At 43.8% G+C, this 144,179-nt stretch overlaps 1 protein-coding gene across 2 annotated transcripts; it reads left to right on the top strand.

Moving 5' to 3' along the window:
* Window positions 1-30,231: 30,231 nt before the first annotated feature.
* Window positions 30,232-141,556, top strand: ZMAT3 (zinc finger matrin-type 3). Of its 2 annotated transcripts, XM_040349405.1 has the most exons (7): window positions 30,232-30,590; window positions 51,721-51,855; window positions 65,561-65,909; window positions 79,766-79,879; window positions 82,688-82,854; window positions 106,752-106,849; window positions 140,274-141,556. In XM_040349405.1, exons 3-7 carry the CDS (start codon window positions 65,640-65,642, stop codon window positions 140,480-140,482), a joined length of 858 nt encoding a protein of 285 aa, XP_040205339.1. In that variant the 5' UTR covers window positions 30,232-30,590; window positions 51,721-51,855; window positions 65,561-65,639; the 3' UTR covers window positions 140,483-141,556. The 2 variants fall into 2 exon arrangements, with proteins under 2 accessions (XP_040205339.1, XP_040205341.1); XM_040349407.1 differs by lacking the exon at window positions 51,721-51,855.
* Window positions 141,557-144,179: the final 2,623 nt, after the last annotated feature.

Here is a 144,179-nt window from a genome sequence, read left to right as displayed (position 1 = left end):
CCCCTGCCCATTCCTGTGCCTAGTCCATCTACAGATGTGATGTATAATGAAATGTAAGGGGGAGGAGTTAGTAAAATGACAACGCCCATGTGGGGGTGCCAGAAATATTTCTGCACCCAGGCGCCTGTGACCCTAGGATTGGCCCTGACTGTATCTTAGCTAAATGTTATTTCAGAAGACTGTGGAGCTTTATATACCTGTGTCTACTACAGCACCCCTGGAGTTCCTTCAGAGGTTGCTAGGGGTTCCTTGAGCAATGAAGTTAATAACTCCCAATGACCACTGATTTCAACTATCTTTTTAACTGTGTGTAAGGTGGAGGGGGGAGTTGTTTTCCCACAAGTCAGCAATATAAGAGTGTCCTTCTCCCAGTGACCATTAATATAAAAGGTCCTTCTCCCATTGGCTACCAATGTAATTGACCACTATACCAACTACCAATATTAGGAGGCACTTTTCCACTGGCCACCAATGTAAGGGGTGTTACATTTTTCACCATTAGCGTTTCTCTTGTGTCCTGTTTTATTTTGTTTCTTTTCATGATTGTTTCTATTGCACTGTTTATTTTTTTGGTTAGAACTTTATTGAAATCATGGATGGAGATGAGGACGTGACGCACGTGAACGTGAAGGTGGGAGGTGCCGGAGCACTCTATGGCGTGTGGTAGCGGGAGCGGAGAGCCGACGAAATCAGCTTCGGACCGGTGGATGCCAGTGTGAGAGGCTGACACCCCCGGTGACCGAGTCGGAGACTCAGCCCTGCCCTGGCCGGCCTAACGAAGGATCCTCCAAACAGACGGGACCCAGAGGGATACCATGTGACCTGGACGAAGCCACGTGATTGGCTAGCACCGCGCAGTGAGCAGCTGGGGAACGGAGGACGCGGCGCCACGAACGAGGATGATCCAGGAAAGACAACGGAGTATCAGCAGCATCGGCAGCGGCAGCAATAGGTCGACAAGGAGGTCCTGAGGTTGGGTGAGACGCTCTGTGGAGCCGAGCAGGGTCGGGTGCCATCCCGCATCCCCCCCCCCTCCTCCCCGAAGCCCCCCCCCACTCCCCCTGGTCTTGTGTTCTTGTGCTGGGACTATCTGTTGGTGCCGCAGTTTAGGAGATAATGGGGAATCTCTAACAAGTGCCGCAGCTCAGGAGATAATGGGGAATTTCTAACAAGTGTCCTATCAAGTGTGCAAAGAGCTAATTCTGAACATGTTAGAGTAAAAACTCTGCCATAGTCTTATAACACGGAGACAGCAGGACTTTTTTCATTATCATTAATGCGGTGGTCATGAGCGGTTACCAGTAATCACTAGCCCGGGACATGTATTGGATGGATGTCACGTATAGGGTTAAATTATTGGGTATTGCCGCGGAGAAAAGCATGCTGTAGAAATTTTATGTGTGACCTACTAATATGCGCTAAGTCGACAAGTTTACCTAAAGATATGGGACTTAAGTTACCTCGATTCCAGGGAAGAGACTTGTGGCAGAAATCTTATATGTAGTGGAGCGGGCTGGACTTTTTTTTTTTTTTCTATCTCACCAGTAAGGTGGTCATACTTAAATTACCTGTGACTTGAGTAGTAGTCCGACCAGGGAAGTTATACTGGTCAGAGTCCCATTTTATTTTTTCATACATACGTATAAGAAGATTGTATATATACAATAACTTATGAAGTAGCAGGACTCCCCTTATATGTAAAAGAGTCGCATTGATCAACTAATGCGGGACACACAGAGAGACTAGCGCGGCAACGTACCGTGGGCTAAGGTACCAGTGCGTCAAGAGACTCTGAATTGAGATATATCACCAGGTGCCTATAGGAGATACCACATCTTATCAGATTAAGCCCCTGGGTAACTTTTCTCCGCAAGGTGGCCGTATAAATTATAACACACAGAACTTTACGCAGCGTACAACCTAGTGAAGACAATTAAAGTCTCAATAGTTTAAAGAGTTGCTTTCACTCAAAGCACAGACACACATACAAAACCTCACTGGATGCTTGGGAAGTCCAACCCTGAGAAAGGCTACCCTGGGTAAGGAGGACATACCAGAGAAAATACTGCAGTTTAAACCCTAAAAATACACGGTGGACAGCCCTTACATAGGAAGATAAAGCTACAGCTGGCTTGACCACTGTAGTAATAGAGCTGGGTATCGGACGGGCATTAGACAAGATTCAATCGGGAGACGGAGCGGAGGTACCCCCACTCCGGGTCTTTTTGTTTGTTTCCTCTATTCTGCGCTTTTTTCCGGGGACCCCTCTCCTGTATTCTCTCTCCTTTTGGGTGCTCCCGGCCGTCTCCTCCGTCTCTCTTATCTCCTCTTTCCCCGCTGCGCCTCATCTTCTCCCTTGAAGGGAGAAGAGAGAATAGCGAGAGGGGAATAGATATTCCCACACAGAGGAGCTCAGGCAAGGCTGAGTAAAAATAAATCGTAGACTGTAAAAAATCCTCATTCAAACTGGGGAAGAGAATCAGACCCTCCAATAAAATGAATAGATCGACGAGAGGTGTCACCTTAAAACCCACTAAGAATAACTCGGGGAATAGCTCCATACAGCAATATATGACTCAAGAGGGGAGCCTTAAAAGCCCGGGTCTTGCAAAAAAGACTGAAAAGAAGAAGAATGAATTAAAAAAGGGAGCAAGTAGTGCGGAGAGCTCTAAAAGTGAAACAACAATAGAAAGCGAGCAAGATCACAATAACTCTGAAGAGCTTGCCCTAGACCTACAGGACACACAGCCCCCTACAAAGGCAGAAATGAACGCAATGCTATTAAGGATGGAAAATGTCATAAGGACAGAGATCAATAAGGTGAGAGTAGATCTTGGAGGACTCAGGGAAAGAGTAGTAGAGACGGAAAGGAGATTAGAGGAACAGGATCAAGAAATAAACTCCCTGAAAGGGCAAGTAAAGGCCCTGACCGAGAGCCAGAGAGTAGCGGCTTATAGGATAGAGGACCAGGAGAACCGCAACAGGCGACAGAACCTTAGAATTAGAGCGATAGTAGAGGAAAAGGATGAAGATCTTACGGATATCATGAATACAATTTTTTGCCCCTTACTTGAGAGACCAGCGGAATCGAAGCCCCTCAAAATCGAAAGAGTGCACCGAGTGGGGAATCCCCAGCAGATAGATAGATACGGACCGAGGGATGTGGTCGTCCGATTCAGGAATTACGCTGATAAAGCAGAAATCTGGGGAAGGCTTAGGGGGAAACCCCCCCTGAGATACAGAGAGACCGACTTACAAATATTCTCCGATCTATCTAAAGAAACACTGGCAAGGAGAAGACACCTGAAACCACTCTTAGAGCTGATGCGGGCACAAAATATAAAGTACCAATGGGGTTTCCCGGCATGCCTTATAGGCATTAAGGGAGGTAAAACGGCAAGACTAAGATTTCCGGAAGAATTGAACGAATTTTGCTCTAAAATGCATCTAACAACCCCCGATTTATCAGCCTGGGTAGATTAGTTGGGTTTTGAATTGCCTGGATCTCCAAGATGATGGATCGGGGGGGGGGGGGGGTGGTAGGGGAGCCAATGGAGTGCCCGAGCACCACCACGAAAGAGGAGCTGAGGGTGAAGGCGAGGAATCGCCCTTCCGAGGCTCGTAGGCCAAGAATAGGCCAGGGGGGGAGAGGGAGGGAGGGGGGATGGGATGGAGGGGGGGTGGGCGGAAATTGGGAGAGGAGCGGGAGGGGGGGGGGTGGGGGGAGGGAGGGGTACCATATGATCGACTCCACAAGAAATTTTCTCAAATGCTTTAAAAAAAAAAAAAGTTATATGACAGATATTAAGTTTCTCTCATACAATGTAAAAGGATTAAATTCTCATATTAAGAGACATAAAATTCTCTGTGAATTAACACAGTATAAAACAGATATTGCCTATCTACAAGAGACCCATATTACCTTGGAGTCCAATATAAAGTTGTATTCACCAGAATATCCGGTATGGTATTACGGGGATACAATTTCACCGCAATCCCGCGGGGTCGCCATTGGATTCGCTAGTAGAGTCCGATTTACATTGGTGGATAGACAGACAGACCCTGAGGGGAGATTCCTGCTCTTGAAAATAAAACTAGGAGGGGAGGTTTACACCCTGGCTAATGTGTATGCCCCCAATGTGAACTCGGTCAAATATATTAGTAAAATTATGAGAAAATTAAAAGAATTTGAAGAGGGCCATGTAGTATTGATGGGAGATTTCGATTTCTGCATGTCCCCAAGCCTCGACAGTACGTCCGGTGTGCAGGGGACAAATCGTGAGCATCTAAAGATACTGATAAAACAAATGACACAAAATCAAATGGTGGATGTATGGCGGATCCTCAATCCCAAGGCCCGCGATTACACGTTTTTCTCACCTGTACATGGGACGTACTCGAGGATTGACTATGTCCTCATCGACCATAGACTTCTGGAGAGTGTGATAGAAGCTAGGTGTGAGATCATGACGCTATCTGACCACGCTCCTATAACCATGAAAATAAAAACTTCTATACAAAAAGATACACCACCAGAATGGAGATTGGACGAGAGTCTGTTGGGGGATGAGGAGGTAGTCGAGAGGGTGCAGAAAGAACTGGAACGCTATTTTCAGGAGAACGATAAGGAGGGTGTCTCAAGAGTATCCCTCTGGGACGCTCATAAAGCCTATATAAGAGGAATTTTTATTGCAGAAGGGGCAAGGAAAAATAAAACAAGAACGAATAAATTAAAAACATTAAGGGAGGAGATATATAGGCTGGAACAGGAACATAAATTACAGGGGCAAAAGAGGGAAATACTTCATAAGCTAAGGATAAGAAGAGACGAATATAGAGCTCTGGCGGAACAAGAAACTAAGAGATATATAGACAGGACAGAGAGAGAAAGATATGTCTGGGGAAATAAACCTAGTAAAAACTTGGCCAGAATGATAAGAAAAAAGAAAACCAGGAATTTTATTGAAAAAATCAGGAATAGGAATGGTGACTTAGTTCACGCGACAAATAAAATAGCTGAAGTCTTTCGGAGCTACTATGAAGAACTATATGGTGTCCAACAAAAGATCAGGCGCCCACGTGAAAAAATGGATAAGATCAGGGAAATTTTACAGCTAGCCAATCTCCCGAAATTAGAAGAGGAGGAGGTAGTAGGAATGGAGGATTCTATAACGGAGCAGGAAATAAGCGAGGTCCTAAAAAACACTCCTAAGGGGAAAAGTCCCGGGCCTGATGGCTTTACGTCTGCTTATTTACAAAAATTCAGTACCATCTTAATCCCCAGACTTTGTCAATACTTTAATGGCCTAGGAATAGACTACGAGATGAGTAGAGAGGCATTAACAGCAACGATCACAGTGATTAAAAAAGAGGGAAAGGATAATATGATTTGCTCAGGTTATCGACCGATCTCACTCCTGAACGTAGATACTAAACTGTATGCAAAAATTTTGGCTGAACGAATGAAGGGAGTGATGACAGCCATTGTCCACCCAGACCAGGTAGGCTTTATTCCTGGGAGGGAGGGAAAAGACAATGGTGTGAGGGCGCTCCTCCTCCTCGAACAAATTAAAGAAAGAGGGACCCCCGGTCTATTCCTGTCGGTTGACGCTGAGAAAGCTTTCGACAGGGTAGACTGGGGGTTCTTGATACAAACTCTAGAATCTATAGGAATAGGCCCAAGGATGATAAGGAGGATTAAAACCCTATATTTCCATCCCTGCGCAAGGATCAAAATTAACGGTTCCCTTTCCGCACCCTTTGAGATGAAAAATGGGACTAGGCAGGGATGCCCCCTGTCCCCCCTCCTTTTTGTCCTATCATTGGAACCCCTTTTGGCAATGGTCCGACAAAACCCAGAAATTTATGGAGTAGAAGTAGGTGAAGATGAGCATAAACTGTCAGCCTTCGCAGATGACATATTATTTTTTATAAGTAGCCCAAGAGTTACTCTCCCGAAGATAATAGATACCTTAAAACAATATGGCGAGGTCTCAAACTTCAAAATGAATACAACAAAGACGGAGATCCTGAATATTAATATTCATAAAGAAGAAGAACTATATCTGCGGAAGAAATACAATTCGTGGCAAAAAGAGATAAAGTACCTGGGTATAAAAATGGCAAATACTCTTAAGAAAATATATAGAATAAACTTTATCCCCCTTCTTGACGAAATAAAAAGAGAAATTAAAACCATATATAATAGACCAATCTCGTGGTTTGGGAGGATAAATGTGGTAAAAATGGTTCTTATCCCCAAAATTTTATATAAATTTCAAATGGTCCCAATTTATTTACCACCGTCATATATCAAAATAATTAATTCCCTTTTAATGAAATACATTTGGAACAATAAAAAACATAGAGTCTCTGCACAAATTTTAAAACGGACCAAGAAAAAAGGCGGTTTGGCTGTACCCGATATCAGATTGTACTACAACGCTTCGGTCCTCACACGGGTTATAGAATGGGCTAAAGAGTCCCAGGATAAAAGGTGGATAAGTATAGAATGCACATTAGCGAGGGCACAGTTAGGGAGATTAATTTGGAACCCTCCACATTGTAGAACCCTACACACGTCAACACATGCAATTACACATAATGCTTTAAGGATTTGGGATAGATTACACAAACAATTAAAAACTAAATTTAATTCACCCCTTATAGACTTGAAAGAAAACGAATATTTTGCACCCGGGACAAAAGAGGTAGGTGGTAAGTGGATTAAAAATAGAACACAGTTAAAAGACATAATATTTAAGGGCAAAATTATGACCCTTCACGAAATCAAACTTAGGATGGAAATTGGGGCGCTCGACGAGTGGAGATACCTTCAGTTGGAGTCATTCGTCAAGCGCCTCCCACACCCTTTGAGGTCACGAGAGGAGTACACTACACTGGAACATATGTGCAGTACCGAAAGCTCAAAAGGAAATATTTCCAAAGTATATAAATACTTGCAGAAAATAGATGAGTCGGATACGCTAAACTACATACAAAAATGGGAGAGAGATCTAAGGGTCCCAAGGGGGAAGACGACCATAGGGACAATTCTTAATTTGACCCATACTTCGGCGGTTGATGTAAGAACAGCTGAGATGAACTTCAAATGTCTGACAGGATGGTACGCTACACCAGATAAAATTGTCAAATTTAGAGTAGGAGAGTCAGAGGAATGCTGGAGAGGGTGCGTGGCAATAGGAACGATGGCCCACCTGTGGTGGGACTGCATAAAAATCAAAATGTTTTGGGGAAAAGTATTGGCCCTAATAAAAGAGATAACTAAAAAAGAAGTGGAAGACAACCCATGGGTAGTCCTTTTTCATGGGGGAGATACACCAGTGAACGAATATAGGGGATCGCTGATTCCACATTTGCTGAATTCTGCGAAACGATTGATACCCCTAAAATGGAAAAATTCGGAATGCCCGCAAATATGGGAGTGGATCGACTCCGTAGAGGGTACATATAGGAGGGAGAAAGTTAAATACGGTGCGGAAAAGAACAAGGCAGGGAACAAGGATATCTGGGAAACATGGTCTGAATTCAAAAAGTCTTGGAGATACGCAGAAAATATGAGAGTGGAATAAGAATGCAGTAGTATAGGAAATAAAAACACTAGGTGGAGTCGTGAGATGGTCTGGGGGGGGGATGGGCAGTCGGGGGGAGGTGGAGGGGGGGTTAAGGGAGGGGTTTTGCGTTATTGTGCCACGTTGTGATAACTCGTTGGACTCTGTACTCATGATGATTGATCTAGCCCGTTTTAACTGTTAAAGGGCAGAAAGAAGTCATTTATGGAAAAAATAAATAAATAAATAAATTACTATACATAAAAGCAGAATAACAAATATATAAACAAGTAAAAACTACCACAAATGATGCTATACCTGAAGTAGAGACGGAATTATGAATAAAATCGAGAGCGGGTCTCTTGCTGTGGTTATGTCTGACGTGGCAATAAAAAAAAAAAAAAAAAAAAAAAGAACTTTATTGAAATGGCACAAGTTCCATTTCATTAACCACTTAAGACCCAGGCCAATATGCAGGTAAATGGCCTGGCCCCTTTTTGCGATTCGGCACTGCGCCGCTTTACTGACAATTGCGCGGTCGTGGTTGTTTTCCAAACAAAATTGGCGTCCTTTTTTTCCCACAAATAGAGCTTTCTTTTGGTGGTATTTGATCACCTCTGTGGTTTTTATTTTTTGCGCTATAAACAAAAATAGAGCGACAATTTTAAAAGAAATGCAATATTTTTTACTTGTTGCTATAATAAATATCCCCAAAAATATATAAAAAAACATTTTTTTCCTCAGTTTAGGCTGATATGTATTCTTCTACATATTTTTGGTAAAAAAATCACAATAAGTGTTTATTGATTGTTTGCACAAAATCTATAGCGTTTACAAAATAGGACATCGTTTTATGGCATTTTTATTAATAATTTTTTTTTTATTACTAATGGCGGCGATCAGCGATTTTTTTCATGACTGCGACATTATAGCGGACACATCGGACACTTTTAACACATTTTTGGGACCATTGTAATTTTCACAGCGAAAAGTGCTATAAAAATGCACTGTTACTGTGAAAATGACACTGGCAGCGAAGGGGTTGCTGTGCGTGTGACGTCACTGATCGTCATTCCCTAACACAGAGAACAGACGATCACTGACAGCCACACTAGGAAGAACGGGTCCCGCGGGCGCGGTCATGGAAGACAGGATCGGGTCACGAGCACGCCGCCGGCGGCGCTTTTGCGACCTACGGCTGGGCATCTTAAAGGGGATGTGCCCAGCTGTGCCATTCTGCTGACGTAAATAGTCGTGCGGCGGTCCTTAACCGGTTAAACTCTATTGGCCGGAGTGAGGTGTGATGTGGTGGATTGGGTGCTCGCAAAAAGTCTCCGCTCTAATTCATCCTAAAGGTGTTCTTTTGGGTTGAGTTCAGGACTCTGTGCAGGCCAGTCAAGTTCCTCCACCCCAAACTTGCCCATCCATGTCTTTATGGACCTTGTTTGTGCAATGTGCACAGTCATATTGGAACAGGAAGAGGCCCTCACTAAACTGTTCCCACAAAGTTGGGAACATGAAATTGTCCAAAATGTCTTGGTATGCTGACGCCTTAAAAGTTCTCTTCGCCGGAACTAAGGGGCCAAGCCCAACCCCTGAAAATATGGACTTCACATAAGTGACTAACACATTGAAGCTGAACTCCAGCTAACACTTTTTGAGCAGTTACAGCAAGTTTTTTCTTCCTTTTGGGATAAAAGTTTTATATAAATGCATAAAAGCTGACCATTGTAAGCATTCCTGTCAGTGTTAAATGGTTTATCTCCACCCTCTAACTGCCACATTTGCTGGACAACTTGTTAAAGGAAGTTGAAAAATAGCAGACTTACTGGTGGAATCACCAGGGGGGAAAACATAAGTTAAAGGGGGACCACTTTGTTGATGCTGTTGACATTTTTGTATTTGCCTTTGGTACCACTTTGGAAATACTGTCAGGGAATCCTAGGACACTGTAAAGTACAGTGTAGCAGAATGGTTGGACAGGCTGAATACAAAATATAATTGTGTTGCAAAAGAAAATCATTACTGGATGAAGTCGAAGAAGTTTAGTGCTAATGTACAATTTAGGAAGTTATTACACCGCACAAATAATGCTTAGAAAGCTGAATTAAATGTATGCCTAGAAGGTATATGCACTGCCCATAGTAAATACAGTCCACGTTATTGTTGGTACATAGAGATTTTACACTGCCAAACTATAAAATCTAGCAGGTGACATTTTTATATAGAACATTTCAGGATATAGGGGTAGATTCAGATAGAAGATACGACGGCGTATCTCCAGATACGCCGTCGTATCTCTGAGTCTGGCCGGTCGTATCTATGCACCCGGCCGGTCGTATCTATGCGCCCGATTCATAGAATCAGTTACGCATAGATTTCCCTAAGATCCGACAGGTGTAAGTGTTTTACACAGTCGTACCTTAGGCTGCATATTTACGCTGGCCGCTATTTGGCGCTTCCATAGATTTACGAGAGGAATATGCAAATGAGCTAAATACACCGATTCAGAAACGTACGCCCGGCCGGCGCATTTTTTTACGTCGTCTACGTTAGGCTTTTTTTCGGCATATAGTTACCCCTGCTATATGAGGCGTATCCTATGTTAAGTATTGAGTTTTGAAAATTTTACGTCGTTTGCGTAAGTCGTTCGCGAATAGGGCTGGACGTAATTTACGTTCACGTCGAAAGCAATGACGATTTGCGGCGGAATTTGGAGCATGCGCACTGGGATTTTTTCATGAACGGCGCATGCGCCGTTTGTAAAAAATGTCAAATATGCGGGGTCACAGTTAATATACATAAAACACGCCCACATCATCCACATTTAAATTAGGTGGGCTTACACCGACACAGATACGCTACGCCGCCGTAACTAAGGGCGCAAGTTCTTTCTGAATACAGAACTTGCGCCCTAAATTACGGCGGCGTAACGTATCTAAAAAACGTTACGCCGGGCGGACAGATAGACGATTCTATCTGAATCTACCCCGCATATTCTTCTACTCAAACATAATCAAACTTGAAATTGTTATTTCGTCAAATCCATTAACGTTTAATCATTATATACTGTTTTTATTCATTATGTTTTGTTACATCTATATTTTTATAATATACGTGTTATATTTTTCCATTGACCATCTTCTTTATACCTATTTCTTTTGATATATTGTAGTTAGTTCTAAGCTCTTGAAGAAGCTCAAATATGAGCGAAACATGTCGCGTGAACTACAACTACAACGAGTCGTTTTACATTGTTGAAGCTTGACACATTCAAAGATCATGGATGGTTCTTTATTTATGTTTATTTGTATCACTAAATTAAATTTTTCTATTTTCTTATAATTGGTGTCTTGTTACACTTTATTAGCACCGCTTCATAGTCCCAGGGTTCCTAGGTACCCATTCCCTCTTTTTCTTCTCTACCCCATAATGTTTAAAGTAGAATTCCAGCTCTCCTATGACTGGCTCAAACTACCTTTGATATGGCTTCCCCTACCCCACTGTGTAAAATTCGAAATGCTAACCACAACATACAAGGCCATTCACAACATCGACCCCATCACCAACCTCATCTGCAGACATCGCCCAAATTGTCCCCTCCACTCCTCCCAGGACCTCCTCTCTAGCTCCCTTGTTACCTCTTCCCATTCTCACCTTCAGGACTTCTCCAAAGCCTCTCCCATCCTCTTGAACTCTCTGCCCCGGTATTTCCGATCAGCCCCTACCCTGTCCGCCTTTAGGAGATCCTTGAAAACTAATTTATTTAGGGAAGCCTATCCCACATCCACCTAACAACTGTCTGCGAGCCACCCCCATCAAATCATTCACTGCAGCTATTACCTTTTGTACCCCCCCCCCTTCTTTAGAATGTAAGCTCTAGGAGCAGGGCCCTCCTGTACCTTCTGTATTGAACTGTATTTGTGCTGTCCCCTCTCTACATTATAAAGCGCTGCATAAACTGTTGTCTCTATATAAATCGTGAATAATAATAATATAGAAGGATGCAGCCGCTGTGTGGGCTGTAATATACTGTAATAACAATTGGCTACATACAGTAAGTGACACTGTGTTCCTTCAGCAGTATGAGTGACTTCATGACAGGTTGAGTGCTTCCTTTTATCAAAAAATGTGAAAGGGGGGCATAGTTAAGAATACTTGAAATTGGCCTTTCCCAACACTTTTTCATTTTCTTGTAAAAACTACTAGTCCCATCAATCCACCATAAGGCCCCTTTCACACAGGGCGGAATGCAGCTGCGGTCTGCTTGCTCAGCAGGTGATCTGTCCACTGATCTCCCCTGAGCAGGTGGATGACAGGTGCGTGTCCACTTCGCTTATGCAGAGCGGACACAGACACAGACCGCTCTACTCTATAGGTGGCTGGATGTAAATGGGCCACCTATCTGTTTACACCCGACTGCCATCCGATCTGCTGGATGGAAGGGGATATTTTCCGACGGAATGTTGGCTCAAACTTGTCTTGTATACACGCGGTCACACAAATTTTGTCGGAAATTGCGAACATCAAGAACACGGTGACGTACAACACGTATGACGAGTCGAGAAAAATTAAGTTCAATAGCCAGTGTGGCTCTTCTGCTTGATTCCGAGAATACGTGAAATTTTGGGTACACGCGCTCGTAATTTTCGACACACACACAGCTCTCAAATTTTTGTTGTCGGAAATTCCATCAGCAAATGTCTGATGGAGCCTACACACGGTCAGATCTTCCGACATCAAGCTCCCATCGAACATTTGTTGTCGGAAATTCAGAGCGTGTGCATTACACTCTCAAAGTGGAAATAAAATCAAGCTTGCCATATACAACTCTCCAACTGGTGAGACGGGTGACTCTACGGCCACACGGTTTACTAAAACTGGTGCACTAAGAATCTGGTGCAGCTGTGCATGGTAGCCAATCAGCTTCTAACATCAGCTTTTTCTATTAAGCTTTGACAATAAAACCTGGAAGCTGATTGGTTTCTATGCAGAGCTGCACCAGATTTTGCTCTCTCCAGTATTAGTAAATATCCTCTATTGCGACACTTCATTTACAGTGCATCTGGAAAGTATTCACAGCGCTTCACTTTTTTCACATTTTGTTATGTCACAATGGATTAAAATTCATTATTTTCCTCAAAATTCTACAAACAATACCCCATAATGGCAACGTGACAGAAGATTGTTTGAAATCTTTGCAAATTTATTAAAAATAAAAAAGGAAAAAATCCCATGTACATAAGTATTCACATCCTTGGTCCAATAATTTGTTGACGCACCTTTGGCAGCAATTACAGTCTCAAGTCTTTTTAAGTATGATGCTACAAGCTTGGTACACCTATTTTTGTCAGTTCCTCCCATTCTTTTTTGCAGGACCTCTCAAGCTCCATCAAGATGTTCAATCTGGTTAAATTCTGGGCTCTGGCTGGGTCACTCAAGGACATTCACAGAGTTGTCCCATAGCGACTCCTTTGTTATCTTGGCTGAGTGCTTAGGGTGGTTGTCCTGCTTGAAGATGAGCCTTCGCCCCGACTGGAGGTTCAGAGCGCTCTGGAGCAGATTTTAATCAAGGATATCTCTGTACATTGCTGCATTCATCTTTCCCTCGATCCTGACTAGTCTCCCAGTTCCTGCAACTTAAAGTGGAGGTTCACCGGTAAATTGCTATTTTTACCCTTAGATGGATGCTCATTTAGTCTAGGGGAATCGGCTAGTTGTTTTAAAATCGAAGCTGTACTTACCTTTTTAGAAAGCGATCTTCTCCGCAGCTTCCGGGTATGGGCTGCGGGACTGGGCGTTCCTTCTTGATCCCGTGACCACGTCTGTTTGTAGACGAAACGTTGGGAGGCGGCGCTTTGACGTCACCGCTTTGCACTCGTGAGGACCCCGGATATTCTGGGCACACGCTTCATACACAGACCGGCCGGCTGTGTTTCTTTCTGAATGCCTGTTTTTAATAGATTAAATGTAAGTGCATTACTTTCGTTTTATTAAACATATTTTAAGCAATATTACGCTATGAGTCTCTTCGATCTCTCCTCTCCTATGCTGGAATACTGAGTTGAGCTGTCAAATAGGAAAACTTCAGTGGATAGAAGAGCGAGTCTGTTGTCATAATACGATTGGATTTTGTTTTTGCTGTATTTTACTTACCCTGTGGTAAGAGTCAGGCCCCATACACACGATAAAATCTATCCGCAGATAAATCCGTGCAAACGGGTTTCAGCGGATAGATTCTATGGTGTGTACACTCCAGCGGATAATTATCCGCGGATATTTTTCCGTCGAATCGCTTTTCAGCAGATCAAATATTTGCTGACATGCTTAACAAATATATCCGCTGTGAAGCTATCCGACGGATATATCCGTTGGTTAGTACACATTATCCGCGTATAAAAATCCCGCGCATGCTCAGACGAAATAAGGGGATGGGAGCACTCGTTCAGGTAAAACTCTCGTTTGTTTGTGATATGGCACATTCGTCCTGTTAAAGCTCTATTGTGTTGTTTCTTGCCTCTTTTTTTTCTCTGCGTTCTCTTGCTAGAATAAACCCGTTTTCTTGCTAATGCTATCTATCCAGATGTTGTAACTTTATTTTAGTCCTCCACATGTCTATGTTTTTTGTTTAATTTTTAAATGGACATTTTTTTTTTTGGTGTTTTATTTTCTTAATATTTTTTGTGCAATTTCTGGCACCATTGTTTTTTCATGCACATTTTTTTTTTTTTTTTTTGGTGCAATTTCTGGCACCATTGTTTTTTCATGCACATTTTTTTTTTTTTGGTGTTTTATTTTCTTAATATTTTTTGTGCAATTTCTGGCACCATTGTTTTTTCATGCACATTTTTTTTTTTTTTTGGTGCAATTTCTGGCACCATTGTTTTTTCATGCACATTTTTTTTTTTTTTTTTTTTTTTGGTGCAATTTCTGGCACCATTGTTTTTTCATGCACAATTTTTATTTTTTTGGTGCAATTTCTGGCACCATTGTTTTTTCATGCACATATTTTTTTTTTTTTTTTTTTTGGTGCAATTTCTGGCACCATTGTTTTTTCATGCCCATTTTTTTTTTTTTTTTGGTGCAATTTCTGGCACCATTGTTTTTTCATGCCCATTTTTTTTTTTTTTTGTGCAATTTCTGGCACCATTGTTTTTTCATGCACATTTTGTTGTGTATTTTTTTGGGTGAGGTTATGTCACCATTTTTGTTAGGCGTGTGTTTTTCCTTTTTGGTTTCACCAAGTTGGTACACCAAATGTCCCCCCCCCCCCCACAAGGAGTTGGTGTCCTTTCTAAATGACACATATTACCAAAAATGTTTCATGCCTAATCAACACAGTGTAAAAAAACAATAGACAAGGTATTTCTGAAAATAAACTCACCATTTATTTCAAACATAATTCAACAAAAAAATAACTAGAAGGGCAGCACTTGCTGAGATAGCAACATACATGCAGACTTGTGTTCCAGACTGCACAGGCAACATAGTCAAGGACAAAATGGCAAACCTTGAGGACCGCATACCGACAACTAAAGAGAACAACTACAAAAAACAAAAACCAGGAGCAGCAGCAAGCGAGCCAATGGAGCCCAGGCTGTGGTAGTCCAAAAAACATAAAGTTTTTGGGGGATCAAATGGAAGGCCGGGAATCATCGTCTCCTATTCCTTCTAACCCTCCTTGCAGCAGATCTTCCACGGATCCGGAAATGGCCTCTTGCAGATGGGGAGGATGTGGCAGCAGGAGGAGGTAAGAGATGTTGGGCAGGATGGGCCGGGTCACTGAGCTCGGTGTCATCCGTCAGCCAGCCCCTCTGCATCCATAGAATGACCTGATTAAATAGGTTCCTGGCACGCCTCTGATCTTCCTCCCCCCCTGTTGCTAGTTCGTGTGCAACATAGGCACTGTAGGCCTCAGTGCGGGTCAGGGGGGCCCTCATTATGGCGCTTGCCTCCCTTATCATCTCAAGGCTCCTATCCTCCACTTCCCTCCTGCGCCTCATTAGGCCTGCTTGCCTGACCTGGGGGGGAGGGACATGTGGGCTTGTGCTAGCCCTGGGCCTGGGGCCCTCCTGACTAGTGCTTGGCCCGGCCTCCTCCTCCTGGCTGGCAATGACCCCTTCCTCCTGGCTGCCATGCATCTCGGGCTCAGTAGCCGTAAAATCCAGGCTGGTCTCTTCTTCCTGTGGCAAAAAAGGGACATTTTTTACAATTTGACACCAGCAAATCACACACATTTTCAGGCTCTAGACTGGTTTGTTTTATCTTACTTTAATCTTTTATCTACTCTCCTTCTGATCCCTGTACTTGTCATCCAGGACCCCTATTTTTCAGCGCCCGAATTTACTCAGCCATTTTTTAGTTTGTGCTTACAATATCAACTCAAGAATTAAACCATAATTAGCAGCCCAAAAATTGGGTGTAAAATACTCTACCTCATCTGAAGAAGTGCTCAGTCGAAGTTCTGGACGCATGCCAGCCAGCCCCTCACTGTTCTCCTCCTGTCTAGGGTGATCCGTGGAAGGTCTGCTGCCCTGCTGTCTGGGTGGAAGGCTTGACATTGATCGCCGGCCATCCATTTGATCCCCCAAAAACTCTAGCTCCTGGTAGTACCACAGATTTGGCTCCGTGGACTGTCTTGCTGCTGCTCCTGATCGTTGCGCCCGTAGTTGTTTTCTTTTTGTGCGGAATGCGGCCCTCAGGTTGTTCAATTTGTTCTTGACTATGTTGCCTGTGCAGTCGGGAACCCATGTCTGCATATATGTTGCAATGTCAGCAAGTGCTGTCCTTCTGCGCGCCCGACTTTTATAGAGGGGGTGTCTACTATCCCAAAGTAGGGGCGTCTCCCGATACTTCGCTATAAGCCGACTGATCGCCTCTTGGCCCACAATCTGGTCCATTTCCTTTGTGAAAGTTTTTTCACAAAAAACACAATTAACACACTGTAAAAATCAAAATTAAGAAGCATTAAAAAATGCACAGCATTCACATTGTAAGAATATGTGGCACCATATTTCAAAACTACTATGCAAACACAGTGTCTCCTGCAGCTAAAATGCTGCCCAGCTCTGCCCCATTGTTGTGACCACAAATTATTTCATATGCAGCCCATTTTAAAAAAAAGTTGCCTAAATACGTGTCATCTCTAACCATCCTTCATTTTTGATATTTTGACCATTCCTCAAGGCACTATTTCATGTGTACCTAGCATGCCCCTCATCATTCCTGACATAGAAATACACTTCACATACTAACCTCTGGCCAACCAACACAGAACAATACTTGCATGATCACAATACACCTGTCAAAAACTACAAATACGTAGAGCATTCTTCACATCTACATTAAAGTGATGTGTGAAAGCATTGTGAGAAGGAATTACCGTTTTGGGGACACAAGAAACATAAGTAGCGTTAAAAGGGTGCAAACAACAGACCAAACCCCAATTCCATGGCTCTATATTTTTTAGGCCTCTGCTGATCCCATGTTCCAATTTTCTTACCTTACTATCTCTAGCTCCTCGTGAAGCACCTTCAATTAATCTCCGCGTAAAGTACGTAACACGTAGGTTCCCTTTTATACACTCCGCGTGTACGTGACACCCCGCCTTTGCCATGCCCCCTAATCAATGCTAATTCTAAAAATATGGCGTTAAGTGGGTAACTTCTGTCAAATGTGAGAATCAGCTCCGCGTAACGTACGTAACCACGTAGCTTCCTTTCTAGACACTCCGCGTGTACGTGACACACCGCCTTTGCCATGCCCCCTAATCAATGTTAATTCTAAAAATATGGCGTTAAGTGGGTAACTTCTGTCAAATGTGAGAATCAGCTCCGCGTAACGTACGTAACCACGTGGCTTCCTTTCTAGACACTCCGCGTGTACGTGACACACCGCCTTTGCCATGCCCCCTAATCAATGTTAATTCTAAAAATATGGCGTTAAGTGGGTAACTTCTGTCAAATGTGAGAATCAGCTCCGCGTAACGTACGTAACCACGTGGCTTCCTTTCTAGACACTCCGCGTGTACGTGACACACCGCCTTTGCCATGCCCCCTAATCAATGTTAATTCTAAAAATATGGCGTTAAGTGGGTAACTTCTGTCAAATGTGAGAATCAGCTCCGCGTAACGTACGTAACCACGTGGCTTCCTTTCTAGACACTCCGCGTGTACGTGACACACCGCCTTTGCCATGCCCCCTAATCAATGTTAATTCTAAAAATATGGCGTTAAGTGGGTAACTTCTGTCAAATGTGAGAATCAGCTCCGCGTAACGTACGTAACCACGTGGCTTCCTTTCTAGACACTCCGCGTGTACGTGACACACCGCCTTTGCCATGCCCCCTAATCAATGTTAATTCTAAAAATATGGCGTTAAGTGGGTAACTTCTGTCAAATGTGAGAATCAGCTCCGCGTAACGTACGTAACCACGTGGCTTCCTTTCTAGACACTCCGCGTGTACGTGACACACCGCCTTTGCCATGCCCCCTAATCAATGTTAATTCTAAAAATATGGCGTTAAGTGGGTAACTTCTGTCAAATGTGAGAATCAGCTCCGCGTAACGTACGTAACCACGTGGCTTCCTTTCTAGACACTCCGCGTGTACGTGACACACCGCCTTTGCCATGCCCCCTAATCAATGTTAACTCTAAAAATATGGCGTGAACTGTGTAACTTCTGTGAAACGAGCGAAGAATCTCCGCGTAACCTACGTAATTACGCCTTATTCATTCTCTACACTCCGCGTATGCATGAACCGCCGCCCTCGTACACGCCCATGACGGGACATTTCCTGGTTTCCACGCCCCTAATCTCTGTGGGGATGAAAGATGGCGATGACAGGCGACCATGCACGGAGCTCTCAGGCCAGAAGTGAGGGGACAGAGGCAGGAACGTCCCGATCCCGTCCCAAACGGTATAAGGCCACTAATATGGCTTTTGAGGAAATGATAGAGCTGGTGGATATAATGCGGAGGAAGGACTATGATGGCAAATATGGGCCATACAAGACCCCCAACCGCAGAAAGGGGAAAATAATGGAGAAGGTGGCAAGAAGAATGAAGAGAATGTTTGGGATCACCCGGTCCAAGGAGCAGCTACGGAAGCGGTGGTCTGATTTGAAACTGAGGGAGCCACATCAGTACAAGAGGATCAAAAAAATCTTAAAGAAAAGTAAGTTAATTATATTAGTTGGGGGGGGAACCTTTTTTGAATTTTAGCTTGGTCAGGTACATTTCTACATCTGTCTCCTTGGCCTGGTTGTACTTCTGAGCTCATGTTGAAATAGAAGGTGTTGTTCTCAAACATTTTTCTTGGGCAACGACTGTTAATAGTAAACATCTTTGACATCAGCTTATTTCTACTAAATACGATCTTGGCCCAGGAACAAAACACCTGGACATGCCTCTCTGGTCAAAAACATGGTTTGTAAACATTGTGTACAAATAGAGTTGTGGAAAATGCAAATCCAAGACTGTGTAATGCCAACAGAGCTACAAAGCAGGTGTTTTCATATCTGAAATCCAGAGCACCTGTGTCTCCACCTAAATATTAAGATTGTAATTTGTATGGTGTCCGTGTGAAAATTTAAGGGGGGGACATCCATGTGTGTCACTTTGCCAAAAAGGGCCCGAATCAGAGCTTGCCATAGAAGTCATCCAAAATGTAGGAGTGGGGGGGAGAAGACCCAATTTAGCCCCAAAAAAAAGCCTCTTCCATAATAAAGCAATGTATGCGATTTCTGCTCTACAATATCTGTGTGTTGATGAGTATCCCTTTTTGTCATTGTTTATTTAGGGGAAAGAAGACGCCTGCAGTTTGAGGAGGCAGAGAGGGCCAGACAAGGCCAACATCAAACATCTCGCCATGTGGAGGAGGAGGAGGATGTGGAAGGAAGACAGGAGGATGTGGAGGAGGAGGAGGATGTGGAAGGAAGACAGGAGGATGTGGAGGAGGAGGAGGAGGATATGCAAGGAAGAGAGGAGGATGTGGAGGAGGAGGAGGATATGCAAGGAAGAGAGGAGGATGTGGAGGAGGAGGAGGATATGCAAGGAAGAGAGGAAGATGGAGTCATCTTGGACCTTGTACTTGTGGATGAGGAAGGGGAATTTGATGAGGATGATTTTAACAATTTCGAAGATGGTGGATTGATGGAAGGAGGAGTCGTGGAGGATGATGGGGAAGTGGTGCAAGAAGGAGGAGTGATTCAAGATGTCGAAGATGTGGAGGTTGGAAGGAGCACACCATCAGGTCAGTGTCACACCAGCTTGATATGGAAAAACAGATGTAGATAGGCTTGCCACCTCATCCCTTTATTCCCAAACACATATGGATTACACATGTTCTGTGGCTAGTGTAATGCTGATATGGCACCAGATGAGTTTAATTACCACCTTAATCAGCCACAGAACCTGTTAAATTAATATGTGTTGTGGTTTAAAGGGATGAGGTGGCAACCCTATATAGATCTAGACAGGCTTTTTCTCACCTAGTATTTTTTTGGCTTCATTTTGTAGGGGATGAAGATGTTGGTCATCATTTTTCGGCCGCCAGTGCTGGAATCATTATACAGCAAGTGATGGAGTGCAGCAGTGAGATGGACAACATGCGCCAAAGATTGCATCTCATGGAACAAAATGTTAAATCCTACTTTTTAGAGTGCTGCACCGAGCTGGAAACTATGCGCCAACAAATGAGTGCCATAGAACTGAAATATAAAAACATCATTGACATGATGGGCCGGGTCAAAGCCTGACCACCCCCCCCCACCCGCCCATCCCCCAACCAGTTTTATTTTGTTAGTCAGCAATACGCCAAAATTTGAAGATGCACACACAGTGTGGCAACATGTGCTATCTGCCATCACAGAATCTTGATTATCTGTGCTTTGTGGGTACAACCCCCTCCTCGATTCTCAAGTAGTTTTTGAGGAAGGGTTTGCTCCCACATAACACAGACATTGATCACTCATGATGGCAGATAGCACATGTCGCCCTTTGTCGGTGTTTAGATGTTGTAGAACTGACATTTGTCCATTGGTGTGTGCATCTTCAAATTTTGGCGTGTTCAGGTGTGAACTCACACCATGACTGGGATGTACAAGTGAAACATTTTTGTCTTTTAGATTTTTTACACATTTTATATGTTTTCTAAAAAATAAAGGCTTCAATCAAAAAGCAGAAAAAAAAAATCAAAAAAATTAAAAAATTAATATTAAAATAAAATAAAAAAAATATTAAAATTACAGTAAAAATTTTAACAAAAATGTTTTTTTAAGATTTGAAATATTTTCAAAAAAATAAAAAAAAATTAAATAAAGGAAACCAAAAAAAAAGGTTAAATCTAATATTTTTGAGAATAAACCTTTCCAAATCTTCACAAAGTTTCACTCAAAATGTTGGGTGTGAAATATGTTAAAAAACTTGGACCAAGATTTGAGCAATAATACCAAAAAAAAAAAAAAAAAAAATATTCTTAAAAAAAAAACCCAAAATAAATATTTTGATTAAAAAATTCACACACAAAAATTGTGTTAAGTTTACTATTGTGAAATATTCTAGTTGTGGGAAAAATGTTATTTTTTTATACATTGTTGGTGAACTCCAAAAATATAGGAGAATATAATGATTGTTAAAAATCCGAGAATTTGAGAACTCAAAAATATAATAAGTCAAAAAATCCGTGCAAAAAATCCAAGTTGACATGTTTGTTAAGAAAAATTTGAGTCAGCAAGGAAAATGAAAAAGCTGAAAATAAAAAAAGCTTGTCCAAAAAACAAACAATGAGTGGCTTTCTTCTTTTATATGCTGGATACCCAGTTTGTAGATGAGTGAATAATGTGCAATTGTGTTTATTTACTAAATCATGAACCCTACATTTGGCACTAGAAGTGCACTATTTTTGGTGCAAACCAGGAAGACAGAAAAAAAGAGAAAAAGCAGTAATGACAAACAACTGTATAAAGTCCAATGGTCTAATTATTTATTATTTCTGTGAATATTCCTTTCTTTTGGGGGCCAAATTAGAAAGTAATATCATCTGGCATAGCAATGGCCCCCCGACCCATGAAGTACTCAACATATTTGTTGCGTACCTCACGAGCAGATTGGGTGCCAATGCCAGTGCGACCAGTGACCAGCCCAGGGAGAGGATCTGAGAGTAGTCTTGCCTCAGAACCGATGTCGGGTAGGTACGTCTGGGAATGCCTGCGTAAAAAGTTGTGCAAAATGCAGCAGGCAAATACAATGGTGTTCAATTTATATTCCGCCAGATGTATAGCTGTCAGGAACAGGCGGAACCGGTTGGTGAGAATCCCAAAGGCATTCTCGACTACCCTCCGAGCTCTGGACAACCGATAATTGAACACCCTCCTCTCGTAGGTGAGAGTCCTCAGGGGAAAAGGCCGCATTAGGTGAGGTCCAAGCCCGAAAGCTTCGTCCGCTAGGAACACAAACGGAAGTCCTTCCACATTATCTTCATCTGGTGGCAATGCCAGACCACCAGTTTGGAGACGATCGTAGAATTCAGTCCGTGAGAACACTCCCCCATCTGACAGCCGGCCGTTCTTCCCCACGTCCACATAGAGAAACTCATACTGTGCCGACACCACCGCCATCAACACGATACTATGAAAACCCTTGTAGTTAAAATAGTCGGACCCCGAGTGGGGTGGGGGCACAATGCGGACGTGCTTCCCATCTATTGCTCCACCGCAGTTCGGAAAATCACAACGCTGGGCAAATTGGGAAGCCACAGACTGCCATTCCTGTGGTGTGGAGGGTAGCTGTGGGGACAAACAAAAAAAAATGTTTACTAATTTATCAGAGAAACATTGCAATCACAATACAAAAACCATCATTGTGCAACTTCAACAACAGGATTCTAATTTCATACCATCATTGTGAAGTGAGTATTTTGTTAAAACAATATAGGCACACTTAATTATCAGACTCCACATCCCTCTGATGATAGAGCAATAAACTAATTTCAGGGGGGAGGAGGGGGGGGCAGAGCTACAATTGATTAGCCAAAAAAGCAAAAATTGGCTAGGTGGGTTTGGGCCTAGCAAAGCATGCTGGACAGGTTTATGGTGGGTAAGGACAAAATATGCAGGTAGGCCCAAATAAAAAAATTTAAAGGTTAACAATATGCATGGGGAGAAAAGGGAACATCCCACACACAGCAGATTCAAATCTCATGGTTATTATGGAAGAAAAATAAATTAGACTATCACACATTTAAAAAAAAAACATTGTGATGTTAAAATTAGGGAACTTACCTTAATATACTCCTCCTGCAGAACATGTATGATGGCAGTACACGTCTCCGGTATGATGACCCCAAGCGCCTGGGGAGAGATGCCTGTCGAGAACTTGAGGTCCTGCAGGCTCCTCCCAGTCGCCAGGTACCGCAACGTGGCAATAAGCCTCTGCTCGGCCGTGATGGATTCCCGCATCACAGTGTCCTGCCTCGTGATATAGGGGGACAGAAGTTCCAGCAGACGGTTGAATACGGGGTCCGTCATGCGGAGAAAATTCCTAAAATCATCAGGATTATTCTCCTGGAGTTCCCTAAGCAGAGGCATATGAGAAAAATGGTCACGCTGGCGCAACCAATTCTTGGTCCAGAAACGCCTCCTCCCAGTGTTCCTGCCCAAACAACTGATTCGCTGAGCCTGTCCATAAGCAAACCCATAAACACCACCAATTCGCGAGAATCGACGATGCTGCTCCATCATGGATTCAAACCGACAGGCTGGTCAGTCAAGAACACACTCCAACAGAAAGCACCCCCAAATCCAGCACAACCTGCTAAGCCCGCACGACACACAGATACGAGCGCACAGTACGCGGAAACGTGCTGAAAGCCTGTGCCCGAATGCCAACTGCAAACCCGCAAGCACACGCACTGAACCCAAGAATACCACCTGTCAAACCACGGAGACTGAAAAGCACGAATCGGCTCTAACCAAACCTTCACTAGCACGCGGTCACACGGAACTAGCAAAAGCGGAACAGAGGGCGGCGCCGTTGACTTTGGTCTTCCCCTTTATAGTGACGTCTTACGTGGTTTACGTTGCATACGTTCTGGTTCGCGGGGATTTTTATACGCTAGTGTGTACGTGACAGCGGATCAACAGATAAATCCGCCGATCCGCTGAAACCGATCCGTGGATAAATTCAAGCGCATGGATTCTATCGTGTGTATGGGGCCTCAGTGTTAACTGTTGGCAGGGATGGACTGGCCATAGGGACTACAGGGAGTTTCCCGGTGGGCCGACGGCTCAGTGGGCCGTTTTTTAAAACAGAGATGCTGCTTGGAGATTTTTTTTTAACGCCCTGGCAGCGCCCCAGTGTGAAAGCACACAGGCTTTCACACTAGGACTGCAGCGGAAGCGTTTTTCAGTCGCTTTACAGGCGCCCAAAAGCGCCTTAAAAACGCCTCAGTGTAAAAAGGGGTCCTACACTCACCCCCTCTCTTTTACACTCACCCCCTTTCCCTCAACCCTCCCTCTCTCTCTCTCTCATTCCCCTCTCTCTCACCCTCTCATGATATACAATAATGGATGTGGGGCCTTTTGGTGGGCGTGATTTTTCGGGGGGGGGGGGTGGGGGCAGCATTTTAATGAATTAAAGTGGGCCGGTCTGGATGGAGTCCAGGGCCGAATTTTTGTCCCAGTCCAGCCCTGACTGTTGGTGGAGGTCTCCTGTGTGTCAGTCATCACAACGTTGTGGATCACTCCTAAACACTTTGGGACTCTTTCTTATCATTTATTTGGGACTATGTACAATTTTTTTTAAAGATATATAATTTTTTTGATTGGGTTTTTCCCTCCTCTTTCACTAGCATTTGTGGACCCCAGTGTTATGTGTGATTTTGTTCTGATCATTTGGGTCCACTCTTCCTTTATATTTGCACATATTTATTCACTTATTAATTTTCATATGCAATTTATTAATTACATAGCGCGACTCCTTTTGTAGTTCCTTCTTGATTGACAGTCTTCCGACAGGCTTCCGACGGTCGCATCCATCGCGTCACGATTTTCCGAAAGTAGCCGAACGTCGGTGCGCAGGCGCAGTATAGAGCCGCACAGACGTTCGGCTTCTTTCGGCTACTTGTGACGCAATGGATGCGACCGTCGGAAGCCTTTCGGAAGCCTGTCTATCAAGAAGGAACGCCCAGTCCCGAAGACTCATACCCGGAAGCGGCGGAGAAGATCGCCCTCTACAACGCTAAGTACTGCTCGGATTTTAAAACAACTAGCCGGTTCCCCTAGACTAAATGAGCATCCATCTAAGGGTAAAAAAACATTTATGGGTGAACTCCCGCTTTAAAAACATCTCCACAGCATGATGTGGCCACCACCATGCTTCACTGTAGGGATGGTATTGACCAGTTGATAATCGGTGCCTGGTTTCCTCCAGACATGATGCTTGCCATTCAGGCCAAAGAGTTCAATCCTTATTTCATCAGACCAGAGAAATTTGTTTCTCATGGTCTGAGAGTGCTTCAGGTGCCTTTTGGCAAACTCCATGTGGGTGTCATGTGCCTTTTTACTGAGGAGTAACTTCCGTATGGCCATTCTACCATACAGGCCTGATTGGTGGAGTGCTGCAGAGATACTTGTTCTTCTGGAAGGTTCTCCTCTCTCCACAGAGAAATGCTGGTTGCTCTGTCAGACTGATCATCAGGTTATTGGTCACCTCCCTAACTGAGGCCCTTCTCCCCCAGTCACTCAGTTTGGCTGGGTGGCCCGATCTAGATAGAGTCCTGGTGGTTCCAAACTTCTTCCATTTACAGATGATGGAGGCCACTGTGCTCATTGGAACCTTTAAAAATGTCTGTACCCTTCCCCAGATCTGTGCCTTGATACAATCCTGTCTCGGAGGTCTACAGACAATTCCTTGGGCTTCATGGCTTGGTTTGTGCTCTGACATGCACTGTTAATGGTGGGACCTTATATAGACAGGTGTGTGCCTTTCCAAATCATGTCCAATCAACTGAATTTACCACAGGTGGACTCCAATCATGTTGTAGAAACATCTCAAGGATGATCAGTGGATAAGGATGCACCTGAGCTCAATTTTAAGTGTCCTGGAAAAGGCTGGGAATACTTACGTACATATGATTTTTTTGTTTTTTATTTTTAATCGATTTACAAAGATTTTAAATTAACTTCTTTCATAATGTCATTATGGGGTACTGTTTGTAGAATTTTGAGGAAAATAATGGATTGAATCAATTTTGGAATAAGGCTGTAACATAACAAAATGTGGAAAAAGTGAAGCGCTGTGAATACTTTCCGGATGCACTGTACGTCACTGCACAGCAGTAAGGGCTAATTCACATAGCGTGCAATGACCGATGGACACTGCAAGGCCAAACAGGAAACAATTGTTTCCTGTGTGTCCCATTCACGCTACAACGCAGCCTAGGGCTTCACTGCTGAATGTTGTGATAAAGTGCACACAAGTTGCATTTTATCGCAGTGCATCATACAGAATTGCATGGCACTGTATGGCAGCGCGGCACATCTCGCTGGTGTACATTGTCATGAATAAAGTGTATGTTTGTTACACTTCAAATATAGTTTGTACAAAACAAAAAAAAAGTAGCGCTGGGAACACCAGAAATGGACAGTTGCCAGAGCAGTAAAACGCTTAGGCAGCTGTGCGTTCCAGTGTGGACTCAGTCTAACATGCAGTGGCATTGTGGTGTCTTGTCGATAAATGCCCCCTGTCAAATAATGCCTGCCCGGGACTGCGCATGCACAGCATTTGCACAGTAGTGAGCCGCTGAAAGCCTCCGGACACCTGAATTGAAGATCAGCTGTAGACTGCGCCTGCGCACTATAGCCGACATAGTGCCACACGCTCCCGGTGTTTCAGCTTTGTGACAAATTACGCACCCATGTTAACAGCACTGCCCATCATTACAAAATACGCCCCCCTCTGTTGCCATCTGCCCCGCACCTGCAAGTCCGGCCCTTGCAGACTTGCACAAGCATCGAGAGCTTATTCCAATGTTTGGCGGCTTTCAGCCGCTCCGTACTGCGCTAGCACAATACAGGGCGGGCATTATTCAACAGGGGGCCTTTCTCGTCAGAACACTGGCCGTAGAATGGAGACATGCCGTATTTTTCTGCACTGCACTGGGGCTCACATCACAGCACTGTTTCACGGTGAACGGGGCGGCAAAACAATTGCCCTGTTAGTGAGTTGTGCAGAAAAAAAGTACCACACTGCACATAGTGTGAACAGGGTCCTAGGGATATAATGGAGAGGGGGGAGTTTGGGACTTATAAATGGACCTCCATCCCGGGTTCAAGTACATAAGAAAGAAATGTGGGACTTTAACCACTTCCATACCAGGCACTTACACACCTTCCCGCCCAAGCCAATTTTCAGCTTTCAGCACTGTCGTGCGACTTGCCTCCCAAACAAAATTGACATCCTTTTTTTCCCCACAAATATAGCTTTCTTTTGGTGGTATTTGATCACCTCTGCGATTTTTTTTTTTTTTGCGCAACAACTAAAAAAAGACTGATTTTTTTTTTTAAATTACGTTTTTTTTTTTCTGTAATTTTTTTTGAAAATAAGTACGTTTTCTCTTTCAATTACGGGCACTGATATGGTGGCACTGATGAGATGGCACTGATGGACATCAATGAGGTAGTACTGATGGGCACCGATGAGGTGGCACTGATGGGCACTGATTGGCGGCGCTGGTATGCGGCACTGATGGTCACTCATAGGCGGCACTGATGGGCACTCATGGGCGGCACTGATGGGTGGCACTGATGGGCACTCATAGGCAGAACTGGGCACTCATAAGTGGCACAGATGGTCACTGATGGGCGGCACTTATGGGTGGGCACTGGGCATGAATGGGCACTGTGGGGTGGCACTGATGCACACTGTGGGGTGCCACTGATGGACACTGTGGGGTGGCACTGATGTATCCATGTTGCCAGTCAGTGCCCATTTGTGGGCACTGATTGGCATCTTTTGTTTTTTTTACTGCCCTTTTTATTTTTTTGCTGACTTTTTTTTTATTGCCCCCTTTTTTTTGCCCTTCCCTGGTGGTCCAGTGTGGGCTTCCCTGGTGGTCCAGTGTGGCGATCCGAGGGGGGGGCTGCGCTGCGCTGATAAACAATCAGCGCGAACCCCCCCTGTCAGGAGAGTCGCCGATCTGACAGACGCGAGTGAGGAAGAGCTATCAACGGCTTTTCCTGTTTACATTGTGATCAGCCGTGATTGGACACGGCTAATCACGTGGTAAAGAGCCTCCGCCGCATCACCGATCGCGGGCGCGCGCGGCATGAAATCCTGCAGGACGTCCATAGACGTCCAGTCAGGATTTCAGAACCACTTCCCGGACTTAAATCCTCTATTGACCGGGCGGGAAGTGGTTAAATGAGGCAATAGACTCGTTGAGGTAGAGTTGTTAGTAAACATTATTTATTTGTAACAATAATATACACATGACATAAACATAATGGATACATATATACTTTCATATTATTGTTACAAATAAATAATGTTTACTAACCACTCTACCTCCACAAGTCAATTGCCTCATTTAAAGTCCCACCTTCCTTTGTGAGGTCCTAGGGAGGGTCACACTGCCATCATGGTAAAATGAAGCCTTTTTGGGCTTGAATTACACCCAGGCAGATGCTACCACCTGCCCATTGTGACCCATTCATGTGAATGAGGCCGCTCTGCAAGTGTAGGGTTCAGGAGGTTAAAGCAGGCAATGCAACACCAGCTCACTGCCTGTTGAATGTACTCTGAAGAGCAATCTGAACGCGGATCGCTCATTAGAGAGCAAAGCTAGTGTGAATGGGTCCTTACTGTGTGGGTGCTGCCAGCTGCAAACTCTGACCTACTTTTTATTTTATTTTTTTACTTTATTTGAAGCGTCACATAGTGACATGCCATTCATGGCTCCACAGTGAGGCCAGATCTAAGGGGTGCTGGGGAGAGCTATGCCCCAGTAGATTTTAGTTAGGCTCCCCCCACCCAGGTCTCTGAGAGTGCTGCAGAGACTTGATGCAAGAAGGCACACTGATAGGGACACATGATGTAAGGGGGCGCTCTGATGGGGATACTGATGTAAGGGGGCACTCTGATGGGGACGTTCATGTAAGGGGATACTGAAGTAAGGGGACACTGTGATGGGGACACTGATGTAAGGGGGCACTCTGATGGAGACATTGATGTAAGGGGGCACTCTGATGGGGGCACTGATGTAAGGGGGGACACTGATGTTAGGGGGCACTCTGATGGAGACACTGATGTAAGGGGGCACTCTGATGGGGACACTGATGTAAGGGGGCACTCTGATGGGTACACTGATGTAAAGGGGCACTCTGATGGGGACACTGATGTAAGGGGGCACTCTGATCGGGACACTGATGTAAGGGGGCACTCTGATGGGGACACTGATGTAAAGGGGCACTCTGATGAGGACACGGATGTAAGGGGGCACTCTGATGGGGACACTGATGTAAGGGGGCACTCTGATGAGGAAACTGATGTAAGGGGGCACTCTGATGGGGACACTGATGTAAGGGGACACTCTGATGGGGACACTGATGTAAGGGGGCACTCTGATGGGGACACTGATGTAATGGGGCACTCTGATCGGGACACTGATGTAAGGGGGCACTCTGATGAGGACACTGATGTAAGGGGGCACTCTGATGTGGGCACTGATGTAAGGGGGGACACTGATGTTAGGGGGCACTCTGATGTAAGGGGGCACTCTGATGGGGACACTGATGTAAGGGGGCACTCTGATGGGTACACTGATGTAAAGGGGCACTCTGATGGGGACACTGATGTAAGGGGGCACTCTGATCGGGACACTGATGTAAGGGGGCACTCTGATGGGGACACTGATGTAAAGGGGCACTCTGATGGGGACACGGATGTAAGGGGGCACTCTGATGGGGACACTGATGTAAGGGGGCACTCTGATGGGGACACTGATGTAAGGGGGCACTCTGATGGGGACACTGATGTAAGGGGGCACTCTGATGAGGACACTGATGTAAGGGGGCACTCTGATGGGGACATTGATGTAAGGGGGCACTCTGATGGGGACACTGATGTAAGGGGGCACTCTGATGGGGACACTGATGTAAGGGGGCACTCTGATGGGGACACTGATGTAATGGGGCACTCTGATCGGGACACTGATGTAAGGGGGCACTCTGATGAGGACACTGATGTAAGGGGGCACTCTGATGGGGACACTGATGTAAGGGGGCACTCTGATGAGGACACTGATGTAAGGGGGCACTCTGATGGGGACACTGATGTAAGGAGGCACTCTGATGGGGACATTGATGTAAGGGGGCACTCTGATGGGGACACTGATGTAAGGGGGCACTCTGATGGGGGCACTGGTGTAAGGGGGCACTCTGATGGGGACACTGATGTAAAGGGGCACTCTAATGGGGACACTGGTGTAAGGGGGCACTCTGATGGGGACACTGGTGTAAGGGGGCACTCTGCATGGCTGTCATCTAGTGCGCAGTGTAAAGTGCATGTTTCTGACAATTGTCCTCTATGTGCCATAGCCATGACCAAGGTGGAGACACACAGGTCACCACACATAAGGAGCCCTCAGGGTTCCATCCTCATAGAGTCCCAGCATCTTCTTCCCAATGCTCTCCTTCAGGTCGGTGTATCCATCGCCCAGTGTATGAGGAGGAGGCAGCACAGCACCTGTCCGCTCCTCTCTGCACCACACCGCCGCACAGTCAGCCAGGGAAGACGGACTTGTGTGGCAGACAGCCAATGGGAGGGCGGGAGGCCCCGGAAACGTCCGCACAGCCGAGGAGAAGGAAGGGACTCTGCGGCGGCTGCTGCCTCCTAGATGTGTAGAGCAGCCCGCCGGTTCTGGGCCTGTCACTGTCCGCTCCGGAGGATGAGCCCACAGCCGGCAATGTGCTCCCTATCCTCGCTGAGACTCCATGCTTCAGGCTGAGCCTTGCAGAGTGTGTGAGTACAGCCCTCCATCATGTCCATCACTGGCCTGCCTGCCTGCCTGCCGGGGGACTCAGCAGTGAGAGGCAGGCAGCCATTCCTGTCACTAGCCCTGGACACCTTCCTACAGTAACACTGCATGCCAGAAACCCCATTCATTGCCCTCCATAATATGCATGTATTCTAGTGTTCTTAGTACATAGCGCTCATGTATAACTGGACACAGCAATACACACTACACAGACATCTCTGCTAGAATAGGGAGCTTCGGTGATATCAGGTCAGTGGTAGCAGCCAGCATCCTCCTGAATGTGGGCACCTACTTCATTATCCCAGACCCATCATGGTACATTATGGCATCACCCACATACAGTACATGGCATTCATGCTACAGCACATACAGTGTATTACTAATAGTGGCTTGTACGAGGAGTATACTACTAATAGTGGCTTGTACGAGGAGTGTACTACTAATAGTGGCTTGTACGAGGAGTGTACTACTAATAGTGGCTTGTACGAGGAGTATACTACTAATAGTGGCTTGTACGAGGAGTATACTACTAATAGTGGCTTGTACGAGGAGTATACTACTAATAGTGGATTGTACGAGGAGTATACTACTAATAGTGGATTGTACAAGAAGTGTACTACTAATAGTGGATTGTACGAGGAGTATACTACTAATAGTAGCTTGTACGAGGAGTATACTACTAATAGTGGATTGTACGAGGAGTATACTACTAATAGTGGATTGTACGAGGAGTGTACTACTAATAGTGGATTGTACGAGGAGTATACTACTAATAGTGGATTGTACGAGGAGTATACTACTAATAGTGGCTTGTACGAGGAGTATACTACTAATAGTGGCTTGTACGAGGAGTATACTACTAATAGTAGCTTGTACGAGGAGTATACTACTAATAGTGGAATGTACGAGGAGTATACTACTAATAGTGGAATGTACGAGGAGTGTACTACTAATAGTGGCTTGTACGAGGAGTATACTACTAATAGTAGCTTGTACGAGGAGTATACTACTAATAGTGGATTGTACGAGGAGTATACTACTAATAGTGGATTGTACGAGGAGTGTACTACTAATAGTGGAATGTACAAGGAGTATACTACTAATAGTGGCTTGTACGAGGAGTATACTACTAATAGTGGATTGTACAAGGAGTATACTACTAATAGTGGCTTGTACGAGGAGTATACTACTAATAGTGGAATGTACGAGGAGTATACTACTAATAGTGGCTTGTACGAGGAGTGTACTACTAATAGTGGATTGTACGAGGAGTGTACTACTAATAGTGGCTTGTACGAGGAGTATACTACTAATAGTGGATTGTACGAGGAGTATACTACTAATAGTGGATTGTACGAGGAGTGTACTACTAATAGTGGCTTGTACGAGGAGTATACTACTAATAGTGGAATGTACGAGGAGTATACTACTAATAGTGGCTTGTACGAGGAGTATACTACTAATAGTGGAATGTACGAGGAGTGTACTACTAATAGTGGATTGCACGAAGAATGTACTACTAATAGCAGATTGTACGAGGAGTATACTACTAATAGTGGCTTGTACAAGGAGTATACTACTAATAGTGGCTTGTACAAGGAGTATACTACTAATAGTGGATTGTACGAGGAGTATACTACTAATAGTGGCTTGTACAAGGAGTATACTACTAATAGTGGATTGTACGAGGAGTATACTACTAATAGTGGCTTGTACGAGGAGTATACTACTAATAGTGGATTGTACGAGGAGTGTACTACTAATAGTGGCTTGTACGAGGAGTATACTACTAATAGTGGATTGTACGAGGAGTATACTACTAATAGTGGCTTGTACGAGGAGTATACTACTAATAGTGGATTGCACGAGGAGTGTACTACTAATAGTGGATTGTACGAGGAGTGTACTACTAATAGTGGCTTGTACGAGGAGTATACTACTAATAGTGGCTTGTACGAGGAGTATACTACTAATAGTGGATTGTACGAGGAGTGTACTACTAATAGTGGATTGTACGAGGAGTATACTACTAATAGTGGCTTGTACGAGGAGTATACTACTAATAGTGGATTGTACGAGGAGTGTACTACTAATAGTGGATTGTACGAGGAGTATACTACTAATAGTGGATTGTACGAGGAGTGTACTACTAATAGTGGATTGTACGAGGAGTATACTACTAATAGTGGCTTGTACGAGGAGTATACTACTAATAGTGGCTTGTACGAGGAGTATACTACTAATAGTGGCTTGTACGAGGAGTATACTACTAATAGTGGCTTGTACGAGGAGTATACTACTAATAGTGGATTGTACGAGGAGTGTACTACTAATAGTGGATTGTACGAGGAGTATACTACTAATAGTGGATTGTACGAGGAGTGTACTACTAATAGTGGATTGTACGAGGAGTATACTACTAATAATGGCTTGTACGAGGAGTATACTACTAATAGTGGATTGTACGAGGAGTGTACTACTAATAGTGGATTGTACGAGGAGTGTACTACTATTAGTGGATTGTACGAGGAGTATACTACTAATAGTGGATTGTACGAGGAGTGTACTACTAATAGTGGATTGTACGAGGAGTATACTACTAATAGTGGCTTGTACGAGGAGTATACTACTAATAGTGGATTGTACGAGGAGTGTACTACTAATAGTGGATTGTACGAGGAGTATACTACTAATAGTGGATTGTACGAGGAGTATACTACTAATAGTGGCTTGTACGAGGAGTGTACTACTAATAGTGGCTTGTACGAGGAGTGTACTACTAATAGTGGCTTGTACGAGGAGTGTACTACTAATAGTGGAATGTACGAGGAGTGTACTACTAATAGTGGAATGTACGAGGAGTGTACTACTAATAGTGGCTTGTACGAGGAGTGTACTACTAATAGTGGCTTGTACGAGGAGTATACTACTAATAGTGGCTTGTTCTAGGAGTGTACTACTAATAGTGGAATGTACGAGGAGTGTACTACTATTAGTGGATTGTACAAGGCTTGTACTACTAATAGTGGCTTGTACGAGGAGTGTACTACTAATAGTGGATTGTACTACTAATAGTGGATTGTACTACTAATAGTGGATTGTACAAGGAATTTACTACTAATAGTGGATTGTACAAGGAGTGTACTGCTAATAGTGGATTGTACAAGGAACTTACTACCAATAGTGGATTGTACTACTAATAGTGGATTGTACAAGGAACTTACTACTAATAGTGGATTGTACAAGGAACTTACTATTAATAGTGAATTGTACTACTAATAGTGGATTGTATTACTAATAGTGGATTGTACAAGGAACTTACTACTAATAGTGGATTGTGCAAGGCATGCACTACTAATAGTGGATTGTACAAGGAGTGTACTACTAATAGTGGATTGTACAAGGAGTGTACTACTAATAGTGCATTGTACAAGGGGTGTACTATTAATAGTGGATTATTGTAACAGGCGCTCCAGCGACGTAATGCGTTCCACGCTGGAACGCATTACGGCGACCACGCAATGACGTCATTGCCCGGCCCCGTGGTGCGTTACAGCCTGGAAAGCGGAAGTGCGCTGCGAATCTGCGGTTTTCTTGAATTCAGCGCTGGATGCGATGCACCTGTGTCTTGCCTATAGAGGCATTCAATTGAACTACAAGCCCCGTTCTATTAATGTCGGCCGTAGCCGGCTTGGCTGCTATTCAAGCTACAGGTACCATTTGTCCCTAAACTGGAGGTCATTCCAAGCCTGAAAGCTACGCTGCCAACCTTGCATGAGTTGCTGCAGGACATCCCAATCTATTCCCCACCAGGAGACCCTACATAAGAGAATCCTACTGCTGCTGCAATACTCTACAAACACTCATCCCTGCAAAACGGATAAGTAACAACTACTCCTTTAGAATTACCTGTTCACTTATTGCCAGGGGCGTACCTAGTCAAAATGGCGCCTATGGCAAGCACTGAAACTGCGCCCTTGTCAAAACATTCAAAACCCATCTTTCAAATAACCGTTACCTTAACAAAAAAAATAAAAAAAAAAGCTAACGATGGCCCGCAGGCACACACTGATACAAAAATCACTGATGATGCCAACACACCTCACACTCATCAAAATACATTGGTGCACACAGTAACTCATACAAAATCAATGACACACTAACACAAAATCAACGGGTGTTTTTTTTTGTGTGTGAGGGGGGGGGGCAACTTTTTTGTCGCCCCCCCCATGGCACTTGCCATGGCTGCCATACCCTAGATACGCACCTGCTTATTGCCGTTATGAAGTACTGTATTTAACTCTGGCTTAGTGAATACTAGGATTCTGCTTGGGACTGACTGTTGTGCCTGTTGGCTATTTGCTGTGTCTTCAGCTGACCGCTGAGGAATATCTTGAAGGGACATACACTTTCAATTCCATTACGCTAAAGTTGTCTCTCCTAAGTAAATTGCTATTGCATACAGTATTCCTATTTTCTACGTGCTTGACATAAGTTCTTACTTGTTTATGGGCTCATGCCCTAAGTTATTGAATGTGTTCGCTCTAAACTTTTCTATGCTAAGGGTTGAAGCTATTTCATACTTAAACCCTTAGTGGCCTAATACACTGCTTTATGTAATAAGTGATATGATGTAGAGAACCCCCAAACTCCTGTTTGCGTGGAGTGACGCCTGGGGTTCCCGTACTGATAATCACTTGCATATAGAAGTGCATTGGAATCTCTTAGTAAATCGTATCTTTTAAAATGCTAAGGTCTGGTCGCATGTTGTAATGCGTCCAACCTTAGTAGTTTAACGCATTCCTTTTATGTGAGAGAGAGATGATGTAGAGAACCCCCCAAACGTTTGTGTGGAGTGACGCCTGGGGCTCAGTACTGAAATCTCACATAAATCCTTGCTATCCGCAGTTGTGGTTCACTCCCGTTCACCAGAGCCGTTACAATTATACAAGGAGTGTACTACAAATAGTGGATTGTACTAGTCATGTACTAGTAATAGTGTATTGTACAAGGAGTGTACTATTAATAGTGCATTTTACAAGGTGTGCGCCACTAATAGTGGATTGTACTACTAATAGTGGATTGTACAAGGCGTGTACTACTAATAGTGGATTCTACAAGGATTTTACTACTAATAGAGGATTGTACAAGGCTTGGATTGTACTAGTACTAATAGTGGATTGTAGGGATGAGCACGATGTTCGTGTCGAACTTACGTTGGACTCGAACATCGGGTGTTCGCCTGTTCGCCGAATAGCGAAAAATTTGGGGTGTTCGCTGCAAATTCGAAAGCCGCAGAACACCTTTTAAAAGTCTATGGTAGAAATCAAAAGTGCTAATTTAAAGGCTTATATGCAAGTTATTGTCATAAAAAGTGTTTGGGGACCGGGTCCTGCCCCAGGGGATATATATCAATGCAAAAAAAAAATACAGTTTTTTTTGGGAGCAGTGATTTTAATAATGCTTAAAGTGAAACAATAAAGGTGAAATATTTGTCTAAATTTCGTACCTGGGGGGTGTCTATAGTATGCCTGTAAAGTGGCGCATTTTCCCCGTATGGATTTTTTGGGGGACCCCACGCCATTTTTTTTTCATTTTGGCACAGGGTTCCCCTTAAAATCCATACCAGACCTGAAGGATCTGGTATGGATTTTGAGGGGGACCCCTACACCATATTTTTTCATTTGGTGCAGGGCTCCCCTTAATATTCATACCAGACCCAAAAGGCCTGTTAATGGACTGGGGTGGAACCCATGACGTTTTTTTCAATGACTTTTATCTGTATTGCTGGACCCGACAATTCATTATAGCCGTGAATAGTTTTAAATGACTTTTTTTTCTTTAGAAATGTCATTTTGCGCAGGGACTGTTATAAACACGGGAAACATTTACAGGCATACTGTAGACACCCCCAAGGTACAACATTTAAAGGAGTATTTTACTTTTATTGTTTCACTTTAAGCATGGATTGTACAAGGATTGTACTACTACTACTACTACTAGTGGATTGTACTACTAATAGTGGATTGTACAAGGCTTCTACTACTAATAGTGGATTGTACTACTAATAGTGGATAGTACAAGGAGCGTACTACTAATAGTGGATTGTACAAGGAGTGTACTACTAATAGTGGATTGTACAAGGAGCGTACTACTAATAGTGGATTGTACAAGGAGCTTACTACTAATAGTGAAATGTACAAGGAGTGTACTACTAATAGTGGATTGTCCAAAACTTGTACTACTAATAGTGGATTGTACAAGGCTTGTACCACTAATAGTGGATTGAACAAGGGTTGTACTATTAATAGTGGATTGAACAAGGCTTGTACTATTAATAGTGGATTGTAAAAAAGGTTTGTACTACTAATAGGGGATTGTACAAGGCTTGTACTACTAAAAGTGGATTGTGCTACCATTAGTGGATTGTAAAAGGTTTGCACTACTAATAGTGGATTGTACTACTGATAGTTGATTGCACTACTAAGGCTATTTTCACACTGATCCGACACGAAAGTCGTACGACTTCCGATCGGCCCTGCAACTTCATTTCCGACTTCCATGTGACTTAATAAATGGTATCCAACTGTGATCCGATCATACCAGGCCCTTTGAGGCTGGTATAAATCTTAAGGGGAGTCCCCCCCAAGACCATACCAGACTCTTCAGTCAGGTAAGGCATTTGAGGGGAAACCGCACGCCAAAAAAACCCCAAAAATGGATGGGACTCCCCCACATCTATACCAGACCCTTATCTGAGCATGCATGCAGCCTGGTGCCCCCCTCCTTGACCATACCAGGTCACATGTCCTCAAAATAGGTTGATGGGTGCTTTGGGGCAGAGGGCATTTGCACTCCCCACCCCAAAGCACCTCGGGCCAGATTCTCCAATATTCTGCGGTGGCCTCGCGTAAGCTATTTACAGTACGCCGCCGCAACTTACTGGAGCAAGTGCCGTATTCCTCAAGCACTTGCTCCGTAGTTTGCGGAGGCGTAGTGTAAAAGGCCCGGCGTATCCCCGTGTATTTCAAAGGGGGCGGCTTATATTTAAATTAAGCGCGCCCCCGTTTCGATCGAACTGCGCATGTGCCGGGCTAAAAATAGCCCAGTGCGCATGCTCCAGTTCTCGGCGGAAAACGTCAATGACGCCGACGTGTGCGTCCTTGACGTAAAGTCGTATTCAAGAACGACTTAGGAAAACGACGTACCCGACGGGAAAAGACGACGCGGACCCGACGCCATACTTAACATGGCATACGTGGGACTGGCGTAAGGTTACCCCTCGTATAGCAGGGGTAACCTTACGCCTCCGTAAGCGGCGGTTACGCGACGCGAATTTGTTCGGGAATCGGCGTATTAGGCTCATTTGCATAAACAAATGAGTCCTGAACGTAAATGCCACCTAGCAGCCGGCGGCGAATTACATTTAAGATCCGACAGTGTAAGTGACTTACACATGTCGGATCTTCAGCGTATCTATGCGAAAATGATTCTAGGAATCACTCGCATAGATACGCGGGTCAAAAAAGAGAGATACGATGGAGTTTCCTGAGATGCTCCGTCGTAACTCTACTCAGAATATGGCCCCTTGTATCCATGTTGAGAGGAACAAGGGCCTATTCCTGTCAACCCTGGGCAGTGGTTATGGGGGTCTGTGGGCAGGGAATTTATCTGAATCTGAAACCCCCCTTTAACCAGATCCCGTTGGAGACCCCTGTTGTAGCTCTACCGTGTCTTCTTTCTCCAGTTTCGCCAATTCTGTGTTATTCCTCTGGTCTTCTCTCTCCGGTGATGTGTTCTTCCTCTGGTCTTCTCTCTCCGCTGCTGTCTCCTCCCTCCAGTGATGTGTTTTTCCACTGGTCTTCTCCCTCCACTGCTGTCTTCTCTGCCGCTGACCTGGTCCTCATCCAACGCTGGCTCCCGCCGTTGTGTCATCTGCAAAGTCTACCAGTTCTTATATAGCCACGGGTGTGGCCATCTGGTGATGTCACCAGTGCCGTAACAAGGGACGGAGTTTCATGGTGATGAACTGGCAGATATTGCAGTTGACACCACGCTGGAAGCCAGCGTCGGAGGAGGACCAGGTCGGCGGTGGAAAAAACAGCAGCGGAGGGAGAAGATCAGAGGAAGAACACATCACCGAAGGGAGAAGACCGGAGGAAGAACACATTGTGGGGAAAACCGGAGAAAGAAGACACGTTGGAGCTACGAAGAGAGACTTTCTACACATTTATTAAAGGACTTGTCAAAAACTGTCTCTTGTTTTTATTTACACTGCTTTTTTTTGTGGTGAATGGGTAGGGGGCTGGGATCTGGGGGGCTTTCAGATTCCAATAAGCCACAGCTCAGGGTTGTCAGGCAGAGGCCATTGTCGCCATCAACATGAGGAAAAGGTTCTTTTGGGTGGTGAGAGCAAAGCTCCCCTGCCCCAAAGCACCCACCCCCCCACATGTTGAGGGCATGTGGCCTCTTATTTTTCAGGAGGAGGGAGGGCTGCTTGCTTGCTCCCCCTTTCCTGACCTGCCTTGCTGCATGCTTGGATAATGGTCTGGTATGGATTTTGGGGGGCCCACACCTTTTTAAAATAATAAAATATTGCAACAATCTCCATTTTATTCCCTAGGGTCTCTGCTAAAAAAAAATATATATAATGTTTGGGGTTCTAAGTAGTTTTCTAGCAACAAATACTGATTTTAACTTTGTAAGAAACAAGTGTGATAAATAGGTTTAGTCTTTAAAGGGGTTGTAAACCCTCAAGGTTTTTCACTTTAATGCATTTTATGCATTAAGGTGAAAAACCTCCTGTGATGCAGCTCCCCCCAGAGCTCCACTTTTACTTACCTTTCCAGCAACGGGGACAAGCACACCAGCTCCAGCCGGTGTCTTGGGTCCTGATTGGATAAATTGATAGGAGCGCAGCCATTGGCTCCTGCTGCTGTCAATCAAATCCAATGACGCAGGGTGCAATGCCGAGTCCTGCTGTTTGTAGATCGACGCAGCAGCAGGACACTCCCGCATGACTGCCCCGAGGAAGAGCCATTGGAAGATTCTTCCATCCACACAGTTCAGCGTAGATGGAGGAATCTGTTCCACATTTTCCATCTGACCATAGAAAATCTGCAGATAATCTATATCTTAGAATGGCCCAGTCAAAGTCCAGACCTAAATCCAATGAGAAACTGTGGCAAGGCTTGAAAATTGCTGTTCACGGATGTTCTTCATCCAATCTGATGGAGAGCTTGAGCTATTTTGCAAAGAAGAATGGGCAAAAGCTGATAGAGACATACCCAAAAAAGACATGCAGATATAATTGCAGCGAAAGGTGATTCTACAAAGTATTGACTCAGTGGGGTTGAATACAAATGCATGCCACAACTTTCAGATATTTATTTGTAAAAAAATGTTGAAAACCATTTATCATTTTCCTTCCACTTCACAATTATGTGCCACTTTGTCTATCACATAAAATGCCAATAAAATACATTTTTTTTTTTACATAATGTGGAAAATTTCAAGGGGTATGAATACTTTTTCAAGGCACTGTATATCTTTATTAAAGTGAAATGTAAACATTACTTTAGGCTGGAATGAGGGAAAAGTTCTCAGGGCTACTCTGTCTTGCATTAAACATAGATCGGGTTCCTTATGGCATAATGCCTATATTTCCAAAGTCCTGTGGTAGACTGTCTCAAAGGATGCCAACCTCTGGCATTTGACTCTCAACTGGATAGAGTTTCTCTGTATGTGGTTTAACCATGTGGTCTTGATAAATAAGCAATGGAATCTGCAGGAGCAAAAACAGGAGGTCTGGTACTGACTTTTGTAGAGGAAACCATGGCTTGCCAGGCTAGAAAGGAATCATGGCAATCACTATACTCTGGTGTTTTCAAATGCTGTCTAGGAGAAGAAAGATAGCAATAATTGGAGGAAATACCTTATCAGGACCTGGGTCTGAACCTGAGACCTCTGTGGTGTCTGACTGTGGCTCTTCTTGCTTTGCCACCATGGATGCTGGACAGCTCCCTTCCTGTTTCCTGCCTTGTATTTTTCTCCTCTTGAACATTGAACCCTCTGGGCCAGATCCACAAAAACCTGGCGTAACTTAAAAAATCCCATTTAAGTTACACTGCCTTAAAGTTTCTACCTAAGTGCCTGATCCACAAAGCACTTATCTAGAAATTTCAGGCTGTGTAACTAAAATTCCGCCGGCGCAAGGCGTTCCTATTCAAATGGGGCGAGTCCCATTTAAATTAGGCGCGCTCCCGCGCCGGCTGTACTGCGCATGCGCGAAGTTACGTTACGCCGAGTTTTGAGGATCGCGACGGCTTAAAAAAGTTGCGTCGGGGAAAAAAAAAAAATGACAGCGGCATGCATTCCTGAGGGAGAACTCCATGCTAATTTTCAAAGAAAAAACCGGCATGGATTCCCCCCCCCAGGAGCATACCAGGCCCTTAGGTCTGGCATGGGTTGTAAGGAGACCGCCCCACGCCGAAAAATTGACGTAGGGGGTCCCCCTACAATCCATACCAGACCCGTATCCAAAGCACGCTACCCGGCCGGCCAGGAAAGGAGTGGGGACGAGCGGGCGCCCCCCCCCTCCTGAGCCGTGCCAGGCCGCGTGCCCTCAACATGGGGGGGTTGGGTGCTCTGGGGCAGGGGGGCGCACTGCGGGCCCCCCACCCCAGAGCACCCTGTCCCCATGTTGATGAGGACAGGACCTCTTCCCGACAACCCTTGCCATTGGTTGTCGGGGTCTGCGGGCGGAGGCTTATCGGAATCTGGGAGTCCCCTCAAATAAGGGGGCCCCCAGATACCGGCCCCCCACCCTAAGTGAATGGATATGGGGTACATCGTACCCCTATCCATTCACCTGTAGGCAAAAAGTTAGTTAATAAACACACAACACAAGGCTTTTTAAAATATTTTATTATTCTGCTCTGGATGCCCCCCCTGTCTTCGTTATTAGCTCAATTAGCAGGGGGGGCTTCTTCTTCCGCTCTCCGGGGGTCTTCCACTCTCCGGGGGTCTTCCGCTCTCCGGGGGTCTTCTCCGCTCTCCGGGGGGGGCTTCTCCGGACTCCGGGGGGCTTCTTCCATCTTCTCCCCTCTTCCGCTGTTGACTCGGCGAACCCCGGTTCTTCTGCAGCTCTCCGGTGCCTTCTTCTTCAGCGCTGGCTGCCTGCTATGTTTGTGTGTTAGCTCGATTTCAAACAGGCAGCCAGCGCGGTCTTCTGTGACGTCAGGGTCTTGTCTTCTGTTCTTCCGATGTTGCCTCGTCGCCTGTTGTCGCTGTAATGATGGAAGCGGGCCTTGCATCCCATTTATATAGGCATCACCGTCCCATCATGCTCCGGTAGGTACCCACGTGGTGGGTGCACGTGGGTAGGCACCCACCACGTGGGTACCTGCCGGAGCATGATGGGACGGTGATGCCTATATAAATGGGATGCAAGGCGCACTTCCATCATTACAGCGACAACAGGCGACGAGGCAACATCGGAAGAAAGGAAGAGAAGACCCTGACGCCACAGAAGACCGCGCTGGCTGCCTGTTTGAAATCGAGCTAACACACAAACATAGCAGGCAGCCAGCGCTGAAGAAGAAGGCACCGGAGAGCTGCAGAAGAACCGGGGTTCGCCGAGTCAACAGCGGAAGAGGGGAGAAGATGGAAGAAGCCCCCCGGAGTCCGGAGAAGCCCCCCCCGGAGAGCGGAGAAGACCCCCGGAGAGCGGAAGACCCCCGGAGAGTGGAAGACCCCCGGAGAGCGGAAGAAGAAGCCCACCCTGCTAATTGAGCTAATAACGAAGACAGGGGGGGCATCCGGAGCAGAATAATAAAATATTTTAAAAGGCCTTGTGTTGTGTGTTTACTAACTAACTTTTTGCCTACAGGTGAATGGATAGGGGTACGATGTACCCCATATCCATTCACTTAGGGTGGGGGGCCGGTATCTGGGGGCCCCCTTATTTGAGGGGACTCCCAGATTCCGATAAGCCTCCGCCCGCAGACCCCGACAACCAATGGCAAGGGTTGTCGGGAAGAGGTCCTGTCCTCATCAACATGGGGACAGGGTGCTCTGGGGTGGGGGGGCCCGCAGTGCGCCCCCCTGCCCCAGAGCACCCAACCCCCCCATGTTGAGGGCATGCGGCCTGGCACGGCTCAGGAGGGGGGGGGGACGCTCGCTCGTCCCCACTCCCATTCCTGACCGGCCGGGTAGCGTGCTTTGGATACGGGTCTGGTATGGATTGTAGGGGGACCCCCTACGTCGATTTTTCGGCGTAGGGGGGGTCCCCTTACAACCCATACCAGACCTAAGGGCCTGGTATGCTCCTGGGGGGGAACCCATGCCGGTTTTGTTTTTACAAATTGCCGTGGAGTTCTCCCTCGGGAAAGCATACCAAATGCCGTCGCTGGAATGGGCTTTTGCAAGGTGTGACTAGTTTACACTTTGTAGAACCAGCCCTAATTTTACACTTGCAAAATAACACTTACGGCGCAAAAAGGAAGCTGGAAAGCTTTGTGGATCGCCTTAAGTGCTAATTTGCATACTAGAAACTGCATTTTGACTCGAAATGCCCCCAGCGGCGGATGCGGTACTGCATCCTAAGATTCGGCAGTGTAATTCAATTACACATGCCGGATCTTCTGCCTAACTTTGGAAAAAGCCTTTTGAGGATCGTTTCCAAAGTTACACACAGACTGAACAGCAGTTAAGTCGGAGTATCTCTTTTGAGGATCTGGCCCTTTGTTCCTCCGACAAACTTCCTAAATTAAGGCTCCATAAACACTTGTGCAACTTGTCATGCAACTTTGGACATCAGAGTTGCATGACAAGTCCTTCCCCATGTTTTCCAATGATAACCATTCATATATGCGCGACTTAAAGTTGCAGCAACTTCAAAGTAGTTCATGCATTACTTTGGTCCCACTTTCATGCAACTTGAGGGCCATAGACTTCAATGTTACCCCTCAGAAGTTGCATGAAAGTCATACCTGAATGTTATACAATGCAACTTGTGTGCAGCATTTGTCAATTTTTACCGGTCAAAGCCAAAGTTGTATCCAAGTTGCACCCATCCAAAGTTCCGTCAAAGTTGCACCCCAAATTTGGAGCAATTTTGGAGTCGTGCAAGTGTGAATAGAGCCTTAAAGGGTCACTAAAGGAAAACATTTTTTTTTTTGCTGAAATGACTGTTTACAGGGTATAGAGACATAAAAGTTAACTGATTCCTTTTAAAAAATGATTAAAAATAGATTAAATTCTATCATATAATGTGCCTCTAGTTTCACTTTCGGTTTTAAACTGGTTTCATGTTTATGTGAAGTAAAGAGACCCACAGAACAAAAACAAACAAATCCAGGGCAGTGTTTTGTTTTTAAAATGAATCTGATTGGTTCTGAGGAGTTTTAGACACACAGCTTAGACCACAGTGAGAAGCTCCCATGATTTTTTTCATAAGGAGCCAGACAAGCAGGAAGTGTGGAGATCACAGCAGAATTACAGCAACTTCAAAGCAAAAACAAGCAATGAGGACATGAAACCAGTACTGCAGTAAGGTAAAGGAAGCTATTTAGCTAAAACATTTTTTTCCTTTAGTGATCCTTTAAGCCACGTCTCTGTACTTCATGTTTGCCAGAATATTGTGCTCTCTCCAGCTGATATATTGCTCCCTTGCATACTTACTACTGTCCTTATCTTTACTACCATTTATTACCGATCCTTGGCTTGGTCATCGACTATGCTTTCGTCTGATCCCATCCAGCTACTATATGTTACTGACCCATGGCTTGTTCATCAACTATGCTTTCATCTGATCCCATTTGGCTATTAAGTGTAGTAGCTGGATGAGATCACAGGAATGCATAGCCCTAGGACCCTTGGCCTGTTTACTGACTACGCTTCTACTTGATCCCTACCTGCTATATCTGCTTCTGAAGAAAAAAAGAGATAGACTTGGGCTTTATTCAAAAATACATATGCAACTATTAGGAAATGACTAGAGATATCATAGTAACCTACAATAACAGACCATATTGGTTACAGACAGGAGACATTTTTGATATCCAGGGGAATGTGTTTGTATATTTGTAGCTAACTACCTGTGAACCTCTCTGAAAAGTGGAACTTCAGCTTATCTGTCACATTTGGCACCTTTCAGGGTGGAGGGGGGACAGGGTACCTCTGTTTGACAGATACTGTGCCCCACTTCCAGGAGACGTGGCCGCAGCATTCTGAGCGCAGTGCACTCCTGAACCATTTGATCTTGTGTCCACTAATGCCCTGTACACACGATCGGTTCATCCGATGAAAACGGTCTGATGGATTTTTTCATCAGATATCCGATGAAGCTGACTGATGATCAGTCGTGCCTACACACCATCAGTTAAAAAAAACGATCGGGTCAGAACGCGGTGATGTAAAACACAACGACGTGCTGAGAAAAATGAAGTTCAATGCTTCCAAGCATGCGTGGACTTGATTCTGAGCATGCATGGATTTTAAACCGATGGACGTGCCTACAGACGATCGTTTTTTTCTATCATTTTTTTAACCATCAGATCATTTTAAAACAAGTTCCTAGTTTTTTCACAGATGGATAAAAAACCGATGGGGCCCACACACGATCGGTTCGTCTAATGAAAACGGTCCGTTTTCATCAGACGAACCGATCGTGTGTACGCAGCATAACACACTGTGTTTGCTATATAGCAATGTATTACTGTATCACCCACACAGTAGATCACAAAGGTAGTGCATTTTGAACACGGTGCAGGAAACACACATGGAACATTCCTTTTTGGCACCACGTTCTGATGTGAACCGGCCCTAACAACAGGACATTGGGTAGATTGACACACAGAAATATGAGAAGTAAACAGATGGATCAGCCTCCTTTTTGTACATAAAAATTATCTTTAAAATATGAATTTAGTGTATGAACAATATACTGTGTATATATAGTCCAACATATGTGAATCTTGTGAGCTTGCGGATTCTTTGTATATTAACCAAGCAAATAAGCCTCAGCGCTTACCATATTTGTATCAATCGATTTGTAGCACTGCACTTTTGGGTTTCTAATCTTGGAGATTCAAAATCATCAATCATCACCATAGGGAACTTTTCATTCGGATTGTTTGCAATAATAAACGTCATGTTAAGTGATTCAGGAAGCCAATTTGAAAGGTTCTAATATTTCAGTGTGCCCACTTGATCATTGGTATATATTTTTTAATAACAAACATGTTATACTTACCTGCTCTGTGCAGTGGTTTTGTACAGAGTAGCCCCGCTCCTCCTCTTCTCGGGTCTCCTGAAGGCACTTCTGGCCCCTCCCTCCTGCTGAGTGCTCCCAGCAGGCTTGCTCCCGATGCCGCTGCTCTGTGTGTCCATTCAGACACGGAGCGTGGCTTGACCCTGCCCCCACACTTCTCATTGTCTCACTGGCTGTGATTAACAGTAGCGGGAGCCAATGAGCCAATGAGGAAGAAGAAACCCGGGAGAGCTGCTACTCTCCTGTACATCACTGGATGTAGATGGGGCCCAGGTAAGTATTGGGGGGGGGGGGGCTGCAAAAAGAAGTTTTTTTTACCTTCATGCATAGAATGAATGAAGGTAAAAAACCTTGAGCCTTCACAACCACTTTAAGGTCTCTATCAACTTTATGGTCTTATGAACACTTGACATAAAAAAAAAAAGCCAGCAGCTTTAGCTGTCAAAGCTGTAGCTGTAGAATGAGTTTTGCAGCATTTTACAGTAGTGTTTTGTAACTTGTACACATGGACATTTTTACAGCCACGTTTAGGAGATTTTTTTACAGCTTAAAGCGGAGTAATTTTCAGTAAAGTCAGCAGCTACAAATACTGTAGCTGCTGACTTTTAATATAAGGACACTTACCTGTACAGGAAGCCCGCAATATCAGCCATTCCTGGTAAGGGAGCCAGGCAGTGAAGACTTCTGGCTTTACTCCTGGTTTCCTACTGCATATGCGTGAGTCACACAGTGCGTTCTGATTGGTCTTCTGGAAGCTGTATGTCTCCCAGAGGACGGGGGGGGGGGGGGGGGAATTTGACTGACACGTGTAGATTTTCCCCGGAAGTGGCAGCAAATACCTGGATTTGACAGGTATCAGCTCCCCCCTCCCCCTGAAAGGTGCCAAATGTGACACCTGAGGGGGGGGGGGGGGTCTGAACAGCAGAAGTTAAATTTCTGGGTGGAACTCCACTTTAAAATGTCTTTCCATGTTATTTGATGGCTTCGCACACACACACAGGTGTTTTTGAGCTGTAAGTGGCATAGGCGTTTTTAAGTAAAAAAAAAAAAAACAGGACCAGCGTGTTCTGAGGCTCCAGCAAGAGATAAAAATTCCAGATGCCGGTAAAAGCTGTTAAACGTGGTTTAACACTGTATACAGAGCGTTAAGCTTAATCAGGCGTTTCTTTGCCTCTATTTAAAATCAGTGGTTCCCTATGGGAGCCCATTGATTTGAATATAAGTCGCACCAAAAGTCGGATCGTTGTGTGCTGAGGATCTTGAACCCCCCACCAAAATGAAAAAGTAAAATAGCGTGGGGTCCCCCCCCCAAGAGATACCAGGCCCTTTGGTCTGGTCTGGTATAGACCCTTATCCGAGCAAGCAGCCTGACAGGTCAGGAATGGAGGGGGGCGAGCCAGGCCATTCCAGGCCACTTACTTTCAACATGGGGGGTGGGTGCTTTGGGGCAGGGGGGCCCTGCGCCACCCACCCCAAAGCACCTTGTCCCCTCATTTATGAGGACAAGGGCCTCTTCCCGACAACCCTGGTCGGTGGTTGTCGGGGCTTATCGGAAACTGGAAGCCCCCTTTAACGAGGGGCCCCCTGATCCCGGCCCGCCAACCTATGTGAATGATGTGAATGAGGATTCACCTAAAAAAATATATTTGATTGCATTTTATGCGGCTCCCCTTAAAATACAATGAGGATTTGTCTGTATGTGTAATCTGTATGCATTGACAGGTGGCATATCTGTAGGAAAGGCTTTGGTCTTTTCTTTTAATCAATATGGCATTGTAGGAGAGGATTTCCCATGCAAATAACTTTCATTACTTACCATCTGTTTTTTCGTTGTTTGTTGGATACATGAAAATATGGCCATTAAATACTGTTGTTCTCCCTACAAAGAACAGGGCTGGGCAGACCTGTGTTCAGAAAGAAGTGTACTGGCACAATTTACACTTATACCTGCAGAAACATGAATATTCTAGCCACTAGAATGAAATTGTGCATGTAGACATTATGGGCCAGATCCTCAAAAGGGATACGCCGGCGTAACTGCTGTTACGCCGTCGTATCCCTGTTTCTAACTATGGAACTGATCCACAGAATCAGTTTTCCATAGTTAGGCAGAAGATCCGACATGTGTAAGGGACTTACACTGCCGGATCTTAGGATGCAGTACCGCATCCGCCGCTGGGGGCATTTTGTGTCGAAATGCCGCCTCGGGTATGCAAATTAGCACTTACGGAGATCCACAAAGCTTTTACGCTTCGTTTTTTTCTCCGTAAGTTTTAGTTTGCAAACGCAAAATTAGGGCTGCTTTTACAAAGTGTAAACTGTTTACACCTTGTAAAAACAGACCCTTCTGTCCAGCGACGCGATTTTTTTTTTGTTTTGAATTTTTTTTTTTCGCCGTATCTTTTTTTTTCCCCGACGCAACTTTATTGACCCGTCGCGATCCACAAAGCTCAGCGTAACGTAATTTCGCGCTATGCACGTCGGGAAAATGACGTCACGAGCATGCGCAGGACGGCCGGCGCGGGAGCGCGCCTAATTTAAATGGGAATCGCCCCCATGAAAAGAGGAACGCCTTGCGCCGGCGGAATTTAAGTTACACAGCCACAAATTTCTAGGTACAACAACGGAGAAAATTGTGGCGCTGCAAAATAAATGACACAGGGGTAGGATAAAGTCCGCTGGATAGGAGATAAATCCTTATTACAAAATAAACAATTATTTAAAAAACATGTATATATTTGAACAAAATTTGAAAAATGAGGATAAAAAAGTAGATAAAAATAAATATGGTAAAACCTGGGATTGGTTGGTGATGCAGTGAGTCATAGAGGAAGGGACACTGTTCTGTGTGGAGCTGATTGTCCCAAAAACGTTATCCCAGGGCAAGCCTTTCAAGCAGGGGAGACCAGAGCAGGGACTCCAAACATGTGTACAAAAAAGAAAACAAAAGGCGCCTCCAGGTTAAAACGTAAATGCAGCTTTTAATACACAAATGTCAGTGTGAACTTACATTTTAAAATCTCAAAATCCGGTGAGGAAAGAGCTGGATCAGATGCTGAGGGAGGAGGGTGAGAGGGACGTCCGTCCGGGCTAGTTGTTTGTGCTGATTTTCTCCGAGGACACTCCTATACCTGTCGGTTGTTGTGCTGTGAGACAGCTGGTCCGGAGGGGTAGTGAAAACGAGGCCCGGAGCGCAGCGCATGCCGCGGTGACGTCACCAGGTGCGACGACGTTTCGAAGCTGGCGCCGTCGGATGACTAAACGCGCTTCTTTCTCAAGCATCTTTTCACTACCCCTCCGGACCAGCTGTCTCACAGCACAACAACCGACAGGTATAGGAGTGTCCTCGGAGAAAATCAGCACAAACAACTAGCCCGGACGGACGTCCCTCTCACCCTCCTCCCTCAGCATCTGATCCAGCTCTTTCCTCACCGGATTTTGACAAATTTCTAGGTAAGTGCTTTGTGGATCGGGCACTTCGGTAGAAATTTTAAGGCAGTGTAACTTAAATGGGAAAATTTACGTTACGCCGGATCTTTGTGGATTACCCCCTATGTACATAAATACACATCCAGCATAAATGTAATTACTTTAAAACGCCCATGCAGCCTTATGCCGCGTACACACGATCAGAATTTCCGACAAGAAATATTCAATGTGAGCTTTTGGTCATAAATAGAGTTGAGCGGACACCTGGATGTTCGGGTTTGACGGGTTCGGGACCTGAACTTGACCCCGAACCCCATTGAAGTCAATGGGGACCCGAACTTTTCAGTACTAAAATGTCTCTAAAGGGGCTAGAGGGCTGCAAATGGCAGAAAAATGTTGGTAAGAGCATGGCAAGTACTCTGCAAATAAATGTGGATAGGGAAATAACTTAAAATAACATAAAAAAATAATCTTGACCTAGGAGGACGAGGTCCATATGGAGTAGGAGGTTGAGGTGGCGGTGGATGTGGCGGTGTAGGTGGAAGCGCCGGTGGAGGAGGACGAGGTAGCCAACACAGCAAGTTTTTGTTTTTAATTGATTTCTTTTTTAAATTAGGGTACACCCCAAAAGAGTGAGAAACACTAGCTAAAGTGTGTATCTCACACGTACAGATATGGAGGAAAAACTGCAAACACTGGAGGAAACACTGCAAAATATATTTTTTGGCTCTAAATGGGTGTTTTTTTAATAGAACAATAGAAGAACACTAGCTAAAGTGTTTATCTCACACGTACAGATATGGAGGAAAAACTGCAAACACTGAAGGAAACACTGCAAATTTTTTTTTTTTGCCCTAAATGGATGTTTTTTGAATAGCACAATAGAAGAAACACTAGCTAAAGTGTTTATCTCACACGTACAGATATGGAGGAAAAACTGCAAACACTGGAGGAAACACTGCAAATTTTTTATTTTTTTTGCCCTAAATGGATGTTTTTTGAATAGCACAATAGAAGAAAAGTATCTAAAGGGTGTATCTCACAGTAACATATGCAGTGCTGGTGTAATTTGATTTCTGAAGCAGGACTGACTCCTATATATTTCTGTCCCTACAAGCAAAATCAGGAACCTTTCCCTAAAGTATCTAATGCAGAGTATCTCACAGGAACATATGCAGCGCTGGTGTAATATGATTTCTGAAGCAGGACTGACTCCTATATATTTCTGTCCCTATAAGCAAAATCAGGAACCTTTCCCTAAAGTATCTAATGCAGAGTATCTCACAGGAACATATGCAGCGCTGGTGTAATATGATTTCTGAAGCAGGACTGACTCCTATATATTTCTGTCCCTATAAGCAAAATCAGGAACCTTTCCCTAAAGTATCTAATGCAGAGTATCTCACAGGAACATATGTTTCTATGTAAAAGAGGGTGAAGGTACAATCAGAAATACGAGTAGTGTTTAAAGAGAACCCAGCCACCAGTCAGAACTAGTCAGTGCACTACAATGCCTTGCAAAAATATTTACCCCCCCTCCCCCTTGGCTTTTTACCTATTTTGTTACATTACAGCTTTTAGTTTAATGTTTTTTTAATCTGAATTATATGTGATGGATCAAAACACAATAGTCCAAGTTGGTGAAGTAAAATTAGAAAAATATATACCTAAAACTATTTTTCAGAAAAAAAAATGATATTTGGCATGTGTGTATGTATTCACTCCCTTTGTTATGAAGCCCACAAAAAGCTCTGATGCAACCAATAACCTTCAGAAGTCACATAATTAGTGAAATTAAGCCCACCTGTGTGCAATCTAATGCCGCGTACACACGATTGGTCAATCCGATGAGAACGGTCATCAGACCAAACCGATCTTGTGTGGGCCCCATCGATTTTTTATCCATCGGTTAAAAAATTTGAAACTTGTTTTAAAATTAACCGATGGATACCTAACCGATAGGAAAAAAAAAAACGATCGTTTATAGGCACGTCCATCGGTTAAAAATCCACGCATGCTCAGAATCAAGTCGACGCATGCTTGGAAGCATTCAACTTCGTTTTTTTGAGCACGTCGTTGTGTTTTACGTCACCGCGTTCTGACACGATCGTTTTTTTAACTGATGGTGTGTAGGCACGACTGACCATCAGTCAGCTTCATCGGTTAACTGATGGAAAAATCCATCAGACCGTTCTCATCAGATTGACCAATCGTGTGTACAGGGCATTAGTGTCACATGATCTGTCATTACATATGCACACCTTTTTGAAAGGCCCCATAGGCTGAAACACTGTCATGAAGACCAAGGAACTCTCCAAACAAGTAAGGGACAATGTTGTTAATTACAATGTTGAGAAGTACAAGTCAGGGTTAGGTTATAAAAAAATAACCAAATCTTTGATGATTCCTAGGAGCACCATCAAGTCTATCATAACCAAATGGAAAGAACATGGCAAACAGCAAACCTGTCAAGAGACGGTCGCACGCCAAAACTTATGGATCGGGCAAGGAGGGCATTCATCAGAGAGGCAGCACAGAGACCTAAGGTAACCCTGGAGGAGCTTCAGAGTTCCACAGCAGAGACTGGAGTATCTATACATAGGACAACATTAAGCCATACGCTCCAATACTTTCAGCAAAAAACAAAATGGCACATTTTGCGTTTGCGAAAAGGCATGTGGGAGACTCCCAAAATGTATGAAGGAAGGTGCTCCGGTCTGACTTAAAATTAAATTTTTTGGCCATCAAAGAAAAGCTATGGTGCAAACCCAACACATCACATCACCCAAAGAACACCATCTCCACAGTGAAACATGGTGGTGGCAGCATCATGCGGTAGGGATGTTTTTCAGCAGTCGAAACTGGGAAACTGGTCAGAGTTGAGGGAAAGATGGATGAGCAAAACCTATACCACTCTGTGTGTGATTTGAGGCTAGGATGGAGGTTCACCTTCCAGCAGGACAATGACCCCAAACACACTGCTAAAGCAACACTTGAGTGGTTTAAGGGGAAATATGTAAATGTGTTGGATTGGCCTAGTCCGGGGATATGCAATTAGCGGACCTCCAGCTTTTGCAGAACTACAAATCCCATGAGGCATAGCAAGGCTCTGACAGCCACAAGCATGACACCCAGAGGCAGATACATGATGGGATTTGTAGTTTTGCAACATCTGGAGGTCCGCTAATTGCATATCCTTGGCCTAGTCAAAGCCCAGACCTCAATCCAATAGAAAATCTGTGGTCAGACTTAAAGATTGATGTTCACAAGCGCAAACCATCCAACTTGAAGGAGCTGGAGCAGTTTTGCAAAGAGGAATGAGCACAAATCCCAGTGGTAAGATGTGGCAAGCTCATAGAGACTTATCCAAAGCAACTTGGAGCTGTGATAGCCGAATAGTTATGCACATTGACTTTTTCTGGTATTTTCTCCTATTTGTTGTTTGCTTCACAATAAAAAAAAATCTTCAAAGTTGGCATGTTCTGTAAATAAAATGATTCAAATCCTCAAACAATCCATGTTAATTCCAGGTTGTGAGGCAACAAAACACGAAAAATGCCAAGGGGGGTGAATACTTTTGCAAGGCACTGTACGTACATTTGGTCCCCTATCTGGATAGAATTAAAAACATAACAAAAGTTCTCTTTGAAAAAACTGTTTTAGTCAAAACTTTGGACCCAAGTCGATTTTTGGGAGATTTCCTCTTCCTGTCTTGCCTTGGTGGAGACACAGACAACAATAGTGATTTTATGGCTGCCTGTATTTCAGTTTTCTTGTTGGGGAGATTACGTTTACTTCCTGCCCATTTACCACATACCAAGAATAGTATGTGGATATGTCACTTGTTGGAATTTCTGAGATACAAAGCAAACATGAACCTATGTATCAACTATGATACAGAACAAAAATATTTTTTTTGGCCTCAAAGGGAACCTGTTACAACTGTGCTTGTGCAGAACTTTGAAAACCCAGTCATAAATAAGTGTCATTTTACTAGGTTTATTTATGTAAGATTTGTATGTACTCCCTTATGTGGCTTTACTTGCTTTGTCTGATCCCTGACCCTTTAGCTTGAGGGCTCGGGAGTCTGAGGTAAAATGAGAATCACAATTCTTTGACTTAAAATAGGCATCACAAACTTTTTTATTTTACATTTTAGTTTACATCCCCTGGACATTAGGTTATCGAACAAGATGGCAATTAAATAAGACCTAATACTCTTTGCTTCAATCAAAATGTAAAGAAATGTAATGAAAAATAATGTAATGTGTAAACAACTAAAAAAATTACCGGCATTAACCAATTCAGCCCCGGAAGGATTTAACCACTTCCTGACCAGGCCATTTTTTTTTGCGATACGGCACTGCATTACTTTAACTGACAATTGCGTGACGCTGTACCCAAATAAAATATATGTCCTTTTTTCCCCACAAATAGAGCTCTCTTTTGGTGGTATTTGATAACCTTTATTTTTTCGCTATAAACAAAAAAGACCAACAATTTTGAAAAATAAACAATATTTTTAAATTTTTGCTATAAAACATACCCAATAAAAAAAATCAAAACAATTGAATTTCTTCATCAATTTAGGCCAATATGTATTCTGCTACGTATCTGTGGTAAAAAATCAATAAATAAGCGTATTTTGATTATTTTGCGCAAAAGTTATAGGGCCAGATTCTCGTCCAGCGGCGTATCTTTGCGGCGGCGTAACGTATCCGATTTACGTTACGCCTCCGCAACTTAGACGGGCAAGTGCTGTATTCTCAAGTTGCAGCGGCGTAGCGTAAATCGGCCGGCGTAAGCCCGCCTAATTCAAATTTAGAACAGGGGGGCGTGTTTTATGTAAATGTTCTGTGACCCGACGTGATTGACGTTTTTCACGAACGGCGCATGCGCCGTCCGTGGAAATCTCCCAGTGTGCATTGCTCCTAATACGCCGCAAGGATGTATTGGTTTTGACGTGAACGTAAATTACGTCCAGCCCCATTCACGGACGAGTTACGCAAACAACGTAACATTTTCAAATTTCGTCGCAGGAACAACGGCCATACTTAACATTGGTACGCCGCACTTACTCCACCATATAGCAGGGGTAACTATACACCGGGAAAAGCCTAACGTAAACGGCGTAACTTTACTGCGTCGGTCAATAAAAGGGTCAATAAAAGGGTTAACTGTGTTCCCTCAGGGTGTTTACTAACTGTATGGGAGATGGGCTGCTTGGGACAACACACAGATCTGTCTCCCTGCATAGCAGAAAGACAGGATCTTTGTGTGATCCCCTGTCAGAACAGAGATCTGCCTTGTTTACACAGGCAGATCCTCGTTCTTTCACTGCGGTCTGGTATGGATTTTAAGGGGAAACCCCACGCCATAAAGAATGGTATGGGGTCCCCCCCAAATCCATACCATACACTTATCTGAGCATGCAGCCTGGCAGCTTTGGAAAGGGGGTAGGGACGAGCGTGCGCCCCATTCTGAAACATACCTGGCCACATGCTCTCAACATGAGGGGGAGGGGGTGGGTGCTTTGGGACAAGGGCCCCTTATCCCGACAACCCTGGCCAGTGGTTGTCGGGGTCTGTGGGTGGGGGGTTTATAATCTGGAAGCCCCCTTTAACAAGGGGCCCCCAGATCATCCTCCAGTTCTTCCCCCTCCACTGATGACATCTTCCTCAGGTTCTTCTCCCTCCGCTGATGTCTTCTTATGCTGCCGGCTCTCTCCTCTCCGCTGTCTTCTCCCTCTGCCGGTTCTCCTCTCTCCGCTGTCTTCTCCCTGACTTCTCCCTCTGTTCCTCCTCCATTCTTCTACCGACGCTCACTCCCGATATAATGCTGAGGACATGTGGCCTGGTATGGTTTGGGAGGGGGGGCTCTCCCCCGTCCACCATCCCCTTTCCTGACCTGCCAGGCTGCGTGCTTGGATAATGGTTTGGTATGGATTTTGGGGTGGACACCACGCCGTTATTTTGGTGTGGGGGTTCCCCTTAAAATCCATACCAGACCCTTTGGTCTGGTATGGTCTTGGGGGGAGATTTCTATGCCGTTTTCTTTTTTTTCATTTTGACATGGAGTTTCCCCTCAAGATTCATACCAAACACAAAGGGCCTGGTATTGTCGGGATCAAAGTCGGATCCAGTTCATTGAAGTCGGATGGAAGTCGGACTTCAAGTCGCAGGGCAAAGTTGGATCCACAGTCATATGACTGTCGTGTCGTACCAGTGTGAACCCAGCCAGAGGCACAGAGGAACAAACAGGGATTTCTTCAGAAAAAACGAAAGATAGAAATCTGAAGCAAAGGTTGTTATAATCCTTGCAATGTACATAGATCACCTGGAGGGGATTTTTTTGGTTCTCAACAAAAGTGTTACGCTTTTAGTTATATTTGGGTATTTTTTCTTAGTATTCGCCGATACCAATTATAGACACCTACCGCAACTTTTTTGTTTACACTTCAGCTGTCAGCGATGGTACAAAGCATTGAAAATGTATTTAACAAATGAAATACATTTTTTTTTTGTGCTTTTTTTCAATATGAAACGTGTAAATATATGTTAAAGGTGTAAAAATATTAATGAACAAAGCAAACAAACAAAAGATTTTAATTATTAATAGTTTATTAAATAGAAGTAAATAGAAAAAATCATCGATAAAATAATAATTAAATGGAGGAGGAGAAAAAGGACTTATTAAGACTGGTAAGTGTAAATTAAGGGTTAATAAGGGGTTAATCTGAGGAACAATTCAATAAAAACAAACCAAAATATATATTTTTTCACTTGACAAGGTTGCTTTAACCACTTGCCGCCCGCCAATGACAGATTGACGGTGGAAAAGTGGTTGTAGAATCCTGACTGGATGTCATATGACGTCCTCAGGATTCTGAGCCGCTGCGGTCCCCCGAGGGCGTGCATCGCGGCGATCGTTGCTGCAGGGTATCAGTCTGACACCCCGCAACACCGATCTAGGTAAAGTGTCTCTCACAGAGACACTTTACCACGTGATCAGCCGTGTCCACGATGTAAACAGCAAAAGCCGGTAATCGGCTTTTCCTCACTTGCGTCTGTCAGACGCGAGTAGAGGAGAGCCGATTGGCTGCTCCTCTGACGGGGGGGTTTGTGCTGATCGATTATCAGCACAGCCCCCCCTGAGGATGCCCACTGGACCACCAGGGATGCCCACTGGACCACCAGGGATTCCACTAGATCACCAGGGATTTAAATCAAAGGTATGCCACCCTAGACCACCAGGGATGACACATAATGGATGCCAATCAGTGCCACAATGGATGCCAATCAGTGCCCACAATGGGCATCACTGATTGGCAGGCATTGTTTGGCACTGATTGGCATCCATTAGTACAACACATTAGTTAGTGCCCATCTATGCCCATGCATGCCGCATATCAGTGCCCATCCATGCCGCCTATCAGTGCCCATCCATGCCACCTATCAGTGCCCATACGTGTCGCCTATCCCTGCCCATCCGTGCCACCTATCCCCGCCCATCCGTGCTGCCTATCCCTGCCGCCTATCCCTGCCCATCCGTGCCGCCTATCTGTGCCCATCAGTGCCACCTATCCGTGCCGCCCATCAGTGCCCACCCATGCCACTTATCAGTGCCGCATATTGGTGCCTATCATCAATGCCACCACATCAGTGCCACATTATCGGTGCCCATCAGTGCCACCTTATCAGTGCCAGTCAGTGCAGTATCATCAGTGCCCATTAGTGAAGGAGAAAACATACTTATTTACAATGTTTTATAACAGAAACAAAAAAAATGTTTACATTCACGTCGAAACCAATACGTCGTTGCGGCGTACTTGGGAGCAATGCACACTGGGATATGTACACGGACGTTCGTAAAAAACGTCAATCACGTCAGGTCATCATGCATTAACATAAAACACGCCCCCCGCTTCCACATTTGAATTAGGCAAGTGCTTTGTGAATAATGCACTTGCCCGTCTAAGTTGCGGAGGCGTAGCGTAAATAACATACGCTACGCCCGCACAACGATACGCTGCCCTTACTGAATCTAGCCCAAGATGTTTCTTTTTACCCGTCTCTTTGAGCACTAAACAATGATGAACATTGCCTGCTGATTTTTTTTTGATAGCTGTGTGCAGGGGAACTGCTCTGCACTTTTTACATGAAACTTGGAGATGCTGGATTAAGATCGCGTGGGAGGTCGAATCAAGATCCCAATCTTTTAACGGGTAATCGTGCAGCTCTAGTTTCGAACATCCTATCTTTGTGAAGCAGAGTTTTCTGCAGTGATGGCAACCAAAATGAGATTACAGAAACACAATTCGGGGGTAACTGTCTCCCATCAACCCAGATGGGACCATCTAGTTGCAGAAAAACAAGTTCAGGGCTACCACTAATTCTGCAATATGGTGAGTTGTATAAATATTTTGTTATTTATTACAGTGTAGTAATAATAATAGAAATAAAGCGCACAATAAATGTAATTTGCTTGAATTATCTTGAAGCCACCCAACCCCCCCCCCCCCAAACCTAGGCCATGGAAAAACTTGTTTTCCACAAACCCATCCCTGGTGCCTAAAGGTTGGGGACAGCTATTGTACAAAACATTTAAAGCTCACAATCTCTATTTGCTAGTTTGTAATAAAAAACATACAGACTTGTTGAATTTAATTTTGTGAAGTGTATGATGGTTTTCCTTCTACATTTTCCTAGTTTATTAGGGGTGGGCCGTTTTGAAGTGCCGGAAGGTATAGGTATACTTTGACTGTACAAGTCCATTTAATTTTATATGATATCAAAAGATGAGTCTGATTGCACAGGGCACTTTCATGTATCTTTTGCTAAAATTAGGCTGACCTCAAGAACAGACTGTGCAAAAAAGGAGGTCCCTGCTGATCTATGGACACTCTTCATGTTACTATGGCAACTGTTTAGTTCGTTAAAGAGCTCCATGTTTGGGAATTGAAAGAAGGCCTTTTCCATATTAAAAGAGAATCTGACTAATCTTTCAAATGTGTATATATAGCGATAGTAGAACATTTTGAAATCATATATTCCCATTTATACACCATATATAAAAATATATGTAAGTTGGGATGTGTTGAATATGCACATGACGTAACAGAGAAGGGAGTTGTTTAAGAAAATGGAGCCTCCACTTTGTGTCCATTTCTTGCATCACTAAAAAAATCCAAAAGGAAAACACTGCACTAGATATAAATGTGAAGTTAAAACACCAAAATATGTGATAAAGTAAGTTAATAGCTGCCAGTTCCAAAATTTGTGATACAAAAAATTCCAAAACATAAGTAATAAACAGTACAGCGCTCAAATAAACAAAGAAGTGAAAGAAAGATCTAATTAAATTGATCTTAAATTATAACTGTGATGTCAAATGAATACTGAGAAATAATTCTCCCAGTTACAAAAATGCCTTGTGAAAAAACTGTTTGAGTGACACAAAAACATATAAAGAAAAACATGTGTATGAATAAAGTCCCACTACATTGAATTGACAAATGGAACACAAGAGAAATCAGTCCTTAAAGGGTTAGTCCGTGTTGGTGCCAAAAAGGAAAGTTTAGGATAGAGCAAACTTCATCCACCAGGAAGGCACCCAGAAGTGGTAATGCAGTCTCCTTACCCTAACTGTATGACCACCGTTACAGCGGTCACAGCAAACGTGGGGATTTTAGGTCTCCCTCCGGATCCGCTGTAGAGTATATGGGATGGCATCTGTTATCTTGAATAGTCAGAGAAAAGAAGACCATAGCATGATACCGTAAAGTATAAATTTATTTAGCCAAGTAACTATGCACTTAGAAGACCATGGAGATGTTATCGCAATGTAAACAAACCTGATAAAGCGCGCAACTTCTCCTGCTTCTCCTATCTGTGTGTGCTCCGTGCTTCCTTGTCTGGAGAGGCATGATGACGTCGGATCTGCAAGCCACACCTACGCGTTTCGTCACCACGGACATCTTCTTGCATCAATTTTTAGGCTCCTTTCACACGGGGGATCAATCAAGTCTGCCTGTCAGTGTTTCTGGCCGGCCTGATCTGGAGGTCCATTCATCCCTATGGACGGGCAGGTGTAAACAGCTAGTGTCTGTTTACACCTACCTACCTCTGGGTGCAATTGAGTTTGCTAAAGAAAACCAGAAAGGCATCTGCTCAGACAGACAAAGTTCCACATGGCTGCACTCTTCATGAACTTATTGTATATGTAAAAGCAATGTCAGGACCTGGGACCTTTTCTGTGTCTGGCATTAAAGGGGTTGTAAAGACAAAAATATTTTCCTCTTAAATCAAAGTCTGACAGTAGCTGATAAAGTAAAAAGTAATGTTTTGCATTATAACTAGTTTGATACCTGTTGAAATCGAACTGTTTTATTCACCTCCAGCACTCCTGAATCGTTATTCTCACTGACTTCCTGGTTTGCGGTGTGCATTCATTCTTGCTACATCACGGCCTAATGGGAAGTACAGTTCCCATTAGGCTTAGCCTCCATGCCTGTGAGGGATAAGAGAACATCTTCACGCAGAGCTGTAGTCATAGGGAGGGGGTGAGCACATTCTGCTTTCCACCATGCAAAACGGCTCAGATGCTGGTGGAAAGCAAGAAGAGGAGAGACAGGAAATGGAATTTTCAAACCTGGATTACTGTATTTTAGAGGTTAAAAGGAAAAACGAGGTAAGTGATATTTAAATGCTCTTGCTTACAGCAATCAATTGATCTAATAAAAAACAAACCTTTAGCGTTCCTTTAACTCTTCCCATTGAGCTATCTGGTGAACACCGGTTAGCGATTAGACTCTGCACCTCAGGTGAGCCCGTGTCATCTGCCAGAAGTGACTGTCTGTATACCTGTCTTCAACTGCTATTGCAATTGGCCTTCGAGCCTGACGCCTGATCGTGACAAGCAAGGACATCACAACACAGTTGGGGCAAGAGAATGATAAAGTGTTACCACCACCTTCCTATGTCCCCCACTGTTTTGTGATGCCCCTGCTTTTAGGTGCACAATACATTTTATGAACAGTACAGCCATCCGGAAATGTGTATGTCTCAGTAAGCGTATGTATGTCAGGATGGCTCCTTCTGAAGGAGCTTGTGCAGTGGATGCTAGGTGAGCAGCAGCCTAGAGTGGTGTGCATATTTCTTTGGAAGGGGATCTGCCTTTGGAGTGGATAAGGGGCTAGTTGGGTGTAAACTGAGTCTTTTTACTCCTGACTGTCCATTGAGCTGATCTATGAGCTGACCCCCTGCTGATCGGAACAGAATCTTCCCTTTGTGAAAGGGGCCTTAGGTTAGATTCACATCTATGTGCAGTTGGTTTTTGCAGTTAATTTTTCCAGCCGCGTTTTTTTTGGGGGGGAAATGTTGATGTTACTAGGAGAAGATGTCTGTTGTCATGCAGGAAATTCACCAAAAATGCACGTATATGCAGTGTTCATGTGTTTTTCATGCAATTCCATTGAAGTCGATGAAGCCAAAAATGCACTACGTTTGGAGAGGAATCAGCAAGGCCTATAGAAAAAAGAATACCATCCCCACTGTGAAGCATGGTGGTTGCGTACTGATGTGTTGAGGATGTGTGAGCTCTAAGGCTTAATGTACACCGGACGTTTTACAACCTCTCCTGAACAATTTAACTTGACAGATAGTAACCAATGTTTAAAAAAGTCAGTTTTGCCTCGTTTTACATGCCGCGTTTAGCCACGTTTGAGTTTAGAAGCATTTTTTTCAAATAGTCAAGTATTAAAAACGCCTATAAACGAAATGGTATCGCTTTTACATGGGTTTACAAGCTTTTACAGGCATTTGGCGTTTCAAATGCCTCTGAACATCCGTCCTGAATGCATTTTTTTGCTTTCCAAAAAATGCTTCTAAACTCAACTGCCTATAAATGACCCTGTGTACATGTACTGATAAGATAACAGAGAGGAGAGATCAGGGGCAGCTGAAAAAAATGCCCAACCGCTCCTAAACACCTAAAGGTATCTTGTGAAAATTGATGGCAAAATGAATGCAGCATGTTGTCAGAAAATACTGGCAGACAATTTGCATTCTTCTGTACGAAAACTGCGCATGGGATGCTCTTTGAGTTTCCAGCACGACAATGACCCTAAGCTCAAGGCCAAGCTGACCCTCCAGCGGTTAAAGCAGAAAAAAGGTGAAGGTACTGTAGTGGCCATCACAGTCTGCTGACCTTAATATCAACAAACCACTCTGGGGAGTTCTCAAACGTGTGGTTCATGCAAGACAACCAAAGACTTTTCATGACCTGGAGACTTTGGGAAGCTATACCTTCTGCAATAATTTGGGGCCTAAAGACTGCAGGCTATCCTTGATGCTAAAGGGGGCAATACAGAGTATTAAGAACTAAGGGAATGCAGACATTTGAACAGGGGTCATTTCATGTGTTTACTTGTTGCCATATTTTGTTTTATGATTGTGCCATTTTGTTATAACCTACAGTTGCATATGAACCCCATAAGCAATAAAAGAAATGTGTTTTTCCTGTTCACTCGTGTTATCTTTAAAAATGGTTCATTCTCTATATTACTAATTCCCCAAGGGGATGCAAACTTTCGAGCACCACTGTAAATGGATTGTAGTGCATCTCAAACAAAAACAAATAAATATTTCCAGCTCAACTTACCAGCCAGCCTACAACAAACGGAATTGTCCTGTATAACAGTTATTGTTAAAAACAGGTGTTTAGTTTGGACACTTTTGCAAGTATATGCGTGAGCTGCAGAGGCCGCAAAAGTCCTAACTCTATACATTTTGAAAGCCTCCATAGAAGGAGCACATATAAAATAATGGATAGATTGAGGGCAGGTCTAGAGGGAGCCCACTTCTCCTTAAAGGCACAGGGGCGCACTGAACACCCAGTAAATAGCACAATGGCAGCAAAGGTGTCCAGTGCGCCCCCTCAACAAGTGCTGTAGTGCATCTCTCTGGATCTGCAAATGCACTAGAAACACATAGATGTGAACCTAGCCTAAATCTACTGGGACATACGGCTGAACGGACATAGCTGCTGTGTGCCTATATGACGTGGGTGCGGGGTCCCTGAAAGCACACAGGATGAGTTCTTGGATCCTCACCTACATGCACCTGCGAGCGGAGATGACGTCACCGACGGCACTTCTCTATCCCCTGACGCGTTGCGCGGCTGATCGACGCCGCTTAATCATAGGTATGTTCTTACCTATGATTAAGTGGCGTCGATCAGCCGCGCAACGCGTCAGGGGATAGAGAAGTGCCGTCGGTGACGTCATCTCCGCTCGCGGCCGAGAGCGGAGATCAGCTGTTTGTTACTATGCCTCCTGTTTACAGAGATTTTAACTGTGAGTGTTACTGTTTTGTTTATTAAACCTTACCCGTATATACTACACCATGGAGTCTGCTTTTTGCTTTTATTGATGGTCTGGATGGTCTGTGGACGTGTGCTGGAAACAAGCTGGGCTGTCCGGGATCCATTGTTAAACCTGCTGGTCTCCATTGTTTCTACAATTAGGCTTGAATAGCCTTCATTGAGGTGAGAGGCTAGGATTTCTCTAAGTTTGATCTGCACTACTACAGGGAAGGATCGTGCATTGGATTGCAGTATCGATCAAGCACTATTTGCACTTTGTTGGAAATTATTAAGCACCTTATTTCATCAAGCACTTTATGAATATATTTATTCATTTATTTTCATTTTTCACCTTTAAACACTAAGTTTTTTGTCCTGAACAATATTTTTTACTTGAACATTATTTTCACATTTATTGGCACTATTAGAGGTGCAATTTTTTGATGCATGTTTTTTGGACTATTTATTAATTTTTTCACTTACACCTTTTAATTTTATTCTGTGTTTATTTAATATTTATTGTATATCACTTGTCGATATAATTGTTTTACACATTATTTATATGACTTACATTTTTGTTTGAGTCATAAATTGTTGGATTTCACTTTCATCAATATTCACTAGTTCCATCCTCCACATCACAATTGATGTGGGAGGAGTTTTGGAGGAAGTAGGAGTGGAACATAATTTATTGAATACTGGTCCATCATCACACGTTGCTGTGTTTATTAATTTATTATTACTTAGTTCCTATTTGCAAGCGCTACTACACCCCCCCCTTGTATACATGTTGATTGGTGCGTGAGCACTTTATTGGTAGTGGCTGCTGCTTTATATTCATTTATTTTAGTAATTTATATGCTCGTAGGTTGGTTTGGTTTTGCGCATTGGTCCCCCCTCGTTTACATTACGCTGAATACTGGCTGCGGCTTAAAAGGACACTGAGTGCAGAGGGGTTCAGTATAAAGTGACGCAAAGGTTCAGTAATAATTTCAACAAAGTTCCCAGAAGCTCAACAGTAATTCCACAAACTGTCACCTGATCGTGGTTTTCTCAATTACAGTGAAGTCCCTTCTTTCTTAGATTGGTAGTGGCAACCAAACGAGTCATCTTCCTCCAGATGGTGAATGGGGCTAGCAGGACTGTGATTGGCTTTAGCAGTGGCCAAGACAGTCCTCCTCCTCCTCCTGTAACCAGCCCCCCCCTAGCAGAACTGCACCCAATCTCTTCCCTATCACAAAAGCTGAGGATCGCAGCTACAGCAAAGTACCAAACTATTTTTCCCATCTTTTACAATGTGTGGGGGCACAGTGCCGCCCCCTCAGTGCAGGTACAGCATGGGGAATTCTGAAATTGGAATGCATTAGTGTCTCACTGACACTTCCCTGCACTGCTCTGCTGATGGGAAGGGAGTCAAGTGTCAGCAAAAGAGGCTTTACGTGCCGGGGTTGCCTACCCTTGCAGCAGAGCTTTACCTCATTCACCAAGCTGGTGTGGAAAATTTGCTTACAAAGTAAAATTACCCCTGTAAAGTGGCATATTTGCCTTTAGTATATCAACTGCTTATATGATTATAGCTTAACTGGATTTATTGATGATTCGTTGGCCCACATAGCCTGTGTTGTCTTCTGCCAGGCAAATGGGAAATATTTGTTTTTATCACTTGTTTGGGTATTTGAGGACATTTTGTTTTCTAGATTTAATAAGTGTATTGTTTTAAATGACTGTATTTATTGACATTTTTTTTTAATGCTAGCCATAGACATGTCATGACATTTGGAAGATCTAAAAACTGAAAGATATTCATCATCATCATTATTATTATTATTATTTAATTTATTTACTGGTATATAGTCATCATCTTCTATGGTACTGTACAAATTATTGGGTATAACAAGGGTCAGTAGCACAAGTAATACAATACATAAAATGTTAAAAATACAAAATAACAAGTAACAAGTTAACAAATACTTGCTAAGTACTACAGTGTAGCAAATCCTAAGGCCCCATACACACGAGAGAATTTATCCGCGAATACGGTCCAGCGGACCGTTTCCGCGGATAAATCCTCTCGAGGATTTCGGCGGATTTTCATGCGATGGAGTGTACACACCATCGCATTGAAATCCGCGCCGAAATCCTCTGGCGATGACGTGTCGCGCCGTCGCCGCGATTATGACGCGGCGACGTGCGCGACGCTGTCATATAAGGAATTCCGCGCATGCGTCTAATCATTACGACGCATGCGGGGGATCCCTTCGGACGGATGAATCCGGTGAGTCTATACAGACCAGCGGATCCATCCGTTGGGATGGATTCCAGCAGATGGATTTGTTTGGCATGTCAGCAAATATTCGATCTGCTGGAATCCATCCCAGGGGATAAATATCCACGGAAACAGATCCGCTGGAGTGTACACACCATAGGATCTATCCGCTGAAACCCATTTGCTGGGATTTTTCAGCGGATGGATTCTATCGTGTGTACGGGGCCTTACAGTAAGAAGAAACAATAGCAGAGAGGGCTCTAAAGAACATGCAGTTTAGAAGGTTAGGAAAATAAGTAAAGGAAAATGTTTCTAGAATTGCCTAGTTAAAGGATCTCCATGTAATGAATGATCTGATCAATATTTTCCCAGACAATTACTGTTTTTCCCCAGATAAAGAATGCCTTTTCAGTGCATTAGCATGCATGTTCAGCTGAACCAGTCATGCATGTTAATGTAAATATATTTGATAAGATGTACCTCTTGGTTGTTTGATATCCTGATCACCATCTCAATTATGTAACTTGCCTTTGAGTCTTTAGTAAAATACCATATTGGCTACATGTGTGGCTTACTTGTCATGAAATGACCATGTTTCTTTTTTTTTTTTTTTTCTAAAAAAGCACTCTTCAGGACATCAGAGCCACTCAGACTACCTGAGCAAAACTTTTTTCATTTTTGCCATCGCACAGAACAGGGCAGATGATTGTGCTGCAACATGCCAGGCCTCCTCACCCTGAGCAACCTGCTTTTCCTTCTGCCATTGCAATGGGCAAAAGGCCAGTAGTCCTACCTACACAGCCTCATTCACCAATACGTGTAGCCCTTGCAGCTCAGCCACCTTCTTTGGAAATCCTTGAGGATGACACTGTGGAGGAAGATCCGTCCTTGGAAGAACTGTGTAAACCTCTTTCTTGTAAGCTGTGTAATGTCACCCTCAATTCAGCACAGCAAGCTCAAGCACATTATCAGGTAAGGACCACGGATACAAGTTTTTGCTTCATTTGGATGTTATTCCTATGAGACACAGGACCATGTAAAATATGTATCATAGCTGTTGACTGACCGCATTGATAAGAAATAGACTTGACTTTAAGGCCGTGTACAGACGACCAAACATGTACGATGAAAGCGGTCCGCCGGACCGTTTTCACCGTACATGTCTGCCCGGGGATTTCTGTATGGTGGCTGTACTCACCATCATACAGAAATCCGCGCGTAAACAATACGCGGGGCGTGGCCGCGACGATGACTCGGCGACGTGGGCGGCCCTGCCAGTTCAATGCTTCCACGCATGCGTCAAAGTCATTCGACGCATGCGAGGGATGGCGGGCGCTCGGACATGTACGGTAGGTCTGTACAGACGACCGAACATGTCCGAGCGGACAGGATTCCAGCGGGCTGTTTTAAAACAAGTCCAGAAATATTTGCCCGCTGGAAAAAGGCCCGGCGGGCAAATGTATGCTGGAATCCTGTCCGCTCGGGCCTACACACGACCGAACATGTCTGCTGAAACTGGTCCGCGGACCAGTTTCAGCAGACATGTTCGGTCGTCTGTACGGGGCCTAACTGTGTATTATCCAAATGGTAGCAAATAACAGATGACCTCATTATGTTGAATCATCTGCAATTTTGTTCTGGTATAGTTGGAATTATATAGAATACAAAATCTGATGCATGCCAGAATGTACTGAAAATGAAAATATCTAACAGGACTTAATCGGTTCTGCCAGAAATGTTTGTGTACCTACCTAGGTTCAAGAATACTGGAACATACAATTTTGTCCTTCAAGTGGTTCTAAAGTCAAAACTTTTTTAAGTTTTGGATAGAGTATTACAAAGATTAGAACCTCTGTCAGGTGTTTATTCATATCTGTGTCCCCACTAGAGAGATTTCCGGCCTCTGTCTTAGTGACCGTTTTCACCTGCACTGAAAGAAAAAATCCACATTTTGAGTTCTCATCTGGTACAAGAAGAGGGGAAATCTTTTGAATAGGGCACTTGTTCAAGTTTCTGCTGTCTGAGGCCCCGTACACACGACCAAACATGTATGCTGAAACTGGTCCGCGGGCCAGTTTCAGCATACATGTTCGGTCGTGTGTAGGCGCGAGCGGGCCGAATTCCAGCAAACATTTGCCCGCCGGGCCTTTTCCCAGCGGGCAAATATTCCTGGACGTGTTTTAAAACCGTCCGCTGGAATCCTGCCCGCTCGGACATGTACGGTCGTCAGTACAGACCTACCGTACATGTCCGAGCGCCCGCCGTCCCTCGCATGCGTCGAATGACTTTGACGCATGCGTGGAAGCCTTTAAATGGCAGGCCCGCCCACGTTTCCACGTCATCGCCACGTCATCGTCGCGGCGACGACGCGGACACGCCCCGCGTATTGTTTACGCGCGGACTTCTGTACGATGGTTAGTACAACCATCGTACAGAAGCCCTCTGGCAGGCATGTACGGTGAAAACGGTCCGACGGACCGGTTTCATTGTACATGTTTGCTCGTGTGTACCGGGCCTAAGAGATTTTTTTTTTGATTTTTTTTTTACTTTATGGAAATTTCCTTTCACATCTTCTAAATGGGACACAGCAAAAACTACAGGGGTTGTAGCTATTACCTGCTCTGCCCAAGTCTAAAAATGTTATTGCTTCAGATATACTTTGAGGACAGGGATGTAGAAGTTCTGTTTTACCTAAACGAATTAGTTTACACTGTCATAGTTAGGACATGGCCAGGGAAACTGTAAACACATTTTTTATCAGCGTTTATGGGCAACAAAAAATAAACTAAAGGGCAAACCAAGAAGGGTAGTACCAGGAATTGCCTGGTCTCCACTTGATGAGCCAAAGGCATAAGAATGCATGGAGTTGCAAAGATAGCAAATCAAGAGAGAGTAACAAAGCAAGCAGACAAAAGATTATAGCAAATGCACAATGAAGACAAAGGCTTCAGTAAAGTAAAGATGTGAGGCAGTGTAGCACAGGAAACAAGACAAACTGCAAGGTAACAATGTAGAAGACAACGTGGTAGGGAGACACAACCAGATAGACCATATAGCTGATAAAGAAAAGCAGGGCACTAGGCTGTCAGAGTGAAAATGGTGGTGGGTCTCCTGGCTAGCAGAAAACTGGGAAGGTTCAAGAGGCCTTTGATCGATTGGCCTGGGAATATATGGCTGTCATGTTAAGTGCTGTGGGGTTCCGCACTAAAATGCGCAACAGGATCTTAGCCCTCTGCATGATTCTTCTGCTAGGGTTAAGGGGAATGGATCTTTATCGAATGCTTTCAAGATTCATAATGGAATAAGGCAGGGGTGCACATTGTCACCCCTGATATTCGTTCTTACCCTGGAGCTATTTCTTAGATGCTTACGGGGTGATCCAGAGATCAGAGGATTCCACATAGCCCGGGAGGGAGCATAAACTGACGACATACGCAGATGATCTATTGCTTTTCCTTCGTGATCCACATTTCTTGATACCTACGCTGTTAGATGCTCTGGACAAATATCTCTTGCTATCCAGTTTTAAAATTAGTTACTCAAAGTGCTATGCTCTTAGTGCCTACCTTCAAACTGCAGTTCCCTTTTACATGGAAACAAGACGCTATCACTTATTTGGGAATAGCACTTCCCTCCAACCCTTTTGCATGTAATGAGTCTTTCTCATATATTAGTTTCACCTTTTAAGTTGCATTAGTCAAATAAATGAACTTTTGCATGATATTCAAATTTTTCGAGTTTCACGTGTGTGTGTGTGTGTGTAAATATATATATATATAAATATAATGTATTTATTTTTTAAACTGTCATTTTTGGTTTTGGTCAAGTACATACAGAATTTTTGATTTTGGCACCAACATTTCTAATCAGTGGACCTCTAGTGGGGAGTGGTTTAAAGCTCATGATTAGGTCTCTGCCTCTGGAGACCTGGAAGCTCATGTCACAGAGCCTGTCTTGGATTGTAAAAGCAGAAAAATAAAACCAGCCCATACAGAGCTTGTGTATAGTCCTGCAGCAGCGCTGCAAACCCCTGGTTTGGTGTGTAAGCTGTGTGGGATGACCAGATCAGAAGAATCAACAGTATGTGCTCCAATCACCAATAAGGAATTCACCACGTGGGGGGATATGGGGTCCCCTTCGGGGAAAAAACTCACCAGATGGTTACTTTAAAATAGCATTTCAGTGTAACACGTCACTGTCAGATGATGGATTGAAACAGCATACCACTCTTATCTCCTTGATCACCGTATAAATATTCACTCTTCCGGGTATTCGGCAGTTATATAAGGGAAGGAAAAATCCACATAGCGCAATATTGTTTCGATAATTTTAATGTTACCCAAAAACATATATACATGCCCCCTTATAAAACATGCGTACCAGATGAATGAAATAGTCAGGCAAAAATATAATTCATGTGGTGTTTGTGCCACTCTCACTGTTAGTAGGACCCCTGAAGACCGCTTAGGTATCCTTCCTGCAGCTTAATTCCTGGTTCCCTCAACGTGTGGAGCGCAAAAACGTCACCTCCGGTCGGGATGCTGGATAGCAGCGCTCTGATGTTTCGTCCGTTCGGACTTCCTCTAAGAGAGATACAACCGCAGGGTTGCACTAAAATAGGGGGGCCAGTGATTAGTACTTTTTCATACTCTGTCTTGGATTGTGCCCGGCCATTTTAGTCATAGACTTCTGCGGTATTGGTGTGGGGTTCTGGGGGGCTGTCCCTTCAGAGAGAGTTGTTGCTTTTCCCCCTTTTCTGGTAAAGCACGTTTTTCTTGATTACCAATTTGCTCTTGAGTTTGACACTGCTTTCTTTTCCTTGCCTGCACCCTTTTCCTTCCCTCTTTCTTGCTATTCCCTTCTTTTTTGCCCCCTCCCATAAACACTGGTTACAGATGGTGTATACAGGGAGTGCAGAATTATTAGGCAAATGAATATTTTGACCACATCATCCTCTTTATGCATGTTGTCTTACTCCAAGCTGTATAGGCTCGAAAGCCTACTACCAATTAAGCATATTAGGTGATGTGCATCTCTGTAATGAGAAGGGGTGTGGTCTAATGACATCAACACCCTATATCAGGTGTGCATAATTATTAGGCAACTTCCTTTCCTTTGGCAAAATGGGTCAAAAGAAGGACTTGACAGGCTCAGAAAAGTAAAAAATAGTGAGATATCTTGCAGAGGGATGCAGCACTCTTAAAATTGCAAAGCTTCTGAAGCGTGATCATCGAACAATCAAGCGTTTCATTCAAAATAGTCAACAGGGTCGCAAGAAGCGTGTGGAAAAACCAAGGCGCAAAATAACTGCCCATGAACTGAGATAAGTCAAGCGTGCAGCTGCCAAGATGCCACTTGCCACCAGATTGGCCATATTTCAGAGCTGCAACATCACTGGAGTGCCCAAAAGCACAAGGTGTGCAATACTCAGAGACATGGCCAAGGTAAGAAAGGCTGAAAGACGACGACCACTGAACAAGACACACAAGCTGAAACGTCAAGACTGGGCCAAGAAATATCTCAAGACTGATTTTTCTAAGGTTTTATGGACTGATGAAATGAGAGTGAGTCTTGATGGGCCAGATGGATGGGCCCGTGGCTGGATTGGTAAAGGGCAGAGAGCTCCAGTCCGACTCAGACGCCAGCAAGGTGGAGGTGGAGTACTGGTTTGGGCTGGTATCATCAAAGATGAGCTTGTGGGGCCTTTTCGGGTTGAGGATGGAGTCAAGCTCAACTCCCAGTCCTACTGCCAGTTTCTGGAAGACACCTTCTTCAAGCAGTGGTACAGGAAGAAGTCTGCATCCTTCAAGAAAAACATGATTTTCATGCAGGACAATGCTCCAGCACACGCGTCCAAGTACTCCACAGCGTGGCTGGCAAGAAAGGGTATAAAAGAAGAAAAACTAATGACATGGCCTCCTTGTTCACCTGATCTGAACCCCATTGAGAACCTGTGGTCCATCATCAAATGTGAGATTTACAAGGAGGGAAAACAGTACACCTCTCTGAACAGTGTCTGGGAGGCTGTGGTTGCTGCTGCACGCAATGTTGATGGTGAACAGATCAAAACACTGACAGAATCCATGGATGGCAGGCTTTTGAGTGTCCTTGCAAAGAAAGGTGGCTATATTGGTCACTGATTTGTTTTTGTTTTGTTTTTGAATGTCAGAAATGTATATTTGTGAATGTTGAGATGTTATATTGGTTTCACTGGTAAAAATAAATAATTGAAATGGGTATATATTTTTTTTTGTTAAGTTGCCTAATAATTATGCACAGTAATAGTCACCTGCACACACAGATATCCCCCTAAAATAGCTAAAACTAAAAACAAACTAAAAACTACTACCAAAAATATTCAGCTTTGATATTAATGAGTTTTTTGGGTTCATTGAGAACATGGTTGTTGTTCAATAATTAAATTAATCCTCAAAAATACAACTTGCCTAATAATTCTGCACTCCCTGTATATCAGATTATGAGGTCACTAGCTTGAGGAGGGTGGAAGATTGGAGAATTGCAAAGGTTCCATGTACATTGGATATGTTGCCTTGGAAGGAGGATTTTTTTCTCATGGTTTGAATTGCAATATATCCTTCAGCTTGATATGTGGAGACATGATGTGTATACTGTTTCTGGGAGCAGGACATCCTTGCTTATTTTTGCTTCCTCACATTTCTCAATGTTATTCATGATATTAGGTATGTCCCGCCACAGTGTGGGAAAGCGTGGGATGCATGTTGGCACAGCTAGTTAGGGTGAACTCTCCCTCATCGGTGGTACCAACGATTGTCATAGGAGATGGAAGGGTGTCCTCATATACGCCAGAAATAGCGGGTAAGTTTAAGGAATACTACGAGGATCTGTATAGTTGGAGGAGTAGATGGGGGATGAAATGGATAGCTTTTTTAGAGACCTGAATCTCCCCCACCTTAACGAGATGGATAGAATAGAGCTAGATAGGCCATTAATGCTAGAGGAGATACAGCGGGTTACCAATGAAATGGTGGGACAGAAATCTCCGGGACCAGATGGGCTTCCAACCGAGATATACCGGCATTACAGGAAGGATTGCTTTATGTTGGTGTACAGACTATCCTTGAGTATATAACATTCCTAAAACCTGTGCTGCTCCCAAAGATATAGATTAAATCAGGATGTCATTATAGAATACAACTACAAATTTGCCTATATGACCTATGATCCATTAAAAAAACAGCTCATGCATTGCAAAGGTCAAACATACTATTTCATCATAAGGCCATTTTCAAATCATTACCCTAATGTGTTCTGACTAAATTGTATGTTACGCTAAGGCTTAGCTTATTGAAAACCAATGCACTGGCACTTATTTGTACATTACACTACAAATAATTTGTAAGGTTGCTATCTGTTTCTGGACAAAGAAGAATCCTACCCCTGCAAAGGGTTCGATTTAATGCTTCGTCAAATTCTCATTTACTCCTTCTTCAGAGTGTCGGTCTCAAGAACCAAAAGGTTATACATTCACACTCTAGGGAACCAAACAATGGAGCAGTCATAAGGTCTATGTTGAGGCGCGTTTAAGCAGCATGCTTGCAAAGTGCATTACCAAAATCAATGCACTTAGAAATAAGTCCTGCAGCCACTATTGAAGAAAACTCAGATAGGCAGGTAAACAACTTTGCAGCATAATTCTCTCTTTTTACTAATTTGCCCACTGCTCCGTCTTCGCTGGTACTATGCTGTTGTAATCATACAAGGCAAAAAATGGATTATCAAAAATTACAAGGGCCCAGGCACTTACAGAGTTAATCAGTCCTTCCTGCAGGTATTGGATGCTTGTTGAGAATTTGCCCCAATACCCCGAAGAAGTTGTCCTTTGGCAACTTTGCATAATTCAAAACATGGATATCAAATTGGGATGGTCTTCAGGGGAGTGTAATAGGGAACCTTAAAGGGTGTTGTAAAGGTAACTTTTTTCCCTAAATAGCTTCCTTTACCTTAGTGCAGTCCTCCTTCACTTACCTCATGCTTTGATTTTGCTTTTAAGTTTCCTTATTTTTTCTAAGAAATCCTCACTTCCTGTTCTTCTGTCTGTAACTCCACACAGTAATGCAAGGCTTTCTCCCTGGTGTGGAGAAAGCCTCTTGAGGGGGGAGGGGGCGAGCAGAAGGGTCAGAACACTCTCTAACACACAGCTCCTTTCTCTATCTGCAAAGTAGAGAGTGTCCTGACTTGCCTGCTTGCCCCCCCCCCCTTCAAGAGGCTTTCTCCACACCAGGGAGAAAGCCTTGCATTACTGTGTGTAGTTACAGACAGAAAAACAGGAAGTGAGGATTTCTCAGAAGAAATAAGGACATTTAAAAGCAAAATGGAAGGATGAGGTAAGTGAAGGAGGACTGTACTAAGGTAAAGGAAGCTATTTAGGGGAACATTTTTTTACTTTTACAACCCCTTTAATAGGGAACTGTTAAATGTGAAATCATAACTGCCGTTGCAGTCTGGCTGCCTACTTCCAGCACAGGACCTGGTTACATTGGGAAACACGCCAACACCCAGTCAAGGGGTAACAATGCCCTTTATTTAAACACCAGGGAATTATTTAATCCCTTACAAGTCAGGATCTGTTAAAATGTTTGTCCAACTGCTTTCCCACTTGGATACAATTTTATTATTACACCTTTACCCATCCAGTGCCACAACAGTATTCTCTGTCTTTTTTTGGTTGCATATATATAGTGCCTTGAAACAGTATTCATACCCCTTGAAATTTCCCACATTTTGTCATGTTACAACCAAAAATGTAAATGTATTTTATTGGGATTTTATGTGATAAACCAACACAAAGTGGTACATAGTTGTGAATTTGATGGAAAATGATAAATGGTTTTCAAAATGTTTATAAATACATATCTAAAACGTGTGGCGTGCATTTGTATTCAGCCCACTTTACTCTGATACTCCCTAACTAAAATCTAGGGGAACCAATTGCCTTCAGAAGTCACCTAATTAGTAAATAGAGTCCACCTGTGTAATTTAATCTCAGTATAAATACAGCTGTTCTGTGAAGCCCTCTGATGTTTGCTAAATAATCGTAGTAAACAGCATTATGAAAGCCAAGGAATATACCAGACAAGTCGGGGATAAATTTGTAGAAGTTTAAAGCAGAGTTAGGTTATACAAAAATATCCCAAGCTTTGAACATCTCACTGTTCAATCCATCAGTCGAAAATGGAAAGAGTATGGCACAACTGCAAACCTACCAAGACATGGCCATCCACCTAAACTCACAGGCCAGGCAAGGAGAGTATTAATCAGAGAAGCAGCCAAGAGGCCCATTGAAACTCTGGAGGAGCTGCAGAGATCCACAGGACAACTATTATGCTGCGTACACACGATAGGTTAGTCTGATGAAAACGGTCTGATGGACCGTTTTCATCAGACCAAACCGATCGTGTGTGGGCCCCATAGGTTATTTATCCATAGGTTAAAAAAATAGGAACTTGTTTTAAAATTATCTGATGGATAAAAAACCTATAGAAAAAAAACAATCGTCTGTGGGTACGTCCATCGGTTAAAAATCCATGCATGCTCAGAATCAAGTCGACGCATGCTTGGAAGCATTGAACTTAATTTTTTTCAGCACGTCTTTGTGTTTTACGTCACCGCGTTCTGACACAATGGTTTTTTTAACTGATGGTGTGTAGGCACGACTGATCATCAGTCAGCTTCATCAAATAAATGATGGAAAAATTCATCAGACCGTTTTCATCAGACTAACGGATCGTGTGTACAGGGCATTAGTTGTACACTACACAAATCTGGCCTTTATGGAAGAATGGCAGGAACAAAGCCATTGTTAAAAGAAAGCCATAAGAAGTCCCGTTTGAAGTTTGGGAGAAGCCATGTGGGTGGGGGACACAGCAAACATGTCAAAGAACGTGCTCTGGTCAGGTGAGACCTGTCAGGACTATTGGGGTTAAAAGAATATATGGCCTTTATATTATATATATATATATATATATATATATATATATATATATGCTATGAGCAAACCGGAAGCCATCTTGTGTAAAGGAGATTTTTTTTAAAAGAGGTCAACTTTAGTTTATTGTCTTTGAAACTAAGGAACTCTCAATAGAAGGTTTTAATTGTATTATGTAAAGTTCTCTTAAGATCATAATTTCTCTTTCTGTCAGCCTTTAACCGCCCGCCGCACGACTATATACGTCCGCAAAATGGCACGGACAGGCAGAAGGGCGTATATATACGTCCTTGCCTTCTAGCGGGTCGGGGGTCCAATCGGGACCCCCTCCGCTGCGTGTGGCGGGCGGCTTACCTTACCGAGCGATCCGACTCGAGGGGGCGGCTGTTCGTTTCCGTCTGCCCCCTCGTGATCGCTTCCAGCCAATCCCGTGAGCCGCCGCCGTGTCACTTCCTCTACCTGTAAAATGTAAACATAGGCAGAGGAAGTGATGCAGCTCTCATCTCGGCGGTATTTTCAAACCGCCAAGATGAGAGAAGAGTCGCACCTAACACTACACTGACACCACACACTCAGGCACATTTAACCCCATTCCGATCACCCCCCCCCCACCCCCCTGTCACACTGTCACTGAATGCAGTGATCATATATGTACTGATCACTGCATTTAGTGTCAGTGTGACAGTTAGTGTGACAGGCAGTTAGTGTTAGGTCCAGGGTAGCCCCGTACCCCCCCTAATAAAGTTTTAACCCCTTGATCACCGCCCTAGTTAACCCTTTCACTCCCTATTGCCAGTGTCACTAAGCGATCATTTTTCTGATCGTTGTATTAGTGTCACTGTTGCCGCTAGGAAGCTAATTTTTTTTTATTGGGATTTTTTTTTACTAAAGACATGTGGCTAAATAAATTTTGGCCTAAATGTTTGACTAAAATTTAGTTTATTCAATTTTTCTTATAACAAAAAGTAAAAAATATAGATTTTTTTTCAAAAATGTCGCTCTATTTTTGTTTAATAGCGAAAAAAATAAAAATCGCAGAGGCAATCAAATACCATAAAAAAAAAGCTCTATTTGTGGGAAGAAAAGGACGCAAATTTTGTTTGGGAGCCACGTCGCACGACCGCGCAATTGTCTGTTAAAGCGACGCAGTGCCGAATTGTAAAAACGCCTCTGGGCATTTAGCAGCATATTGGTCCGGGGCTTAAGTGGTTAAAGATGAGAAAATGGTAAGAGACTCATATTTCACATGAGCTTACAGAACTAAATTTTCTTTGCATGAAGGAGAGAAGGGGGCTTATTAAAATATGACCAAATGAAACGTATTATAATATTACTCAAGTACAAGGTAATATATTAGCCAAAGTTACGTGGTTGGTAATGATATTATATTGAAGTACTTATATAGATAATTAAGTGAATAATGTCACATATATTGTTTTATTTTAATAATAATTTTTCTTTCATAATATTTTTCATAATGTATTGTGTGGATATTCATAAAAACCTATATTACATATATATTATAATAAGGATTACAATTATGAGATCCTATGAAAAGTTTGAAAGTATTAGTATCTTCGGGACACCTACTTGATGCTTCTCAAAACAACATAATTCTTAAAGCGGAGCTCCACCCTAAAGTGGAACTTCCGCTTATCGGAACCCTCCCCCCCTCAGGTGTCACATTTGACACCTTTCAGGGGGAGGGGGTGCAGATACCTGTCTAAGACCCCGTCCCCCCGTTGTGTTCTGGGAAAAACACGGCTCCCAGAACACAGCAGGGGACCCGTGAGGACGGCGCATGCGCCGTAGGAAACCGGGCAGTGAAGCCGCAATTCTTCACTTCCTGGTTCCTTCACTGAGGATAACGGTGGGGGCAGCAGAGTGATGAGCGATCGCTTGTCCTCTGCTGCCGACGGCGCTGGACTCCAGGACAGGTAAGTGTCCTAATATTAAAAGTCAGCAGCTGCAGTATTTGTAGCTGCTGGCTTTTAATATTTTTTTTCGGCGGAGATCCGCTTTAAGTCCCGGTGAAATATTTTTCTGTTTATTTTACCTTTTAGGTAATTGAAGTTTGTTTGAGCATATGCTTGACTAATCCAATCAATATAGGCAGTTCAGTTTTGAGTGGAGAAAATTCTAACTGCAGTATAAATTTGTTTCGCTTTTAAAACAAGGGAAACACATATATTGTCATATCTCACAAAACTGACTTCAAAGTCTTATGCCGCGTACACACCATCACTTTATGTGATGAAAAAAAATGTCGTTTTTAAAAACGTCACTTTAATTGACCGTGTGTGGGGGAAAACGTCGTTTTATGTCTTGTAAAAAACGACCAAAAAAAATTGAAGCATGCTTCAATTTTATGTGTCGTTTTTCAAAAGTGCACTTTTTACTTCACAGAAATTGACCGTGTGTAGCAAAAAACATCGTTTTCTAAGACGTTTTTTCATCCACGCATGCCCAGAAGCTACTTATGAAGCGAGCTTCAATGGTAAAACGTGGTGGAACGTAACCTCACTTTGCAAGAACATTGTGAGAAAAACGATGGTGTGTAGGCAACTTCGTCTTTGAAAATTGAAGTTTCAAAAACGTAATTTTTTACTTCACAGAAAGTGTCGTTTTTTTTCATCACATAAAGTGATGGTGTGTACGCGGCATTAGAATTGGATTGGTTATTGTATGCGTTGAAAAAAAGATTTGTTCTTAATTTAAAAATAAGTCTTGATTAAATTATCAATCCCTGTGCACAGTATAACATTTTGTCTGCGCATTTTTAAAGTGTAAGCTAGAAGGTCTGTTTGTTTTAAGAAGTAATCACCAGAGCTAAAATCAACACCATTTGTTTTTATAAGTCCGTTAAGTCACAGAAAACTAATCACTAAAAGTTACCAAGTCTAAATTTATCAAGTTATCATTTAAGTATTGAATTATGGTATTTTGTAATAAGAGCTTCAATAGAAATGTGATTATCATTTGTATTCCCATATATATATATATATTTTATATTTAAAAGTATATCCATTTTTTTGTATTATCACAAAATATACCTGATATTATTTTGGCCTGAATTTTTAGTTAATAAAATATATACTTATCTTCAAAATAGCTCGGATAAACTAACTTGAATTACTTGGTTGTAATTGTGGAAAAATGTAAAATCTCCCAAAACAAAGATTTGCATAATTTCATAAATACAATATTAGTATAAACATTCTGATAGACCAAAACTGAACTTTTTGGCCTAAAAGAAAAACGCTATTAGGTAGATTCAGGTACGGCCGTGCAATGTTAAGACGGTGTAGCCTAGCGTGTTTACACTACGCCGCCTTAAGTAAGAGAGGCAAGTACATGATTCTCAAAGCACTTACCTCCTTACTTAGGGAGGCGTAGTGTAATCGCGGTGGGCGTAAGGGCGCCTAATTCAAATTGGTTGGAGGGGGGCGTGTTGTATGGTAATGAGGCTTGACCTCAAGTTTTTTGACGTTTTTTACTACTGCACATGCGCCAGGCGCCTACATTTCCCAGTGCGAATTGCGGCTAAGTACGCCGTACGGGCCTATTGATTTTGACGTGGATGTAAACGACGTAACTCCCGATTCGCGGACGACTTGCGCAAACGACGTAAAAAATTCGAACCTTGTGGCGGGAACGGCGGCCATACTTTAACAATGTTATTCCACCTCATAGGTGGAATAACTTTAGGCCGCCTAAGGCCTTACGGAAACGACGTAATACGACTGCGGCGGCCGGGCGTACGTTCGTGAATCGGTGTACAATCTAATTTACATAATCTACGCCGGCCGCAATGGAAGCTCTACCTAGCGGCCATCCGAAAAATTGCAATCTAAGATAGGACGGTGCAAGCCGTATCTCTGTTTGAGCATACGCTTAAACATACGGCGGCGTAGATTCAGAGTTAGATCGGCTTATCTACTGATAAGCCGGCCTAACTCTTTCTGAATCTACCTATTTGTGTGGCGGAAAACTAACACTTCACATCACCCTGAACACACCATCCGTGAACATGGTGGCAGCATCATGTTGTAGGGATGCTTTTTTTCAGCAGGGACAGGGAAGCTGGTCGAAGTTGATAGGAAGATGGATGGAGCCAAACACAATCTTAGAAGAAAACCTGTTAGACTCTGCAAAAGACTTGAGACTGGGGCAGAGGTTCACCTTCCAGCAGTACAACAACCCTAAACATACAACCACAGCTACAATGTAATGGTTTAGATCAAAGCATATTTATGTGTTAGAATGGCGCAGTCAAAGTCCAGACCTAAATCCAATTGAGACTCTGTGGCAAGACTTGAAAATTGCTGTTCACAGATGCTCTCCATCCAATCTGACAGAGCTTGAGCTATTTTGCAAAGAAGAATGGGCAAAAATGTCACTCTCTAGATGTGCAAAGCTGGTAGAGACATCCCCAAAAAGACTTGCAGCTGCAATTACAGTGAAAGGTCATTGGTATTGACTTATGGGGGCTAAATACAAATGCACGCCACACTTGTCAGATATTTATTTGCAAATGATTTTTAAAACCATTTATCATTTTCTTTCCACTTCACAATTATGGATCACTTTAGGGTGTTCTATCACATAAAATCCCCAAAAAATACATTTACGTTTTTGGTTGTAACATGACAAAGTGTGGAAAATGTCAAGGTGTATGTTCTGGGAATGATAAGCATGATATTAATAAGTGTTAATAATTACTGTTAATTGTTATAGTAAACCAAGGGAGTATCTATATAGTCCAAACAAAGTTGACTTTTTGTTAGCAAAAGACAGCAACAGCTTTATCCAATACACAGATGTATGAAGATGCCTAAATTTGTTCATATATTTTTCTTAGGGCAAAAACCACAGCAAGAAATTACGCAATTACTGTGCATCAAGTAGCTGTCCTGCTTCATCAAGACTGAATCAAACTTTAGAAACCGTATCACCGGGATCATCATCACCAAATGTAAGAGATTGGCTTACACTCTATACAAATATTGGAGATTATTTGGAGAATATACGTTATGAAGTACTATTGCGCCTTTCTAGATGCTATGTTGCAAATAATAAAATATGACCATAAACATCTAATACAGAAAAACAGGGGACAAAGACTAGAGGATGGGTCTCAGTGGCTCACAGTTTAGGTGCTGGACTTGTGCTCCTGGTGATAGATTATGAGTTTTGAGACTAATGCCATGTACACACAACCATTTTTAATGTTCTAGAAAAAACGATTTTTTTTTCGACGTGATTCTTGTCAAGCCTGCCTTGCATACACACGATTGTGAAAAAAAATGCTTGAGCAAAGCGCGGTGATGTACAACACGTACGACGGCACTATAAAGGGGAAGTTACATTCGGATGGTGCCACCCTTTGGGCTGCTTTTGCTGATTTTGTGTTAGTAAAGGTTTGGTGAGAGACGATTCGCGCTTTTCAGTCTTCGTACTTTTCAGTCTGTTACAGCATGACGAATGTGCTATCTCCATTACAAATGCTAGTTTTACCAGAACAAGTGCTCACGTTTCATAACTTTCTTCTGAGCATGCACGTTTTTCCCCCCGTCGTTAATGCATACACGATGTGAAAAACAACGAGAAAAATTAGAGCATGTTCTGCATTTTTAATGGCAATTTTTCACGTCGAGAAAAATGCTCTGGAGCTAATGCCGCGTACACACAATCATTTTTCAGCATGAAAAAAACGTCGCTTTTAAAAAACGTCATTTAAAATGATCGTGTGTGGACTGCACATCGTTTTTCAGTTTCTGAAAAAACGACAATTTTTTTCCCCAAACATGCTGCATTTTTTAACGTCGTTTTAAAAAAATGACGTTTTTCGGGTTGTAAAAAATTATCGTGTGTGGGGAAAAAACCCGCACATGCTCAGAAGCAAGTTATAAGATGGGAGCGCTCGTTCTGGTAAAACTTCCGTTCATAATGGAGTAAGCACATTCAACACGCTGTAACAGACAAAAAAGCGCAAATCGTCTTTTACTAACAAGGAATCAGCTAAAGCAGCCCAAAGGCGAATAGAACTTCCCCTTTAGAGTGCCTTTGTACGTGTTGTACGTCACCGCACTTTGTTCATAATTTTTTTTAAATGATGTGTGTGGGCAACGTCGTTTTTAATGATGACGTTGGAAAAACGTCGTTTTTTGGACATGCTGAAAAACAACATTTTCTTTCATGCTGAAAAATAATCGTGTGTACGTGGCATTATACACAATCGTTTTTAATGACCAATTTAAAAAAATTGCATTTTCACGTCATGAAAAACGGTTGTGTGTACGCGGCATAAGGCTCGGTTCAGACTGCTGCGCTGCAAATTTGTTCCGTTTTTTGTCCTGTATGAGGTGTGAATTTACCGTAAATTTACAGCGATTTTACCGCAAATTTAGGGCCGGTTCACACTGCTGTGAATTCTATTGCAAATTTGATCTGTTGCGATTGCTCAAATTCCCAAGTAATTTTACTAACACAGTTTTGCATGAGTGCCGTTCACATCATTGCATTGCGAATCTAAGCTGCGTTAAAAAAAGATCCTGTGCGAGTTTGATCCATGTGCGATGAGAATTTAGCGCTATAGACTGGCATTCCCTGAAATCGTGGCAAAATCTTGGTAAAATCACGTGATTTTGAAGTCACAGTAGTGTGAATCGGCCCTTGCTGTGATTTTACCGCAAATTTCAGGAGTTGGACATTCTGCGATTTATGTTCTAGTCAATGGAATAATAATGTAAAAAAAAAAAAGGTGTTAACTTTCTGTGTATTTTCTGTTTTTTTGTGGAGATTAGTGTGGTGGAATTCCACATATGTGAACCATCAATGCGATTCCAGACTGATTTACATTGATGTCTATGGAGACTAAATTCGCAACGCAACGCTGTAAACTCGCAGAAAACCCTTTTTTTTATCGCAACGCATTAGTAGAGGAATCGCAGCGCATGTATGTGAACGACTGTCATTGAAAACAATGACTTTATGGATGACATGCAAATTTAGAATGTTTTTGACGCATCACATTCGTTATGAACTCGCATCAGTGTGAACCGGGCCTAAGACAGGTTTCCTTTAGGGCCAGTTCACCCCAGATGCAGTTGCGTGCAGTTCCGTTTTTTCTGCACCAATACAGTCAGTTCCGGTCAGTTTCTGCACCGGAAACTGACTGCATAGTGTGAACTAGAGCCATTGGAATACATGGAAACACTGTGCATGCATTTTTAGGGCCAGTTCACACCAGATACAGTCCAGTACGTTTTTCTTCTGCAGCAAAAACGCAGGGAAAGTAGGTTATATGGTTTTCAATTGCATAGTTCACACCAGTACTTGCAGTTCCAGTGTGTTCCAGTTCCAGAAAAAAATAGAACATGCTGCATTTTACCTGCACTGCACTGTACTGGAACGCTGTAAAACGCATCAAAAACACACTGGAAAGCACCTAAATGCACCAAAAACGCACTGGAACACACTTGTCCTTATCTAAGGTTAATAAAAAAAGAGGGCTGAAAAAAAGCACTGGACTGCATCAAAAACTTACCAAAAACGCACTTTGGTTTTTCTCAACCAAAAGTGGAGTTACGCTTTAAGCTTCATGGGAATGGTAAACATTTACCAAGAATTAGGAAGTCAGGCTTTTGGTTACATTTTGAGCCTTTCTGTCTTTGAGTACATTGTTCTTTTTTTTATATTCTTACCAATTGTCTTTTGATAATGTATTTTCTGAAATGGCATCCATACCAAACAAAAAAATCACACCTATCTTGGTTTTTAGGTTACAGCCCCAAAATGTGGGGGTCGTGTGATCCTTGCCACTGAGAATGATTACTGCAAACTGTGTGATGCTTCATTCAGCTCTCCAGTGGTGGCCCAAGCACATTACCAGGGAAAAAACCATGCTAAGAGGCTTCGACTGGCAGAGACCCCCGTCAACTCGTTGATGTAAGTTTCCATGTGTATGGTGATGTTTTTTTAATGTGGTCCCCTTGCTTAAGGTATCTTTCACATGGGCCTAGCTGTTGACTATTTGTGGTGGATTGTGTTGGACCAGTATGGACCAGTCCAGTGGCCATTGACAGATTTAGACAGTTGGCTGAGGCAGTTAAAATGTTTATTAGGGCCCATTTACACTTGCTTAGACTTTAACTCATATTAAAGAGCCTATAACCACTTCAGCCCGGAAGGATTTACCCCCTTAATGACCAGGCCATTTTTTGCGATACGGCAATGCGTCGCTTTAACTGATAATTGCGCAATGTTGTACCCAAACAAAATTGATGTCCTTTTTCCCACAAATAGAAATTTATTTTGGTGGTATTTGTTCAGCTCTGTGGTTTTTATTTTTTGTGCTATAAACAAAAAAAAGGCCCACAATTTTGAAAAAAATATATATTTTTTTTACTTTTTGCTATAATAAATATCCCCCAAAATTAAAAAAAAAAAGTAATTTCTTCATCAGTTTAGGCCAATATGTATTCTTCTACATATTTTTCTTCCAATACAGTGATAAGTGCTAAAAAAAATACACTGATCAATGTATAAATGACACTGGCAGGAAGGGGTAGTTAATACTAGGGGCGATTAAGGGGTTAAATGTGTTCCCTGGGTGTGTTCTAACGGTGTGGGGGCTGGACTCACTGGAACACCACAGAGATCGCTGTTCCCGATCACTGGAAACAGCAGATCTCCATGTTGTCTCCTGTCAGAACAGTGATCCGCTTTATTTACATAGGCAAATCCCTGTTCTGCCTGTGTACTGCAATGGCGGGTCGCCAGGTGGAGATCGAGTCTGCGGGACCCGCAGGCACGCTCCCGCGCCCACAGTGTCACATGCACGGACCGGTACAGGACAGGTACGGGGGTTTGCGTAATCAAGCCGACCTGCTGCTGTATATTTACAAGTGGTTAACATGCTGTTTTTGATGCTTCTGCAATGCCTTTTTGAAGCTTTAATGAAGCCTGGATTTTCACCTACCACAAGTGGATGGGACTTCAGTCTCCACTTGTATACCCCAGGGATGGGGGGCAGTTGGCCCAGATCCCCAATAGCATGATGAACTGAGCCCAGTCACCCTGTCTTCTCTCCAGCGGCTGAAAGGACTCCAGGGAGAAGGGCCAGTCCAGGCCTCTCCCCAGCGGCAGGCATGTTCTCTGAGAGAGGCAGAGGTTGGCTGGGTGAGTAATGCTCTGTTTGGAGCAATTTATTTGGGGTACTGTGTGGATACCGGCATTGGGGGACTGGAACTATTGACTAACTTCAGAGTCAACCCGTCTGGGGTCTCCTCCTGTGTTAGTCTCCTGCCGAAAGGGGAGATATGTGACAGACCTAGCTGCGACAGAGGCTTTTGGAGAGGACTGAATGCGAGCCTCCTGCCTTACGATTATGGGCCAGGGCCTCAAAACAGGAAGACGGATGGGTTATCCCGGCAGACAGACCTGGAACCTTAAGACTACTTTTCCAACATCCTCGAGTTGACCCGTTCGGGGTCCCACGGTGGCTGTTGGACTGTTTCCCAGGGGGGAGTATTGTCATGGACTTTGGAATACTGAAGTGTATCTCCTTGAAATCTTTTACACAGTGGGGGGTCTTCTGCCCTGTCTTAATGCTACCCCCCTCTAGACGTCTCCATGGTCTGGAGGAAAAGCATTTTTCTGTGTCTGGCTGTTTGTGTACATTGATTGCCCCCTGGGGCTTCTGTCTCATTACACATAGCAGTCCTTCTATTCAAGCTATCGGACCAATCCCTGCTGACCCTGTTTCAAGTCCTCATTTGCATGGCTAAGAGGACCTAATTGAGAACTACAATGTACTTTACAATTGACCAATAGGAAAGCGGTTGTTGGGGGCGGGGTGTTCGAACTGCTGTTTAAAAGTGTGTTGTGTGCATCCAGATAAAGAGTTTTCCTGTTTGAACTTACATACAGCCTGCCTGGTGTTTGTTCTGATGGATTTCGAACGGCACATAGCTGTAGTTCGAATCCCGGAACCTTGGATGACCGAACCATCAGACGTTGCGATCTGCAATCTGATTCAATAGGAGCAGAGGAGTGTCGGGAGAGTGGAACCGAGCGAGCAAGGGTCTCGTTACACAAAGCAAACACACATGTGAACAGGACAGTAAGCTTACCATTTTATTTAGTGACAGGTACTTTGAGTGACATTAAAGTGCTTTAAAAAAACGTGTCCAATGCCACATTTGAAGCAAGTGTAAACAAGCCCTTAAACTGCCCAGTTTTGCTGCCTCATGGTGAACAAGGGACCTTAAAGTCTAGATTCCTCTTCTTATCAGAGCTGAGCAGGTCAGGAAAAAGCTTGGATCATGTGCAATACTAGAGTACGTTTTTAATTGTTTTATTCTGCATGGTAATATGTTTGATGGGAAAAGAAACAAAGGGGGTGATGTATGGGCTGTCCTCCAATCTTGCTGTGGGGAGAATCATAGTTCATAACCACAACCTTGCTCCTAATGCCTGAGTTGCCTGTGCAGCTTTCTGCACTAACTGTAATAATGATCTGCCAACAAGGTGGCACAAATAGCAGAAAGGGAGAATGGCTTTTTCGAACGTCAGATCACATTTAATTTGTGCTTTACCATATAGAACTAGTGTTCCTGTAGCCAAAACAGCAGAATAAGAGCAGGCAACATTTGGATACAATGTATTTTACAATTTGGGTAAAGATTGTTTTGCTTTGTCTTGTTATCTTTATTCATTAAATACAAAAAAGGTACAGCGCTAAAAATATTGAGTGATAATAACCAAATACAGTAGGTGAACCCGATTTTGTGTCAATCTCGCTCTCTTTCTCGGCGAGATTGAGCACCTACGAGCCCCATCGCGGGAGCCAGCGCCGAGCTGGCTTGCCGCGATGGAGACAGAGCCGTCATAGAAGCGACGGGAGATCCGACTTGGATTCCCGCCAATTCTACACGTGTGCGGCGTTTGTTATGAATCCTGAGGGGGAAGTCCCCGCCGGATTTTAAATAAAAATCCGGCATGGGTCCCCCCTCAGGAGCATACCGGGCCCTTAGGTCTGTTATGGGTTGTAAGGAGAGCCCCCCTACGCCGAAAAAACGGCGTAGGGGGTCCCCCTACAATCCATACCAGACCCGTATCCAAAGCACGCTACCTGGCCAGCCAGGAAGGGAGTGGGGACGAGCGAACGCCCCCCCCCTCCTGAGCCGTACCAGGCTGCATGCCCTCAACATGGGGGGGTTGGGTGCTCTGGGGCAGGGGGGCGCACTGCGGCCCCCCCACCTCAGAGCACCCTGTCCCCATGTTGATGAGGACAGGGCCCCTTCCCGACAACCCTGGCCGTTGGTTGTCGGGGTATGCGGGCGGGAGGCTTATCGGAATCTGGGAGCCCCCTTTAATAAGGGGGCCCCCAGATACCGGCCCCCCACCCTAAGTGAATGAGTATGGGGTACATCGTACCCCTACCCATTCACCTGCAAGAAAAGTGGTAAAAACACAAATAAACCACACAGTGTATTAAAATATTTTATTTTTCTGCTCCGGAGGCCGCCCCCTGTCTTCTTTATTAGCTCTTTTACCAGGGGGGGCTTCTTCTTTGACGTCTTCGGGTGGGTGGGGGCCGCCGTCTGGTTCTCTTCCACCGCCGGGTGGGGTGGCTTTTAAAAAAAGCCCCCACCCCCCCGGCGGGTTTCCTCCGGCGTCTTCGGCGGGGCTCTTCTTCTTCCGCTATCCCGACGGGTCTTCTCCGCTATCCGGGGGGTCTCGCCGCTCTCCGCTGTTGACTCGTCGCACCCCGGTTCTTCGTCTCGCAGTCCGGTCCCTTCTTCCGTGCTGTACGTCTTCTTCCGCGCTGTGACGTCATGTTCTTCACTTCTCTTCTTCTCCCGATGTTGACTCGCCGGTCCTCCTCGCTGAAATGACGGATGCGCGCCTTGCATCGGACCTATATAGGCCTCACAGTCCCATCATGCTCTGTACCTACCCATGTGGTAGGTATCACATGGGTAGGTACAGAGCATGATGGGACTGTGAGGCCTATATAGGTCCGATGCAAGGCGCGCATCCGTCATTTCAGCGAGGAGGACCGGCGAGTCAACATCGGGAGAAGAAGAGAAGTGAAGAACATGACGTCACAGCGCGGAAGAAGACGTACAGCACGGAAGAAGGGACCGGACTGCGAGACGAAGAACCGGGGTGCGACGAGTCTACAGCGGAGAGCGGCGAGACCCCCCGGATAGCGGAGAAGACCCGTCGGGATAGCGGAAGAAGAAGAGCCCCGCCGAAGACGCCGGAGGAAACCCGCCGGGGGGGGTGGGGGCTTTTTTAAAAGCCACCCCCCCCGGCGGTGGAAGAGAACCAGACGGCGGCCCCCACCCACCCGAAGACGTCAAAGAAGAAGCCCCCCCCTGGTAAAAGAGCTAATAAAGAAGACAGGGGGCGGCCTCCGGAGCAGAAAAATAAAATATTTTAATACACTGTGTGGTTTATTTGTGTTTTTACCACTTTTCTTGCAGGTGAATGGGTAGGGGTACGATGTACCCCATACTCATTCACTTAGGGTGGGGGGCCGGTATCTGGGGGCCCCCTTATTAAAGGGGGCTCCCAGATTCCGATAAGCCTCCCGCCCGCATACCCCGACAACCAACGGCCAGGGTTGTCGGGAAGGGGCCCTGTCCTCATCAACATGGGGACAGGGTGCTCTGAGGTGGGGGGGCCGCAGTGCGCCCCCCTGCCCCAGAGCACCCAACCCCCCCATGTTGAGGGCATGCAGCCTGGTACGGCTCAGGAGGGGGGGGGGGGCGCTCGCTCGTCCCCACTCCCTTCCTGGCTGGCCGGGTAGCGTGCTTTGGATACGGGTCTGGTATGGATTGTAGGGGGACCCCCTACGCCGTTTTTTCGGCGTAGGGGGGCTCTCCTTACAACCCATAACAGACCTAAGGGCCCGGTATGCTCCTGAGGGGGGACCCATGCCGGATTTTTATTTAAAATCCGGCGGGGACTTCCCCTTCAGGATTCATAACAAACGCCGCACACGTGTAGAATTGGCGGGAATCCAAGTCGGATCTCCCGTCGCTTCTATGACGCGCTTGCTGGGATGTGCTGTCACTATTCCAGTGAGTGCAAGATGTCGGCGAGATCTCGGCACCGTGTCGCCGAGTATCAGCGCGACGCTGTCGTGCTAAAAGCACAATATCACAAACACCTACTGTAAGTGAAAAATAGTGACAAATTCAAAAGAATGCGAATAAGATGATATAAAATAAACGTTTGAAACCAATATTATATCAATGTAAAAGTCCCAAGTAGTGTGTCTGATTGGGAAGACTATAATCATCCCTGTGTCTTATTGACCGCTGATATACCGTGTTTCCCCGAAAATAAGACAGGGTCTTATATTATTTTTGTCTACAAAAAACACACTAGGGCTTATTTTCGGGGTAGGGCTTAATTATATTACGGTATGTACAATGACAATCTTAAAGTAGATGTAACCATAAAAAAAACCCTGTTCCTTTAAAGCACAGTGCTTGTGCTGTGTAATTTACCCATCTGTACAGTATATTCTAAAAATCCTGGAATAAAACAATAAAACATTTTTTTAAAGTTCCTGTGTCCCCTGTGTTCTCTCTCTCCCCACCCCCCCCTGTCAGGTCAGGAGTAAATTTTCAACATCGTTTTAAAAACATCTTGGTTAAAGTCCTTTTAAAATTTATGTAATCCGTTTTATAAAAGGATCACACTGGTATAAGGTGCAGTGTGTCTCCCATTGCAAATGTCTCATGGAAAATACCTTTCCTGACGCATTCATGGCAGCACACACTGGGTTGTGACTCCGCCCCCACAACCTGACAGGATTGGTTAGATATAAATTTGAAGGGGAGACGCCCCGCACCATTCTCTTTTTTTATCCTCACCTGACAGATTGGACGAACAAGCAAGAAGCATGCCTCTTACCGCAGATCGCCCCAGCAGGTTCAGCCTCTCCTGTTTGGAAGTCCCTCCTGTACAGTCTCTAAATGAGCTTTATGGTGGGAACCCCCGTTCTGGTGGTCTCAGGGGCTCTGGAATTATACTGGCATATGTAGCAAGCTTTAAAGAAGCTTCAAATCTCGCAGTGGTCCCCACTTTCGCTCTGTCTTTCCTTCCAGTGCAGTGTGTGCTTCCACAAAGGTATTTGTATCATTACATTTGCCACCTAAGGTTAGTCCGTTTTGTACCTTTGCCTGCCTGTTGTTTTTTTCTCAGCTCTGCTGAGCCCTGTGGTTCCTCTGACACCCCATACTCTCGGGGTCACCGCCGCGTACCCCTCAGCGCTTTGCGCATGCACGCAGCTCAGTGATGATGCCGCCGGTCTCCTCTGCCCTCTTCCAAATGGCGGCGCCGTTTAAAAAAAAAAAAAAAAAAGGAAACAGTCCTATCGCTCTGTAGTTCTGGCTGCAGTCCTGCTGCTCTGCTCTACTCAGAGTGAAGATTGCACCAGGTGTGTGCAGGCTCGTCCCAGTTCAGCCTGGGCCAATTGATTACACAAAAAAAAAAAAAAAAAAAATAGGAACAAATAGGATAGAAGATATAATACATTTATATATTAATAACATATTATAGGAGAAAGTATATCCATAATTAAACAATTAATATAATCCAAAAAATAAAAAATAAAATAAGGATAGATATATGTATATAAATCATTATATTTAATAAATAGAAATGTTGGGGGGGGGGGGGACATATTGTAATGTTTTCCCTTCTCTCTTTTTTCCCACCTTTCCGGGCTGTCTCCCTGCTATCCTCATGGGGGCCACTGCCCTCGCAGACCACCATCAGCTGACCAGGTATAGAGGCCGTCCAGAAGGTGGTAAGTAGAGAAGAGACAAAAAAGAGAGCTTGGCCACTGACGCTACAGTTTTGGTAGCCCTATCGGGTCAAAAGACGCAAGTTTGCGGCACAGAGGGAGATTCTAGCCATGCTTCCGGCAGAAGGCGCAAGAAGTCACTCAAGGTTACCCTCTTGCTTTCTTCAATCAAGGCATAGCCGCTCGCGTCACAGCCACTCCTGTCATAGTCGGTCCCACCGCAGACAATTACCTTCATCCCAGATGGAGCTATCTTACCCGCACCACAGCAAATGTTTGCCAAATATGCGGGGCGCCAGCCTTGCCAGGGGAATTGGCCTGCCGCTCGTGCTTCATTGAAGTAACCAAGGATTCAGAGGCCAGAATATATACTGAGCTCCTAAGAGAATCGCACAGGGATCAATTGTGGGCGATCCTTCCCCAAGCACATCGCCCAGCACCCGGCCGTTACGCCAGGCTGCAAAAACCCTCTCTAAGAATGAGGAGTGTGAGCAGGCGTCGGACTGTCTCTTCTTTAGTTGAACCATTTGCCCATTCAGTCGAGGAAGCGATCGGCTGGGAAGGGGTTATGGCAGAACCTCTGAAGGTTCAGAAATATTTCCTGGTGCTGAAAAGGGGGTCCTGAATCATTTCCCTTCATCAAAGAGCTGGAAAACCTCATAAAGGATGAGTGGGGGAGATCGCATAAGCGGCCCAGTATGAGCAACAAGTTTGCAGATTGTACCCCTTGTGGGAGTCTAGGATCAATTCTTTGATCAATGCAACTACGGTCGATTCATCTTTAATGCGACTCGCTAGAGACGTTTCTCTACCGATTGAAGATGCAGTTACCATCCGGGACGTTCTTGATCGTAAAATCAATATAGAACTGAAGAAAGCCTGCTCCACGACAGGAGACGCTAGTAGGCCGGCTATCACCACGGCGGCAGTAGCTAAAACTATCGCTGCATGGGCGGCTAACATTGAGAATTCCATTCTAGAAGGAGCCGACCAGGGGAAGATATTCTCCTCCCTGCAGGGAAATTAAGTTGGCTTACGGCTCCTGAGGGGGCGACTTCATGACTGGGAAGAGCCTTATGGCTGAGACCCTGGATAGCGGAGACAGCATCAAAATCTACTGGTGCAAAACTCCATATGGCGGCTCAAGTGTATTTGGCACAAAGATGGACTTGGTCATCTCCAAGGTTACCGGGGGAAAATCCGGGCTGATTCCCTCCGATAGGAGACCAGAGCCCCAGAAGGGCCCCGCTTACAGACGCGATCTTCCTGTCAAGTACAGGGATGCTAGATCCTACCGTCCCGGCAGGAAATTTAGGAGGGACTGGAAGACTCGACCCTCCATGTATTTACAGTAAGCCAAGGCTATCACAGCCGGGGAACAGCAGAAGTCCTTTTTGAGGGTCCGTCTGCCCACCCAGCTCAGGTGGGCACCAGACTCAAGAGATTCGCTCGGATATGGGCAACTCGTATAACAGATTCATGGACACTATCCTCTATCAAGACCGGTCACAATTGGAAATTCATGGGCACATTGCCAGGGAACACATTCCAGCCTACCAAGTACCTCCACACCAGAAAGGGAGGGGGTTTTATTCCCCTTTATTTCTGGTACAAAAAAAAAAAAAAAACAGGGGATCTACGTCCAGTCCTGGACCTAAAGAGGTTCAACAGACGATCAAAATAGAGGCCCTCAGATTGGAAAAGCCTTCAGTCCATTTTGTTGACAGTGGACGTGGGAGACTGGATGCTATCTCCTAGATTTTTCGGACGTTTACCTTCACGTCCCGATCATCCCGCCTTCCAGAGGTCCCTTCGGTTCTCAATCTATCAATCTCATTTCCAATTTTGGTGCCCCCCATTCGGCATCGCCTCAGCACCCAGAGCATTCAGCAAGTCAGGGTGTTCCTAGGGGCAGAATAATATACCAGGTTGTACCGGGTGCAACTCCCTCAAGAGAGGCTGAAGCCCTTACTCCAGAAGGTACAGAATCTGCTATCATCCAGACGTCTGTCAGAGCCTGCCTCAGTACCCGGGGGTCCATGTCAACATCCATACCTTTGATACAGTGACCCCTGTGACACATGCAAGTCTTACAGAACTCCTTTCTCAGGCAGTGGAATGGAACGTCAATACTCCAAACCATTCACATCCCGAACTGGGTAAAGCAATTAGTATGGTGGTGGACACACCCGTCCAACCTCAGGGAGTCCATTCCAATAGTTCCCCCAAGTCCAGAAGTAGTAACATCGGACGCCAGCCAGGGGGGATGGGGTCCACACTATCTAGACCAAGTAGCCCAAGGACAGTGGCACTTTCGGGCTCAGGGCATAGTGTCAAATATTTTAGAGCTCAGAGCAGCCTTTCAGGCTCTCCTGGCCATTGCGCCTCTTCTAGAGGGGAAGAGTGTCCTGATCAGGATGGACAACAAGTAGCGGTGTCATGTATCCAGATACAGGGGGGCATCAGGAGTCGCACGCTTCAAGAGGAAGCTTGCCCATATTGGAAAGGGCACAAGTGCACCTGTTAGATCTATGGGCAGTGTACGTCCCGGCAACACAGAATTCGTTGGCCAACTACCTAAGCCGAGAGACACTTTCAAACAACGAATGGTCCCTGAACCAACAGGTATTCTCCATTCTTACGAAAACTTGTGGAATACCAGAAGTCGACCTAGCGGCCACGCCAAAGAACTCCAAGTGTCAGAGGTTCCTGTCCAGAGCCCACTTTCCATCAGCCGAAGGGACAAACTGCCTAGCTCTTCCATGGAGCTTCGAGCTGGGGTACATTTTTCTTCCAACTTCTCGGATTACAAGATTCCTGTCCCGACTTCGGAGGTCCTCAGCCACGGTTATTGTACTAATACCGTTACGACCGAGGAGGCCATGGTTTACGACCCTGCTACAACTAGGTACGCGGCCTCCAATACATCTTCCAGTAACCTGGGATCTCATACATCAGAGGCAATTCTTCCATCCAGCCCAGAGAAGCTGCATTTGCCAGCTTGGAAGTTGAGAGGGCTAGGTTAGGGGAACTAGGATACTCTCAGGAGGTAATATCAACCTTATTACAAGCTCTAAGGAGCTCCACTGATGTCACCTATACTAGGATCTGGGAGAGGTTCGTGTCGTCGCAGCAAAGAGATTGGAATCCCATCTCAAATTCTTGAATTTCTTCAGTCAGGGCTTAACAAGGGCCCGGGCCCGGGTACCCTGAAGGTGCAAGTATCCGCCCTTTCAGCATGACGGGTACTAGATGGGCTCTTCATCATCCGGTCACTCTGTTCCTCAGGGCCTGCGTAAGATCAGACCACCTAGGAGGCCAGCCTTTCCAACAGGGGATCTCTGTGTAGTACTCGAGGCCCTGTCCAATCCACCCTTTTCTCCATTCAACTTAGTCTCACCGTGGAACCTAGCTCTGAAGATGGCTTCCCGTATTGCGATCACCTCAGCTAAGAGGACGTCGGAGATACAAGCACTTATGGCTACGGAACCCCTATTTAGTGTTCTCCCCTGACAGAGTGGTTCTGAAGCCCTCAGACCATTTTTATCCAAGGGTAACTTCCTCCTTTCATTATAACCAGGACATCGTCCTTCCATCTTTTACTAATGAGAGGGGCGAGTCCCATGACTAGGATGTCAAGTCTACCATCTCCAGTTACTTCACAGCTACATCTCAGGAAGACGGATTCTGTCTTAATTATCCCACACGGGAGCAGACGAGGTCAGCCAGCTACCTCCCGTACCATTACCTCTTGGTTGTTAGTGCTATCGCGGAGACCTATTCCATCCAGCAACTTACGACTCCTAAAGAGCATTAGGGCTCATTCGACAGGGGCAGTGGCCACTTCTTGGGCAGCATTTTGCGGGATTTCACCGGAAACCATAGGCAGAGCAGCAACTTGGTCTTCCCAACACATCTTAATTTCTCACTACAGAGTGGATTCTGCTCTCCTGGCTACCGTCGACTTTGGCAGATCTGTTCTTAGAGCCAATTCCTCAGCGCTATAGAGAATAAATATTACTGTTTTCTTGCACCCTCCCGACTGGCGAGTTATTTCCCAGTGTGTGCTGCCATGAATGCGTCAGGAAAACGGAAAATTGTATACTCACCTTTCCGTAATTTTCCTTTCCTGACGCATCTTCATGGCAGCACACAGATGCCCGCCCTATTTTTTTATGATGATATATACTGAGAATGGTGCGGGGCGTCTCCCCTTCAAATTTATATCTAACCAATCCTGTCAGGTTGTGGGGGCGGAGTCACAACCCAGTGTGTGCTGCCATGAAGATGCGTCAGGAAAGGAAAATTACGGAAAGGTGAGTATACAATTTTCCGTTTTTTACAGCTCCCCTGGTCTTCTCCGTGCTGAGATCCCTGCTGATGTCAGCCTGCTCTGTGCACTGAAGAGGGAGGGGCCACAGACGTCAGCTGGGAGGAGAAGAGAAGGGGGAAGACCCGAGAACCCCGCTGACGTCAGCCCGCTCCGTGCACTGAAGAGGGAGGGGCCGCAAATGTCAGCGAGGAGAAGAGAAGAAAACCTCCGGCGGGACAGAACCTGCTGCTAATAAAGTATTTTATAAAACAGTCACAAGGGGAGACACACTGCACGCCATACCAATACGATCGTCCTACAAAACAGACCACAGTTTTTTCATGTACTTTACTAGGGCTTATTTTCAGGGTAGGGCTTATATTGCAGCCTTCCCCAATAATCACGCTAAGTCTTATATTCGGGGTAGGGCTTATTTTCGGGGAAACATGGTAGCAGTCAGTGGATTCGGTAAGGAGACTACATCCCTTTTTGGTGGAAGAAGATTTTTTCAGTGCACCTTCCTTCTTTTTTCAAATTATTAACCACTTCACTACTTGGGACTTTTACATTGATATAATATTGGTTTCAAACGTTTATTTTATATCATCTTATTCACATTCTTTTGAATTTGTCACTATTTTTTACTTATTTGGTTATTATCACTCAATATTTTTAGCGCTGTACCTTTTTTGTATTTTATGTCTTTTTTACTTTGGGTATCTTGAGTAATAGGTACTGGCGGCTTCTTTAACCACTTAAGGACTGGACCAATATGCTGCTAAATGACCCAAGGGGTTTTTACAATTCGGCACTGCGTCGCTTTAACAGACAATTGCGCGGTCGTGCAACGTGTTTTCCAAACAAAATTGGCGTCCTTTTTTCCCCATAAATAGATCTTTCTTTTGGTGGTATTTGATCACCTCTGTGGTTTTTATTTTTTGCGCTATAAACAAAAATAGAGCGACAATTTTGAAAAAAATTCAATATTTTTTACTTTTTGCTATAATAAATATCCCCCAAAAACATATATAAATTTTTTTTCCCCTCAGTTTAGGCCGATACGTATTCTTCTACCTATTTTTGGTAAAAAAAAATCGCAATAAGCGTTTATCGATTGGTTTGCGCAAAATTTATAGCGTTTACAAAATAGGGGATAGTTTTATTATTATTATTTTTTTTTTACTACTAATGGCGGCGATCAGCGATTTTTTTCGTGACATTATTTTTTTTTGCGACATTATGGCGGACACTTCGGACAATTTTGACACATTTTTGGGACCATTGTCATTTTCACAGCAAAAAATGCATTTAAATTGCATTGTTTATTGTGAAAATTACAGTTGCAGTTTGAGAGTTAACCACAGGGGGCGCTGTAGGAGTTAGGGTTCACCTAGTGTGTGTTTACAACTGTAGGGGGGTGTGGCTGTAGGTCTGACGTCATCGATCGAGTCTCCCTATAAAAGGGATCACTCGATCGATGCAGCCGCCGCAGTGAAGCACGGGGAAGCCGTGTTTACATACGGCTCTCCCCGTTCTTCAGCTCCGGGGAGCGATCGCGAGGGGGCGGCTAGAAACGAATAGCCGGGGGCGTGGCCTGGAAGGGCATGTGAACAGTCGCACTGCACGGAGCTCCCGCTCGTGATCCTACACCGATCCTGATCCCGACACTTACAAAGCAAGGTGACCGATCTACCGGCACTGCACGGCTACACTAACCATACCGGAGGGTATTTGAGCGATCAACATGGCCCGGATGACTCGCAAACCGGAGAAGGGAGCCGCGTCCGCAGCAGCCATGGACATTCAAGATGGCGCCGGTGTCTCTCAGATGCAGAAGGCAGCACGTGGAGCCGACAAACATCCAGAGGCTGGCGGTAAGGCTCCTAAGGCACAGAGACCCCAGGGGAGAGAACCACCTAAGGACATGGTATATTATACGCAGAAACTGCAGGGCCCCACCAGCTCCCCGGTAACATCACAACTTACATGGGCGCAGAGAGTACAGGGCCAAAATGGCGACTCGAATATGGATGACACGCTGCCGCTCGAAAGCCCCCCCTGACACCATGCAGGACTTATTTGGGGAGATGCAGGAGGATGCCCCGCAGCCTACACTTAGTGAAATCCTCAGGGCGGTGCAGAAATGCACGACCTCGGTTACTGCATCAGTGGATGGCCTGAAGCTGCAGTTTGGGGAACTTACTGAGACTGTGTCCCTCATGCGCCATGACCTCCAGAAGATCAGGGAGAGGACCACAGCGGTTGAGGGCCGCATCAGCGGTATGGAGGATGCGCTTCCCCCCCTGACCAGGGATGCCAGGGCCGCACTGCAACAGTCTGCGCAAGCCACCGCGAAAACAGACGACATTGAGAACCGCCTGAGACGGAACAATGTCCGTATAGTGGGGCTCCCGGAGAAAGTGGAAGGTAGGGACCCCACATCCTTTGTTGAAACGTGGCTCCAGGACATTTTTGGCAGGGAGGCCTTTACTGCGCTGTTTGCGGTGGAGAGAGCGCATCGTACGCCTCCTAGGCCCCTTCCCCCTGGCGGCCCCCCTAGATCAATGCTGGCCAGGCTCCTGAATTACCGAGACAGGGAAATTATCCTGCGGCTGGCCAGGGAGAGGGGCTCAATACACTACAATGGAGCGCGGATATCGTTCTATCCAGACTTCTCGGCAGAAGTGCAACGCAAAAGGGCCAAGTTTGCGGAGGTTAAAAAGCGCCTGCAAAAGATACCAGTTACCTATGCTATGATGTTCCCAGCCAAGTTGCGGGTCACGGTAAGAGGCCAAGCTACCTTCTTTGAATCCGCGGCGGAGGCCGCGCAGTGGCTCGATCACAACGAACATGACCTGAGGAGACGCCGAGAGGACGACAGAGGAAACTGAGACCATGCCTGCGTAAGGCATGCTGAAGTGTTCGCCGCAGACCAGATAAGTTACTACCTGCAAGTCGGGATTTTACATGTTATATGTTTTATCAGCGTTTATTGAGAGCTTCGGCAACTGAAAATTCACCTCCACTGGACTCTATGCTACAGTGGGGGGCATGCACCCGCAAGATGCGCGGTGCCAGTGACTCACCCCAGTTGGGGGATTATGTTCCTTGGTGCCCTGTTGGCACGCATCGTTTACTTGGTCCACGCACTGGGGGGTGGTGGGAGAACTCCCCCTTTGCCTCGGCTGATGCCGGATTGTGGACCCTTTTGATCAATCCTTTATCACATACGGTTATTTTTTTACTGCTCACAGAAGTACACCATTTGATGCTCGTTTTGTTGCAGGACATGGGTGAGCCAGGGGTGAGACCCGGTGAACCCGTGATGACCCTGGGGCCTCGGGCCTTGGACCTTGACTACCGTTTAATTCTGCCATGGCCACCACCCCGATAGTGACTTGGAATGTGCGAGGGGTACACGACCCGTTAAAGCGCACTATGATTCGTGCGGGCCTGAAAAAATTCCTTACGGCCATTGTGGGGCTGCAGGAAACTCACCTCACACGGGACACGGTTGGGTGTCTGGGTTTTTCCTGGGTGGGCAAGGCGTACCACTCCACTCACACCACGTATTCGCGCGGGCCTGGGACGCCTTTAAGGCGGCCTTGCGAAGGCACATTTATTGAGGAAATTGCATCCATAAAACACAACTCGTCTGCTCTCTTGGAGCAAGTTGAGGACCAGGTAAAGTATTTGGAACTGACCTATGTAGTAGACCCCACAGAATCCGCGAGGGAGGCATGGATGTCGGCCCAGGACTCCCTGGACCGGCTGAGATCCTCCGCAGCGGAGCGTAAGCGCTTTTTTACCCAGCAGGCCTACTATGAGGAGGGGGAAAAAACGGGTCGCTTACTGGCTAGAATTGCCCGATCGCAACAGTCGTCCCCCGCCATAGGAGCGATCCGTGATGCTGGAGGACGGCTGGTGAACGAACCGGAGCTCATCCTGTCAGAGCTAGCTACTTTCTACTCAGACTTATACAAATCAAGGGATGATTTTACTGACGGGGAGCTGCAGGGTTACATTAATGCTGTAGCTCTCTCGGTCCTAAGTGATGCGGCGAGGACTGAGCTGGAGAAGCCGCTTACCCTGGAGGAACCGGGGGATGATGGTATACCCATGGAGGTGTACACTCAGTATGGGGAGGTGATGTTGCCTAAGCTGTTGGAGGTGTTCAACTCCTCGTTTGATTCGGGGGACTTGCCCCCCTCCATGGCCAGGGCAAACATCATTCTTTTACTTAAGGCGGGCAAGGACCCACTGGATCCTGGGTCATATAGGCCCATCTCTCTCCTGCAAGGCGACGTGAAAATACTGGCGAAAATTCTGGCCCTGCGGGTGAACAAATTCATTCTGTCTATTATACACCACGATCAGGCGGGGTTTATGCCCGGAAAGTCAACTGCGACGAACCTTCGACGGCTTTATTTGAACATTCAGACTCCCTCAGACTCCGCCGGCAATAGGGCACTGTTGTCGCTAGATGCCAACAAGGCCTTCGACAGTGTCGGCTGGCGGTACCTCTGGGCGGTGTTATCTAAATTCGGCTTCGGCCCTAGATTCCTGAGGTGGATGAGACTTCTGTACGCCACACCAAAGGCGGCAATACGAATGGCGGATAGGATGTCCCATGCTTTCGCTCTGGGCAGGGGGACCAGGCAGGGCTGCCCCCTGTCCCCCCTGCTCTTTGCCTTGGCCATCGAGCCCCTTGCGGCCCTGGTGAGGGACTGCGAGGCGGTCCGGGGGTTTCGATATGGTGACATGCATGAAAAAATCATGCTCTATGCGGACGATATGCTCCTCTGTCTGGAGGACACGGAGGGCTCCTTGCGACAGGTTATGTCCATTCTTACGGACTTCGGCCGGTTCTCGGGTCTTACCATTAACTGGACAAAATCGGCCCTGATGTTCCTTGATGGGGGACCGGCGCCCGGGAGTAGCTTGCCCTGCTCTGTCCCTGTAGTGACCTCCTTTAAATATTTGGGAGTATGGATATCTCCAACAATAACAGATTATTGTAAACTGAATGTATACCCCTTGCTGTCCAAATTTAGGGACAAGATCCAAATCTGGAACAAATTGAAAATGTCCCTAGCGGGTAAAACGAACCTCATTAAGATGATACTGATGCCACAACTGCTATACTTTCTCCACAATACGCCTATTGTCATTACCCTTAAAATATTCCGAGTGGTCAACTCTCTCTTCAGACAGTTGTTGTGGCACACCAAAACCCCTAGGATAAAGTTGGAACAATTGCAGCGCCCGAAGGAGGGAGGGGGCCTAGCTCTACCCAATCCCTGGTTGTACTACCTAGCGGCACAGCTTCAGCATCTAATAGGGGTTTTGGGGCCATCGCCTGGGTCCTCTGCAGCCAGGCTTATGCTGCGGGGCTCGGGGGTGACCGCGATACCTGAGGGGTTGGAGGCCCGAAGGTTCCAGAAGCCTAACAAGCGTATGCCCACATTCGCCTTGGTCCAGAAGATCTGGAATAAGGTTAGACAGCTTCAAAACGTGGTGGGGTTCACCGAATTCAGTCCCCTGTGGGAGAATGACTCCTATGGGGAGCTTGACCAGGGTCGCAGGTGGGGGTCGTTGGGGGTTACTCACCTTAGACATGTCTTCAGGGGGGGGCGTTGCTTCCTTTCAGTGAGCTCAAGACCAGATTCAACTTACCAAATAACATGCAATTTTACTACATGCAATTGCAGCATGCAGTGAGGGCGCAGGGAGCGGCGGTGGACTGGGTCCAGTCCCCCACGCCGATCTTTCGGGTGGTGAGTTCTGCACGGGACACTAAGGGCATGATCTCGCAGTGCTACAACATGCTCCTGACTTCATTTCTGGAGGGGCACCCCATGAGAATTACAGAACAATGGGAGACGGACCTGGGGCCCATTGAGGGTGAAAGGTGGGAAGAGGCATTGCTGGCCGTAAACACCTGCTCGCTAAACGTTTCACAAAGGGTCTCCCAGCTCTATATCCTGCTAAGGGTGCACTTCACACCGGCTAGACTCTTCAGAATGGGCAGGGCTCCAGATTCACTCTGTGGACGCTGCAGGGCGGCACAGGGGGACTTGATCCACCTACTCTGGCGGTGCCCCAAGCTCCATAGGTATTGGACGGAGGTCCTGGCTACGCTGAATTCGGTGTTCCAGACTAACGTTCCATTGGACCCACTGTGCTGCCTGCTGGGCATTCTTGAGGGGGCGATAACGGAGGAGACCACCAGAGTAGCATTTGCCAGGGCACTGTTCCAGGCGAGAAAGCTCATTCTCATACATTGGAAATCGAGAGAGCCTCCCTCGTCCAAGACATGGGTGCAACACATGGGTAGGACGCTCCTGATGGAAAAATACATCTACCAACACAGAGGGACCGCAGGGAAATTCTTTAAAATATGGGACCCATGGCTTGAGATACCAGGACTAAGCCCCCTGGAGTTGGTACAAGAAAGGCTGTTAGGAGGAGTGTAGGGGTGGAGATGGCCGACTGGGCCACGTATCTTGACACTTGGTATGGTATTGATCGGAGGGGGTGCGAAGGGCGGACTGGGAAGAGGAGTAGGCAAGACAGGTCCAATTGGTAGAGATGGTGTAGTGTGTATGTGAAAAGATTTCATGCCATACTGCTGTGACCGGATTTATAAGCCTGTACAGTTTTGATGTTGCAATGCACGGTGTACAATGTTAGTATATGGTTTCTGTTTTCTTGACTGTATGTTATGTGAGCAATAAAAACCTTTTTGATTAAAAAAAAAGAAACGAATAGCCGCCCTCGTCCCTGATCGCTCCTGAAGCCACGGGAACCGCCGCATGTACGGGGGGGGGGGGGGGTCCCGATCGGACCCCCGACCCACGTCTAGGCAGGCATGTACAGGTACGTTGATGTGCCTGTCCGTGCCATTCTGCTGACGTAAATGTACATGCGGCGGTCCGGAAGTGGTTAATTAGGTTAATATATATTTATTCACGTGTTAGCGCAGTGTTTTTTTCCCTAGGGAAAGAATCTCTTATATACCTATCTTTATTCGTTATAGCTGCTTCACACTGAGTTTTTGAAGTGCTTTTGCGTTAAAAAAAAGTGCTAGAAAAGCTCAAGAAAAATGCTTCCCTTTAAATGCACCCGCAATTTGTTTTTGGCACAGTTTTTGAGTCACGTGTCCTTAAAAAAATGAACTGCAAATGTGGTAGAAATCGCTGCAAAAAAGCATTTGCGTTTTTACTGCAGATCAGTGTAAAAGTAGCCCTATGGTAGTAGATTCACAATCAGAACTGGCCTGGGGTCTTGGGGGTTAGGGAGAGGTCACTATTTTCTACAGATCAAGTAATATGCAGCTATATCTTGTTTCTCTGCAAGCTCTTCATTGGTGCATGATACTGTTCAGTGAAAGCTCAGCATCTAAAGCATATCAAATTATACATTTTGTTTTATTCCCATTACCTGTTATGTAGCATAGTTGTTGACAAAATGGCTGACATAGTACTATTTTACATTTAACTAGAAAAGATACAATTTCTGGGGAAATTGTGCGGCGTGGTCTTGCCTCCACCAATACTCCTGACTGGAGACGGTGCCCCTGGAGATGTAAATGTGATCCAACAGTGTGTCAATCCAGTTTGATCCATTGCCCCATCAAAAACCGCTCCATCAAAAACTACCCCATCAAAACTGCACGATCCTATTTGCCCCATCAAAAACTGGTTGCTATGGAGGGTTGCTATGGACTGGTTGCTATGGACTGGTTGTTATGGACGGATTGCTATGGAGTGGTTGCTATGGAGTGGTTGCTATGGACTGGTTGCTATGGACTGGGTGCTATGGACTGGTTGCTATGAAGGGCTGCTATGGACTGGTTGCTATGGACTGGTTGCTATGGACTGGTTGCTATGGACTGGTTGCTATGGACTGATGGCTATGGACTGGTTGCTATGGATGGTTGCTATGGACTGGTTGCTATGGACGGTTGCTATGGACGGTTGCTATGGACTGGTTGCTTTGGACTGGATGCTATGGAGGGTTGCTATGGAGTGGTTGCTATGGAGTTGTTTCTACGGACTGGTTGCTATGGACTGGTTGCTATGGACTGGTTGCTATGGAGGGTTGCTATGGACAGGTTGCTATGGAGGGTTGCTATGGACTGGTTGCTATGGAGGGTTGCTATGGACTGATGGCTATGGACTGGTTGCTATGGACGGGTTGCTATGGATGGTTGCTATGGACGGATGCTATGGAGGGTTGCTATGGAATGGTTGCTATGGACGGTTGCTATGGAGTGGTTGCTATGGAATGGTTGCTATGGACGGTTGCTATGGAGTGGTTGCTATGGAGTGGTTGCTATGGAGGGTTGCTATGGACGGATTGCTATGGACGGTTGCTATGGACTGGTTGCTATGGACTGGTTGCTATGGATGGGTTGCTATGGATGGGTTGCTATGGAGTGGTTGCTATGGAGGGTTGCTATGGACTGGTTGCTATGGAGGGTTGCTATGGACTGGTTTCTATGGACTGATGGCTATGGACGGGTTGCTATGGACTGGTTGCTATGGACTGGTTGCTATGGACTGGTTGCTATGGACTGGTTGCAATGGATGGGTTGCTATGGACTGGTTGCTATGGACTGGTTGCTATGGAGGGTTGCTATGGACTGGTTGCTATGGAGGGTTGCTATGGACTGGTTTCTATGGACTGATGGCTATGGACGGTTGCTATGGACTGGTTGCTATGGACTGGCTGCTATGGACTGGTTGCTTTGGACTGGTTGCTATAGATGGTTGCTATGAAGTGGTTGCTATGGACGGTTGCTATGGAATGGTTGCTATGGACTAGTTGCTATGGACTGGTTGCTATGGACTGGTTGCTATGTAGTGGTTGCTCTGGATTGGTTGCTATGGACTGGTTGCTATGGACGGTTGCTATGGACTGGTTGCTATGGACTGGTTGCTATGGACTGGTTGCTATGGAGTGGTTGGTATGGACGGTTGCTCTGGATTGGTTGCTATGGACTGGTTTCTATGGACTGGTTGCTATGGACGGTTGCTATGGACTGGTTGCTATGGACGGTTGCTATGGACTGGTTGCTATGGACTGGTTGCTATAGACAGTTGCTATGGAGTGGTTGCTATGGAGGGTTGCTATGGAATGGTTGCTATGGACTGGTTGCTATGGAGTGGTTGCTATGGAGTGGTTGCTATGGACTGGTTGCTATGGACGGTTGCTCTGGATTGGTTGTTATGGACTGGTTGCTATGGACTGTTGCTATGGACTGGTTGCTATGGACGGTTGCTCTGCATTGGTTGCTATGGACTGGTTGCTATGGACTGGTTGCTTTGGACTGGTTGCTATAGACGGTTGCTATGGACTGGTTGCTATGGACTGGTTGCTATGGACTGGTTGCTATGGTCTGGTTGCTATGGACTGGTTGCTATGTATGGTTGCTATATGCAGAGCATGCAGAAGTTACGCAGAGCCAAAAAAAACTGAGCCATATCACCTCACAGTGTGTGGGAGGAGCTATAGAAAGCCCTCACAGATGTGTGTATGAAGGTTTTTACCTCAGCGTCTCCTAGGAAACCAATGTAAACATATGCAAGCAGCCTCTAAGGCGCAGAGGAAAGTTCCCTCAGCCTTGTGTGGGAGGAGCCAACTCACCTCACAGCTGTTTGTGAGGTGTTATGAAACTCCTCAGCGTCTCCTAGGAAACCAATTGTTTGGTTTGCAGGCTCTCTGTAAACACAGCAGAAATTGAGGAATGTTTTTTGAATACTTGTCCTTCAAATGAAGGTATTTACCTCACAGAAAACACTTTACAGAAAACACCTCACAGAAAACACCTCATAACTACCTCACAACTGTGTGGGAGGAGCTATAGAATCCCCTTACAGCTGTGCATGAGGAGTTTTAATTACCTCAGCGTCTCCTAGGAAACCAATGTAAACAAATGCAAACAGTCTCTAAGCAGAGGAAAGTTCCCTCAGCCTTGTGTGGGAGGAGCCAACTCACCTTTACAGCTGTTTGTGAGGTGTTATTAAACTCCTCAGCATCTCCTAGGAAACCAATTGTTTGGTTTTTAGCCTCTCTGTAAACACAGCAGAAATTGAGGATTTTTTTTGAATACTTGTCCTTCAAATGAAGGTATTTACCTCACAGAAAACACTTCACAGAAAACACCTCACAACTACCTCACAACTGTGTGGGAGGAGCTATAGAATCCTCTTACAGCTGTGCATGAGGAGTTTTAAATACCTCAGCGTCTCCTAGGAAACCAATGTAAACATATGCAAACAGTCTCTAAGCAGAGGAAAGTTCCCTCAGCCTAGTGTGGGAGGAGCCAACTCACCTCACAGCTGTTTGTGAGGTGTTATTAAACTCCTCAGCGTCTCCTAGGAAACCAATTTTTTGGTTTGCAGCCTCTCTGTAAACACAGCAGAAATTGAGGATTTTTTTTGAATACTTGTCCTGTTCAAATGGTTGTATTTTAAAAACTATAAATCGTACAGTGAATATCTTTATATTTTACGAATCACAAGACCCAGACCTACATTTTGATGTATAGTATGTCTCTAAAATAATAAAATTGAAGGCACAGTCGCAGTTTACAAATTCCCCAGCAGATTTTAGTTTTCTAAACTTTGACCTCCATTGACTTCCATTGAAATAATGGATGGCGTAGGTTGCAAACAAATTATCATATTGTGAAAACGGTTTGGTCAATCACTTAGCCGTGAACACGTGTGATGGCAGCAGGGATAGCTGAACGTTTTGATATAAGATTTGTGTAGGTCGGCTTGAAAATGAGGGAGTGGTCGCAGTTTACAAATCATGTGCTGATTTTTCAGTTTTTGACATTTCACACTCTAGCTCTCCCCATTCATTCCTATGGGAAAATTTTGCCGCAAAAATGACGATATTTTGCGAACGATTTGGCGAAACGTTCCACAAAGTAATAGCCCGCCGATCGGGAACAATCCGCACGATTCGATATATTACTCGTCTATGTAGTGTAAAAACTGTGGGAGGAGTTAGGGGGGCAAATTTGGCTATAAGAATAATAATATATATGTGAGAGAACAATAAGTGATCTTGCTATGCAAGACCACTTAATAAGTAATAGTAAAACACTCCAGCATCAGCTGTGCCTATTGGACTGACACACGTCTGGTGGTGCTTTTGTTTAATGTCTGTGAATGTTCTCTCTTTGTGAGTATAATTGAGTGTTTTACTATTACACTATTTATTAAAGTCCTTAACGGTAATGCAGTAGGCTGGTGCGCCTTCTTCCTATTTTGCTATTTTAGTTTGGTGTCCCTGTACGGAAGAGAGCAGCAAAGCCAAAAGAAAACTCTTCAGGAAAATTATATTACCTACATAGATTTATCCACTATGTCAAAAACAAAATATCTTATATTGATTGCGTCAGCAGCTACTATAAAAAAGTCCAAAATTAAAATGATAGCATTTAAAAAGTCCAGCACATCTAATGTCCTTAAAATGCCATAGCAGCACTCATGTCAGTCCATCCACATGTGACAAGCTTTTATATGATTCCACATATAAGAAAAAACAGGATAAGATTACTTTTTTAAGTGGGTGAAACTCTCGTTACAGTGATCCTATTTGTTATCACTCGTGCACCACATACCCAGAACGCCACCACGTGAGTAACATTCCCCTTAGGGTATACACTCAACATATATTAATATTTCATACGCCTTAAGGTAATGCTTTGTTGTCAATTTAAAAGGCAAGTCATCCACTAATTCTGTTAGGATGGAGGTATAGATGGCTCCAAAACAGCATAGTGTAATCCTGCTTTTCAAAGATTTATTGTAGCCAAAAGCCCCCCATACATAAAATACATACTAGCTTGCTAAAACAATAGAGCAATAAAAACGAACGTAGTGTAGTCACCGGTCATGCTGTCTAGGAAGCCACCTGTATCTTACGAACAGCCACACTGTTTTCTTCCTAGTAGTTCCCAGCTGACCGTGACACGCAAACGTCACTTAGGGTCATCGTGGAGATCATGCAACTGATGCATTTCATCACTTCTGACTTCAACTGAGGGCACCCACAGAGTCCTGACCTCAACCCGATAGAACACCTTTGGGATAAATTAGATCTGCGATTGCGAGCCAGGCCTTCTCTCAAACATGGGTGTCTGACCTCACAAATGCACTTCTGGAAGAATGGTCAAACATTCCCATAGACACACTCCTAAACCTTGTGGACAGTCTTTCCAGAAGAGTTGAAGGTGTTATAACTGCAAAGGATGGGCCAACTGTTTCTTCCTATCGGCATGCTTCTTGTCACCACATGAACTGATCATTGTGCTCTGCTTCCTTCTCTGACACTCCAGGCCTGCTCTACAGGTACTGCAAGGGGCTGATACCAGGTCAGATTCAGGTACTTACACTGCTTGCCTAAAAAAAAATATATATATATTATGCACATTTATGTGCGTGTATGCGGGTAGATACAAGGTCTGTATGGAACATAATTTGTAGGATCTTTCTGTTGGCAAAATCCTGTATATAAACATCAGTAAATTGTTACACCCATATGCAAGAGGTCTAACAAATGTATACACCCTTCTGCTGCAAATAAAACGACTACTTTGACAGTTGCATAAAGGAACAAAATGTATAAAAGTAGACAAAAATTGTTCTACACTTCCTAATGCTATGGTTTGATGACACTTAGGGACCCGGCAGAATGCAAGAAAAGAGCTCGAAAAGAAGGGAATGAACATAAGATGATGCAAAATAGAAGAATCGTCTGCTCTCCTCAGAATAATACAGGTATTCTATCAGGGGGACTTGTCCAGGCGGGTGCTGAGAATAGATAGCTTATTGCTACCATGGTAACAGATGAAGGATCTGCTTGTCTGGAGTATGTTAAATGAATATTATACAGAGGCAATCCCACCTTCCTGACAATTCAGTTCAGTAAATGAACTCTACCTGTAAAGATGACTCAAACATAATAATATGTATTCTGTAATTATTTTTCAATGCATAAATCTTTCACAAAGGCAGCAGAGATTACAAAATAAATACAGATGCAAAAGGCCAGAGATGAAATGAAAGAGAAAATACATACTGTATGATTTACAAAAAAAATGAAATCAAACATTGCTTGCTGTTTCTAATAAGGTATACTATTGAACAGTGTAAGTAAAATGGACATGAATTTGAATAGATAAATAGAAGTACTAAATACCTGTTAAAGGTGAATGGTAGAGAAAAGCACCACAAGTTGTGCTGCAGTGCAAGGGGAGTGCTGATAGGAGGAAAAAGCAGAAGGACAAACTCATTATACAGCTGCTTCTCCTTTTAAAGGGGTTGTTAAGGTAAAAAACAAATTCCCCTAAATAGCTTCCTTTACCTTAGTGCAGTCCTCCTTCACTTACCTCATCCTTCGATTTTGCTTTTAAATGTCCTTATTTCTTCTGAGAAATCCTCACTTCCTGTTCTTCTGTCTGTAACTCCACACAGTAATGCAACACTTTCTCCCTGGTGTGGAGAGAGCCTCTTGAGGGGGGAGGGGGCGAGCAGGAGTGTCAAGGCGCCCACTAACACACAGCTCCTTTCTCTATCTGCAAAGTAGATAGCGTCCTGACCCTCCTGCTCACCCCCTCCCCCCTCAAGAGGCTTTCTCCACATCAGGGAGAAAGCCTTGCATTACTGTGTGTAGTTAGAGACAGAAGAACAGAAAGTGAGGATTTCTCAGAAGAAATAAGGACATTTAAAAGCAAAATCAAAGGATGAGGTAAGTGAAGGAGGACTGCACTAAGGTAAAGGAAGCTATTTAGGGAATTTTTTTTTACCTTTACAACCCCTTTAACCACTTCTCTACTTTGGGTGTTTTTCAGATTTGGTGTTTACAAGACTAAAACAGTTTTTTTTGCTAGAAAATTACTTAAAACCCACAAACATTATATATATATTTTTTTTTCTAATACGCTAGAGAATAAAATGGCGATCATTGCAATACTTTTTGTCACACCATATTTGCGCAGCGGTCCTACAAGCGCACTTTTTTGAAAAAAAAACACTTTTTTGAATTAAAAAATAAGACAACAATAAATTTGGCCCATTTTTTTTATATATTGTGAAAGATAATGTTACGCCGAGTAAAATGGTACCCAACATGTCACGCTTACAAATTGCGCCCGCTCGTGGCATGGCGTCAAACTTTTACCGTTAAAAATCTCGATAGGCGACGTTTAAAAAATTCTATAGGTTGCATTTTTTGAGTTACAGAGTAGGTCTAGGGCTATAATTATTGCTCTCGCTCTAACGATCGCGGCGATACCTCACTTGTGTCGTTTGAACACCGTTTTCATATGCGGGCGCTACTCGCGTATGCGTTCGCTTCTGCGCACGAGCTCGTCGGGACGGGGCGCTTTAAATTTTTTATTTTTTTTTTCTTATTTATTATTATTTATTTTATTTTTTTTTACACTGGAAAAAAAATAAAAAATAAAATTATCACTTTTATTCCTATTACAAGGAATGTAAACATCCCTTGTAATAGAAAAAAGCATGACAGGTCCTCTTAAATATGAGATCTGGGGTCAAAAAGACCTCAGATCTCATATTTAGGCTTAAATACAAAAAAAAATAACAATTTTTTTTTAAATGACAAAAAAAAAAATGTTTCTTTAAGAGGCTGGGCGGGACTGACGTTTTGACGTCACTTCCGCCCAGCAGAGCTATGGGGACGGGTGAAGGAGATTTTTCCTTCACTCGCAACCCCGCACAGCTAACGAACGGTCGCGATCTCCTCCGCCGCTACCGACGGCTCCGGTAAGCGGCGGAGGGCGCGGGAGAGCGGCGGGAGGGGGGGCCCTCTCCCGCTGCCGATAACGGCGATCTCGCGGCGAATCCGCCGCGGAGACCGCCGTTATCATGTACCGGACCGCTGACACTAAAGATAGATACCTCGGTTTTGGCAGCAGCTGCTGCCGTTACCGAGATATCTATCTTTAAAGTTAGGCCGTATAAAGACGTACAGCAGTCTGGAAGTGGTTAAACCCCGTACACACGATCTGTAAATTATACGAAAAATGCCGCTTTCTAATCAATTGTACGATAATCGGATCTTTAGTGCAGAGCTTTCGAGGGTCGATCAGGACAGTTCATCCGATATTATTCTATTGGACATGCACGGAATTTTTTTTTGTACGATGCCAGATCGTACGATTTTCATTTAATCAGTACAGCTGTCGTTTTGAAAATGCAATACAAATGCATTACAACACTTGACATCACTTCTGATTTTTTATTCTGTCAGACGGGAATTTTCGTGAACTCATCAGATTCGACGTGAGATTAGCATGCAGAAAAAAAAACGGACGATCATTCGTCCGAAAATCAGATCTTGTGTATCGGGAATTAGTGTTCGGTCACATCGGATGCGACTTTGGAATCGTGCAACTTCACTTAAAGGGGTTGTAAAGGTTTGTCTTTTAATTTCTAAATAGGTTCCTTCAAGCTAGTGCATTGTTGGTTCACTTACCTTTTCCTTCGATTTCCCTTCTAAATGTTTTTTTTCTTTGTTTGAATTTCTTACTTCCTGTTTCGCCTCAGTAAGCTTTCCCCCATCATCCGAGCGGTGGTTAGTCAGCCAGAACAGCTTACTGAACAGCTTACTGAGGAGAAACAGGAAGTGAGAAATTCAGACAAAGAAAACAAAGAAAAAAACATTTAGAAGGGAAATTGAAGGAAAAGATAAGTGATCCAACAATGCACTAGCTTATAGTAACCTATTTAGAAAATAAAAAACTAACCTTTACAACCCCTTTAAAATCACACATTTTCTAAACCGCGTGCTAGTGTGACTTAAGGTGTGACTTGGAAAACATCTGTGCGACTTCGACTTAGCAGTGGGATTTTGCCTTGCAGTGCTGCCGCTTCTGTGGGTACTGTTCCTATCAATTATATTGTTGTACGAGGTGCTTTTTTCGGTATTTCAGAGGTAAAAAAAAAAATGCCCTGTTTGCCACTAACTAGTGGAGAAAAGCTCCAACGCCTCGTACACACGATCGGATTTTCCAACGGGAATTGTGTATTGACAGCCTGTTGGCGGAAAATCTGACCGTTTGTATGCTCCATTGGGCAATTGTCGGATTTTCTGCAGACATATGTTGGATGGCAGGCTTTAAAATTTTCCATGGACAGCGGTCTGTTGTCGGATTTTCCGATCATGTGTACACAAGTCCGTCTGTTTTATTGTACAAAATCTTCAAAGTTATGTAACAGCAAAAGCAGGCACAAGATAACTGACACGTTTCACAACGTTAACGTTGCTTAATCATAGCTATGATTAAGCAACGTTAATGTTGTGAAACGCATCAGTTTCTTGACCCTGCTTCTGCTGTTACATCAACTTTGATGATTTTTTACAATAAAGGTATATATTGGAGTGTGGCTTTCCAGATTTTCCTTCTTTTTTTTTATCGTTTGTGCTGAGCCAGTACCTCTTACTTCCACATTGAGGACGGCGTCATTCTCAGTCCACCACCTGGAGAGGTTCAGCCTTTCCCTTGTCTTGGAAGTGCATCTGCTCAGGCGCCCCCATTGCAATCTGCTTGCTGTGGGGGTACTCGGCAGGAGGGAGGGGACAGGAGAGTCGTGACGGACCTAAGAAGAGGAGGATCAGGACTGCTCTGTGCAAAACCACTGCACAGAGCAGGTAAGTATGACGTTTGTTATTTAAAAAAAAACAATGTGCCCCTTTCACACTTGTACGACTTGTCCCACGATTTGGGACTGCAAAGTAGCATGAAAAATCTTTCCCCATGATTTCCAATGACAACCATTCATATTAGTACCACTTCAAGTTGTGCCGACTTCAAAGTAGTCCCTGCAGTACTTTGGTCTGACTTTGATGCGAGTTCAGGTTCATAGACCTCAAGTCTAACTGAAATCGCGGCTACGAAATCACAGTAAAATCGTAAAGTAAAGTCTTTGAAGTAGCGGTAGTGTAAAAGAGGCCTTAACCACTTTCCCACCGGAACATTTGTCAGCCTTAAGACCAGAGGTGTTTTTACAATTTTCCACTGCGCTGCTTTAACTGGTAATTGCGCGGCCATACAATGTTGTACCCAAACAAAATTTGCGTCCTTTTTTTCCCACAAATAGAGCTTTCTTTTGATGGTATTTGATTGCCTCTGCGATTTTTAATGTTTGCGATATAAACGGAAAAAGAGCGAAAATTTTGAGAAAAAATGATATTTTCTACTTTTTGTTATAAGAAAAATCGAACAAACTCAATTTTAGTCATACATTTTGGCCAAAATGTATTCAGCCACATGTCTTTAGTAAAAAAAATGCCAATAAGCGTATATTTATTGGTTTGCGCAAAAGTTATAGCATCTACAAACTAGGGTACATTTTCTGGAATTTACACAGCTTTTATTTTATGACTGCCTATCTCAATTCTTGAGGTGCTAAAATAGCAGGGAAGTACAAAACCCCCCCAAATGACCCCATTTTGGAAAGTAGACACCCCAAGGAACCTGCTGAAAGGCATGTTGAGTCCATTGAATATTTTTTTTTTTTGTAACAAGTGATTGAATAATGACAAAAAAAAAAAAAAAAAAAAGAAATTACAAAAAGTTGTCACTAAATGATATATTGCTCACACATGCCATAGTTATATGTGGAATTGCACCCCAAAATACATTCTCCTGCTTCTCCTGAGTACGGGGATACCACATGTGTGAGACTTTTTGGGAGCCCAACCACGTACGGGGCCCCGAAAATCAAGCACCGCCTTCAGGATTTCTAAGGGCGCAAATTTTTGATTTCACTTCTCACTACCTAAGACAGTTTTGAAGGCCATAAAATGCCCAAATAGCACAAAATCCCCCCAAATGACCCCATTTTGGAAAGTAGACACCCCAAGGAATCTGCTGAGGGGCATATTGAGCCCACTGAATATTTTTTTTTTTTGTACCAAGTGATTGAATAATGACAAAAAAAAAAAAAGAAAAAAGAAATTACAAAAAGTTGTAACTAAATGATATATTGCTCATACATGCCATGGTTATATGTGGAATTGCACCCCAAAATACATTCTGCTGCTTCTCCTGAGTACGGGGATACCACATGTGTGGGACTTTTTGCGAGTCTAGCCGCGTACGGGACCCCGAAAACCAAGCATCGCCTTCAGGATTTCTAATGGCGCAATTTTTTTATTTCACTCCTCACTACCTATCACAGTTTTGAAGGCCATAAAATGCCCAAATAGCACAAACCCCCCCCAAATGACCCCATTTTGGAAAGTAGACACCCCAGGCTATTTGCTGAGAGGCATGTTGAGTCCATGGAATATTTAATATTTTGCCACAAGTTGCGGGAATATGACAATTTTTTTTTTTTTTGCACAAAGTTGTCACTAAATGATATATTGCTCACACATGCCATGGGCATATGTGGAATTACACCCCAAAATACATTCTGCAGCTTCTCCTGAGTACGGGGATACCACATGTGTGGGACTTTTTGGGAGCCTAGCCGCGTACGGGACCCCGAAAACCAAGCACGGCCTTCAGGATTTCTAAGGGCATACATTTTTGATTTCACTCCTCACTACCGATCACTTCCTATCACAGTATTGAAGGCCATAAAAGGCCAAGATGGCACACAACCCCCCCAAATGACCCCATTTTGGAAAGTAGACACCCCAAGCTATTTTCTGAGAGGCATTTTGAGTTCATGGAATATTTTATATCTTGCCACCAGTTGCTGGAATATGACAAACTTTTTTTTTTTTTTGCACAAAGTTGTCACTAAATGATATATTGCTCACACATGCCATGGTTATATGTGGAATTGCACCCCAAAATACATTCTGCTGCTTCTCCTGAGTACGGGGATACCACATGTGTGGGACTTTTCGGGAGCCTAGCCGCGTACGGGGCCCCGAAAACCAAGCATCGCCTTCAGGATTTCTAAGGGCGCAAATTTTTGATTTCACTCCTCGCTGCCTATCACAGTTTCGGAGGCCATGGAATTCCCAGATGGCACACAACCCCCCCAAATGACCCCATTTTGGAAAGTAGACACCCCAAGCTATTTGCTGAGAGGCATGGTGAGTATTTTACAGCGCTCATTTATTTTTGAAAATGAAGAAAGATATATATATATATTTTTTTTTTTCTTTTTTCAATTTTCAAATCTTTGTGACAAAAAGCAAGATCTGCAAAATACTCAACATACCTCTCAGCAAATAGCTTGGGGTGTCTACTTTCCAAAATGGGGTCATTTGGGGGGGTTTTGTGCCATCTGGGCATTCCATGGCCTCCGAAACTGTGATAGGTAGTGAGGAGTGAAATCAAAAATTTACACCCTTAGAAAGCCTGAAGGTGGTGATTGGTTTTTGGGGTCCCGTACGCGGCTAGGCTCCCAAAAAGTCTCACACATGTGGTATCCCCGTACTCAGGAGAAGCAGCAGAATGTATTTTGGGGTGTAATTCCACATATGCCCATGGCATGTTTGAGCAATATATCATTTAGTGACAACTTTGTGCAAAAAAAATAAAATAAAATAATAATAATTCTCTTTCCTACAACTTGTGTCAAAATATAAAATATTCCATGGACTCGAGATGCCTCTCAGCAAATAGCTTGGGGTGTCTACTTTCCAAAATGGGGTCATTTGGGGGGGTTTTGAACTGTCCTGGCATTTTATGAACAACATTTAGAAGCTTATGTCACACATTACCCACTCTTCTAACCACTTGAAGAAAAAGCCCTTTCTGACACTGTTTGTTTACATAAAAACATATTATTTTTTTGCAAGAAAGTTAAGTTGAACCCCCAAACATTATATATTATTTTAAAGCAAAGGCCCTACAGATTAAAATGGTGGGTGTTGCATTTTTTTTTACCACGCAGTATTTGCGCAGCGATTTTTCAAATGCATTTTTTTGGGCAAAAATACATATTTTTTTATTTTAATGCACTAAAACACACTATATTGCCCAAATGTTTGATGAAATAAAAAAGATGATCTTAGGCCGAGTACATAGATACCAAACACGACATGCTTTAAAATTGCGCACAAATGCGCAGTGGCGACAGACTACATACATTTTTAAAAGCCTTTAAAAGCCTCTACGGGTTACCACATTAGATTTACAGAGGAGGTCTACTGCTAAAATTACTGCCCTCGATCTGACCTTCGCGGTGATACCTCACATGCATGGTACAATTGCTGTTTACATATGACGCCAAACCGACGCTTGCGTTCGCCTTTGCGCAAGAGCAGGGGGGGACAGGGGTGCTTTTTTTTTATTTTTATTTTTTTATTATTATTTAATTTGCTTTTTTAATTTTATTTTAAACTGTTCCTTACTTTTTTTTATTATTTTTATAATTTTTATTGCCATCTTAGGGCATGTAAATATCCCCTATGATAGCAATAGTTAGTGACAGGTACTCTTTTTTGAAAAAATTGGGGTCTATTAGACCCTAGATCTCTCCTCTGCCCTTAAAGCATCTGACCACACCAAGATCGGTGTGATAAAATGTTTTCCCACTTTCCCAATGGCGCAGTTTATATCCGGGGAGGGGACATACCCTCCCACTGCTTGTAAAAGCAGTTTAGAGGCTAATTAGCCGCTAGGACTGCTTTTACATGAAAGCCGACCGCTGGCTGAAAAGAATGATACCAAGATGATGCCTAAACCCGCAGGCATCATTCTGGTATAACCATTCAAAGTCCAGCAACATACCAGTACGTTGATGGTTCTTGTTGGACATGTATTGTAATCTTTTTTTTTTTTCATGCAGCCTGTTGGCTGAACGAAAAAAAGATTGATCGGTGGGTATGCCCACCATTAGAATACCTCCCTTCATCCACCCACTTCTAATGATGGGCATACATGCACCATTTATATATGCCAAAGCATGGGGGCATCCTCCCGCAAAAAAGTTATGCCGCTCACACACGTATGTACGCCGCATAAAAAGTTATGGCGCATACACACGGTCGGACTTTTCCACGGGCAAGCTTCCGACGGAATTTCGACCGTATGTACGCGGCATTAGGAGCAAAATCGCTCCTCCGCCCCTAATGCCCCCATGCTTCGGCATATATGCTCTTTTTTTAACTGTGGTGGTGAAATCACCTCCCACAGTGTTGGAGTCGCGGCTTTATGTATCGTGGGAGCAAACGCTGTTGCTGTCACGCTAAATAAATCCGCGCTGCAACTGAATGGCGTACCTGCTAAGCAAATGATGGTTAACATTATAACAAAGTAACATTACATTTTAACAGTAAGATCTTACCATACCATACCTGCAAAGCAAATATCAAAAACAAAACAAAACATTTTTTAACGCAACCTGTGCCTAAAAAATATATATGCCGAAGCATGGGGGCATCCTCCCGCAAAAAAAGTTATGCCGCGTACACACGGTCGAACTTTTCCACGGGCAAGCCTCCGTCGGAATTTCGACCGTATGTACGCGGCATTAGGAGCAAAATCGCTCCTCCGCCCCTAATGCCCCCATGCTTCGGCATATATGCTCTTTTTTTAACTGTGGTGGTGAAATCACCTCCTACAGCGTTGGAGTCGCGGCTTTATATATCGTGGGAGCAAACGCTGTTGCTGTCACGCTAAATAAATCCGCGATGCAACTGAATAGCGTACCTGCTAAGCAAATGATGGTTAACAATAAAACAAACATTACAGTATAACATACCATACCTGCAAAGCAAATACAATAAAACATTGTAAAAATAGAGAGAATAGATATAGAACAATAGTGAGTGGACAGTAGAGAGTGAACATAAGAGAACAATAAAGAGAGGAGAAAAATACAACCACAACTATTTTTGGATTTTTTATTTTATATTTTTTTTGTGTTTTTGTGTGTTTTTTTTATTTTTTTTCTACTTTTTTTCACTTTTATGAAAACTATAAACTGAACGTTGCAGATTATGGTCTCTCAAAATGTGATGGCCATCACATATTCCGAGACCCTGTGTTGGTGTGCCTAGGACTGTGTGGTGCTGTACCCTACGCTAAAACTCAATTAGTGTGTGGTAGCGTTTGAAACATACACCAATGCAGAGACCAGGTTGGTCAGGACAGTCGGGACAATAAAAGCGGGTGTCACGCCTAAATCCGAGTTTGCTGCAGACACGACATCTTTTTTGGCGGGTTCTTTGGGTAGGGGTACCAGCGAGGACAAAAGGAAAATGCCTCTCATACAGCCGGCTCACTGCATTTGCGTTGGGAAGGTGGGGCACAGCACCATCTGGAAACAGAAGGGCTTCGACGATCTCTTCCTGGAATTTTAGGAAGGATCCAGTCCGTCCTGAAGCTCTGTATAGCACATGAGCGTTCAGCAAAGCCAATTGAAACAAATACACTGATACTTTTTTGTACCAGCGTTTGGACCTCCGGGCAATTAGGTACGGCGCCAACAACTGGTCATTGAGGTCCACCCCTCCCATGTTATGGTTGTACTCGTGGATACAGAGGGGTTTCTCCACAACACCAGTCGCCGTAGGAATTTGGACTGCCGTGTCTGCGTGAAGCGAGGACAGAACAAAAACATTCCGTGAATCCCTCCACTTCACTGCTAACAAATTATTACACCGTAAGCAGGCTCTCTCCCCCCGACTAAGACGGGATTCTACAAGCCGTTGGGGGATGCCCCGGCGATTAGGTCGCACGGTGCCACATGCGCCAATTCCATAATCAAAAAGGTGACTAAAAAGTGGCACGCTTGTGTAATAATTGTCCACGTACAAGTGGTACCCCTTTCCGAATAAGGGTGACACCAATTCCCACACTATCCTACCAGCGCTCCCTATGTAATCAGGGCAATTCTCCGGCTCTACGTGACTGTCTTTTCCCTCGTAAACCATAAAGCTAGATGTATAGCCTGTTGCCCTGTCACAGAGCTTATACAACTTGACCCCGTATCTGGCACGCTTGCTGGGAAGGTATTGTTTGAATGACAAGCGGCCAGAAAACTTAATCAGGGACTCATCAACGCAGACAACTTGTTGGGGATTATACAAGGCTGCAAACCGTTCGTTGAAGTGGTTTACGAGGGGCCGAATTTTGTAGAGCCGATCGAATTCAGGGTCTCCCCGAGGACGACAGAGTTCATTGTCACTAAAATGCATGAACCGCAAGATCTGCTCGTATCGTGTCCTGGCCATGGAGGCAGAGAAAATGGGCATATGGTGAACTGGGTGCGTGGACCAATATAACCGCAGCTCACTCTTTTTAGTAATGCCCATATTGAGGGAAAGGCCCAGAAAGATCTTAAATTCGGAAACCGTAATTGGCTTCCAATCTCTGGCAAGGGACAGCTGGGGATTAGCGGCGAAGAATTGACCAGCGTACAAATTGCTTTGGTCCACAATAGATCTATAGAGATCTTCGGTGAAATACAGCGAATAAAAATCCAGTGACGTAAAATCAACTGTATTCACCTGAATTCCGGGTTGGCCAGTGAATGGGGGAAGTACGGGTGCTGCAGAAGTGGTGGGTACCCAATCAGGATTGGCGAATGCAGCAGGAAGGACACTATGGGGACGGGCCTGTCTTTGTCGTCTTCTTCTTCTTGGTGGCAGCGGGACACTACTAGTGCTTGCCACCTCTCCAGCTTGAACTGCACTTATGGGACTCGCCACGTCACCAAGTGTTACTGCAGTGCTGGATATATGACCAGGATGTACTAGGCCGCTGGTGCTTGCCAGTTCACCAGAAGGAATAGCGGCGCTAGTACTTCTCTCCTCCATACGAGAGCCCTGCGGTTCTTGCACCTCAGCGACAGCAGAAGATCGGGGTCTGGTACGCCTGACCCTAGCAGGGACCACTCCGTCGTCAGAGCTATCTGTCAGGGAGCCACTGTCGTCTACAGGATCGTATTCTGAGCAAGAATTTGACAGATGCGTGACCTCCTCATCACTATCTGACAGGCTCATAAACAAGTAGGCCTCTTCATCACTGTACCATCGATTTGCCATTTTGGGCTCTAAATTTAGGGGTACAGTGGTGAGATTCACAGGCAAAAAAGCACCTGACCTGTTAGCGACTGAGTCAAGCGCTACCAAAAAAACTGTTAGCGATCGCAGAGATCAGGCCTGACTCTGCGAACGCTGCAGTTATGTGTTTTTGTGTTTTGTGTCAGTGATCGATCGATCGATACTGCACTTCGGTGGGTTGGGCTGGGCGAAGGGGCTAAACGCAGGTGCTAGCAGGTATCTGGGCTGATCCCGCTAACAATGCGTTTTTGGGAACCCTAAACTGCAGGGGACGCTAGTATAGATCTGATCAGATCAGGTATCGATCCGATCAGATACTATACCACTAAAGGGAGGCGTATGGTGCGTGCGTGGGTGTTAGCGCTACTGGCACTAATCTGACGCTGCCTGGGGCGACGCAGACCCTATCTGGCGCTAAAACCAAACTTTTATCACACGCCGGGCGATCAGGGGGTTAAAACTTTATTTCAAAAAATATGGCGGGTGCCCTGATGCTATAGAAAATAAACAAACTAAACTGCGTCACCTGTGACACTTATACTGTGATCACTGGTGACAGGGGGTAATGAAGGGGTTAAACCTTTATTGGGGGGGGGTTAGGGGGGGTCCCTAGACTTTTTATGGCCTAAGACTGATTACCTAAACACTTATTTTTGTCACTAATGACACTAGTACAGCGATCAAAAAAAAATCTGATTGCTGTACTGGGTGACACAGTGACAGGCAGTGAATGGGTTAATTTGGGGGGTGATCAGGGGGTGATCAGGGGGTTAAATGTGTGCCTATGTGACCTGGTGTTAGAGTAGTGTTGTGCAACTCACGTTTCAGATGCTCTCTCCCTCTCGGTCTGGAACGGAAAGACCGACAAGAGGGAGAGAGCATGACTTCCCCTGCCAATGTTTACAAAACATTGCCAGGGGAAGACAACCATTGGTTAGTGTGATCACCAGGTCCAGGCCAGATTTTATTGGCCTGGACCTGGTGATTGATCAGTTCTGAAACGAATCTGATCATCGGGAACGGCGGGGGGGCGCGCGCGCGCCCCATCGCCGTTCACGCGCAGGACGTATAGCTACGGGCTCTCGCCTGGGAGAGCCGACCTGCCGCCGTATTATGACGGTGCGCGGTCGGCAAGTAGTTAATGATATAGACAACAGGTCAGCAGCACCCAGGTCACATCTCCATATTCCGCATTTCTTGCATAAAAGAGCTCAAAGAGATATATGCAAAGAAGATCCAATAATGTAGCATTGCCAGTGACTTTTTAATAAAATAATAAAAAAGAGTGACATTCACAATGCACAGAGACACATACAAGTGACACTTAAATGGTCCATCACATCAGATGAGCAGACACCCGGGCACGTGGGTAACACTATTTGGTGGCAGTCCATGGTGGAAGATTTCTGATACTGTGGAAGATGTAACATTTAAGCCTCGTACACACGATCAGTCCATCCGATGAGAACGGTCCATCAGACCATTCTCATTGGATGGACCGATTGTTTGTACGCGGCCTTACTTGTGACACATGAACTATGTTGGTGTTTTTTTCTTTACACGTAATTGGATGACATATGGGACTTTTCTCACGTTCTTTTACTTACAACCTATCTGGATGATGTATCGGATCGTTTTCTTGTGTTTTACATTTTTCTGCACATGACTTATGATTGTGTGAATTTATGAGCTTTGTTGTTTATATGCACATTTGAGTCCACTGTGTGGACAGACAAACAAATCTTTTGGCAGGTATTTTATCTGTGTATTTAGATGTTTGCCTGGAGTTCAGTGTTAGAAAGATGGCACTATGGTTCATAATAAATGTTCTTTAAAGTGGAGGTTCACCCGAAAAACTTTTTTTTTTACATTAGAGCCAGCATAGTAAGCATTTCATTTCGGCATTTTTTTTTTTTTTTTTTTTCTCTGCACTTACCTTTATATCCTGATTTTGTCCAGGGCTTCCACGTTCTGATGTCTCCGGGACTGGGCGTTCCTATCCCAGCCTCAGGGTTCCGACGACTGCGGGACTGGGCATTCCTATCCTTCTGTTCGATGATTGACGGCTTGTGAAACAGGTGACCTGTCGCACAACGCGCGTCACCAGATTTCCAGAAATAGCTGAGCTGCGAGTGTAGAGCTCACTGCGCAGGCCCCGTTTAGTGCCGACTCGCAGCTCGGGTATTTCCCAACATCTGGTGACACGCGTTGTGCGACAGGTCACCTGTTTCACAAGCCGTCAACCATCCAACGGAAGCATAGGAACGCCCAGCCCTGCAGTCATCGGAAACCCGGAAGCCCTGGAGAAAAACAGAATATAAAGGTATGTACAGAGGAAAAAAAAAAAAAACGCAGAATTTAAATGCCCTTACTATGCTGGATCTAATGTGTGTAACATTTTTTTTTTTTTTGGGTGAACCCCCGCTTTAAAGGCTACTTATCCACTTATTTATTTTTGGCCCTCCTCTTGGCATGGTACAGCAGTGTGTGTGTATGGGAAAGGGAAGGTGGGGGGTGCAGCCTGGTCAATGAGGTGTGTGTGTGTGGGGGGAGACAGAGGTGCTGTGCCTGGGAAAGCCATGCATGTCTTCAGGACCATCTTTGTGTTAGGACAGCATGGTAACTGGCTTTAATTTTGAGAATGATTACATTTAAAGATCACATAGTTGGCATTACTGAATATACAGGTATCGCCAGTGTCTTTTTCTGAATCTCTTTCCCGAAACTGTCTCTATACAATTTATCTACAACCAGTCATCTGCACAGGATGCAATTTCTGAACAGAAACTAAATCCAGTAAACGGTAAATAACTATTAAAGGGGATGACATTTTTAGACAGTCAGCAGAATTGTTATGCCTTAGTTTGGATGGCTACAGTTTACAGTTCAGCTTTAAAGGTGTCAAGCATAAGGCTTCAATATAACTGTCCTCACTTTGATAGGAGAAAAAAAAAAGAATGAACTATTTTTAGTTTAGGATTTTAAATCAGTATTTGATTTTTAATTAGACCTGAGTTCTAGTATGAATACAGTCACACCTATTAGATTACATTCAGAGTATGAAGTATTCTTGTTCATTATCATATTTATTTTATTGACAGGATTTTCCTTTGCCTGAATGTAATAAGTTAATAAACATTCTATCGTTGGCACAACGGAAATAACAATTTGAAGAACCTATTTCTCTTCATTAAAAATGTTTCTAATCTAATGTTCTTTTAAGAATAGTTTTTGATCACCCTTATTTCAATGAGACAGCTGTGATAAACCATATGCCAGATTTTGCTTTCTTATGGGAATGTAATAAATATTTTGTCAATGGTGCAGGATTTTTTAACCTGCTGAAATGGAAATATTAAAGTGTATCTATAGCCCAACTTTTTTTTTTTTTTTATTTAGCATAGTGTGGGAAAGGTTACAGTTTCTGTCAAGATTTGCTGCTGTTCGGGGCTCAGTTAGAGTGATTTATCCCCACTTTCCTGGGTCCTGGGTACAACCTTTTCACCATACAGGAAGAGGGAAACTCTCCAACAGAAACACAGACAGAAGTAAACATTTTAAAACCTATATTAACTTTGTATTGTCTGTTTACTTGTTGCAAATATTTCCAACACTAAAATGTTCTCTTCAGAACGGAAAGCCTTAAGCCTCGTACACACTCTCTGTTTTCTTGGTAAGAAAACTGCTGGCAGAGCTTTCTTGCCGAGTAAACCGAGCGTGTGTATGAGGCTTTCAGGTTTCTCGTCTGGAAATCTGGCCAGAATCTCGATGAGAAAAATAGAGATCCTGCTCTCTATTTTCTCATCAAGATTCTTGTCAGCCTGTTTCCTGACGAGAAACCCGAGAGCGTGTATACTTACCTGCCGTCGTGGAAACCCGCGCATGCTTGAAATGACTTTGAGGCATGCACGGTAGCTTCCACGGCATAGGTAGGATAAAGCAAGATGGCCGCGACTGCATCGAATGTGACGAGCGCATGCTCGTCGTACGCGATGACGTCACCGTGTTCTTGCCATTCGAGAGAACCGCGGTTCTTTTGAAATGAGTGTGTACACACTTGGGCGGCAAGAGATTCTTGCCCGTGTGTACGAGGCCTAAGGGAAAATTGTTGTAATAGAGCCCTGAATAGTAGTAAAACCTGCCAGAGTTCTAATCCTTACCTACTATCCAAAACAAAAAAAGTTTGGGCTTCAGGTTTTTACTGATTTTTGGAATTCCATTAGAAATATTTCACTTGACGGTCTATACGTCATATTAGGGCAACATGACAGACAGAAAAAAAATTATGTACTCTTATTCCAGGGGCATCTTTAACACAGGGAAAAAGGGACAGCTGCCCCAGGCCCAGTCATTGTTGTGGAACCCAAAGCAGCTACCCCTTGAACCTGCACAAACTGGGGTCCAATGATGGCAGTAGAGTGCTATGGGAACATTGGAGGCAGCGCTCTATTCCCCAGCCAGCTGGTAGGAGGTGGGGCCAGGAGCCTCACTGATGCTCTGACCCTGCCTCATGCAGCCTGTATACTTGGAGCTGTGATCAGAGTGGAAGCGCTGAGAGCCCCGCCTCCCTACCGAATGCTGAGAAAGGGTGGTGAGCTTGGCTGGCCAGGTAGGACTTTCTCCCCATGGACTGCCTGTGGACTGTTATATCCTGACATGTTGTTGTTTACCAACTGTATAGCTGTAATTTGCTGAAAGGCAGATTTTTTAAAATGGCTACTTAGTTGATCATCTCCTGTAGTAGATCCACAGTCTCAAATCCTCTCCTGTAGTACATCCGCAGTCTCAAATCCTCTCCTGTAGTACATGCGCAGTCTCAAATCCTCTCCTGTAGTACATCCGCAGTCTCAAATCCTCTCCTGTAGTACATCCGCAGTCTCAAATCCTCTCCTGTAATACATCCACAGTCTCTGGTCATCTCCTGTAGTAGGTCCTCAGTTTTTGGTCATCTCCTGTTGTACATCTGCAGTCTTTGGTCATCTCCTGTAGTACATATGCAGTTTTTGGTCATATCCTGTACTACATCCGCAGTCTTTGGTCATCTACTGTAGTACATACACAATCTCTGGTCATCTACTGTAGTGCATATGCAGTCTCTGGTTATCTCCTGTAGAAGATCTTCAATCTCTGATAATCTCCTGTAGTACATCAGCAGTCTCTGGTCATCTCCTGTACATCTACAGCAGTGGTTCTCAACCTTCTAGTGCCGTGACCCCTTGATAAAATTTTCCAGGTTGTGGGGACCCCTAACAGTAAAATAATTTTCGTAGCGTGGGTTGTCAGCACCCAAGGCAAGACAAGTAATTTGCGCCCCTAACACATGGATATTTAGCGCTCCCTGAGTTCCTTTCCACTCGTACAATATTAAAACCTCATATAGTACATTTTAGGATGTACCACTCTTTGTTCTCCTTTGTTTCCCTTTTCATCTCTCTCTATCCCAATGTCTTGTTTTTTTTCCCCATCCCTCTCTCTAGCCGTCTTTCTTGTTCTTTCTCCTATTCTTTCCCTCCCTTTTTCTTTGTTTCTTCCCCTTTCTTCCTCTTCAATGAATTCTCTATTTTATTTTATTTTTTAACAGAAGGATGTATTCTCTATTTCTACTCCTTCTCTTACTCCTTGGTGGGGGGTGCGGGGCAGTGCTAGGGGGAGTTCTGATCAGCCAACTTAGGTGCTCTTTATAAAGGTCATTTACTCACTGTGTCTCCGACTTTGTGGTGTCCCACAGCAGTGACACCTATGCCGAAATCAGGAGATAGGGTCTCCTCTAGCCCCTCCCACTTCACATTTCTTACCAGCCAGCTGACATCTAGTTTCTGCCCCCCAGCCATGCTGTGAACTGAATAGGTGGCTGCAAAGAGGCTGAGTGGAACGCCACGGGCTCCAGGGACAGCCCTGCTGGGTAGCCATGAAAAGGCTGGGAGAGCGGTGCGGGATTGAGGAACAGCCCAGGATCCCTGGCAAATTGTCATCCGACCCCCAGGTTGAGAACCACTGATCTACAGTCTCAAATCCTCTCCTGTAGTATGTCTACACTCTCAAATTTTCACCTGTAGTATGTCTGCAGTCTCTGACCATCTCCTGTTGTACGTCTAGCACTAATTGATTTACACAACCCTAAGCTAATCGCCGATTTACTGCTATACGCTATACAGCATTCACTGTATATTAATGGAAATTGGCATGTGGTCGGTCGATCTATTTATCAATCTATAGATAAATCTTAGTGGAACTCAAATTATGGATAGACTGGGGTAGGCTTGGAATGTTGTATTGTAGTGTGATTCCCCTTACCTTTTCTCCTGGTGGTAAATTTTCTCAATAGGCACACAGTCATAATAAGATGAGAAACTGTATACAGTACTTTCCCCACTCATTCCAAAATGAAGAAAGTGTTTTGTCTAGAACTCCACTTTAATTCAGGAGCCCTGTGAAGACCCACCACTGTGTCTCTTGCATCTTTTGCTGCTCATGTTGTCCATGCCATTACCTAACTGTGGAATCTTTCAATGCAGAGACAGTTATGGTATCAAGGACAGCAAAATAAGGGCATTTCTAGGGTAATTTCAGAGTGGTGGAATGTTACAGTATGCCTCGTTAGTTAAGTATGGCCTCACTTAAAATGTGTCATTATAACTTTCCTAAAATTAAATGAATGGTTTTGGTTGAAATTTAAAACATCTAATTGAGTCCAGGAAGTAGTACAGAGAGCACTAGAGATATGCTAAGTGCAGCAACACATCCACTTTTAAATAATCTCTTAAAGAATATGTATAGCCACAATTTGTTTTATTTTAGATACAGTAGGGAAGGGTTAAACCCCTGCCAGGTTATTTTATTGCTGTCTGTGTACCATTGGGAAAAATTCACATGAGCTTGTCTTTACTTTTACATCTTGTCTCCAGTATATTGTATATAGTATATCAAATTTATAGAGGAAAAGGGTTGCAGTAATTCAGGGTTGAAGGGTAATACAGAAAAAGTACACACTAGAGGGTTCAAGCACAGTATTATTGGTAAGCCAAAGTGTTAGCTCCATGCTAAATGCCCAGGAGAGTCCCTGACTTCAGCTTTACTTCACCTGTTTCATCATGTCCTCCTTATGCCTAGTACACACGAGATTATCAGACAAATAAATGGCCCTTTTTTTTCTGCATGCAAGTCTCCATATCAAAAAATGAATAGGTTACTAAAATTACAAAAATTCTCATACGACAGAATAAAAATTCGGAAGTGATGTAATATTTTGTATTTTTTTTATTGTATTGTATCGTACCTTCCGGTATAATACGAGAAACATTTTCATGCCTGTCCCATCTGATAATTTTGCATGACCCGTCATGATCGGCTCTCTGTACTAATGATCAGATTATCGTACGATCGTTTGGAAAGCGGTGTTTTTTTGTACTAATACTTTATATTTGGTGGTTAGCTGGCTGATGACCCAGAAATAGATGTATTTGTTGGTTTACTTGCTTTTGTAAAAATAAATGTTGTCCTGGTGGTGTCGTTTACACATTCATATCCCCTTTTGCTGTACACAGTTTCAAGGATGGTGCTGCTGACAGGCCAGCTTCATAAAAATCATAGGGAAACTTCCTGAAATGAAGGTTTCTAAAAACTGCTTAAAAACATCAGAACATTAATGTTTAAACGGTTTCCCGCCCGGCCTATGGGGGAATGAGGCCAGGGGAGGCCTCTGATCGATCCAGATGGACGTCATTTGACATCCTCCCAGATCACGCCTCGTGTGCGCCCACGCGATCTGTCACTGGCTGCATCCACTGGACACAGCCGAGGACTGATCACTATACCGGCCCACTGCCAGTACCATGTGACCGCTGTAACCAATCACAGCAGGTCCCATGACAGTTGTAAACAATGGATGGCTTCCTTTCAAGCCATCCATCGTGTACAATTGTGTTGCTAGCTGTGATTTGTCATAGTGATCACATGGTACAGACTGGGCTAATCACGGCCCATCTGTGCCATGTGACCAGCTGTGATTAATCACAGCTAATCACAACAAAACAAACTGAATGAATCGATTTCATTCAGTAAAGTGCTTGCATATAGCTTGAAATGTATTACTATATGCAAACACAATGTGTAAAAAAAATACTGACTACTACCCCAGAGTAATACAATGTTACTATGGTAACATTATATTGCTCCGGTCAAAAGTGTGTTAAAAACAAAAAAATTTAAAAAAACAATTAAAATAATATATATATATATATATATATATATATATATATATATATATATATATATATATATATATATATATATATATTACCTACTGTGACCAGTCAGTGTCCTTGATCACCACCACACCTGTTATATGATTACACTGTACTGCACTGGTGACAATATGTAAAAAAAAGTTAAATTCCTTAATTGTCCAAAAAAATATGATAACTTTAAAAAACTCGCCATGGATCTTACTAAATACCTTGGACTGTCTACATTACAACTACATTACAAAACTTGGTCATTTGGAGGATATCTGTACTGTCCTGACATTTTTAGGCCTCAAGAAATGAGGGCTGCCATTTTTGGGCCTCAAGAAATGAGGGCTGCCATTTTTGGGCCTCAAGAAATGATGGCCATCAGTACATCGGGATTGATCAATTTTCAAATATATACCATAGTTTCTGAACTCTATAACTTACAGACTAAATAATATACACTGATTTGAGTTATTTTCACCAAAGAAATGTAGCAGAATACATTTTAGTCTAAGTTCATGAAGAAGGATTAATTATTTGCAAAATATTTTAACAGAAACAAAGAACATTTTTTTATTTCGTAATTTTTTTTATTTAGCAAAAAAAAAAAAACCCAGTTGTGATTAAATACCACCAAAAGAAAGCTCTATTTGTGTGAACAAAATGATACAAATTTCATATGGGTACAGTGTTGCATGACTGTGCAATTGTCATTTAAAGAGTGACACCGCTGAAAGCTGAAACTTGGCCTGGCAGGAATGGGGGAAAGTGCCCGGTATGGAAGTGGTTAATAAACGGGTTCTTTACAAATTTATAACTGAGTTAATTTTCTCCTTCATACTGGAATTTTGAAAATGCCTTTCTCCCCATCCACCCTTACTTCTCCAAAAGAGACAGATGTTCACCTAGGGGAATGCTGGAGGGGAATCCAAGCATTCTTCCCAAGCTAGGCACTGATTATAACTGTGCGCATCTCATAAAAAGGTAACAGAGCGGCCTACAGGGAAATTAATACAGAGATATTCTACCTCTCTTACCTCACTCTTCAGCTGACATTAACTGACAGAGCAGCATCCTGTCACCAGAGCCACAGCAATGATGATTGCTTATGATTCTCTGCCAATAGGCAATCTGTAAGCAGGATGCACAGAATTCTTAGCTCACTTGAAAGGCAGGTACAAAGGTCCAGAAATCTTGTTCTCTAAGTTAAAAAATAAATATGGTAATTTAGGAATTGCAATGAAGCAAGACATACATAACAATATTTTTTTCGTACATAAATGGTCTCTGAATTTTATTGATTACCTATGAATATAGCTATGGTTACTTTATTACGTACACAGAACACCTCAGGAGCCTTTTACTTGACTGACTGGGAAAAAAAAACATGGGAATCAATCTCACCTTCACTGAGATCCCTTCATTGGTTGCCTGTAAAAAACAGAATCACCTTCAAGGCACTCTGTCTAACACATAAGTGTGTACAAGGAAATGCCCCCCAATATCTATGCGAAAAACTAAAAGCTCACAGCCCCAATCGCGTTCTGCGATCCACCAACCAAAATCTACTCCAGATACCCAAAGCCAGATACAAGTGCAAAGGAGATCGAAGATTTGCAGTCCAAGGACCTAGACTATGGAACGCTCTACCAACCAGCATCCGACTGGAGGTGAACTACTTGGCCTTCAGAAGAAAAAGCAAAACCCATCTCTTCTGAGGGCAAAAAAGTTTACTCAGGGAATGGATACTAAGCGCCCAGAGGCGATTCAGTTTGCATGTGTTGCGCTATATAAGTTTCTCACTCACTCACTTAAAAGCGCAGACACTTTGGCCCCTTTCACACCGGTCGTGTCCTATGAACAGATTCCCTGCTGAATTGGAGCCACGCGGTATGGTATGTTGCTTTGGTGACATCCATATCTGTATACATTTTTTTTACAGACCCTTGTTAAATCTATGGACAGCTGGATGTTCACTATCAGCTACCTCAAATTCATCACGTTTAGGTCCTAAAAAAGAAGAAAATATTTTTCAAAGTTCGTAACACAAACATTGTCATTTCTAAGTACAGATTTTGGCAGCCTTCCCATGTAAACACAACAGATGTTTCAAGGATGTTAGAAACTGACTAAAGCCTGTTGTAAAGCGATTATAAAGTCTATTTTTTTAATAAGAATAAATAACAAACATGTTATACTTACCTGCTTTGTGAAGTGGATTTGCACAGGGCAGCCCCAATCCTTTTCTTCTTGGGTGCATCTTCTGTGCTCCTGGCCCCTCCCTGCTGTTGAGTGCCCCCACAGCAAGCAGCTTGCTATGGGGGCACCCGAGCTGAGTCACAGCTCCCTGTGTCCATTCAGACATGAAGCTGCGGCCCCGCCCTGCCCCCTTTCTCCTGTTTGGCTGACTGACTTTGATTGACAGCCGAGAAAATTGTCGACATTGCTGGACAGAGATGGGGCTCATGTAAGTATTAGGGGGTGCTGGGGTGGCTGCTGCACACAGAAGGCTTTTCTTTTTAATGCATAAAATTAATTAAGCCTCAGCATTGTCACACTAGACTCTCCTCTTTCTTACCATTCCCACTTGGGTACTATGAGACATACTAAGTTTAAAAAGAAATTCCCCATTCATGAACAAATAGAATTGGCAATCTGTGACGATTGGGTTAACCCTGAAAACGATTTTCAAGAATTATTGTCAATCTCTAGCCAGTGGGAAAAAGAGTTCACTAAAAATGTGGTCTTTTTTACTGTAGTTAATCCTCTCCTCCCATCTCAGTCCTAAACATATGCTACCTATATGTATTTATTGTAAAAAATAAAATAGAAAAAGTGCAGCGCAAAACTCAAATATATAAATGATACTGGTATACTCAAACACCAATACCATAAGTGTGAATATGAATATGCAGAAAAAAAAAAAAAAATAAATAAATAAATAAATATATATATATATATATATATATATATATATAAAAAATTAAATACAATTCAAACAAACAGTCCAAAAGTCCATAAGTGTCAGAAGATGAGTGAATTAAACGAAAATAAATCTCCACCACGTGACAATCCACCAAAATTTTGAAGTGATCCCTCCACCGTTGTAGATGGCTACTCTCACCTTCATATATGGACCACTGAGTTAACAGATGGTCAATAAAGCAAATCAAATAGGCAGGTCATGAACAGGAACCAGGCTGATGTATTAGATCCTCATAAGACAACCAAACCGCAAAGGACAGGTGCATGTAAAGAGATAATCACATACTAAGTGCTCACTGTTGCAATGTGTGGATTTATTCTTTAAAAGAAGCAAAAGTCAGGCTACTCACATTTGGCCAGACAAAAAACGGCATGAAGTAACAATCTTTAGGAATGAACAGCAGATGAGCGACGTGATGTTTCAGGCTCCTAAACCACCGGACGCGTTACGTTATATCAACTTCCTCAGCGGGGCCTCGCTGAGGAAGTTGATATAACGTAACGCGTCCGGTGGTTTAGGAGCCTGAAACATCACGTCGCTCATCTGCTGTTCATTCCTAAAGATTGTTACTTCATGCCGTTTTTTGTCTGGCCAAATGTGAGTAGCCTGACTTTTGCTTCTTTTAAAGAATAAATCCACACATTGCAACAGTGAGCACTTAGTATGTGATTATCTCTTTACATGCACCTGTCCTTTGCGGTTTGGTTGTCTTATGAGGATCTAATACATCAGCCTGGTTCCTGTTCATGACCTGCCTATTTGATTTGCTTTATTGACCATCTGTTAACTCAGTGGTCCATATATGAAGGTGAGAGTAGCCATCTACAACGGTGGAGGGATCACTTCAAAATTTTGGTGGATTGTCACGTGGTGGAGATTTATTTTCGTTTAATTCACTCATCTTCTGACACTTATGGACTTTTGGACTGTTTGTTTGAATTGTATTTAATTTTTTATATATATATATATATATATATATATATATTTATTTATTTATTTTTTTTTTTTTTTTTTCTGCATATTCATATTCACACTTATGGTATTGGTGTTTGAGTATACCAGTATCATTTATATATTTGAGTTTTGCGCTGCACTTTTTCTATTTTATTTTTTACTTGCTTAGGATTTTTGCGAATTTCCCTTAGTGTTCAGCTGGCATTACCAGTGATCTGAACCCTGGGGGTCTGTATCACATAAATACACTTTTAATATCATAATTTTTTGATCTATATATTTGCGCTGATTGCACCTTGTTTTTTATGTATTTATTGTACCTATAGAAAATGTTTCCACATTTAAAGATTCCCCGAACATAAAATTTGAGATGCTTTTAAAGGCTCTTTGCATTCTTGCAGGCCCAGCTCTGCAAAAGGCTATTGTTGCTATTTCTGTTTGCCAGATTGCAGCTAACTGGACTAGGGCAATAAACAAAAAACAGGATCCTGTCCTCCATTACCAGTTGCAGAGCACTTGCAGATACTACCCTCCACCTTACTCTTTTACATTGATACTCTAGAACAAGTCATGACAGATTTCCTGAATGTCTCTCATTTCTATCCATATGCACTTTTTTCAAACCTGTTCACAGTGCCCAAACCTAAAGGGGATGTTTATCCCTTCCTGGACCTAAAATCCCTAGACAAGTGCCTTCACGTTCCAAAGTTTTGAATGTCTGAGACAAGGGGACTATTACACATCAGTAGATTCCCATTTGCCTGCCTCATCGAATCCTGTGTATCGAACTTTGAGAAAAACACTTCTAATTTGTTGCACTGCCATTTGGCCTATACTCCGCACCCAGAGTATTCAGAACATTTACCCATTCTTACCCATTCTAAACCCAGGGCATTTAGGTGACAGAGTACCTGAAGGACTCATCTCCCCTTCAGCTACAGTATCTCTGCACACATCCAAAGGACTATTCAGATGCTTGAGGCCTTCAGTTGGGTAATCAACTTTCAGAAGTCTGCTCGCTAACCACCTTTTTGCCTAGAATACCTTGGCCTCATTCTGGACAAGGCCCAGGCAAAAGTCTTCCTTCCAGAAAACAAAATCTTCTCTCTAAGCTTCTCAGATTCGGATCTTAAGATCAAAGTGAGCTTCTCTGAGAGTTCTGGGTCTCATGGTAGCCCTATTTGACACACTCATCTCTTGACTACCAGATGCACCTTTCCAGTCAATAAAGGAACTCCCTAGCTTAATGAATTTCCAATCCAGCCTTGACAATGGGGAAGTCATTTCTACCACACACCTATGGAGGGTGATACCAGCAGATGCCATCCTTACAGGCTGGGAAAGAAGTGTTCCAGTCCCTCACAGTTCAGGGAACATGGTCAACAAAGGAAGTCAATCTCGATACAAACATCATGGAGCTCAGAGTGATAAAACTAGCTTTGAACAACTGAATCCTCCCTCTTCAAGGTCACTTGTTCAGGGTGCAAACAGTGCCATAGCTGTGGCCTATATAAACCATCGAGGGGGTTCCAGGAGTCAGGAAGCCTTAATAGAAGTAAATTTGATCATCTCATAGGAGAAGAAACACTGTCCAGCCCTCTCTCTGGTCACATCCCAGGAGTGGAAAGTTGGAAGGTGGATTACCTCAGCTGTCACTGCCTGGACCAGGGGGAGTGGGCCCTATATCTCAACATCCTCTTCCATCCAACATCTTGGCCTCCAGGTTCAACGACAAATGAATCCTGTTTGTAGCCAGAACCAAAGATGCTCTAGCACTGGCGTCAGATGCTCTGATAGTTAGAATGTGAATAGTCCTCTACGTTACTGTGAATAAATAATCAAAATAGTTTGAAAGGGAATGGCTGCAAAGCCTAAATGAGTACACAACTACACGTGCATAAATAAATAATGTATGTGCTCACAGAACTCTCACCTCATAACCACAAAACATGAGCCTTGGGACCAAATCCAATAGGGGTAAACTGACCTTTCCTCCTGGAGCCTCCTCCGCAACTTCTCAGTCAAAACCAATGTGTTTATCAATTTGAGGGCTTTTCACTGAATTTTGATGTAAGCAGATGTTATCTTTTAATAAATGGTTTGTGGTACGTTAATACACTACACTATTGGAGGCTTGTTTGTCTACTTCACCCCCACATGTGAGTCAGGATCTTTGACTGTATTGGAACACTTGATTTTCTACAACCATCAGATATCATTTTTATTCACTTATCACTATTATTGATTATTTATCATGGTTATGGATATATATTGCATCTATATATAGATGAAGGAATAGTGCAAGACCACATACTGTACATTATTTATAGATGCTCTCATAGGTCCATGCTTAAATTTGTATTTGCCTTTATTCCAGTGTGAATTCTGCCTCGACTGCTCTGCAAAATAAGATAGAGAAGAATCTAGTTATTCTAATTGCACCACACTACACCAGATGGGTTCACAGACATACTTCTAGGAGACAATCCCTGGCCTCTTTCGACCAGGGCCAGACCTTTTATCTTGAGGCCCCCTGTTCTATCCTGCTTCTCAGTTACTAGCTTTAATAGTATGGCTGTTGAATCCCAGGTCTTGAGGGACAGTGCTATCTCTGATCCTGTCAATCCCACATTGCTCAAAGCAAGAAAAGAAACTTCCAAAAAAAATAATAATATTGTAATTCGAAATCTTTCTTTGCCTGGTGTGAACATATAACAAAAAATTTGAAGCTGTGCTGCGTTGCACTGTGACAACTCTATTATTGGTACAACCTCAATAATAGTTCTATGTAAAAAGAGATTGAAAATACAATCTATAACAGTCAATGGTGGAAAGACGCGTGACTGTGTTGGTACAGTGTATAGTTCCAATAAGTGCCAAAATGTGCTAATAAACAAGAACCCTCTTGCTGTACAAACAAAAACAAATGCTGAATGATAATCCAATATAATAGAATATAAGTGACACCGAAATGGTTAACAATAGGAAAGATCACTCCTGCTGTGCAAACATATCATAAAATGTTGAATGATAGTCCAATCAACTTATAGAAATAAAGTCCATATATGTTGAATATCCGTGACTTCAAAGCAAATAAACACCAAGGGAGAAAGTGCCAAGAGAAATAGATTTATGCCTCCACCTCTTATTGTAAATCTCCTTACCGACTCCTATGGATCTCTTGTTACAGTAATCACATTCACTTGTGGCTGTTAACCCTGCCCTGGGTCTCTCTATGGTCTCTCACTGGTTGCTCTCCTGTTCCTTCCGCGTATGGGCTTCTCAATAGGTCTCCCAATGCAGATTACCTATGTGGAAATAAAGGCTAATTAGATGTCTGTCACGGCTGAAACAGGAACAAATCAGTCAAACACAGTCAGACTGGTAATACGATGGCTTACATATGCCTCTGGGGCTTAGCTCCGCTCCACGACGTCACCTCCCGTGTGAACATAGGCACTTCAGTCCCAGAGATTATTCTGTGTCTTGCATTTTGGCCATCCTACAATCAGGATGTGACCAAAATTTGGTTTTAAGTCAAAGGGACATGTTTCAGCCTTGTTTATTTTGTTACACAAATCACTGGCCTAATTTTCCCTTATAAAAACCTTTATTCAAGGCGTTTTTCGAATTAGACCACCCTTACACCACCTTGTGCTTCCTTGAGATCTTAATTAAGTTCTGTCTACAAATGGAAAAAGAAAACATGGACAGCCGCACTCCAAAAAACCTTGATGGTTGTCTTTATTTAAAAAAGGAAAAATGCACTACAAGTCACAGCACAGTACACGGGGGTGTAAAACAACTGACGCGTTTCACACTATAAATTAGTGCTTAATCATAGCTGACAATTATAAAACATCACATCTAATATATAGCAAACTTTCAAAGACATGTGATCAATGCTAACCCCTGATAGGTCAAAACGAATTAACCAATGGTTTTGCCAGATCTGAATCCCTAACCACAATCATCGGTGTGTGTGAATAGGTCTCAGAGATCACTGAGATTTAACCCCGAAATGTCTGGATTATTGGAAAATGTATAATGAAAAACGAAGATAATAAATGTTTCTCATGTAAAAAATTCATATAGATACAAAAATGTAGTTCATATTTAAAAAAAGATATAAATGAAGTGGCTGAAACTATATGAATTTATCTGTAAATATAATAAAACTGTGCATTTTTCCTTTTTTAAATAAAAACAACCATCAAGGTTTTTTGGAGTGCGGCTGTCCATATTTTCTTTTTCCATTTGTTGCCTTGTGCATTGCCAGCACCCTTGATTTCCTGAGACCATACTGATCTTCCTAACACAATCCACCTGGAGCAGTAACTTTCTTTCTTTCTAAGTTCTGTCTACCCTGCAGAACCCATCAGGGAACTCTCAATATATTACTCCTCTTGCAAAGTGGCCTTCTTAGTGACTTTCATGTCTGTCAGACGTGTCTCTGAACTAGCGGCCCTCTCTTATAAGGAGCCATTCCTGATTCTTCACAAAGACAAAGTAGTCTTGCATCCAAGACCATTCTTTGTGCCTAAGGTAGAGTCTACCTTCAACCTTAATGAAGACATCGTTTTTCTCTCTTTGTGCCCTGCTCCAAAGCACCCCAAAGAGATTGACCTTCATTATCTGGAAGTTGTCAGAGCTATTAGGGTTTATCTGCCAGCCACAGCTTTTATCAGAAAGATAGACACCCTCTTTGACTTGACTTCAGGGACTCACAAAGAATGTTCTGCTTCAAAACCCACTTTAGCCAGATGAATAAGATAACTCATCTCGGGAGAAAACACTCTACCGGTTAAAACACCTCCAGCATGGTGGGTGTTTCTTGGCCTTTTCAACATTAAGCCTCAGTTGTTCATACCTTCTTCAGGTTCTACCAGGTGGACGCCCAAGCTTCTTCAGATGCAGCATTTGGCTGCAAGGTTCTTGTAGTAGCACTCTGAATTTGGGTCCAAAGACCCTTGTTATTGTTGGTTCTGTTGGCACAGTTCTTTTTGCCATGTTGTTGACCATCCTTCTCAGGCATTGCGGGACATACCAGAGTCTGTGTATCCAGCCTGTGTTCTGTGCGGCCCTGCGCTGTACAATTAAGATAAGAATTTTTTTGTCTGGCCTATACTGCATCTTGGAGTACAGTACAGGACAGGGCACAGGCCTCCCTTCCTTTCTCTGTTGCTGTTTCACTTGTATTGCTTGCTAAAAAAAACTGAGGTCTCAGGGGTAGGGCTATAGGGGTATGCCCAGCAAAGCTTTTCCAGTGTACAATCACCTGAAAGTAGCAGCTTATAACCCAGGATCCATAAATATCCAGTCGGCGTCCTGTACTGTACTTCAAGATATGGAATTTACCTGTAAGTCGAAATTCCACCTTTTTTTTATAATTGCATACACAGTGCAGTGTATATTGTGGCACACCCGAGTGCTGTAATGAATGAACTTCCATACACATGCACTGAAATTATGTCATTCCCGTCATACAAAATGGTTGAAAAACCTAAACTTGGAAGAAGTCAAGATGAAGATGTCAGTGCCAGTGACACCATGTGGCATCCCCTCTCTTTTCCCTGCGTAAAAGCTGACAGGCAGGGAGGAGGGAGTTGTAAGTTGCAGATGTGACTGAGTGGCTGAAAGCACAGTTACTACTCCCTGGCGACATGTTGACATAATAGTACAGTAAGAATGGCTAAGAACAGAGCTGCTAGCAGAGGAACCAAGTCAGGTGAATGTTAAAACCCACAAACATACTTTTAGCAGCGTGATCACCCCTACAGTAAGATATACACATGAGCTAAAATATCAATCCTATAACGGTCGGCTGTTGGATTTGTCAAGTCCTGCAGTAACTGATTAAATACTGGTTTTGATGTGTTAGGGCTCGCTCACACTGTATATGGTGACCTTTGTTTTTCTGCACAAGAACAAAGCAGGACTCCACTAGGGCATATAGAAAACAATTATTTTCTAAAGATGTGGAGAAAAAACATTTATTTTTTTTAGCCAAGTTTCAGCTTTAAAGTGGTTGTACACTCTGTTACACCACTTAAACTTACAGGTAAACCTAAAATAAGGTTTACCTGTAGGTGTTGTGAATATCTCCTAAACTTTCATAGTTTACAGTGCCGGACCTTCAGTGCCTGTGCCGGAAATGGCAGCTCCCGCAGCATGATGTCCTTGCCGCTCCGGCAAGCGGCGGAGCCCGCAAACCTGGAAAAAACACCAGGGAAGATGTCAGCTGTCTCAGTGGTGAGCAGGAACCGCTGGAAAGGCTTTGTTTTAAAGTAAGCATTTCATAATGTGCTAGTATGCGATGCATACTAGCACATTATGACGTTGTCTTACAGATTTTTTTTATTCAGCTGTTTACAACCGCTTTAAATGTTGAGGATGATCTGGAAAACAACAGTGGGAATGTTCATTCCCATGTTACCAACATCTGATGTTCTTGCATGCGCATACCTGCATCAAACAAACCTATGAATATATTATATAAATCAGTTTGTTTACCATTAATACTACAAAACACATGGGCATTGAAAGGGCAAGAGGTGCACGCTGTATATGGTATTTTTCTGCACAAGAACAAAGGCAGGTCACATAGAAAGCAGTTGTTTTATGTGTCTCGTTTACACCACAGTGCAAGTGGTATGGTTCTATGTGGAAAAATTCAGGCATCTCACTGCACTACATTACACTGCTTAAGCTTTAAAGAGCAATGCCCCTTTCTTGAGAAGAAAAACAGACCCCTCTGGGCCATCGATGTAGATAGCAAGGATTTTAGTAAACTTTGTTGCAGAGTCCTACCTGTTTCTGCTTTGAAGGGATAGCTCTTTGTTAGATATTGTCTTGTGCAGCGTACACACGATCATTTTTCAGCATGAAAGAAAACGTTTTTCAACATGTCTAAAAAACGATGTTTTCCCAACTTCATCATTAAAACGACGTTGCCTACACACCATCGTTTTAAAAAAATTATCTAGCAAATCGCGGTGACGTACAACACGTACAAAGGCACTTTAAAGGGGAAGTTCCCTTCACCTTTGGGCTGCTTTAGCTGATTCCGTGTTAGTAAAAGACGATTCGCACTTTTCTGTCTGTTACAGCGTGATGAATGCTTACTCCATTATGAACGGTAGTTTTACCAGAACGAGCGCTCCCATGTCATAACTTGTTTCTGAGCATGCACGTTTTTTTTCCGTAGTTTTAGCCCACACACGATCATTTTTTACAACCCGAAAAACGACGATGTTAATAACCCTCTAATAGCATCTCACCAAAACTGACATTTTTGTTTCAGAGGATCCCTAAAATTGGACTTAGTGTGGACTCTTGGAAAAAAATGGTGAGCCAATCATACAAGTAGGAAAATTACATCTCTGGTGACGTTCTGTGCACCAATTGTGTATGGAAAGCCTCAGGGTTGCCATACTGCATTGAATTATACAGAAAATTCCAGCACTGCAGACTGATAAGGAAAAATGATTTGTATAACAATAAATTACAATATGGTTTGTGTCACAATTGTATATGCTGTGTTATTTTTTTATATGCAATGTTTTTTCCCACAAAAGTGGAATTACCCTCTAATGAAGTTTCATTTGTTCCCCTTTCTTCTTTTCTCAAGCGCGATCACTGAATACACTGCCTGTAACGATCCGTAAATGGGGGGGGAGCCTAATCAGTCACAGGATTCTCTCCCCCATTCACAAATCATGTTACAAGCAGTGTAATCAGTGAAAGCACTGTTCTCAATGGAGGAGAGGGTAAAAGGGAGCATATCCCTGTTGGGCCATCTTTAGTACAGCTAAGCCTGGATACCTGAAGCCGTTAACCCCTACAGGGCTAGAAATTTAACAGCAGCACAAAGAGAACAGGGTAGCCCTGCAGTAAAGATTTAACAGAATCCAGCAGTCTGCACATCGTGGGAAAGCTGTGTAGAGAGAAAATGTTTTTGAGCTAAGCTTCAACTTTAAGGTTGAGGATGGCCTGAAAAACAACAGTGGGAATGTGTATTCCCATGTTACCAACATTTGATGTTCTTGCATGCGCGTTACTACAAGCTTATGAATGTATTATGTAAATCAGCTTGTTTACCATTAATACTACAAAACACCTGGGCATTGAAAGTGCAAGAGGTGCAAACGTTGCAGGATAAAAAATAATGGAGACAAACAGTATGCCATAAATATTAATGTACCTGAGGTACTTGGAAAACATAGATTCCACTCTAGGCTTACAATATTTATTATCTGGAATTTTTTTTTTATCATTTCAAAGTAATCACAAGAATTAGTGATTCTACATTATAACTACAGTATCCTACGTGATATAAAGAAGTGGCTTGTATGCAACTGAAGTGTTAGATGTGAAAGCCATACTTCATTTGGAGAGTTGTGCAGAGATAAACCCTTCAAAATATAGAGGGAGACAGTTGAACCAAAATGAATGTACTTTGCAGTCACACTTATACACTAAGGCAGCCCATATAGTTATCATTTTTTTTTTTGTTAAATTATCAAAAATACCATTGCAGTGGAGAAACAGCAACTCTTTCTGGTTAAAAACATTTACTATTTTACAGGTCCAGATGGCTCCAACTCTGTCAGAGATGCAGAATTGTTAGGCCCCGTACACACGGACGCACAATCCGCTGAAAAAGGTCCGCCGGACCGTTTTCAGCGGACATGTCCGCCCGGAGATTTCTGTCTGATGGTTGTACACACCATCAGACAGAAATCCGCGCGTAAACAATACGCGGGGCGTGGCCGCCGCGACGATGACGCGGCGACGTGGGCGGCCTTGAAGTTCAAAGCTTCCACGCATGCGTCGAATCAGTACGACGCATGCGAGGGATGGCGGTCGGTCGGACGTGTCCGGTGAGTCTGTACAGACGACCGAACACGTCCGACAGACAGGTTTCCAGCGGATAGATTTCTTAGCATGCTAAGAAATTTTGATCCGCTGGAAACTGTCCGATCCGCCGGACAATTGTCCGCTCGGGCCTACACACGACCGGATCTGTCCGCTGGAACATGGATCCGTCCATATTGTACTATTGTACTATATACCGTACTATATTGACAGTATATTTATTTCAGGTCAAAAAGAGGAACCTTTTGGAATGAGGGACAAATGGATTTGATTCCAGAAGAAGGACAGGCACTCTAAATAAGGGACAACTAGAGGGAAGGGGAGCGCTGCAGTCACCGCTTAAATCGGCCCCAGGGCCAGTTTGGCCCTGCTTCTGTCTCTCCCTGGCGATTCCAGGGGGGGCAATTGACCCCCCTTGCCCTATGGAGCGGATGCCCATGCATACAGCCCCCCCTTCATCAGACATGTGACATCCATGGTGTGCTGGTGATGTATGCCTTTACCTGGTGTTGATACTGGTTGCTGCCACAAAACCGACCTATTACAACACCATTTCCAGGAATATGTGTGGTGAGAATATTTTACTGGGATTCCACAGAGCAGGAAACACAGGCATCCAAAACCACTGCATGTGTTGATTGAATGTGAAGAATCTTCAGGCAGCTGTAGTTCTGCAAACCAGGGAAATTTCAATTGTCCCTTGTTTAACAAATTCCTCTTACCTGCATTACACAGCCTAAAGCTAAGGATTGTACTAGGATACCACTGAAATTACATTACAAGTATTCCTGAAGCTTAGCTTCTTTAGGGTCTAACGTGACAAACACATTTCAGTTTTTTCAGACTTCCACTTTAACTTGTGAGAGCCAATTATCTGGGATTAAAATGTATTTGAAGACATCATTCATCAAGATTTTAAAACCTAAAGGCACTGAATGAAGATGAGTCTGATTGCCAAGAGAATACGTCTTTTCTGAATTAATGGGCCAAGCCATCCACTTTGTCTTTGTATTATGCTTTGCTAATGAAAACATATGAGAATGCTACTCAATATTTCTTTGGAAGGTCACCCCATGCCTTCTGCCAAAGTCCTCCATCAATTTTCGTTGATTTTAATGACAATTGACAGAAAATATCTTTTTTTTCTCTTAGGTCCATATTTCAATCCCCGTTCACGGCAGAGAATTCCTAGAGACCTGGCTATGTGTGTAACTCCAAGTGGACAGTTCTACTGTTCAATGTGCAATGTGGGAGCCAGTGAAGAGCTCGAGTTTAGGCAACATCTGGAGACAAAACAGCACAAGAGTAAAGTTTCTGAACAACGCTACCGCAGCGAGATGGAAAATTTAGGCTACATTTAGGGAAATTACCACTATCAAGTTGTATTTTATGCTTGACTTTTTTTGTTATTACCACTACATCTTGTAACTATTTTACAGTTTGGAGGCCTTTCAAGAACTTCTCAACATGGTCTTTCCAATTCTGGAGATCTACTCATGTTTCTCTTTAACACTGAGATAATGATTATGACTCTTAAATATGTTACAACTGAAAACCCAGTCCTAACATACCTGTGCTCTGTAATGTCAGGTCATGGGAAATGTCAGTGATTGTCGATTGTGCATTTTATCCAAGTATCCCTTTTCATGGCTGCACTCAGCAGTGCATTCCTTTCATCAGTGGTCCCCAACAAATGGCTTTTCAGTCACATTTACTATATTTATCTTTGATGTTGCTCATGGCAGATATTCAGCAGTTGTTAAAGTGAACCTGTCCTGGCTCGTAATATGTGCAAAAAAAACCCACAGTGGAATGAGTATAGACACTAATGTCTGAAGTTTAAAATGGGGATGGTACTTAGGTCTGGGTTTGTTGTCCAAAGGGCACCGCTAGGATCAACTCTTGCTACCCTAGGCACTTTGTGAGCCAGGTTTGGCTCACTTTAAAGCAGTTGTATACCAATTTTTTTTATTTTTGCCTACAGGTAAGCCTATAATAAGGCTTACCTGTAGGTAAAATGAATATCTCCTAAATCTGTACGGTTTAGGAGATATTCACTTTGCATGCAGCCGCTGATGTCAGCGGCGAATGCACTGTGAATGCCCGGGTGAAGGTCCGGCAGACGCTGCCATACTTTGCCGGGAAGAAGACTCCCGCGCACATGGGAGTGACATCATTGTGGCTCTGGCCACTCACAACGCCGGAGCCGCGAACCTGGAAGACACGCCAAGGGCAAAATGTCAGCTCCCTCGATGTGGACTGGGATTAGATACCAACGCCTCGTTCTAAAGTAAGTATTTCATACTAGCTCATTGTGCCTTTGCCTTACAGTTTTTTTTGTTTGTTTTTTTACCTGCAGGGTGTGCAACTGCTTTAAATACTTCTACTTGAACATGTTACCGTAAACATTTCTCATGTATGTGAAAATAATCAAAGGTCTCCTGATTTATTTTTTATTTGTTAAAGAGTAAATTACACCTTGTATGTTGTCTTCAGAGGAAACAAAATGGCAAACTACTGTTCTGTTATGTATACATTGTTAAACTACTTTTAGTTTTTGCTATGAAAATATACAGAATGAATTGCACACCAGCGAGGTATATCAACCAGATTCTCCCCACATGGCCTCTTTCCTCTGGTAGCATGAGATGTCTTTAAAGGTTCACTCCAGTGAAATTTGAAAATGTAACTTTAAAGTGGTTGTAAACCCTCACATATACCCAGTGAAGTGAACAGCCTCAGATGATACACAGAGATGAAACAAATCCTCCTACATAAGTTTTACTTGAATATCTTGTATATCTGCTGTCTTTAGCTTTCTACACTCTTTAGAAAGTGCATGTTAAAAATCTTTCTTTCTTTTTCAGCAGAAAATAGGGGTGGGAATACTGGGCGTACACTGTGTGTGAGCTGATTGGAGGAAAGCCCCCCCCCACATAGGCAGAGGAATGGAGAAACATGCAGAACTATAATCTGAATTGACAAGCTCTCTGCTTATCTCCCTCCCCAACACAAATTTTTAGCTACTGTTATCTCATGTGTCAGAGAACTTGTCAGAAGTGACTAATGCTGATAACAGAGAAATGGAGCACCAGAGAGAAACAGCACTTCGAGCTTTGGAGAGAGATAAGTAAAAACTGCAGATATATGTGCTTAGTTCAACTTTAATGAATGGGGTTTACAACCACTTTAGGATGCATGCAGAGAGCAACTCGGCTCGCTTTTGTCTATAATCCGGTGATCTTGGAACACATCTGCTGCTGATGGCAAGCACCAAATGTGCTGTTCTGCTAGGAAAAAAGAAGGGGTGTGTCCTCACTCTGCAGTTTGTGTAGTCCCATCTCCTTGATTTTCATGTCCATTCCAGGACAGTTATTATATAAGTGTCCAGAAAACAGTTCTGTTGCCTAGAGCTTGCTACCTGCTGACTGTAAGTAGTAAATCTGAAATATTCATATGCAGTATTTCATATTTACATGATTAAAAAGTATATATTACATTTTTTGTGTTAATCATTTTTTTTCCATTGAGGCACACAGGAGATCTTAAAGTGGAAGTAAAGTCCCCTTTTTTTAACTTGTACCTACAAATAAGCCTATAATAAAACTTACCTGTAGGTACAGTGAATATCTTCTAAACTTGCACTGTTTAGGAGATATTCACACAGAATGAAGCCGATAACATAGACAGTGCATGTGCTCTGAAGGGACAGCTTACCTGTGCCGTACCTTCAAAGCTCTGTGCTGGGGCCGGACTAAGGTGTGCATGCACAGGAGTGACATCATTGTGACCCTGGCCGTTCATACAGCCGGAGCTCGTAAAACCCAGAAGGAAGAACGGGTGCAGATGGAAGTGACAGTGCTGCACTGGAGGGCTCCATGCGCATGCTAGTATGTGGTGTATACATTATGACTTAAATCTGAACTGTTATGCCCCGTACACACGATAGGAAATTCCAACAGCAGAAGTCCGATGTGAGCTTTTGAATGGAAATCCGGTTGTCTGTAGCAATTCCAATGCGCAAAATTCTGAAACATGCTCGGAAACAATTCGACGCATGCTTGGAAGCATTGAACTTTATTTTCTCGGCTCGTTGTAGGGTTGTACGTCACCGCATTCTTGACGGATGAAAGTTCAGAGAATTTTTGTGTGACTGTGTATGCAAGCCAAGCTTGAGCGGAATTCCATCCAAGGTTTTTCTGACGGAATTTCTGATCGTGTGTACGGGGCATAAGACAATCTTATAAATTCAGCACTTTGAGTGGATGTGGAGAAGAAAAGACTGCATATAGAAAGATACAACTTATGTAGGAGGATTTGTTTCATCTCTGTGTATCACCTGAGGATAGTCCATTCACTGGGTAAATGTAAGGCCGTGTACAGACGACCAAACATGTATGATGAAACCGGTCCGCCGGACCGTTTTCACCGTACATGTCTGCCCGGGGATTTCTGTATGGTGGCTGTACTCACCATCATACAGAAATCCGCGCGTAAACAATACGCGGGGCATGTCCGCGCCGTCGCTGCGACGATGACGCGGCGACGTGGGCGGCCCTGCCAGTTCAATGCTTCCACGCATGCGTCAAAGTCATTCGACGCATGCGAGGGATGGCGGGCGCTCGGACATGTACGGTAGGTCTGTACAGACGACCGAACATGTCCGAGCGGACAGGATTTCAGCGGGCTGTTTTAAAACAAGTCCAGAAATATTTGCCCGCTGGAAAAAGGCCCGGCGGGCAAATGTATGCTGGAATCCTGTCCGCTCGGGCCTAAACACGACCGAACATGTCTGCTGAAACTGGTCCGCGGACCAGTTTCAGCAGACATGTTCGGTCGTGTGTACGGGGCCTAAGGCTTTACAACAACTTTAAATTCCACTAGATTCTACCCAATCTAATGTCATATTTAGACTACAAGCAATTCCTCCGCTTCCTGTTGTTTCATTGGATCTGTTAGCAGTTGTTAGCTGTGTTGCCCACACCCTATTTGGACTTCTTTTTAGATGTCTTGGAGGTTTAACATTTTTTTTGTCCTTTATTCAATGAGAGGGAAAAT

This window comes from Rana temporaria, chromosome 4 (genome assembly GCF_905171775.1).
Source record: "Rana temporaria chromosome 4, aRanTem1.1, whole genome shotgun sequence".
In the NCBI taxonomy this organism is placed as follows: domain Eukaryota; kingdom Metazoa; phylum Chordata; class Amphibia; order Anura; family Ranidae; genus Rana; species Rana temporaria.
This window is presented reverse-complemented; position numbering and strand designations above follow the sequence as displayed.

Excerpts from the sequence above, each read along its gene's own strand:
- ZMAT3 (XM_040349407.1), top strand. The coding sequence starts at position 65,640 with ATGATTGTGCTGCAACATGCCAGGCCTCCTCACCCTGAGCAACCTGCT. Across the intron at positions 79,880-82,687 it reads CGGGATCATCATCACCAAAT|GTTACAGCCCCAAAATGTGG; the intron begins GTAAGAGATTGG and ends CTTGGTTTTTAG. Across the intron at positions 106,850-140,273 it reads CTCTCCTCAGAATAATACAG|GTCCATATTTCAATCCCCGT; the intron begins GTATTCTATCAG and ends TTTTTCTCTTAG.